General features: G+C 44.4%; 1 protein-coding gene across 1 annotated transcript; it reads left to right on the top strand.

The window, feature by feature from the left end:
- Positions 1–85,524: 85,524 nt before the first annotated feature.
- ACER3 (alkaline ceramidase 3) lies at positions 85,525–140,805 on the top strand. The gene is made up of 11 exons (XM_063444968.1): positions 85,525–85,719; positions 125,417–125,527; positions 126,280–126,332; positions 127,311–127,363; positions 131,131–131,212; positions 133,761–133,796; positions 134,817–134,875; positions 135,589–135,690; positions 136,652–136,756; positions 136,972–137,017; positions 139,152–140,805. The coding sequence occupies exons 1-11, from the start codon at positions 85,617–85,619 to the stop codon at positions 139,203–139,205; spliced, it is 804 nt and encodes a 267-aa protein (XP_063301038.1). The 5' UTR covers positions 85,525–85,616; the 3' UTR covers positions 139,206–140,805.
- Positions 140,806–144,179: the final 3,374 nt, after the last annotated feature.

Genomic DNA, 144,179 nt, shown 5'->3' with positions numbered 1-144,179 from the left:
ATTAGGAGTGTTGAATTCCAACGTGTAGGGCTGTCGCAAATCAAGCGCCTCACTGGCATGTTGTTTCGCCGCTGGATATCGGCAAAGTGAGCCATGGCCGTTTAGGAACGCCTGAAATGGCCACACACCTTCCTGGCCTGCTTCAGGACATCCTGTAAGCCTGTGTACTTATGCACAAAGCGTTGTACGATCAGATTACACACATGTGCCATGCACGGCACATGTGTCAACTTGCCCAACTTCAATGCCGCTATCAAATTTTTTCCGTTGTCACACACCACTTTGACGATATCCAGTTGCTGCGGAGTCAACCACTTTTCCACCTGTGCGTTCAGGGCGGACAGGAGTGCTTGTCCGGTGTGACTCTCTGCTTTCAAGCAAGTCAAACCCAAGACGGCGTGACACTGCCGTATTCGGGATGTGGAATAGTACCTGGGGAGCTGGGGGGGTGCTGTTGATGTGGAGCAAGAAGCAGCGGCACAAGAGGACTCAGCCGAGGAGGTTATGGAAGAGGATGGAGTAGGAGGAGTAGAGGAGGTGGCAGCAGGACTGCCTGCAATTCGTGGCGGTGTCACCAACTCCTCTGCAATGCCACGCATTCCTTGCTTGTCAGCCGTCAGCAGGTTTACCCAATGCGCAGTGTAGGTGATATACCTGCCCTGACCATGCTTTGCAGACCAGGTATCAGTGGTCAGATGGACCCTTGCCCCAACACTGTGTGCCAGACATGCCATGACTTCCTTTTGCACAATCGAGTACAAGTTGGGGATTGCCTTTTGTGAAAAGAAATTCCGGCCGGGTACCTTCCACTGCGGTGTCCCAATAGCTACAAATTTTTTGAACGCCTCAGACTCAACCAGATTGTATGGTAAAAGCTGGCGGGCTAATAGTTCGGACAAGCCAGCTGTCAGACGCTGGGCAAGGGGGTGACTTGGTGACATTGGCTTCTTACGCTCAAACATGTCCTTGACAGACACATGACTGTGGGCAGATGAGCGGGAACTGCTCAAGGCGGGAGACGGAGTGGCGGATGGTTGAGAGGGGGCAAGAAGGACAGCAGTGGTTGACGTGGCTGAAGATGCTGGACCAGGAGGAGGATGGCGGCTTAGAGTAGGCGTGCTGCTTGTACTCATGTGTTGATCCCATAGGCGTTTGTGATGTGAGATCATGTGCCTACGCAAAGCAGTTGTACCTAGGTGGGTGTTGGACCTCCCACGACTCAGTTTCCTTTGGCACAGGTTGCAAATGGCATCGCTGTTGTCAGAGGCAGACACACAAAACAAATGCCACACTGCTGAGCTCTGCAATGACGGCATTCTGGTGGTGGACACAGCATGCGTTGATTGGCGTGCTGTCGGGCTGACCCCGGGTGCCGATGCATGCTGTCTGACTGTGCCACTAGCTCCTTGCGACGACCACCCCCTGCTTCCAACTCGTCTCCTCCTCCTCCTCTCTGTCTCCCCATCTGAACTTTCGCCCTGTTCTTCTTCTTGCCGAGCGGGCACCCACGTGACATCCATGGACGCATCGTCATCATCAACCGCTTCGCTTGTATCTGACAACTCAGAAAAGGAAGCAGCAGCAGGTACAACATCATCATCATCACACCGTACCTCCATGTGTTTAATGCTGCCTGCCTGAGACATATCCCTGTTATCTACATCCTCTAGCAATAATGGTTGCGCATCACTCATTTCTTCAAACGGGTGTGTGAATAACTCCTCTGACATACCAAGTAAAGCGGCTGTGGTGCTAGTTTTGGTGGTGGCGGCAGGCGGGTGAGTGCTATCTTGAGAGGTGCCTGAAGCTAAGCTGGAGGAGGATGGTGCGTCAAGGTTCCGAGCGGAGGCTGTACAAGATTGGGTGTCCTGTGTTAGCCAGTCAACTAAGTCCTCAGAACTTTTCAAGTTCAGGGTACGTGGCTTCTGAAAACTGGGCATTATTCTAGGGCAAAAGGGAATCACAGCACCACGACCACGACGGCCCCTGCGGGGTGGCCTGCCTCTGCCTGTCATTTTTTGGGGGATTAGTGGTACTATGCGTGCAAGCTACTGTGAGACCAGATATGATTGGCAATGTGCACTGGAACAGTTCTGCAGAGCACACGCTGAAGGAAGGACTGACAGAGCCGCTTGAAGACAAGTAACTGCTATTATTATTATTATTATTATTATTATTGCCATTTATATAGCGCCAACAGATTCCGTAGCGCTTTACAATATTTTGAGAGGGGGGATGTAACAATAAATAAGACAATTACAAGAAAACTTACAGGAACAATAGGTTGAAGAGAACCCTGCTCAAATGAGCTTACAGTCTATAGGAGGTGGGGTATTAGAAACATTAGGATAGGAAATATCAGGTAGGAGTGAAGCAGAGCTGGAGAAGAGAGCAAAGCACTATCCCATAGGAGAGAGCAAGAGACAGGTATGTAAGGGAGAGATTACTCTGGGAGGCCATACGCTTTCCTGAAGAGATGGGTTTTAAGGCCCTTCTTAAATGATTGAAGACTAGGGGAGAGTCTGATGGCAGTAGGCAAGTTATTCCAAAGGAGAGGAGCCGCTCGTGAGAGGTCCTGCAAGCGCGAGTTGGCCGTACGGGTGCGAGCAGCGGTCAGGAGGTGGTCGCGGGCAGAGCGGAGGGTACGAGGAGGGGCATACCTCTGGATCAGTGAAGAGATATAAGAGGGGCTGGAATTGTTCAGTGCTTTAAATGTATGGGTTAGCACTTTGAATTGACTCCGATAGGATACAGGGAGCCAATGTAAGGACTGGCAGAGGGGCGAGGTGTGAGAGGACCGACTGGATAGGAAAATCAGTCTAGCTGCAGCATTTATTCAATCTATAACAGATTGAATCTGTTATATTCAATCTATAACAGTGAAAATCTATTCAATCTATTCAATCTATAACAGTGAAAAACAAATTTTGGTTTCAAAAGCACGCTATAGAGACACCAAATATGATTGGCAACTGTCAAAGCACGCTGGAACAGGTCTACAGAGCACACGCTGAAGTAGGCCTGACACCCAGACGCTTGCAGACAACTAACTGATCTTCTATTACAGTGAAAAAAAATGATTTCTTTAAAATCTAAAGCTTAAGCTATTGTTAAAACAGATATGAGTGGTGGCACTGACTGTGCAAATGGGCAAGGCATCCAACCTGACACAGAAGCTGGCAGGCAGGCAACTGCTCTTCTATTACAGTAAAAACAAATTATTTATTTTAAATGTAAAGCTTAACCAATTGTTAAAACAGATATGAGTGGTGGCACTGGGCAAGTAGGCACAGTATCCAATGTGAACCTCACACAGAAGCTGGCATGCAGGCAACTGCTCTTCTATTACAGTGGAAACAAAATTTTGGTTGTAAAAGCACGCTATAGAGACACAAGATATGAGTGGCAACTGTCAAAGCACGCTGGCAGGGTTGTGCAGGGCACACGCTGAAGGAAGGCCTGACAGAGCCGCTTGAAGGACACTGACTGTCTGCTATTAGCTTACACTGGAAACCTTTTTTCTTTGTAAAAGCACGCTAAAGAGACACCAGATATGATTGGCAACTGTCAAAGCACGCTGGCACAGGTCTGCAGAGCACACGCTGAAGTAGGCCTGACACCCAGATGCTTGCAGACAACTAACTGATCTTCTATTACAGTGAAAAAAAATGATTTCTTTAAAATCTAAAGCTTAAGCTATTGTTAAAACAGATATGAGTGGTGGCACTGACTGTGCAAATGGGCAAGGCATCCAACCTGACACAGAAGCTGGCAGGCAGGCAACTGCTCTTCTATTACAGTGAAAAAAAATTATTTATTTTAAATCTAAAGCTTAACCAATTGTTAAAACAGATATGAGTGGTGGCACTGGGCAAGTAGGCACAGTATCCAATGTGAACCTCACACAGAAGCTGGCAGGCAGGCAACTGCTCTTCTATTACAGTGGAAACAAAATTTTGGTTGTAAAAGCACGCTATAGAGACACAAGATATGAGTGGCAACTGTCAAAGCACGCTGGCAGGGTTGTGCAGGGCACACGCTGAAGGAAGGCCTGACAGAGCCGCTTGAAGGACACTGACTGTCTGCTATTAGCTTACACTGGAAACCTTTTTTCTTTGTAAAAGCACGCTAAAGAGACACCAGATATGATTGCCAACTGTCAAAGCACGCTGGCACAGGTCTGCAGAGCACACGCTGAAGTAGGCCTGACACCCAGATGCTTGCAGACAACTAACTGCTCTTCTATTACAGTGAAAAAAAAATATTTATTTTAAATGTAAAGCTTAACCAATTGTTAAAACAGATATGAGTGGTGGCACTGGGCAAGTAGGCACAGTATCCAATGTGAACCTCACACAGAAGCTGGCAGGCAGGCAACTGCTCTTCTATTACAGTGGAAACAAAATTTTGGTTGTAAAAGCACGCTATAGAGACACCAGATATGATTGGCAACTGTCAAAGCATGCTGGCACAGGTCTGCAGAGCACACGCTGAAGTAGGCCTGACACCCAGATGCTTGCAGACAACTAACTGATCTTCTATTACAGTGAAAAAAAATGATTTCTTTAAAATCTAAAGCTTAACCAATTGTTAAAACAGATATGAGTGGTGGCACTGGGCTAGTGGGCACAGTATCCAATGTGAACCTCACACAGAAGCTGGCAGGCAGGCAACTGCTCTTCTATTACAGTGAAAAAAAAATATTTATTTTAAATCTAAAGCTTAACCAATTGTTAAAACAGATATGAGTGGTGGCACTGGGCTAGTGGGCACAGTATCCAATGTGAACCTCACACAGAAGCTGGCAGGCAGGCAACTGCTCTTCTATTACAGTGGAAACAAAATTTTGGTTGTAAAAGCACGCTATAAAGACACAAGATATGAGTGGCAACTGTCAAAGCACGCTGGCAGGGTTGTGCAGGGCACACGCTGAAGGAAGGCCTGACAGAGCCGCTTGAAGGACACTGACTGTCTGCTATTAGCTTACACTGGAAACCTTTTTTCTTTGTAAAAGCACGCTAAAGAGACACCAGATATGATTGGCAACTGTCAAAGCACGCTGGCACAGGTCTGCAGAGCACACGCTGAAGTAGGCCTGACACCCAGACGCTTGCAGACAACTAACTGATCTTCTATTACAGTGAAAAAAATGATTTCTTTAAAATCTAAAGCTTAAGCTATTGTTAAAACCGATATGAGTGGTGGCACTGACTGTGCAAATGGGCAAGGCATCCAACCTCCCACAGAAGCTGGCAGGCAGGCAACTGCTCTTCTATTACAGTGAAAAAAATTATTTATTTAAAATCTAAAGCTTAACCAATTGTTAAAACAGATATGAGTGGTGGCACTGACTGTGCAAATGGGCAAGGCATCCAACCTGACACAGAAGCTGGCAGGCAGGCAACTGCTCTTCTATTACAGTGACATTTTTTTATTTATTTTAAATCTAAAGCTTAACCAATTGTTAAAACAGATATGAGTGGTGGCACTGGGCTAGTGGGCACAGTATCCAATGTGAACCTCACACAGAAGCTGGCAGGCAGGCAACTGCTCTTCTATTACAGTGAAAAAAAAATATTTATTTTAAATGTAAAGCTTAACCTATTGTTAAAACAGATATGAGTGGTGGCACTGGGCAAGTAGGCACAGTATCCAATGTGAACCTCACACAGAAGCTGGCAGGCAGGCACCTGCAATTACATTACACAGGGAAAAAAAAAGCAGCCTGATGTTATAGCCCTAAAAAGGGCTTTTTGGGGTGCTGTCCTTACAGCAGAGATCAGATGAGTCCTTCAGGATTGTAGTGGACACTGAATACCCTAGCCTAGCTATCAATTTCCCTATGTAATCAGCAGCAGCTAAACTTTCCCTCCTCTCACTAAGCATGCATCTTCCGAATGAATCGAAAATGGATGCTGGGAGGGAGGTTGGAGGGTGTGGAAGGGAGTGCTGCTGATTGGCTGGAATGTGTCTGCTGACCGAGAGGCACAGGGTCAAAGTTTGCCCAATGATGACGAATAGGGGGCGGATCGAACTGCGCATGTGTCCGCCCGCCGCGGCGAACGCGAACACGCTAATTTCGCCGGGAACTGTTCGCCGGCGGACAGTTCAGTACATCACTATGGGGGAGTCATTACGGAGATCACAGTAAGAGAGACGTTTGTTTTAATACATTAGTCCTCTAGCATCCGAGACCAAGTTAGAACGGGTTAAGCAGGCTTCCTTGATTTGGAGGCCGCCTTGGTATTAGCGATTTTGTATGGGGTATATTGAGACTGACAATCCTGCGTAGATTCTGGTTTCCTATCTGCTTCCCTTGTATTATACGAGTGCTAGACGGACAGTCTCCCCTTTCCCCCTCCTTCGTTCTCCCTCAGGGTAGCCTAATTTAGGAAGTGGTTTTCTCCATCCTTCACATTTCATATACTCGGCTTTGGGGATGAGATCAAAACTAGCAAATTTTTTTCCTGGCAATAAAGCTCCCTATAGAGCACCCTATGTCAAGACCACAATCTCCCCCTCCATGGTGCAGAAGGGGTTAAAACCCCCTTCTGTGACTTACCTGAGTCCAGCACAGATGACTGATGTCACTGGCTCAGGCTCCGCCTCCGTTCCTCTCCCACCGATATCAGCCAGCGGGGGAGACTTAATGCGCATGCATAGCAATGGCCGTGCTTGCATTAGTTCTTCCTCCATAAGAAAGCATTGTACAAAGCTTTCCTATGGGGTTTTGGTTGGCCCTGGATGTCCTCATAACGTGAGAAAGTCCAGCGTCAGTTAGGCAACCAAAAGTCGCCTAACATTCCGGAAGTCCCTATGGTGACACTCTGGTAAACCGCCCCCCAAAAATGTTGCATTTTATTGAAAACTGCAATAATTACCTTTGCAGGGTTAAGGGACTTGGGACACTGCACCCACACCAATTCAATAAGCTGAAGTGGTGTAGGTGCCTACCTTAACCCCTCCTATGCCTGTCTCCTAACCCTGTCAAGCTCATTCCCCTTAGCTGTGCTGTGCCATGGGCTACATTCAAACATCAGCATAATATACAAATAAACAAACATTCACACAAATATACTCCACGCAAAATCACACTTACATTCACAGATACAGATAGAACTGTGCAAGAATGGGTAAATAGCAGATTCACAGCTAGAAAAGCATCATATGATTTGCACAGCAGCTGAGGATCCTATTAGCCACCTTTGCTCTGAAGTGGGTGGGGGGCCTCTTAAACAGATTCTTGCACAGGGGTCCTGAGGTTTCTAGTTATGCCCCTGGGAATGAGGCCTATGTCTAGTTAAGATTAAAGGGACACTTTTGCTTCGCATGCACATCACATGCACAACGGGGGAAGGGATCAAATGTAGGCACTATAACAACTTCATCTAGATTAAGTTGTTATAGTTACTACAGTGTTCCTTTAAAAAGCTGAGAATCATATTGAGGATGGTCAGGGATAAAGTTTGAATCTAGTGTGATTCAGAAAGGTGTATATATTTAAGTGATGTAGGAATCTGAGATGGTGGTTAGATGAAGAAGTTGAGTTAAGAAATAGCTTTTTTAGCTTTTGAATCATAATTGTATGTTTGAGAAAAGAACAAAAAACACTAGAATAGAGATACTGAAGATCTGAGTTAGGGATGGATCGGGACCACAAGAAAGTTTGATATGTAACCAGAACAGTAAGTTTTGGTTGACTTTGCATAATTCACGGTGGTAGAAAGGCTTGTGAGTAAAATAATTTTTTTTGAAAGGGCCAGCGAGATGGGTGAAAGGGTTTTTTGTTAAGCTGAGGAGGGTTAGGATTAAGATGCTACTCCACATTGAGAATCCAAGCTAGGAGATGGCTAACAGCAAGAGGAAAAGCAGTATTAGGGAGGTTGTAGACAACATATGGTGAAGAAGATCAGGTCGAGGGTATTACAGCTTTATGTGTTTTTAATCCACAGAGTAAATCTAAATGAGCAAATAATTAGGAGAAATATTGACTCCAATGACATGATTGGTGGAGAAATTGGAATATTCAATTCATAAGAATGAGGGACAGAATTTAGGAAGAGGAGAACCAGGGGATAATAGATGACAGTCATAAGGGCAGAGACAAGGTGTTAAAAGTAGTGAAGAGTGGGGGCAGAGGTTGAAAAGGACAATGAGAGGAAAGGAAAAAAATACTACCCCACCACCCTTGTTATCGCACAATCTGGGATAGTGGACCTGGACCTGCTGCATGACACCATAGGAATCCATAAAGGGACAAATTGATTGTGTGTGTTTTACATGTGGAGTCTTATTCAGCGAATAAGATTCAAGACTCCACAGCACAATGATCAATTCGTCCAGTCATGGATTAAAAGGAATTTGATTTAGACAAACCGCCCAAAATGAATTCTTGTGTAAGCCTAGTTTCTAGTGCCTAATTATGTAGGTAATGGGACATGGGTATAGTAGCTGATTTAACAATATTACAGACAGAACTGGCATGTCAGAGAGCACCATGAAATGAAGTGGTTGTGAAATGACAATTGGTAAAACGTTGGCTAGGTTTCTGGAACCACCGAGAGTCGATTGAAAAGTGGAAGGGCCAGGGTTTGAGGAAACATCCAGAAGATAGAATCAGAAGAACGGCCAGAGAAAGAAAGAATGCGACTTCAAGGTATGAGGCAGAAGCTGTAATCTGAAAAGAGGTGGTGACCAGGGGAGGGATGGCGACGGTGGCATCTGCCCCCGGGTCACCGTCTCACAGGGATTGTTGGCCTTAGCTTCCCAACACAATTATGCTGCAGTAAATAAGGTGTAAAGTTGAGTTAGGATATCTTATGGCACAGTAGTGCAGGAGTCAGAAAACTGTCAGTAATGGTGAGGGACATTTGCTAGCCCAGCACTGTGGAAACCTCCTGGGAGATAGCAGTATCTGGGGCTGACTAGGCCGCCCATCTATGGTTAATTTATATGGTGTCCATGGAGATGCAAGACACTGTGGGGTGAGAACAAGACATTTATCTCACACATCGTTCATCATATTAGTAACAGGCTCTGCCTCTCCAATCTATGTGAACCCACCCTCATGCTGTGCAGGTAATATTAATGGAGGTTGCTGGGACATAAGATAAAAAAAAAACCGCAACCCCAGCAGCTAACATCTGTTGAAGCCATGTACCAGATGTGCCCACTTAGAAACATCCACGGAGAGATCTGTGAGTTTTGTAGAAATAACACCAATGCTATGTTACTCTGTTGAATGGCAACATGTAATATGTACCTTTTCTGCAGCAACATTTTACATGAAAATACAGGAAATGCGTGGGAGAACAGAGGGCAAACATTCCCATTGAATTTCTACTTTTCATGTTTGAGTTTCCTCCTTTTTTTTCTTATCCTCAAGGGCACCAGAATTAGCTGTGAGAGTTTGTATGCAGATGGAAAGACGTGCTGAGTAACAGATACAGTCTTTGCACACAGTGTTCTAATCTAGAACTCCAAAATAAAAAAAGTCAGATTCAAGCTGTGAATAAACATAATACCAAATTTATTATATACAGAATTATTGGTGGCATAAAGGGTTTTAGGAATTATTTGGAATCCTTCATTTTGCAGTCTCAACCTAGAAGTTATAGATACCATTTTGTCATGTGCATTAGTTGTGCAAATTAGGTCATTGCTAGAATGTAGCCACTGCATATTGATCTACAAAAGTAGCTTTAAAATGTATGCGGAGGGACGCCTTTTACAGTCCATTTGCAGAGAAGCAGAGAGACAGAATTGAACCCATATAGATAGAGAATTGTGTTTACATCTCAAATGAAAACTAGTGCTGGAGTGAAATAGAAGGTAAGTGGAGTTGTATGGTCTAGATGTATATTTAATTTGTTTTGCTACATAAAACACTTTAGCCCACATTGTAGAGAGGGAAGTGTCACGAACGCACCCTACTTCAAGAGTGTGCGTGACGTAGTTGTGGTGGTGAAAGGGTTAAAGTTCACTATTTGTCTGCACTAGACCCGAAATAATGCTTAAAATCTCACTTAACACCACCCACACTTAAAGGGACACTGTAGTCACCCAGACCACTTCAGCTCAATGGGTGCCAGGTCCCCCCGGTTTTAACCCTTCAGATGTAAACATAGCAGTTTCCTGACAGCCGCTAGAGGCACTTCTGCGACGCTGGATGCGAAATTTGCATCCAGAGTGCAGAACGTCCATAAGAAAGCATTGAGCAATGCTTTCCTATGGACTGTTTGAATGCACGTTCCTATGGACTGTTTGAATGCGTGCATTCCGCTCCACTCGGGCGCTGACATCGGCGGGGGAGGAGAGGTCACCAGCACCGAGGGAGCCCGGCACTGGATTAAGATAAGTAACGGAATGGGGTTTTAACCCCTTCAGTGCCAAGGGAGGAGGGCCCTGAGGGGGGGTCCAAAGGATGCTATAGTGTCAGGAAAACGAGTTTGTTTTCCTGGCACTATAGTGATCCTTTAACCATACTAATATAAATATTACTATTTTAACGCTGCCACCACCAAGACAATTTATAAATGGGGTGTCTTGGTCCCCCAGGTAACTTTGATTTTGACCCCAAGCAAGTACAATACGCACATCAGTATCATTAGATATATACCTTGTGGATTACCAAGCCTCGCCCTGAGGTAGAAATAAGGCCTACCTATAGTAACTATAAGTGACCACCCCCTTGTGTTCCAGACCAACATCTATCCAAATGGAAACAAATGGGTAAGTATTAAAGGGAAACTCCAGTGCCAGGAAAACAATCCGTTTTCCTGGCACTGGAGGGTCCCTCTCCCTCCCACCCCCCAATCCCCAGTTGCTGAAGGGGTGAAAACCCCTTCAGTCACTTACCAGGGGCAGCGACAGGTCCCACGTCGCTGCTTCCTCCTCCCCCGCCGCTCCTCCTTCTGGTTACGTCGGCCGGTGGGCGAGACTGATCTCGCCCGCCGGCCGAGGAGACCTAATGCGCATGCGCGGCAATGCCGCTCATGCGCATTAGCGCACCCCATAGGAAAGCATTGAAAATGAATTTCAATGCTTCCCTATGGGGAATAGAGCGACGCTGGAGGTCCTCACACAGCGTGAGGACGTCCAGCGACGCTCTAGCACAGAAAACCTGTGCTATGAAGCAGGAAGTGTCCTCTAGTGGCTGTCTAATAGACAGCCACTAGGGGAGGACTTAACCCTGCAAGGTAAATATTGCAGTTTTAAAAAAACTGCAATAATTACACTTGCAGGGTTAAGGGTAGTGGGAGTTGGCACCCAGACCACTCCAATGAGCTGAAGTGGTCTGGGTGCCTGGAGTGTCCCTTTAATGTTTCTTTTAGATACGATACTGGAACACAAGGCAAAAGGCCATTAACATATCAAAGGACCCCCTATCTAAGAGGTAATCTAATAATATGGCAAGTTAGAGAGTTGGTTTATATTTAAACCAGACTTCCAGGCCACTTATGTGTTACTTCTCACACCTTACAGAGTAGCTCTGTTGGGGTCCCAGCTTCAAAGAGGAATTAAGGCTATAAACCTTCTGACCTCCCATACAATCAAATTTTGACATTGACAATACCACCTCTACCAAGCAGCCAGTTCATCTATGTGCTACACAAATTACATAAAATGGCAATATTCCATAGTGCAACAATGAATTATGCACCCTTGCCGTGACAGGAAGAGGTTCATATTTCTTTAAAGATCAGGCCGTTAAAAACTGATTGTGACTGATGGAGCAATTTTTCTGGAAAACAGCAGAAAGGAGGCCAATACGATGATATGAACTAATGGTATTCACATGTGTCAGATCAGATGTGAAATACAGAAAGGGCCGATTGCCAAGTTTCGGAAAAGCAGTATTGGTTCTCTTTAGATTATTAAGCAGCAGGAGGTTAAACAAAGCTATGTTTGAGGTCAATAGTATAGCGTGGAGGAAACACAAAAGAGATAGGATATAAGAAAAACATTTAAATACATAAAGGGCCCATATTAAGAGTGAGGCATACAAATATTCCAAGAAGGAGGATATAGAAGCACATGAGATAATAGTTTAGGGGGGGTGGAAAGTTGAACTTTTAACCAAGAGCAAATGATTTTGAATGAAAGAGTTGTGTGTGCATGGAATGTATCTCAAAAGAAGTGGTAGAGTGTATATGGATGAGCCAATCATCAAAGTAACCTACCAAGCTTAAAATGTAGTCATGGGTTACCCAGGTTTTTACTCAATATATGTTAAGCGCTAAAGAAAGTTGTAGCTTATCCCAAAGGGTTAAAAGTGAAGGCACAGTGATGGATGAGAGCATGTAGATAAAGACAAAAAAGGGGGTTAGAGATAAGGGGGCACAGGTCCTTTTGTGAGACGAAATGTTGTTTCTATTTTGCTCCAATAAATCTGCCCACTGGATTGAACTTGAGTGCCTGGACCATGGTTAATTTTTTGCAAATCACATCGTGAGGATTGGCCAACCTCAGGCCCAGTTGCACCCTGGGATCCAGGAGAGTGTGGTGTCCATATTGGGGACTTAGGATACATGGCAACTGCCACTGCCGTATGAAGAAAGGCTGCATCTCCCTATACTGACACATCTACCACCACACCGGGTGCCAAGTCTAGGGCACCTATTAAGGTGAGTAGAAAACTGTGCGATTTATCAAACTGTTTAATTTAATTTAAGGAGTTAATGCACTAGGGCTGGCTGTGTCCCCTTTACCTATATGAGGACAGGGGAGGGCTGGCAGCCTTTGGCCTGCGGGGCAAATCCAGTCAAGTGGCCCATTGCACCAAGAAGAGAGTAAAAACACCTTTCTCATGTAATTGAAAGGGGGGGCGGGGGGAGCAGTCACCTAAATAGACACTCAATGACAAGCACAAACACACTTGCTGATTTGGCACACACTAAAAAACACAAACTCACTGACAGGCACACGCACACACTCACTGACAGGCACACAGACACACACAGAAAGACACACTGTTACAGGAATACTGACACACACACACACACACACAGGCATACTGGCTGACATACACACACACAAACTGGCACACACAGAGACATACTTGCACGCACACACACACACACAGACATACTGACACACACATACACCCAAACTTTACACTTTTAAAACCAGTAGACAGTGGCTGAGTAAAGGGACAGGGCTGTAGTGGGGGGACAGGGGCTGTAGTGGAGGGTATAAACTGTAATTGGGGGGTTTAGGAAATGTAGGGGGGGATAGGGGCTTAAGTAGGTTGATGGCAACAATTTGGGAAAGGGGTTGTGGTGTGGGTGATATGGGTTGGATTTGGGGGAAGAGGAGCTGTAGTGGGGATGTTATGGGGCTGCAGTGGGAGGCATGGGGCTGAGAAAGGGGGCAGGAGCTAATAGGGGGGGAAAAGGAGCAGGGAAAGGGTGGGACAGAGCCTTACTAAGGGACCAGAGCCTGACTAAGGGACAGGGGATGGCTGAGGAGGGGGGCAGGGATTGAGGAGGGGGGGAAGGGGCTGAGGAGGGGGACTGGGGCTGAGTAGGGGGACAGGGGCTGAGGAGGGGACAGGGGCTGAGGAGGGAGGGCAGGGCTGAGGAGGGAGGGCAGGGCTGAGGAGGGGGGAAGAGAGGGGGCAGGGCTGAGGGGGGGCAGGGCTGAGGAGGGGGAAGAGAGGGGGCAGGGCTGAGGAGGGGACACGGGCTGAGGAGGGGACACGGGCTGAGTAGGGGACACGGGCTGAGGAGGGGGGAAGCGAGGGGGCAGGGCTGAGGAGGGGGGGCAAGGCTGAGGAGGGGACAGGGGCTGAGGAGGGGGGAAGAGAGGGGGCAGGGCTGAGGAGGGGACAGGGGCTGAGGAGGGGGGGCAGGGCTGAGTAGGGGGGAAGAGAGGATGCAGGGCTAAGGAGGGGACAGGCGCTGAGGAGGGGGGAGGTAGGGCTGAGGAGGGGGGAAGAGAGGGGGCAGGGCTGAGGAGGGGACAGGCGCTGAGGAGGGGGGAAGAGAGGGGGTAGGGCTGAGGAGGAGACAGGTGCTGAGGAGGGGGAGGTAGGGCTGAGGAGGGGGGAGGAGAGGGGGCAGGGCTGAGGAGGGGACAGGCGCTGAGGAGGGGGGGCAGGGCTGAGGAAGGGGGAAGAGAGGGGGCAAGGCTGAGGAGGAGACAGGTGCTGAGGAGGGGGGCAGGGCTGAGGAGGGGAATAAAAAAAAACTAAAGTGTATTTCCCCCTCCCTGAGTCTTACCTTAGGCCAGGGAGGGGTGGGCAGCAGCCAGCATACAGCAACAGTCAGTTAAGTCTGGAGCCTGCAGTCAGTGAATTCGGACTCTCCTGATGATGTCAGGAGGAGGGGGCGTGGCTTCCTCTGCTCTTCTCCCAGACTCCCCAGCGGTCCTGGGAGAAGAGCAGTGAAAGTCACGCCCCCTCCTCCTGACATCATCAGGAGAGGCCGGCCGACTCCACTGACTGCAGGCTACAGGAAGAGTGAGGTAAGTTGAAAAATCTGAGTCCTCAGCCAGAGGAAGGGGATTCAGATTTTCCTTTTTTTGCTGGATGTGGGCAGCCCTGGCCCTGGGTTTAGGGCGGCCTGGGGGGCAATTGCCTCCCTGCCCCCCTTCCCAGCCCGCCCCTGTATGAGGATATCTACTATAAACACTTGAGAAGAAAAAGTTCAGTGTCATCTAAGATACACTAACGCTTACAAGATCTGAGCCTATCCATCACTCTTATCCATCACCGTGCCTTCACTTTTAACCCTTTGGAGAAAGCTACAACTCACTTTAGTTGTACTACACTTGTTACTATTGGTATATTTCTACCATATAGTGACTATATTTTTTTATTCTGTTCTAGTAGGGTGGAGAGTCCCTACAATTGTGTAAAAGCTGCTATAACTAACTAACTATTTTGCACTTTACTGTATCTTTAAGCGCCTTAAGTACAGAGCACTTTGTGTGTTTCTTTGGAATTTGCTAAAAATATGAATTAGAAATCTAGAAGTTCTAAATATAAATGTATTCATTCTGTAGATTTATATCCCCCCCCCGGAAGGGTAGATGTATGGGGGGGGGGGTGGCTGGGGGTAGATGGGTGGGGGGTGTCTCCAGGGCAATGTTTGGACCGTGGCCCCTGTCACGAGTGGCGGTCCGAAGACCGGGACCCCTGAGTGCTTGACGATGATGATGGGAGTCTCAGCGTGGAAATGGACTATCAGGGCCTGGTGAAAGGTAACCACACGCCCCCTGGTGTTGAGCACCAGCATTTGTGCAGCCACATACCAGGGACCTGATGCAGCTTCTGTGGATCCCAAGTGCTAGGTGATAATATGCAGACCTCCCAGGATCTGGATAGGGAGGCTCTGCAGAAGAAATTTATCCAGTACAGAAACAAGGCAAGACTAGAACAGGCACCTAACAAGAACACAAGACAAGACTAGGAAAACCCAGAACCAGAGCAGGACAGAAAGCTGAACATGTACACAAGACATGAGAGAAACATGAACAGGGCAGGACAGGACAGGACTACATGAACTGGGAAGACAAAATAAAACAAGAGATGCAAGGCAAAACAAAAGGAGACATAACTAAGTACTATATATGTAAGAAATATTGGAGATTTAGACATACATACATGGCCAAGATGTATGCAGCCCATCACTGCGCCAAAGTACTCCAATTATGGTGGGTCCTAACTGCTTAGACATGCATGACTAAATAAACAATAAAACACACACAGTATGTACCTGCAAAGAAAGGAGCAGAGGTAATGAGACCACTGTTTGCAGTACCAGACTGAAACAAAAAGGATTAAATGGCAAAGGAACGGGTGTGGCAACAAAAAAGAAACCTTTAAAGGAATCCAGGATACTGGGAATTCCAGGAACAGAATACAGAAATGAACCCAGAAAACACAGCATTAAGAAAACCAGACATAGAATAGAAAACCAGAAAAACCAAGAAAAAATAAACAAGAATTGTAAAAAGAGTACTGGATACCAGAAGCCAAGGCCAGACATCTCCGCAGAACAGAACAGGATGTGACAGTTTCTAGTTATGCCTCTGGTCGCCACAATAGTATATGCACACATACAGGATATTCACTTAAGTGAGTGTGACGAGCTGAACCTCGTCACATGTTCTTGGAAGGGCCTGCTGGCCAGCGTCTTGCCACAGATCTATGGGCCTTGAAATATACCTTGCCCAATGCACTTGAAAAGGCTCTGTTCATGTAAGTTGTGTACTTTTGTACTCCAGACAGAGAGACCGACCATTAGCCCTGATTCCCTAAAACAGTTTTGGGCATAGGACCATGTGCACCGTTGGTCAAAAATAAGACTTCCAGGAAATTCCTGAACCCCTGAACTGATCTGGCTGATTTTTGGATATGTTGGTCATCCAAATCAGGGCTTTCAGGGGATGTAACTGTGTGAGTTTTATGTGTTTTGAGGTAATTTTGGGGGTTTGTAAAAGTGATCTGGCTGATTTTTGGATATGTTGGTCATCCAAATCAGGGCTTTCAGGGGATGTAACTGTGTGAGTTTTATGTGTTTTGAGGTAATTTTTTTTTTTTTTGTACTTGAAGATAATTTAATTAGATTAGAACAGTTCCTTATTCAAGTATCTCCCAGACACAGAGAAGGGATTATCTGATTTTGTATTGGAGTGTCCTGGACTTGAGAGCCAATGTGATTGTGTATTTATTTCTACTGTGGTTTACTCTCAGGTCCAGGGGGGAGTGCCCCTTGCATGGGAACTGCCATAAAAGGCCAGCTACCATTAAACTGAGATTCATTTTACCCCTTCATGAAGTCTTGGCTCATGTTTGGGGGATTGTAGAGCTATATTCACTCTGGGGATTGCTATATAATCACTATACTCCCTTGGATCACAACAATTGCTCTTGTAAGAGCAGCCTGCTTCACTCTCTGGACTAGGAGAGGTCTACCCACTGGAAGCTGGATCTTGGTCTTCGGTCCAGAGTGGGTGGAGGATAGCAAGACCCTAACCAAGCTGCGACGGTTTGTGGAGTTTACAATAGTTATGGTGTTCCAGTGCAGTGTTTATGGTGCTCGAAAGTACTATGAAGCAGCGCCTGGCACCCGGTCGGGGTGCCAGGCGGTCCGTCACAGTGAGAATTCAAAGTGAATTTCAAATGTAAGGTCGATATAGCTGAACTGGAAACATTGTCTAATTCAGGTAGCTTTCAATTCAGCCACAATGATGCTGAATTGCTTTTAATTAAATTTGAATTCTCTAAATAAGCCTGACTGTAACTATTGCATTGCAGTCAGAGTTATCTCTCATAGCACAATTTAACAAGCCCATATTGCCCATATTGGTGACATTCGAAGAGCTGTGTGCCAAGCTCGGTATGGATCCATATTTGTGTGCGAGATTACTATTTGGCTGGCCAAGGCTGATTTACTTTTCAGTACCTGTAGGGGTGTATTTCTCAAGCGTCCCAACCTGCCCCAAGCAAAATCCATCTCTTTGTTGATGTAGCAAAATGAAACATATTAAAAATATAAAACATTTTTTTTTTAGTCATGGTAAGCATAGGTGTCTGTATGCCAGGGCTGTATTTACCACAAGGCAAACAGGGCATTTGCCTAGGGCGGCACTTTCACGGGGGCATCAAAAAACACCACCCCAAGCTCCTAAACGAATGCCTTGTTTGCCTCATGTCCTGGGCTGTCCTTCTTAGCCCCCCACGAGGTGATAAACTACGAATATTCTAGCCAGGTGGCAAGGAAGCGCTGTCCTCCGCTCTTCTTGCTCTCTCACGCTCTGTGAGTCTGTGAGTGAGTGTAGCTGTCAGTGCGTGTGTAGCTGTCAGTGTGTGTCTGTGAGTGAGTAAAAGTGTGTGTCTGTCAGAGTGTGTTAAATCAGTGAGGATGGGTATGTCTGTGAGTGTATGTCAGTGTGTGTCTGTCATTTTATGTGTATCTGAGAGTGTGTTTGTCAGTGAGTGGGTGTGTCAGTGTGTGTCTGTCAGTGAAAGTGTGTGTTGGTTAAACAGTGTGTGTGCCCATGACTGTATGTGTGTGCCAATGACTGTGTATCTGCAATCGAGTATATGTCAGTGCATGTATCAATGCATGTATCAATGAGGGCCTGTGTCTGTCAGTCGAAAAAGTGGCCTTGACTGGAATGTCTATTAACCCCTTAAGGACACATGACATGTGTGACACGTCATGATTCCCTTTTACTCCAGAAGTTTGGTCCTTAAGGGGTTAAATACAGTAATAAATCAAATCGTCCATACCAGACACAATTGCAGGATTCATGAAAAATGGACAAAATAGATGAGTCAAGCTTTTATAGTGAAGCTATGAAAATATGAATCAGTCAATTGTGTTACTCGGAGCTAGACGGCTCTCGCCCACACTGGGATAAACTCTGCCTAACACATATAGAACTATAAAAATACTTAGAAACACAAATCGTCATTTGTTCCTCTATTCTTTACCATTACAGGGGTTTGAAATAGAACACCAAAAATAACTAATAAACATAACAGTCAGAGCCCAGTGTCCACTCACACAATAATCATTTTCTCAGGTATTTTCTTTACGGAACATATATTACATTTCCTAATTTAAAGAAAAAATCCCTTTGGTTATTGCTGCTGTGCCCACTAGAGGTCCCCAGCTGGTAGTGAATGCAGCAATGTTTCCAGGGAGTATGAACTTACTAGCATCTATACATCATGTCAGGGTTTCATTCAAATGTCAGTTTCTTTGTTACTGTGAGACTTCATAGATACTGATGTTTGTTTGAGCACATCCACCGTGCTAATCATTGGTCTCTGCAAGAATCAGTACTGTATCTCTACAGCCTGTTACGAATGCTGCCGCCAGGTTGATTTCTCTCTTGAGCTCTCAACAACTCTACCCCCTCTACATTTCTAATTTATAGGTACGCTCCTTCTCAGCCAATCTGCTTCGCCATTGACCTTTTACTATGTGCTGCTTGTACCTTCACTGCTAACTTGGACTTCTACAGGACTTCTCAATGGTGGCTCTATTCTTATGGAAAAGTCTGCCTCCCCCCATTGGACTCTCCCCTAGTCTCCGATCTTTTAAGAAGTCCCTAAAAGCCCACCTCTTCAGAATAGCCTATGGACTCCAAGGATTCCTATCATTACTCTCTCAACTCAATTAGTGGGTCCATTCTCCACTTCCTTCTCATCATCTAATTCTTCTACTTTCCCACCCTGTCCCTTGATTCCTATCCCACTCTTGTGTTTTTATATCCCAGCTGCTCTATATTATAAACTCATCTGAGCAAGGTTTTCATCAAACCCACCACCCTTAACCCTGCAAGTGTAATTATTGAAGTTTTTATAAACTGCAATAATTAAAGGGAATCTCTAGTGCCAGGAAAACAATCCGTTTTCCTGGCACTGCAGGTCCACTCTCCCTCCCACCACCCATCCCTGATAGCTGAAGGGGTGAAAACCCCTTCAGGTCACTTACCTGAGACCCCGTCGATGTCCCTCGGCGGTGGTTTCTGCTCGCTGCCTCTCCTCCCACTGATTACGTCAGCCGGTGGGTGGGACTGATCCCGCCCACCGGCTGAGGAAACCTAATGCGCATGTGCGGCAATGCTATGCATGCGCATTAGAGCTCTCCATAGGAAAGCATTGAAAATGCTTTTCAATGCTTTCCTATGGGGAATTGAGCGACGCTTTTCAATGCTTTCCTATGGGGAATTGAGCGACGCTGGAGGTCCTCACACAGCGTTTCCTGTGCTATGGACACGGAAGTGCCCTCTAGTGGCTGTCTAGTAGCCACTAGACGGGGCTAGGTTCTTACGTCAGGCATTCGTGGGGGGGCTTCAAAATCCCCTTCAAAGTGCAAGGCTCAGGGAAATTAAGTGCTAATCTTAAGTCGGTAAGGGAACACCCGGGGGTGGTTCGGGAGAGGTTAAGTAAGGAGGTCCAATTGGCAAGGATGGCGGAGCCATTTTCGGTCCCGCCATTGGCGGATTTGAGGGTGTCCCCTTCGGAGGTGGTCCCCAAGAAAGAGGTGGGCAAGTTCCGTTTGATTCATCACTTGTCGCACCCAAAAGGGGCCTCAGTGAATGATGACATCGATGCAGATCTGTGCTCTGTCTCCTATACATCATTCGACAAAGCCGCCGAGCTGGTACGGGGTGCTGATGGCAAAGGTTGACGTGGAAGCAGCCTTCTGGCTGCTTCCCATCCATCCGGAGTGTCATCACCTGCTGGGATGTTACTTTGAAGGGGGATTTTTCGTGGACTTATGTCTGCCTATGGGCTGTTCCATATCGTGTGCCTACTTCAAAAAGTTTAGTACTTTTCTCGAATGGGTGGTACGTCAGGAGTCGGGCGGGGGTGCGGTAGTGCACTACTTGGACGACTTCCTGTGCGTCGGCCCAAGGGACTCAAATCGGTGCGGGCAGATCTTGAAGGTATTCCAGTGGGTAGCACATTCATTTGGGGTGCCCTTAGCGGAAGACAAGACGGTGGGCCCCACCACTTGCCTTAGTTTTCTAGGATTAGAAATCGACACGGACAAAGGGGAGTGCAGATTGCCCAGGGACAAACTGCAGAGTCTGCGGCAATTGGTGGACACGGTCAAGGGTGCAAGAAAGGTAACCTTACGGGGGTTACAGTCCCTGGTAGGGAGCCTTAACTTTGCATGTAGGGTCATCCCTATGGGGAGGGTTTTTTGCAGACGGTTTGCTCAAGCGACGAGCGGGGTGCGGCTGCCGTCCCATTATATTCGAGTGTTGGCGGATATGAAAGAGGATTTGGTGATGTGGGACCGGTTCTTACGCTACTTTAACGGGAGGGTGTTTTTTCAGGTACCAGCCGTGTCATCGGAGGTGCTGGGCCTGTTCACGGATGCATCAGGCAGCATCGGTTTCGGGGCATATCTGGAGGGCAAATGGTGTGCAGAGGGGTGGCCGAAGTCTTGGAAGGCGAGCACACTGATCAGAAATTTTGCGTTTTTGGAATTCTTCCCAGTTGTGGTAGCAGTGGCTTTATGGGGTCTGGAGCTAGCGAATAAGAAAGTCATATTTTACTCCGACAACATGGCAGTGGTGCAGGCCATCAACAACATGTCTGCATCCTCGCCACCGGTGGTGCGCCTATTGCGGCAGTTAGTACTTCTCTGTATGTCTTTCAACATAGTGTTTAGGGCTAATCACATCCCGGGGTTTACAAATGTAGTGGCTGATGCGCTGTCTCGTTTACAGTGGGAACGCTTTCGGGAGGCAGCACCAGACGCGCAAGTACAGGGGCAAGCATACCCGGTCGAGATGTGGTAGCTCGGGACATCTTGCTTGGGGAGTGTATAAGGAACTCGTTGGCGCCGAGCACTTGGTCCTCGTACGTGAAGGTCTGGAAGAATTGGGACGAAACGGTGGTCCAGGTAGGGGGGGATCCCTCGGCGGGTCAGAGGGTGGACATTCTGTTGTGGATACTCTGCCGTTTGTTTGCGAAACAGGCAACGCCAGCCATGGTAGACAGACATATGTCCGCATTGGCCTTCTTATTTAAGTTCAACGGGTGGGAAGACGTCACAAAACATTTCCTGGTTCGGCAGGTGGTGCGGGGATTCCGTAGGGGGAAGAAGTCGGTGGATACAAGGTGACCAGTGTCGTTCGCGATATTGCAAATGTTAGTAGGGGCGTTGCCAGAAATTTGTCATTCATCGTTCGAGGTGGCGTTGTTTGCGGGGGCTTTCGTATGGGCCTTTTTTGGGGCTTTCCAGATCGGGGAGCTGGTCAGTGCAAACAAAGCCAGGACGGGCGGTTTGCAGCTCGAAGACGTTGAGGTAGGTACCGACAGAGTGCGGATCAGGCTGGGCCGCTCGAAGATGGACGTTTTTGGTAAGGGTTGCATGGTGGTGTTGTTTGAGCTGCCGGGATCCGAGGTATGCCCTGTAGGGCGGGGTGCAGGATACTTGGCGATACGCCCGGCGGGTACGGGATGTTTTTTCATGCACGCGGACGGCACGGCGCTGTCGCGCTTTCAGTTCATCAGGATTTTTCTCTTGGGCTTACAGAAACTGGGCCTGGAGACCAAACAGTTTGGGACGCACTCGTTTAGGATTGGGGCAGCGACAGAAGCGGCACGTCTGGGTCTAGGGGATGAGCGCATCATGCGTATAGGGAGATGGAAATCCTTACGTTTCCGCTCTTACATAAGGCCTGACAAGTTGGTCTGAATTGGGGGAGGAAATGGTGTGCTGTGGTAAAGTATGTGGGGCCTCTACCAAGTCACAAAAATTTGTTTCCTTGCAGGTTGGAAGGTGTGGCTAATCGGCCACTCGTTTGTTTACTGGTCACAGAAGAGGGCTGCAGTTAGAAGAAATGGAACACAGCTGGGCTTTCCTCTGGAGCAGGCAGTGCTATCATGGTTTGGTTTCCGGGGGTTTAGTTGGCAAAGTTTGAGTAGTGTGTTGTTTAGGAAAATTACAGGGGGGACAGTCCCGGATGTCTTAGTGGTTCACGGTGGGGGGAACGACCTAGGTCTGATCCCCCAACGAGAACTGGTACGGAGAATGAAGAGAGACATGGATCGGCTGCTGGTCTGAAATGGTGCCTTGTTTTACGTGGAGACACGCTAGGAGTCCAGCTGCAGTGGCCCGATGCAGGAGTAAGGTCAATAGGACCATGGCAGTTTTTATTAGACGGTTAGGCGGTGTCGTGGTAAGGCACCGGGAGTTGGAGGGCATGTTGCCCGGGTATTTTAGAAAGGATGGTGTACACTTGTCGGATGTAGGGAGCGATCTGCTTAACTTGGGTTTTCAGGAGGGCATTCAGCCGGGCCCTGTTTCAGTGGGGTGGGGGTCATGCATGGTCTTAAGGGTTCAAGTCATGTGCTTTGGCGGAACAGGGCGTGCTAATGTCGGAATTTTGGTGGAGTGGAAGTGGACAGGCCAAGGTCTAGGCTGGAGTAGGCCAGATGGAAATAAGGTTGGTAGGTTTGAGCTCTTTGGTGGCTACGAACCTAGGGGTGTAGGGGTGTCTGGGGTACACCCCTACAGTTAACTTATGGAGCTGGGGCCTCTTTGGTAGGCCGTGTGTTACAAGTTATTTGGATGTTAATTATTGTTCAGGTGATAGGGTCATTGTCAGGGGTATTGTGCGGGGGGATAGTAACATAATGTCAGTTTTGACAATGACCCTAAATATGTTTATTTATTTATATATATAAGAATTAATAAAGCTGTGGACTTTATACTCCAACAGTATAAACGGTGTCTGTGTCTCATTTAAGTTAAGGTCTAAATTAGCACCTGCCGAATAACGACGGTGCACATGTCAAGGTCCGGCCACAGCATTTCAATTGGGTTGAGGTCTGGACTTTGACTGGGCCATTGTAACATCTTGATTTTTTTTTCTTTTTTAGCCATTCTGCTGTAGATTTGTTGGTGGCCTGGGATCGTTGTCCAGTTGCATGAGCGAATTTCAGCTAACCTTCAGCTGTCAGACAGATGGCCTTACATTTGACTCTAGAATACTTTGGTATCCAAAGGGGTTCATGGTTGACTCAATGGCTGCAAGAGTCCCAGGTCCTATGACTGTGAAACAAGCCCATATCATCACCCCTCCAACACCGTGCTTGACAGTTCGTAATAGGTGCTTGTGCTGATATGCTGTGTTTGTTTTTTGGCAAACGTGGAACTGTGCATTATGGCCAAACATCTCCACTTTGGTTTAGTCTGTCCAAGGGACATTATTCCAGAAGTCTTGTGGTTTGTTCAGTGGACACTTTGCAAGCCTAAGCTGTGCTTTCATGTTATTTTTAGAGAGAAGAGACTCTCTCCTGGAAACTCTTTCACAGAAACCATACTTGTTCAGTCTCTGTCTTTTTAAATGTTTACGAAAAAGTATTTTAAAGAAATGTTATAACACTTGCCAGTTTGATTGGCAATAACAATTGCTTCTCTAAGATCATTGCTGATTGTGTTAACACACAATGCCCCAGACAAGAAAACTACAAAAACTTTGGCTTTTATAGAGGTGGTCACACTTGCTGATGACTGATTAGCAGCACTTGTCTGTTACTTAGTCTATTAATTCCTATGCACGAAGCAAGGGTTACTTAGTTTTCCCATATGGCTTCTTCATTTTTGTAAAAATAACCTTGACATGATGTAAGGTTGTTTTTTTTTCATCTGAGGTTGTATTTAGCTAATTTTAAGACCTGCTAAGGAACAGATGATTATTATGTCCTGTGTGAAACCATGGAATTTAAAGAGGGTGTACTTTCTTTTTCCCATGACTGTAGTTAGTTAGTTAGTTACATAGGCTGAAAAGAGACTTGTGTCCAGTCTTACATCTAGTTTTGCAGTTAATCCATGTAATAGAACCTTACCTTTTGCCTGGGAATAGTTATTACTACCGGCCCTTTACAAGCTAACTGGGCACATATACAGCAACAGAGACCATGGATATCATGGAATATGCTTACCTGGTTCATGGGGATTATTCTTCATCATAGTTCGGGACTTTTACCAGCATTCGTTTATTTATGCGACCCATACGGTATGGACTCAGCCTTCATAAATATGAATGCAAACTACCGAACACCGGACCACCCTGATACCCAATTATGTGGTATTTTACCTCCCTGATCAGCACATACAACCCTTATGAGAAACGCACAAATGCTTTGTTTCAGTTCCTGGGTGGCCGCCATTTCGGGACTTTTACACGTGTTTGCGGCCATCTTAACTCCCGAACAGCTGTGATTTGCTGTCGAGTGTCTGGAACTAAAATCAGACACTCGAGTAGGCGAACACCACTGAGACCTCCATAACACCGTAAATTCGTGCTGAAACTAACGATCGTCCTACCATTCGGTAGAAAGACTATACAACATACAGGGATTCTAGCGACCATCAAGATATCTACGGATGGCAAGCTTTTCATGACTTTTTACCGCACAAACGAGGACTGACCGCAAGGCCAAAACTTATGGAACTATTTTCGGCTAGTGTGCCTGTGCGGTCGGTCAAAACCTTTAAGCTCCATAACTGTCAGGATCGGGTCAGGGATCCAACACGCAGAGTACAAAGAGTAGCAGATACGTATACCGGTCCTTAGAATGGCCGGACTTAACGTATAACTACGATAGAATGGTCAGAGACAAGCCGAGGTCGAGGGAACGAGAAGACAGGTAAGCGAGAGACAAGCCGGGTCAAGGATAACAGAAAGACAGGAGAGTAAATACCAAAGCCGGATCAGAACCAAAAGGCAAGAGAATAACAAAGCACTGTGTGACTAGGCGGACTAGAACCACGACAGGGCAATGAGTAAATGAGAGAGCCACTGTTAAGTATCCTGGCTAGGGAGAGAAGACACGCCTCCGGCGAGTCCTGATTCGTCTCCCGAGATTTGAGTGACAGGACGTTCCGGGTTGGCGTCATGACGTCGACCTCCGGTCCTCCTGCTATAAAAGGAAGTGACTCCCTCGCGGCCGGCGTTAGCAAGACCGAGTGAACCGCGAGGGGCCGAGGAGACATGCCGTCCGGACGGATAAACTTCAGAGGTAGAGGCTTCAGGTACCCTGACAGTACCCCCCCTCTCAGATACGCCCACCGGGCGGAAGGAGCCGGGGCGAGATGGAAAGCGGGAGTGAAATGCCCTGCGAAGGCGAGGAGCATGAACATCCTCTTGTGGTACCCAACTCCTCTCCTCAGGACCATAACCCTTCCAGTCAACCAAATATTGTACTCTCCCCCGGGAGACACGAGAATCAATAATGGAGTTAACCTCATACTCCTCCTGACCCTCCACCTGAACAGGGCGCGGAGGGGCGATTGTGGAGGAGAATCTGTTACAGATTAGAGGTTTCAGCAATGACACGTGAAAGGAGTTCGGGATGCGTAAAGTAGCAGGGAGGGCTAGACGATACGCCACTGGGTTAATTCGAGTCAAGATCCTGTAGGGACCAATATAACGAGGAGCGAATTTCATGGAAGGAACTTTAAGGCGAATATTCCTAGTACTCAACCAAACTCTATCGCCTGGAACAAAATTCGGAGCCGCCCTTCTACGTTTGTCAGCATGTTTCTTAACCAGTAAAGAATTGTGTAGAAGAATCTGTCGAGTCTGATCCCACAACTTCCTCAAATTGGCCACATGGACATCAACCGACGGCACTCCTTGGGAAGGAGAAACCGAGGGAAGAATAGATGGATGAAAGCCATAGTTCATGAAGAAGGGGCTTGAATGCGTAGAGTCACAAACGAGATTGTTGTGCGCAAACTCCGCCCAAGGAATCAAACCGACCCAATCGTCCTGGTGTTCGGAAACAAAACAACGTAAGTATTGCTCAATCTTCTGGTTGGTTCGTTCGGCAGCTCCGTTAGACTGAGGATGATAGGCGGACGAAAAATTCAATTTGATGCCTAATTGAGAACAGAACGATCTCCAAAAACGTGAAACAAATTGGGAGCCTCTATCAGAAGTGATCTCCGAAGGAATCCCATGCAAGCGAAAAATCTCTTTAGCAAAGATCTCCGCCAATTCAGGAGAAGTCGGGAGTTTAGGCAAAGGTACGAAATGTGCCATCTTGGTAAACCTATCGACTACGGTGAGGATAACAGTGTGCCTTTTAGAAACAGGCAAATCCACAATAAAGTCCATTGCCACACAGGACCAAGGTTTGTCAGGAATTTCCAGAGGTTGTAGAAGGCCACAAGGAAGCGAATGCGGTAGTTTAGTTTTAGTACAGACCTCACAAACTCCGATAAAATCCTTAATATCCTTCCGTAACGAAGGCCACCAGAAATCCTTGGAGATCAAAGAATACGTCTTGCGAACACCCGGATGACCAGCCACCTTACTCTCGTGAAGACACTGTAAGAGCTCCAATTGGAGTTCAGGAGGGACGAAATGTCTGGAAGCCGGAGTCAGTCTAGGTGCCAGATGCTGCAAGCTCCTTATCTGATCAAGTAGCGGAGAATGGACTTTAGAGTAGTGTTAGCGATAATGTTACACTTGGGTACTATAGAGGACAAAACCGGCTCAGATACGGCAGCAGGTTCATATTGGCGAGATAAGGCATCGGCTTTAGAATTCTTAGAACCTGGCCTATATGTGAGTACGTAGTTGAAGTGAGTGAGAAATATGGACCAACGAGCCTGTCTAGATGATAGTCGTTTAGCCTCTCCAATATAGGATAAGTTTTTATGATCTGTCAAAATAGTAACAGGATGCAAAGTACCCTCCAATAAATGTCTCCACTCCTTCAAGGCCATTATAACCGCTAGTAGTTCCCTGTCACCAATGTCATATCTGCTTTCAGTACCTGACAATTTTTTGGAAAAGTATCCACAAGGATGTAATGGTTTATCTACACCCAACCTTTGGGACAGAACAGCACCTATACCTGTCTCAGAAGCGTCAACTTCGAGTAGGAAAGGTAGTGTAGTATCAGGGTGAACTAAAATTGGTGCGGAAGCAAACAGCTCCTTGAGTGTCTTAAAAGCCAGAAGTGCTTCAGTAGACCAATTCTTAGTATCAGCCCCTTGTTTGGTCATATTGGTGATGGGAGCAATGATAGAGGAGTATCCCTTAATGAAACGTCTGTAGTAATTGGAGAAACCAATAAATCTCTGGATAGCCTTGAGACCCTTAGGTAAAGGCCAATCTAATATGGATTGGAGCTTCTCCGGATCCATTTCAAACCCCTCCCCAGAAATCACATAACCAAGAAAGGTAGTTTGGGATTGGTCAAAGCTGCATTTCTCTAGTTTGCAGTATAAGCCATGCTGAAGAAGTTTGTGTAAAACCCTTCTGACTTGTCCGTGGTGAGTCTCAATATCCCTGGAATGTATAAGTATATCATCAAGGTATACAATCACACAGTCATCTTGAAACTCCCTAAGAACCTCATTAATAAGGTCCTGAAATACCGCTGGGGCATTGCAAAGACCAAAAGGCATTACAGTATACTCATAGTGCCCATATCGAGTATTGAATGCAGTTTTCCACTCGTCTCCGTCGTGAATTCTCACCAAATTATAAGCACCTCTAAGGTCTAACTTAGTGAAAATCTTAGAACTTTTTAATCGATCAAAAAGCTCGGTGATCAAGGGAATCGGATATACATTTCTAATGGTTATCTTGTTAAGACCTCGGTAGTCAATGCAGGGTCTTAAAGAACCATCCTTCTTTTTAACAAAAAAAAATCCAGCCCCAGCAGGAGAGGAGGATCTTCTAATGAAGCCCTTGTCTAGGTTTTCACGAATATACTCCTCTAGAACTAAGTTTTCATTCGTAGACAAAGGGTATACATGACCCCTGGGGGGCATAGTACCAGAAAGTAAATTAATTTTGCAATCAAAAGGCCTATGTGGTGGTAAGGTATCAGCCTTTCCTTTGTCAAATACTGCCTTTAAATCTTGATACAAGGACGGTATCTGTACTTTGGTAGAGTCGGTAGCGTTATTAAGTGAGTTGACACTACAAAGAAGTGACACTTTCTTTAAACAATTCTCTTGACAATCCTGACCCCACGAAACTATTTCCCCTGATCTCCAATCTATAACGGGGTTATGTCTCTTAAGCCAGGAGTATCCCAGGACTATGGGAACAGAAGGAGATGAAATGAGTAGTAGGGATATTTCCTCCTTGTGTAGAATACCAGTAGTTAAGTAAAGAGGTGTGGTCTCCCGGAAAATCACAGGCTCAACTAAAGGTCTACCATCAATGGCCTCAACAGCCAAGGGTGTCTTCCTTAACTGGGATGGGATAGTGTGTTTGGTGAGAAACTTTTGGTCGATAAAACTCTCAGCAGCGCCGGAGTCTATCAATGCCATAGTCTCTAAAGTTCCCTTTTCCCAAGTTAAAGAGACCGGTAATAGGAGTCTATGTTCTTTGTAGTTATGAATAGAGGACAAAATCGAAACACCCAAGGTCTGTCCTCTAGAGAAACTTAGGTGCGAGCGTTTCCCGGACGACTGGGACAGCTCAAACGTACATGACCTCTGGCCCCACAATACATACACAGTCCCTCCCTTCTCCTGTACTGTCTCTCCTCCTCTGAGAGACGAGTAAGGCCTAACTGCATAGGTTCTGAAACCTGTGGAGTTTTGGTTTCAGAAATTTGAAATGATGGTGCTAGTCTAAAGGAAGATTTACCGGTTCTATCTCGAGTATTCTGCCTCTCCCTTAGACGTTCGTCAATACGAGAGATAAAGGAAATTAAGTCTTCCAGGTTCTCGGGAAGCTCTCTTGTCGCTACCTCATCAAGTATTACATCGGATAATCCATTTAAAAATACGTCTATATAGGCCTGTTCATTCCATTTTACCTCTGCCGCCAAAGACCTGAACTCTAGTGCGTAATCCACAAGTGTTTGGTTGTCTTGTCTAAGGCGCAACAGTAATCTGGCTGCATTGACCCTCCTGCCAGGGGGATCAAAAGTTCTTTTAAAAGCAGCTACAAAGGCATTATAGTTATAGACTAATGGATTATCATTCTCCCACAACGGATTAGCCCATCTCAGAGCTTTCTCAATGAGTAAGGTAATAATAAATCCCACTTTTGCCCTATCAGTAGGGTATGAACGGGGCTGTAGCTCGAAATGGATACTAATCTGGTTCAAAAAGCCACGACACCTCTCAGGAGAACCAGCATAACGTACAGGTGGGGTAACTCGGGAAGAAGCACCTACAGTAGCTACCTCTAGCCCTGAACCCACAGAAGAAGCAGACATATTACGCATCTCCTCAGGTGGATTAATAGGACGAGATAGCAGCGCCTGTAGTGCTAGAGCCATCTGATCCATCCTATGATCCATGGCGTCAAACCTAGGATCAGGAGAACCAAGCTGACAATTTGTACCTGCAGGATCCATGGCCCTGTCGTAATGTCAGGATCGGGTCAGGGATCCAACACGCAGAGTACAAAGAGTAGCAGATACGTATACCGGTCCTTAGAATGGCCGGACTTAACGTATAACTACGATAGAATGGTCAGAGACAAGCCGAGGTCGAGGGAACGAGAAGACAGGTAAGCGAGAGACAAGCCGGGTCAAGGATAACAGAAAGACAGGAGAGTAAATACCAAAGCCGGATCAGAACCAAAAGGCAAGAGAATAACAAAGCACTGTGTGACTAGGCGGACTAGAACCACGACAGGGCAATGAGTAAATGAGAGAGCCACTGTTAAGTATCCTGGCTAGGGAGAGAAGACACGCCTCCGGCGAGTCCTGATTCGTCTCCCGAGATTTGAGTGACAGGACGTTCCGGGTTGGCGTCATGACGTCGACCTCCGGTCCTCCTGCTATAAAAGGAAGTGACTCCCTCGCGGCCGGCGTTAGCAAGACCGAGTGAACCGCGAGGGGCCGAGGAGACATGCCGTCCGGACGGATAAACTTCTAAGTCTCTACCTCTCTCAGAGGTAGAGGCTTCAGGTACCCTGACAATAACTCCCGAACCCCTTAACCGAATGGGATGATTTTTCAATATGTTGCTCCCCCAGATTAGGGCTATCTGGGGATACTAGATTTATGAATGTACCCCAAGTATTTGGGGTACATCCAAAAACTAGGGTAAAAATGTGTGCTGTTAATTATGTTAAATGTTTATCTGAGGGGAGGAGATGTGTGGGTTGTACCCTGTCTGTTATTGGTTACTGTGTTAATTATGTAGATGTCTCCCTTGCATGGGCAGAATCACATAAAAGGAGAATCCTTGTCATTAAAATTTAGTTCTTCTTGACCCTTCAAAACGTAGCCTTGTCTCGTTCTTGGAAGGGGATTTACTGCATAACCACCTTGCTCTTTTAATAGCTATGCCTGACTCTTCTCTTGGATCTCGTGGATAGGAATTAGTAACTCCACTACTATACAGCAACTTGCCGTGAAAAAGGACGTCTCCAACGGCTGGTACCCTCTCACTACCTGGGAAGCCGTTACAATCCAAAAAAAGGCAAAAAGACACATATTTTTAAACGCTTTTTAATTTTGTAACAAACTAGGTAAATCCTCATAATGGTGTTTAGATCACTTGTAGAATCAAGAAGCTGATGCCCCATATATTAAAAATGATATCTTTGAATATCACGTCTTTAAATATCTGTACAGACTCTGATAAACCAACCTCTGCAGGCAAAAAATTCTACATCCTTATTGTTCTTACTGTAAAAAAAAAAAATTCTCTGCCTTAGACTAAATCTCCTTTCTTTCAGTCTAAATGTGTGACCTTGTGTCCTATGTCTAGACCTGTTTATGATTTGCAGACAACAATTTGTTTTGGCCCCAAATATATTTGTATAATGTTATATCCCCTAGGAGGCGACGTTTTTTTTCTTCTGAACTAAAGAGATTTAAACTTATGAACTTTTCTTCATAACTAAAATTTTCATTCTTTTTATTAATTTTTTATAGCTTGTCTCTGCACTTTTTCTAGTGCCATAATATCAAATAATTATATTTTCATCCCATGTTTATACATGACAATACCTTACTGGCCTTAGCCACTGCAGATTGACATTGCACATTGTTGCCTAGTTTGTTGTCTATAACAATTCCCAAATCCTTCTCGTGTGTTGTTATCCCTAATTCACTACCATTTAGACTAGCATTGAGAGGGCAGTAAGTCCATGTACAGCTTTAAAATCACTCTGTGCATGTTGCTGCTCTGAGTGGGAGCCAACCTGACAGATTGTCTATCAGCCTGAATCTATTCATGCCAGGCTGTCACAACCTTAATTTGACAGGGCCATTTCCTTCCCAGTGGTGTCACTGACAACCTTCCCATAAGCCTGCTGACTCCCTGTCCCCATTTATTTTCTCCCAAATATACAAAACACAAAATTGTGTGCTAAAAAAAGCAATACTCACTAGAGTCCCATATTGTGGCGGATTATATCGTAAAATATATACCTTGGGATACTTCCCTATATTCGTGAACTCACAATCCACATATATTATCTCAAATATGGAGTATCAAATCTTCCAGATTTCTTCTAATCACATCAAACAAAAAAAAAAAAAACATAACATAGTGTAAAACCATTAACAATATTACAATAAAATATATATATTGCACTCACAAGGGCACATAGTTAGGTCTAAAAAGACCTCAAAATAAGTCCACTCAGTCCTCAGTTCACCGTATAGTTCTGGATCCGGATCCCTTGTATTAGGGGATAGGGTTTTGTCCAGATGTGGAGAATGCCAATTTGGAGAGGTAAGAAAGCCTCACACTGCTCCTGTGTCCGGCCGGTTTTATCCCATGGACTTCCTCAGCGGAGATTATACCATTTTGTGTTTTATACATTTGGTTATATTTCACAGTTGTCAGAGTTAACCGAAGTGTTGGTATCATTGGGGTGATCACTATTTGTTTGGCTTTGTTGTTTGTCATATCTCCCAAAGTTAGGAAATATGGGAGTGGTCTCACTCACATGGACTACTTAATAAATCTTTGAAAAGCTGGAGGCTGCAAGAGTTGCAAAACGTGACATCATACCATATATCCACCAACATCTACCAGTGTGACCTGCACAGCATAATGAAGCACTAACTGAGAACTTACATTCAAAACAGCTCAGTTTCTCATCAAACCCATTGCCACCAATGACATCCAGCACGTGTTATGATAGTAATGAGGAGATTTAATTCTGAGACAATTATTTGACAGTTCTGTGGTCGGTTCTGCAGGGGGTTCCTTTAAATGAATGTGAGAGTAAGTAAATGGTATAGGAGTCCAATATGCAGGAATGAGCAAAGGTGGATCTCTCAAACATCCTTGACCTCAGGTTGATCTCTTGCATTAAGAGTACTCCTAGCATGGCCAGCAGATGGAAAAAAATTTTCAAATGAACACTATAGCATTAGGAACCCAAACCAGGAGAAAGAATGTACAACATGATGGTAAAGATCTGTGTTTTATCATGCTTCAGAAGGTCTGTTATACAAATTACATTTCTTAAAAATGTAAATTAAAATTTTCCAAGCAAGGACAGGTAAATAGTGTAACAGAGCTTTTGTACTACAGCTGAGTACCTCCATTAAAAGTTCCCACTGGCTGGAGAAGACAGCGCTGAAGTGATGTAGCCCTTTCCCCAAACACCAGACAACATTTGGTGAATGGAAAAACACACACTTTATTGTCACCAAGCACACATATTTATAAGGACAATCACAACAGTGGGTCATCAACTGGGATAGGTTTCCAACATGGTGCTACTGTGTTTGGGGTTCAATTGTGTCTAATTCAATTCTCTAGGACATATGTTTCCACAATAATATCTTAAAAAATTGTACATCCCTGGACAGGGCTAATCCCCAAATGTCCAAAAAGCGCACAGATTGGACGTACCCAGTCTGAGAATTTGGCTAATTAAGTTTAGCCGAGTTGTGACTTTTTCCAGATCTGGCGCAGAGTTCCAGGCTGCCATTGCTAAGAGATGGTTTTTGGAAAAGAGTCTTCCTGTTTTTGGAGAAAGAGGCTTCCCTTGGCTTTCAGTAAGCATCGACGGTTCTTCATTTTCCCCATCTCCCCTCCAAATAATACATTCCTGTGCAGCTGGGTAACTGAGCAAGGAATTTCGTAAGTTGCACCGGGCAGCGGCCTTGCACTTGACCGATTTAGAGGCCAATGTTCCTGCAGAACAGTCCCAGGGATGTAAAATGAGAGTGTTCCATTGCATGGGAATTGGGAATAGATATTGAGGGAGGGAGATTAGGCTATGTTAGGGGAGTTAGATTTTTAATCCTAAACTGGTTAGTAGCACGAACAGAGCATAAACATCAACCTCTGTGCTGTCCTTCCTTTTAGTCAATTCACGGTTTGAGAAAGAACATAAGATTCCCGTAGCACCGAAAGCCCATCCTCTCTGATTGTGAGCTCATGTGTTCTTGCAGCGTGCAATAAAAGTCTGTAAGGACAGAGGTGTAAGAGGCTTCAACTGCCCTGAATCACCACAGCTCTATCAGCTTAGCCTACTCTCCACTAACTCTCTCATTACCAGTTCTGAATTGATGCAGGTTCACGGTCTTCAAAGTCTTAATGACGATTCGATCATGTCGACCGAGCTGTCCATTCTTCAAACCTAGTGTTTACAGCGTGTGAAGCTGACATCATAGGCAAAGAAACAAACTGTAAAGTAACTAGTTACAAGAGTTCATGTTTATCAGTATTGTGAAAAAAAAAAAAATTATACTTTTCTTTCTGCGTCTCTCTATAATTTTTATGTTGTTTTCCATCTGCTTTTGGGATGCAGTTTGCTGAAGTTCAAGTTAGCTGCCTCACAAATTTCTTTATTCTCAGCTCTTAACGACAATATAGCATTTTCCATTAATTGTCCAATATCTGCTCCATAGCTTCTGTCTATTAACAAACCCTCAGCTTAATTCCATTAGTAAACCCAGCAGTCAGGAACGCTTAATTCCTTCACCCAGTTCTCCGTCTGCTGGAAGGGACATTATCTTTTCTAAATATCCCACTGACTCTAATAACGTATCTCCGTTTTCTCTGCAAGACAATTAACTGCAGGTCATTAAGAATCTTGTTTCTAGTTTCAGGTGTATATCTGGATTATTTGCTTATAGACCTTGTGCGCTAATATGCTCCTGGTTGTCGTGCTGTGTTGGTACGAATGTGTTAAAGATAAATTTCACTGAAATTACAATCAAAGTTTTCTATAAGAACAAAGTAGAGACTACTTCAACACTACAAGGCAATAGTTGACAAAAAGTTAAAGAAGGTTTATTATACGAAGAAAATGAAAAGAAATAACCTAGGGCCAAAATTTAGATATCACAAGGTAGAGGGCACAAAAAGGGGGGTAACCCCTAAATGGTGAATATCATAGAGAATAAACAAAAAAAGAAAAAAGTGCCATTCTACCTGTGTATGATTTACTGAGAAGATTATAGGCTTAAAAAGTAACTTTTAATAAATAAATCTAAAATAAAAATATGTTAAAGAAAAATCATATGAACAACAGGAGTGGGTGGAGACTATACAGTGAGTAAAACTCTGACTACTTATACAAGCTGTAAAAGTGTATACATAACACTAATGCTGAAGCAATACTGTTTTGCTATAATATAACATCAGTGTATTCCCAAGTAATAGAAGTGATACTATATTATATATCACTAATAGCTGTAACAAGAGGGGGGAGATAAGACGACTGCTAAACCAGTGCTGTCAATAGTTAAAAGATTTCTGACAGATTTCTGACAGACGGCGATTAGCCAGTTAAATATCACAAAAGCTGCCTAGATCATAGCAGCGTATTGATAATAAATTAAGGTTGCTGTCAAGCAGTAAAGTGTAAAATAAGGGGTTGCTGACCTGGCTCCGTTTTTTCTCCAAGATACCCAGCAGTATATTCTAGTGTAACAAAGGCTGCCTGCACTGAGTTATCTTATGCTTTACCACAGTGGAGCACAAAGTAGTAGCTCACCTGTGAAGGACTGCTGACAGGCAGCAGTTAACCGGTTAAAAGTCACACAAGTTGCCTAAGTGCTAGCTGCATCTAAATAGTAGGTCAAAGTATAAAGAGAGGGTTTGCAAACAGTTTTGAACAGGTTGCCTAGGTAGTAGAAAATATACAGACAGTGACAGAGGAAGGCATATAGAATAAAGATTCCTGAGTCTTGTGCCTTCGAGGGCACCCCTTAATAAAATGCCTGGTCTTATCAATCTCCCCCCATAAACATAATAAAGGAAAAAGAAAGAGAAATAAAGTATGTACAGAGTACTTAAATTAGTGTTAAGAGTCTCCAATATGCACTCCTGAGATGCTGGACATGAAAGAACTTGATGTCGGTAATTTAGCAATTGATAAGCAGAGAGTTAGGTGCCGACATCAATAATGTGTCAGTATGTGTCCAGAGCCCCTGACGTGCACGTTTCATCAGTGAATCTCATCAGAGGGGACAGCTATTAGTGATATATAATATAGTATCACTTCTATTACTTGGGAATACACTGATGTTATATTATAGCAAAACAGTATTGCTTCAGCATTAGTGTTATGTATACACTTTTACAGCTTGTATAAGTAGTCAGAGTTTTACTCACTGTATAGTCTCCACCCACTCCTGTTGTTCATATGATTTTTCTTTAACATATTTTTATTTTAGATTTATTTATTAAAAGTTACTTTTTAAGCCTATAATCTTCTCAGTAAATCATACACAGGTAGAATGGCACTTTTTTCTTTTTTTGTTTATTCTCTATTAAAGAAGGTTTAGTTTCAAATAGCTACCACCTGCTTTATGCTGTTTCTGTCAGGCCTTACCCCCTTCCTCCTCCGACGGCTTTCCTACGGACTACCAATCGTGTGATCGAAGGGGCAAGCTGTGACCTTCAATCCTAAAAGTGTCACAACTCCCACACAACGTCAGATGCCAGGGTGAGATGCGTGATCAAATCCATGCGGATCAGCCCAGAGGGGTTGGTTACAACTAAAGCCAGCCTCACAAGGTCCCCATAGTAAACCAATCTCCCATAGTGTGGAAGCAGTAAAGGGGGGCGTGCTGTAGGAGGCCTGGCAAAGCTTGGGAGCCCTGTTTAACCACACAATGTTGTTCAGTTGTTCTGTGCAGTTTAACAGTGAATTCTTGGCTGCTATGTTCTGTTTTTTGGGATACCTGACCTGTGACTTGTCCCTCCGCTCCTGAACATTGATGCCAGGATTTTGACCTTTTGGATTGCCTTGACTTTGCCTTTACCTAGCCCCTGTCTGGCTTGTTTGTTTTGAACTTCATTCACTTCAGTGAATGCTGCATTTTGGGTTTCATACATTAACCTGACAATATCAGCCATACCTCACAACATGGTGATCGGAAGAGACATCTTGTCCCTCTATGTCTAAGATAAACTGGTGGACCGACAGTAGGACAGTTAGGATGGAAATAACACGGGGAAAAGAGGCTGACAAGGAAATAGCAGGAAACCTATAAGTTGGGGAAACATATGCAGTGTTGTGTGAGATGAATAAATAGAATAAATCTTCTTACTCGGGCTCCTTGCATTAGCAAGAGGATCTTTCATGGTGCCATCAGCCTTCGATCCTTATATTTATTTTTTACGTATACACCCTATTCTCTGTGTGTTGATGGAGGTCCAGCCGAACCCTTAACATGATCCCATGAAAATGGCAAATATGTCTTATCTATCAGCTTGCAACTTCCACCCTCCCACATGACCAAGGGCCCGGCTGCTTTCTCCAGAATATATTCATTGGCTCGGTTGTTATATATCTGGTTGCCTTTAGAGAGGTACAGAGAAATCTGTGACACATTTCCAGTGGCTGTGATGATGGCAGGTTGAGAAATGGTGTTGGACTGGATAACTGTGTGGAGCGGACAATGATCATCTGAGATGGAGGGGTACCTGGGAGAGTGAGCGGATTGGGAGTTTGAAAAATTCATGAGTAGGACACAAACAGAGGCTTCTCCAGAGTCTCATTGACATTAAGATGACTCTGAAAATCACAACGTGTGGTATCCAAATATTACTTAAAGAGACACTCTGGACCCGTAAGCTTTATGTGTGAAGAATGTGTCCTGTTTTTTTCATTTTACAAAAAGTGCAGATTTCAATAGAAATTGACACTTTTTCTAAATTAACCTAATTACACCCCCATGGCGGTCAGTCAGACAACCAGTCCTGTTACTTCCTGGCTGGTTTAGCTCAGTGGAGATAAAACTCAAGAGGCAGCAATTGCCCAGCGCACCAACTTGGCAAAGACATCTCATTGAACTGCGTTGGGAAGTCTGTGATTGGACAGTCACAGAAAGTCTGGGCGGGGTTAGAAGGGGAGGGCTTGCAAAGTCTGCAGACAAGAGATCTGTAGCTATTGCAAGTTGTTTTAGAAATACCCCAATGAAATGCATAATTAAATTTTTTACATTTATTATGTATTTGGACACTGGACAGATAAGCAAAAGTACATTCAAACAACATCTAAACATGTGTATGAGTGCAGTCTGTGTATATGACTGCAGTGTGTGTGTATGAGTGCAGTGTGTATGTATGAGTGCAGTGTGTGTATATGAGTGCAGTGTGTGTGTATGAATGCAGTGTGTGTATGAGTGCAGTATGTGTATATGAGTGCAGTGTGTGTATGTATGAGTGCAGTGAGTGTGTATGAGTGCAGTGTGTATGTATGAGTGCAGTGTGTGTATGAGTGCAGTGTGTGTGTATGAGTGCAGTGTGTGTATGAGTGCAGTGAGTGTGTATGAGTGCAGTGAGTGTGTATGAGTGCAGTGTGTGTATGAATGCAGTGTGAGTGTGTGTGTGATGCAGTGTGTGTTTGTGTATGTGTTGCAGAGCCTTGGTGGGGGGTGGGCATTTTTATTATAATTTTTTTTAATTATTATTTTAATAATTTTTGGGGGTTAAATTATTATTATTTTTTTATTATTATTATTATTTATATATATTTTTTTCGTCCCCGCTCCCTGCTTGATACATGGCAGGGAGGGGGGCTCTCACTCCCTGGTGGTCCAGTGGCATTGGCAGTTCAGTGGAGGGGGCTGGCAGAGAGCGTTTACTTACCTCTCCTGCAGCTCCTGTCAGCTCCCTTCTCCTCTGCGCCGGTCCGGTTAGCTCCTCTGTCAGCTCCCAGTGTAAGTCTCGCAGCCGCGCTATGACCCCGCGGCTCTCGCGAGACTTACACTGGGAGCTGACAGGGGAGCTGACCGGACCGGCGCGGAGGAGAAGGAAGCTGACAGGAGCTGCAGGAGAGGTAAGTAACAGCTTCCTGCCAGCCCCCCTCCTACACAGCCCCTTGTCTGTATTATGGCAATGTAAGTTGCCATAATACAGACATTGACTCGAGTATAAGTCGAGTTGGGGTTTTTCAGCACAAAAAATGTGCCAAAAAACTCGACTTATACTCGAGTATATAACTAGTATAGCGAAACTGCAATCCGAAGATCGAATATCTCCGCTGGAATCCTCTGGAGCTGGATGAAAGCGCTGGTCAGTGATTAGAGCCCATTCCCGCAGTAACTAGACGACACACATTTATGGGAGTCAACTGATTTTTATTCTACCGCACACAGCTTTTTTTAACAGCAACATTACAAGGGATTTTTATCTCTTAGTTACAGGAAATAACATATAATATTGCTAAACACCAAAAACATAAAAACATATTATTGAAACCCCACAAGTCTTTTATTCCCCAATAGCCGTGTCTGAGCGCCCAACAAAAAGCGCTCAGATCGGTTTGGTGAAACAAAATCGCCATTTTGACCGGCCGGCCACGAGGTGATGCCCCAAAATAGTTCCAGAGAATCAAGGGCAGCGGCCGGTCTCCGTTCGGGGGTACCTGTGCAAACACAGACAAACGCTCCTCCTGGCTCGTAGGTAGCGAATGCTCCCCCCAGTCAGTAGTTCCTATCTCCCGAACATGGTTCATGTTGCTGGTCAAAAAAAGTGTACAGGCAGCAGTACCATCTTACACGGGGTTCGCATGAAAGTGCAGCCGTAAGGAGTTCCACGCACTCGACGACCAAGTTCCGCTGCCTGTGTTCGGGAGACAAAATGGCCACCATGCACTAGACCACGTGCACTCAAGACAATGCTTTAATTGCAGTTAGCAGCCAGGGCTGGTTGGTGTTCTGAGACAATATCGAGAGGGACCACACAAGTTCTGTTTGGTTCCCAAACAGGAGGATACGAGTCTGATCGGCAAAACTAAATATAGGTTCAGGCAACCCCAGGGAATGATACCAGGTCTGCCTGTTTATCACATGCAATGTTTAATGTTCTAAGACAGGGGTTGGCAACCTACAGCACTCCAGAGGTTGTGGACTACATCTCTCAGAATGATCTTACAGTCATCAACGCATCAAGGGAGCATCAATGCAGAAACAGTGCCGAACGTTGCCTTCTTCTTTTCTAAGAAATACTAGAAAAAAAATATTCCCGTTGGTATCATATCTTACTTCTAGATTTTGAAAACCCTTTAGGGGCTTTTAATGCAACAACCAAAAGAAGAGTTTAGTCTAATTGGAGGAATTTGGAGATGGAAGAAGAGTCTAGAGAAAGAGTAATTCCTGATTTGGTCTTTACATTGGAACAGGGATTTGCGATTCAAATAAAATCTCAAAAGCTCAATTGAAAATAATTCTTTAAGTTAGCTGTGCCCTATTTGCCCTTCTCCACTTGTATCTCCGAGAGGGAATATGCTCTGCAAATAGATCAAAGAGCAGCTAGGAGCCCAGGAATATTAGTGTTTGGAGAAAAGACTGTGCAAGGTCACTCGGCATGATTTCCCCAGAGAATAGGATTATGTACGCTCCACGGTATCTTTAATGACAGCATGAAGACATCAATAACTGTCTGAAAAAGACACTCATAAGTTCATACAAAAAAACTATGTGACGGTCGCCCTGCTGCTTTGCCTATTACAACATTAAATCACCCGTTCATTATAATGTATTGAGGGAAAATTGTTGAATTCTGTTGCTGTAACTTGTTAAATCTTTGCTTTAACACTGCCGACAGTTTAGGTAAAATATAATCATTTTACCTAACATTTCAGTGCACTCACTATTCAGTAAATTACTTGAGATTTTCATAATTAAACCTCTGGGACATTAAGGGCTCATTTCCAAATATCAGCTGCAAGCTATTGTAATTAACAGTAGCGGTTAGATATTAGTGGCTACAAATTATCCGCTATGTTTCCAATTTCATCTACTGTTACACCTACCGCAACTGATAGCAATTACAACATAGAGATTACCAGCGTGTAAATTGAAATATAAGTACTAGGGACTTGAAATTACTATAGGGAGAACAACACAGCCCAGAACAAATTTAACCATTTCAATGCTGCAGCAGAAACATAACACTTTTAACCACATCCATTTTCTGTGGAAACCCACTAGGGATGTGCCTGGGCAAAAAAATTGGTTCGGTTTGGCACTTCTGAAATTCAGGACTTCAGCAATTCAGGACTTCGGCACTTTGGTTCGACACTTCCGAAATTCTGCATTTCGGCAATTCAGTTCCGTTCGGCAAATCGGGACGTCAGTTCGGTTCGGCAATTGGAGACTTTGGCAATTGGGTTCGGCACTTTGGAAATTCGTCCGAACTAAAATTCGGACCAAAACTAATTGCACATGTCTAGAAACCACTCCCCCTCTTTGGGCCCCCTGACTTCATCAGGTAACATGTTACCCAATTCCTCCAGTCAGTGGTGTATTTTGGTTCTGTGCTGCCCTAGGCATGATAACTTGGGCACCCCTTCCCCCTCAATCTAAATGTCTCTTTATATTTAAAACCAACACGCTCTTTGCCTGACAGACACACGCCCTCACTGATGCATACACTGACATACACTCACTAACAGATACGCAGTTATTGGCACTCACACTGTTTAACCAACACACACTTTCACTGAAACACACACACACTCGCTGACAGACATACACAGTCTTTCATTCACAGTTATGCATATAAACACTCACAAACAAACAGAGACCCCATACATTCACCAACAGACACACATACAAACACTCACAGACACACAAGCACCTTCACTGATAGACGCACACTCACTCAGTGTCAGAAACAAACCAAATCGGAATAATATGTTTTGTGTCAGAAACAAACCAAATACCAATAATATGTTTTTATGTTTTTGGTGTGATTTGCAATATTATATGTTATTTCCTGTAACTGAGAGATAAAAAACTCTTGTAATGTTGCTGTAGAGACCCCATACATTCACCAATAGACACACATACAAACACTCACAGACACACAGGCACATTCACTGACAGATGCACACTCACTCAGTGTCAGAAACAAACCAAATCAGAATTAGACACACACACACTGAGACACACATATATTCACTGACAGACACACACTGACAAACACACATACACACTCACTGACAGACACAACCACTCAGTGTCAGAGACACACATTCACTGACAGACATACGCAGTTACTGACAGAAACACATACACTACCTGACAGACACACACACACTCAGTGACAGACACATACGCACTGACAGACAAACACATTCACTAACATACATACATACACATTCACTGGCAGACACACATTCACACTCTAAGTGACAGACAGACACACACACACATTCACTGACACACACATTCACATTTATTGACAGACACACATAGACTCTCACTGACAAACATACACACTCTTTGACAGACACACATACAAACTCACTGACAAACACATATACACTCTCACTAACAAACACACATACAAACTCACTGACAAGCACATATACACTCTCACTGAAAAACACACATATACATTCACTGACAAACACACATACACACTTACTAACAAACATATATACACTCACTGACCAACACACATACACTCTTACTGACAAACACACATACAAACTCACTAACAGACACACACAATTTATAATTTTGAAAACATTTTTACTCCACCCAGCCACCCTACCTTTGGGAGTGCTGGCATGGAGTCTATTCCCTGGGGCTTCTGGGCTGAGTGGCTGGGCGTGCGGTCCCTGGGGTCCAGTGGGGCTGCTGTGCTGAACGGCTGGGCGTGCTGTCAATGCAGGCGCACGAGGGAGCTCCGATCTCCCTGTTCAGCTCGTGCACCTCTTAGTGATGCCGGGGCCAGAGTGACATCCATAGGCGTGCGCAGCCTATTGCATTAGGGTGTGCACCCTAAAGCACAAACACACGCCGCATGTATATGTGTGTGTATATATATATATATATATATATATATATATACACACACACATATATACATACACTGCTGTGTGTGTGTGTGTGTGCTGTTAGTGTGCTGTGTAAGGGTGCTGCTGTGTGTGTGTATGTGTGAGGGTGCTGGTAGTGTGCTATGTGGGTGAGGGTGTTTGTGTGTGTGTGAGGGTGCTGTTTGTGTGTGAGGGTGTTTGTGTGTGTGTTTGTGTTAGGGTGCTGTGTGTGTGAGGGTGCTGTTTGTGTGATGTGTGTGTGTGAGGGTGCTGTTTGTGTGATGTGTGTGGGTGTCGTGTATTTCTGAGGGTGCTGTTTGTGTGTGTGTGTTTGCGAGGGTGTTGTTAGTGTGCTGTGTGTGAGGGTGTTGTGTGTTTGTAAAGGTGCTGTGTGTGTTTGTGAGGGTGCGGTTAGTGTACTGTGTGTGTGAGGGTGCTGTATGTGTACTGTATGTGTTTGGGTGCTGTGTGTGTGAGGGTGCTGTGTGTGTGCTGTTTGTGTGAGAGTGCTGTATGTCTGTAGGTGCCTTTTGTGTGTGGGTGCTGTATGTGTGTGTGTGTGTGTGGGTGCTGTATGTTTGGACAGATTGTGGAGGTGGGGGCAGATTAGTAAATATCCCCCCTCCCTTCTTACCTTATGTAGGGAGGGGGGATCCTTGCTGCCATGTGCCATCCCTGGTGGTCCAGTGGAGAGTGAACTCTAGCCTGCTGCGGCAACGCTCAGATCTCGCCAGAGGAACCTGGCGGAGCTGCTGTCTAGAGCTCCCCGGGTCCTCTCCTGCCTCCCTTCATGCTGCTGTGGGCCGGTGAGGTAGATCTTTGATCTCCCCGCCGGCCCATGGAGGCTTAGAGCAGAGCCGACACTCAGCGCCGGTTCTGCGTGAGCCGACAGGGGAGAATAAAGTCCTGGGGAATAAAGTGTGGGAACCAAGATTCCAACCCCCCCAAAAAAATAATATACACTCCAGTGTGTGTATGTATATGTGTGTGTGTGTGTATATATATATATATATACACACACTGACACGCATACTCAAACACACACACATTCACAGACACACTCATACATTCACAGACACACTCATACATTCACAGACACACACATTCACATACACTGACACACATACACATTCACAGACACACATACACATTCACAGACACACATTCACAGACACACACACACACATTCACAGACACACACATATTCACATACACACACACACACATTCACACACACACACACACATTCACATACACACACACAGACACACACACATACACAGTCAAATACACACACACACACAAACAGACACACAAACAGACACACAAACACAGTCACAGACACACACACAGTCACAGACACACACACACACACACATTCACAAACACACAAACAGACACACACACACAAACAGACACACACACACAGTCACAGACACACACACACATTCACACACACACAAATGATTATTTTTTTAATTAAAAAAAATGTCCACCCAGCCTCCCTACCTGGAGTGCTGGCGTGGACTTGTCCCTGGGGTCCAGTGGGTCGGATGCCTGTGTCCATCTCAAACGCGGTGAGGGAGCTGTGAGCTCTCTGCTCCCTCTCGCCGCGTGGGCTGTCTGCTGTAGCTGGGAGCCGGAATATGACGTCATATTCCGGCTCCCAGCATCAGCAAGCAGCGCGCGGCGAGAGGGAGCAGAAAGCTCACAGCTCCCTCGCCGCGGCTGATATTGAGAGAGCCGACTGGGGGGGGGGGGTCCATAACCTCTTGCCCCCCCCTCCCATCCATGACAGGGGGGACATGGGGGGAGGAAGGGGGGCGCTGAGTGCCTGCAGGAACGGCGTTCCTGCACAAAAAAAGTGCAGGAACTCCGTTCCTGCAGGACTCAATCCATAGGCGTGCCGCGGGGATTAGGGTGTGCCCAGGCACACCCGGCACACCCCGTGCGCACGCCTATGGTGACATCATATTCTGGCTGCGACATCACTGCGGTGCCCGTGATGGAGCTGAGCAGGGGGGAGCTCAGGGGAGAGTGCTCCCTTGCCGTCCGCCTCCATCACAATCAGATGCCAGTCTTGGGGGGCCCTTAGGTGGCCAGCCGGCCAACTCCTGCGCTCCCCAGGACAAGAGGCTGACAAGTCATCTGCTTGGGCGTTTGAGGGGCAGCTTTTTTTGCCGCCCCCCTAAAATAGCACCGCCCAAGGCAAATGCCTTGTCAACCTCGCACTAGATACAGCGCTGCCTACAGTGCCAGCTTTGCCCCAAACAGCTTATTAGTGCCATCTCTGTCCCCATATAGCTTCCCAGTGCCATTTTTTTTCCAAAAATAGCTAATCAGTGCCATCTCTGTCCCAAAATGGGTAGTCAGTGCCATTTCTCTTTCCAAATAGCTTATCAGTGGCATGTTGTCCTCAAATAGCTTGTCAGCGCCATCCTAATATCAGGACAGGAGGTGTCATATTCTTTGCCTCCCAGTTCTGCCGCCCTGTGTCGAGCGCAAGGGGGTAAGGCCTAACACAAGGGTGGAGCCTACCATGAGGAGGTGGAGTCTAACAGTGACACTCTATCGACAGAGCAACTGGGCGCTGTGCACCCACCCAGGATCGCCTCTGACCCCAGGTGTCTAAAGATCCCCATGTCACCTGCCTTTAAATAACTCCGTCCTCACACTAAGTAGAGTGAGGGGGACCGCTAAGTCCAAAATGATTACAAAATATAAATTGTTATACTTTGTATTTTTTATTCTAATTTTATTTTAATAATTGCATCAATAGAGAGAGCTGATCGGCTCTGTGTGTGATTCCATTATGGAATGTTGGGGGAGTAGGGAGTTTGGCAGTTAATTGATTTCACTAGGCAGACACAGGTTATAAATTAGTATTTTGATAGTGGGTATCAACAAAACCTACTGACAAGGTTTGGAACCTGGGAAATAGGGGTTAACAGTGCCCACTGTATTGAATGACCTGTCAACAGTAACAGCTGCCTGCTATCACAGTAATCACGCAAATATTAAAAACAAGTGTATCAAAATGTATGTGAACACAGTCCATCCATCGCGCCATGTGACCAGTGAATCCGTATATTAATAACCAAAGCTAAAAGGTAAGTGAGCTATAGTACTGTGGGTGATCATGAATAGCTCCAGCCAGTAGGTGGCACCAGGAGCACTTTTAATGACAAGCTAAGATGAGGAAAACCTACATTACTAGCTACTACCCTGTGATCCACCATTTAGCATTAGAAATATCTCATGGTTCATTACTGAACAAGGAGTTTTTAAGAAAAACGGAGGACTTGTAACATTTTAAGGCAAAACAGAATAGCAGGAAAAATAGTTGATTTTACGTTTTTCAGTTTTAGTTGAGCTAGTTTGGTATGAAATGTGCAATTTTATGGTAAATTCGTATCTATCTATCTATCTATCTATCTATCTATCTATCTGTCTGTCTGTCTGTCTGTCTGTCTGTCTGTCTATCGCTCTGTCTAACAATTAATCTGTCTGTCTATCTGTCTGTCTATCTATCTAACAATTTGTCTCTCTGTCTATTCTACTGATCCTCTAGTCTATAGCACTGAATATTCAGATGTTCTAAATGTTATTGTTCATACTCTATCATGGATCCGAGTGCCTCCATCTGTGAATCATTGTTGTAAACTCTTTGCACCTGTTTCTCAGCACACAGAAAGCATACAAAAAGGAGACGATACAGAAATATGTGTCTATTTTCCACCTCTAATGCAATCTGTGCCCTGGTTGTGCCAGGACTTGACCGGATTATATTTGTCAATTCCTAACCCTTTAATATACACATATACATATATCTCATGAAAAACGGCTAACACAAGTTATAGGTGATTTTTAATCTTTTATCCAATGGTGCAATTTCCAGAGAAGCGGTGGACCCCCTTTAATTGCAGTAAATGTACATTAAAGTTACCGTTGTGCTGGTTAGGCTGACACCAGCATGACAAAAAATCCTCACGGATATATTACTGATAACCTTCGTACCAGCTTATTACACATGGCCGCTGATCCACTGTGGCTACACCTGTATCAGTTCCCCGTTGTTTTTAGGGTCCTGGTCCATCGTCCAGAACCAGGGATCTGTCCCCAAAAAACCTAGTGCAAGTCCTACACTCAGAGCTCTAGGACCCTGTGTTCATGCTACACTCAGCGCACTAGGACCCTGCAGAAAACACTGAGACAGCACTCTCTGCGTGGCTCTTGGTGGGCTGGCCAGGATTATTCGCAGGCAGGTTGGCGCCTGGCGCATTCACGTCATGCCAATTCTTCGGGACGAACCGCACCCTTTCGGTCTCTCTTGTATTCTGAAAAATATGGAACTTAAAAATAGAGCCAACTACTCATAGGTAGGTCTAAGGGCTAGATTCAATCACAAAGCCCTAAGTTGCTTAAATGGATGATATTTAACCTCAGATCTGTAGGTGTTACTGGAAACCATTCTAAATACTACGAAAAGAAGAATTAAATTCTGCTCTAAGCTCAGGGACATTGGACATCACACAGCGCACTTTCACACACATTAAAGTCACAGAATACTTTGTCGGTGACTAACTCGAATTCAGTGCTGCACCTTGATAATCAGTTATTCCCCAGAGAGGTTCTCAGGAACGACACAGGAACTAGCCAGGAACAGTGAAATCTGAAATCAATACGGCAGATTATGATTCATCATCTACAACATATGTTCCTACGGCCCAATCAATCTGTACAATATGTGTATTAACTTTGTCATAAAGGAACAGACAGAACATGGGCATTGATACCCCCAGACATAGCAATCCTCTACACCAACAAAACAAAAACAACTCCTAAAAAATTGCAAAGCAGGCAGTGCAAGTCTCAAAAATAATTACTAATAAAAATCTAGCCACAACCTAAAGAAGAACCTCCGTCTGCTTGTTAATCTAAGCCCCCCTCTGAGATGGAAAATGCCTGTTGGATGCATCATCCATTGCGTGGCGCAATATGTTGGCGCTTTATACATGTCGGTAATAAATATATAAAACTTTTGACTACTCTTAAATGAACAAACATTAATTAGACTCATGTAAAACCTTACACACCACACTCCCCAAAATTGTCATCCAGAGAAATAGGATACTGGTGGGAGGGGCTTAACGGGACGGGCCAGGGATATGATTGCCTTCCTGGTTCTGCTCAAATTGGTGGACGTGGACCGCTCAGAAAGGAGGGAGGTCCACCCAAATTACTGGCAGGTTAGCTGACATCAATGCAGACCAGCCTCCCTGCCAATCAAGCAGGCCCGGCCCACTGAGGGCGAGGCATGCAGGGAGCACTGTTTCCGCGCTCCCTGTTGAGTCTTAGAGCCCTCAGTGTAATGTGAGTGCGTCTAACGATGTGCGCTTTTGTGGGACAGTTCCCTGGATAGTCCCCCAAAATTTAAACTATCCCAACGAAATCCGGATATTTGGGGATATAAAAAGAATTTTAAGCCAAAGTACCTGTGCTAGAAAAATAGGTGGACAAGTTTCCAGTTAGGGCTTTTTAGTCAAAAATGTACAATTCGTGACAGTTTACATATTTATGATTCTTTCCGTTTCTTTAAAAGCAGCCATTATGCATTTTTTTTTGTTTGTTTCAAACGTGTTCAGTTTTCTTTTACCTTTAGACCTAGATAAGGGCAGTGTCATTCATTATATCAGATAGTGTAGTCTGGCAGGAGGTAATTACCATTAAGTTTAGTGTCCTAATAATCTCTGTTTGAAACTTTATTAGTATTTCAGCAGCTGCTGATTACCAGTCATTAAATGGGGAATATTGTAGAACAGATACAGGTGGTAATCTCTAACAATAGGACAGCCATTTTCGTCATTACCAACTGGTCACTAAGTAATTGTGACACGCCATTTGTAAATAGCCCTGATAGAATTTACCAGGGAATTGCCAAGATTAGACACGGCTATGCAAGCTGGTAAACTAGAAATGAGGAAAGTTTCAAATTCTACTATTGTGGCCGAAAAAAATGCAAATTCTCTTGTCGATTCTACATGATACCTTGTATATTGCATAATCCATATGTTGACAGGCATGTCACACCATTTATTACTGGTGTTATAATATTGGTACTTCCCTGCGTATAGCATCTTCTTTGCAATCAGGCTGTGGCATCGCTGCCTCCCTGCGTGCACTGTCGTCTTCCATGAGGGCTGCAGTCAGGTCAGCCTTGTTACGACTTCCAGCTGGTAACCATCTGGCTTCCACCAGGTCGTGTAGTGTTTGTCTCTTTAGAGTGGTGTAGTCCATGGGTCTGTTCCACTCACGAACGCTGGTTCCGTGTGGCTGGGACGTGGATTCCCGCCGCTTGCCACCAGTTGTAGCGGGCCTACCGACAACCCGACCGGTTGTCCTTGCTCAGCCACGTCTTGACCATGGTAGGGAATCAGCTATAACACAGAGAGACCCATTTCTCACACAGTAACCGGATGACACACAGTCCTGGGGGTACAACAACATATTTATTGGCCACATGTGGCTTTATACATTCCCCATGCAAGAGGTGTAACACACATGAAGATAATGTCCCCTCCCAGGGTCCTCCCCTGCCCAGGGCTCGTATAACGGAACCGGAGCCCCAATCCCTTTCTCCCCTGTTTCCACCACTCCATGCCCCCTCCCAGGGTACTACCCCTCCCAGGGGCCTGTGCGTGTGACAGGAACTCCAGTCCCTTTCTCCCCAGTTCCCGCCACCCATACTCAGGGTTTCCCACCTCTGGGGACCAGGGGCTCTTTATCCCAGGACTAAGTGAGGGAGCGCAGGGCTGTGTAGTGAGAGCATGTGAGCCCAGGCCTCAGTCGGCCACCGTATGGTATACCTGGTTCTGCTTCTGGCAAACAAACCTCAGGTCCTCTGCAGCCACTCAGATAAAAGAGGGGGGAGGGACCCACAGTTTATTTGCACCATAACCACTACATCACGCCGTAATGGCTATGATGCTTATTGTGCCCATTTAAATCTACCTCTTTATCAATAGCATGAAGAGAATCAGCAAACCAAATGGTAGAACCAACATAAAACCACAGATTTTGCTGCTAATTTTGCTTAATTTGTTCCATGGAAATGACACATTTTGTAGTCTGAGAATGTTACTCTTTGTACACACTATGGCAAAACCATCAGGCCGTCAAAGGGAAACTTCCCTTTCAGCAATTCGCTGTTTGTATTATCAGAGTAAGAAATGGATTGTATTGTTGCTGATATAGAACATGACAGGTGTATAGTCGCCATTTGGGCAGTCGGAATCCAGGACAAACCACCCCCATATCCTAACCCAATAACACACAGACACTAAGTAATATGGGGAAATTTGTCCACAGCTTTATTAACCAATAATTAATAATAATAATAATAATAACAATAATAAATTAACATATAAACATGGGTCATTGCCCCCCATACTCCGCCCCCTCGCATCCTGTTCCTTCGGCTACCATACAAAAGGCAATGACCCCCATATAATAACACATATACATATTTATAACATATTTATAACATACACCAACATTCCAAAGTGCCAACCATCCATTAACCACGGCAGGGGTATACCCGGATACCCCTGCCCCACCAGGTTCTGAGCCACCTCCAGGACTCGAAACCTCTCAACCACCGATGACCACAATCTGTTTATTCCACCTCACGTTCATCCAGGGGAGCCTATTTCCTCTCCTTCAGCTCCCCGTCCCGCAGCTGTGAAAGAAACGGGTAAATAAACACATAACAAACAAAGGGAGGGTGGGTGGGACAAACTCAACCAGGTAGAAAGTTAGAATGACTCACCTAAAATGGCTGCTCATTTAAATAGCCAATCCTACTTACCCATAATTCCAACCCTTGCTTACTTCCTCCTAAGCCCGCCTCCTAACCCCTGTCAAGGCCTTTTTCCGCTTAGCTGCGCTCTAGCTACATGGGGCTACAAGGGAGGTGGTGGTACAATCCGTGCTTTAATCATTTACACCCGTTCGTTACTGAGTTACACATTAATATAGAGAAACACAGCAATTTAGTGTGTAGATTGCTGATCACAGATACCTGCAAAGTGAAATAAATATTACAGGTATAAACTGCTTACAGATTGTATAGTATCCCTTATAGTACAGCATTGTAGGCTGTTTACAGATTTTTATGAATGATTTGGAAGCAAGCCTTCCTCGTTATCTTGATATCTGCATTGGTGCCAGGCATTGAGTTCTGGGAGCGCCCAAGGTTTTTTTTAAAAAAAAGTTGTTGGCACTCAAAGACTGCTTGCACCATAAGCAGTGGTTATGGTGCTCAGAGAAGTCGCGTAACTGCAGAGAATCACAACAGTAAAAAGAGACTGGTGTTTATCTTACTACATAGCAGAAAGAGATACATTACATTGTGAGTTAGCTTTGTTTATTTGAACGTGTGTAGAGTTTCAACCATGCTGAGTTTGTAGCAGGTCACGTTTCACATATCTCGCTGTGTTAGGAAAATGATGTGTTTCATGCAAATATTCACTAAAACCAATGTCTATATAATGCTTGCTCGAATCGACACAGGCCAATTTTCCTGATTACTTATTGCAGAAATTTCTGAACGTGCTTCTTGATGTCCGGCTTGCAGAGCAATTCAGAGTTTGTTAAAGGGAACATATAGAATAAAAATGTATTTTTTTGTGACGTTAGGTTCCCTTCTGTCCACTCACTTTGCTATTCAAAAAAATTCAAGGGACGCTCTGGGACACATCCAAAGTAATTTAACTTGCTGGAGTTCTTTATTTGCGAAGAGTATCTGTTTTTTTCCATTTTATAAAAAGTGCAGATTTCAATAGAAATTGGCACCTTTATAAATTAACCTGATTGTCAATCAAACAACCGCTCCTGTTACTTCCTGGTTTGGTTAGCTCTATGCAGTTGACCTCAAGAGGCAGCAATTGCCCAGAGCACCTATCTTGCAAAGCCTTCTCATTGAGCTTCAGAAAGTCCGGGTGGGGTTAGAAGGACAGGGCTTGTAAAGGCTGCAGACAAGAGATTTGCAGCTTTTGCAAGCTGTTTTCAAATATACCCCCAAATGAAAAAAATACATCATTAAATGTATGGATGTTTTCATTGTGGGTATATCGACTAAGGTGATTTATTTCGGGGGCTGGGAATTTTTGGCAGGGGGGTGTCCCTTAAAAGTCACCAGCTTAATATAGTTGTTCTGGTGTGTATAGCATGTCCCTGCAGGCTTTTTAATGTAAACACTGTCTTTTCAGAGAAAATGCAGTGTTTACATTGCTGCAGAGGGACACCTCCAGTGGCAGTCACTCAAAAGGTCACTAGAGGAGCTTCCTGGAAGTGATGCACAATGTGCGGCACTGACAGTCAGCGTCTCCACGCTGTACATGGAGGAGCTGACCGTTCCTCATATCGGTGCATTGATTCTCTACGCGGACATGCTGATTTGCATAGCCCAGGTTTTTAGCCAACTTATCTTCAATATGCCAAGCGCCACACTCCTCCAATCAAAGGCTGCTATACCTCTAGTGGTGCATGTCATGAAATGATAGGACCACTGCACCCAGACCACTTCATTGAAATTAATTGGTCACGGTGACTTTAGTGAGCCTTCAAACACTGAATTTTTTGAGTTTTTTTAAAATGAGTTTTTCTTTTCTAATTATGTATGCGGGTTCTAGTGTATGTGTGAATAGACATCCAAAATATGTGCAAGGTGTGAGAATAATGTAACCGATGTGCTAAAGCATTGAGCCTGTAGCATATCGCCTGGGTTCCTGTTCTAAGAGAATCAATAGGCGTGTGATATACTGTATTTATATTACTTGTAAACTTGCTGGGTTTTGTTTTTACCCTGATTAGTTAAAGCGGCAGTGTCATAGCAGAATCCCGTTTTTTTTAACCCCCCTCCCGACTCCACTACATCTAACTGACCCCTTAGTCATCCCGAAATGCCCCTAAGCTTTAACTTTATTTTCTGCCCCGATCTATATTCTGGGCGCCGCCATCTTTGTGTGGGTAGATGAAGTCCCTGTGGGACACGTCATTTGCCTACACTAGATAGTGCTGTGAGATTCCCGCACATGCCCAGTTAAACACTTGGGCATGCGAACGGAAATTTCATCCATTCATTCATTTGTCAGAAAGCTGAATGAACGACTAGAAATTTCAGATGAACAAACAAACACTGAATACCAGTGTTTGTTAGTTCATTCAATGTATTACAGGAGGGAGCTACCGGCGTGCAGCTCCCTCCTTGTAATATGTAAAGATAGAAGCGGCAGGGATGGGGCCCTACATAACAATATGGGGGGGGACCTATTGTCCTCCTCCCCCCAGCCCCCACCCCTGAGCGGTGGGTGGGGGCCATAAATAACAATAAGGGAGGGTACCTACTGTCCTCCCTCCCGGCCCCACCCCTGCATGGCGGGTGGGGGCCCTAAACAAGAATGTGGGGGGGGACTTTGTCATTTAGGGCCCCCGACACGCAGGGGTGGGGGCTGGGGCGAGGACAGTAGGTCCCCCCACATTCTTGTTTAGGGCCCCACCCGTCACGCATGGGTGGGGCCCGGGGGGGAGGACAGTAGGTCCCCCCCGTATTGTCATTTAGGGCCCCCACCCGCCGCTCAGGAAAGGTAAGGATTGTGGGAAAATTTCTCTGACCACCGGAAACGAAGCTCACTTTGCTCCTCCGCTGGTCAGGCGTAGGTAACCTCCAGAAGAGAAATAGTCCCTACTTTTTGTCTTATGTTTTAAAGAAAACTAGAGCAGACAGGAAGAAATGAAGAACAGATCCTGACAGGGGGAGAGAAGAGGAATCGATTGGGGAAAGGTAAGTTCGGCATGACAGTGCCGCTTTAAATGCAAGACTGGCTATGTGCAAAAATACATTCTGCTTGCTAGAATATTAAAATGATGTAGCCAAGAAAGTGTATCAATTCTGAATAAGGAATGTCGTGCTGGAACCTCTCACCCTCAGTGGTTTCCCTTGATTCGGTACAGAGAATATAAAGAAAATTACTCACCGTTCCTGACTTAGATTAGGCTAATGAGAAATTGGAAGCTGCTTTTGTTATAGATCAGAATTATCAGAGTCAAAAAGGGAAGCCACCTTTTTATAAACACCCTAAAAATCGTTTGCCGTCACTTTAGGGTTCATCCAACCAAAACTGGATTTTAATAACACACAGTTTTTAATTGCAGTAACTCTTGCTGGCATGGTTCACCTGTAAACCTACCTGTGATTCTCCAGGCAGCCAGACTGGATTCCCATTAAGTAGAGCAGACACCTGTCTATAGGTACATGTCCTGTAGGGGGTGCCTGTATTCAGCATTTATAAAATGCCTTTTTGGGTTTAAGTGGGCTGGTGGGGTGAGATAAGTACCACAAGCCTTCTTAGAAGCCCAGTTATTCTCCTTTATAGCAGAGCTGCAGGATCCCCGGCTCCTCCAGTGTCTGTGTGTGAGGCTAGGCAGGAAGTGGAAGGTGTCACTTCCCATCTGCCCACTAACAGCCTCTCACACATGACCGGGGCACAGTCGGATTTGTCGGCATATGCGCTAACCTTACCCAAACCCCCATTAAAACATGGACACAGGTTATACTGTTGGAAATAATTAGTCCACAGCTTTATTAAATAATAAATAATTTAGGAATAACAAATGGGGTCATTGCCAACAAATCTTATTAAAGTTAACATCCCCCCATATACATAACATACCCCTAGCAATGACCCCACAATAATAACAATAGATAACAATCTAAATAACATGTTAATACAGAAACTGGCCGCCCAATATGACCACATTTCCACCAGGTTAAATTGTAGGGGTGTACCGAGACACCGCTACCCACCATATCCATTGTAGGGGTGTACCAAGACACCGCTACCCACCATATCCATTGAAGGGGTGTACCAAGACACCGCTACCCACCAGTTCCAGTGTAGGGGTGTACCAAGACACCGCTACCCACCATATCCATTGTAGGGGTGTACCAAGACACCGCTACCCACCATATCCATTGTAGGGGTGTACCAAGACACCGCTACCCACCAGTTCCAGTGTAGGGTGTACCAAGACACCACCACACCCCTAGGTTCGGAGCCCCCGACGGGCTCGAACCTACCAACCACGTGCAACACTGCCCAATCCACACTAAACCTCAGGATGCCCACTTTCTCCTCCATCTACCCTCCGATTTAACCAGGCCATTCCCCGCCGCTGTGAAAAAACGGGAAATCAACTAACCTAACCAAATACAGGGAGGGTGGGAGGGCCAACTGACAGGTAAGCTTAGGTTCAGTTAAAATAGCCACTTCATATAATGGCTGGTTATAAATACTCCCCTTATGGCTCCGCTAGCTGTCACTAACTTCCTGTGGTTGCTATGCCTACCTCCTGGCTCTGTCAAGGCCTATTCCTCTTAGCTGCCCTGATCCATGGGCTACAGGAAGTGGATTGCAGGAGGAGCAGGGGAAGTTCTGAGTGATGCAAACTGCACAGTGCCACATTAACCCCTCCCAAAAGCTATGCTAATCTTTTCATTAGCCCAAAATGTAAGCACTCAAAGCTTAAACCTGAAACAATGTTACTGTCAGGGAAACCCAGACTTTTGTATGATTTATGGTTCCAGGTTAGCGTTTTTAGGTTACAGGCCCAGAAAAGTCATGGAACACACAGACAGCAAGTCGGCATAAAGATGATTCTGAGTCTTTATTGGTAGAGCTATATAGAGTTATTTATGCAGTTTAGACAAAAAAAAAGTTAGAAATGCTTTTTTGGCAGGATTCCCAAGGTTCCACAGGAACACATCCTGCAACACACATTCTTTTGGCTACGTGCCAAATGTTATATCTGCTGCGCGTACATAATAACTTAAACTATTGTAGCAAGGCAAGATGGAGGGACATAGGCTCTGATCCTTCACACTACTCTAACCGTAAACCCAATAATTCTAAACACCCTTCGTATGACAACTATAAACCCTCTCAGATTTTTAATCCTTTTAACAGTAAATACCTTATCTAATCTAACTCTGACATTACCCCTCTCTAACCTTTACCACATCTAAAATAATTTGTAACCCTGCATGCATTTACAGAGTATCATACACACAGATAATCATAGGATCAAACACAATAATATGTTATTAACAAACACCAGTATATACATACACAGTTGTCAAATTGGAATTTATGTATCTAGATGTTTTTATACCTGCAATGTCCTGTTAACAAAACTCATTAAACTTAATTTACCTGTCTTTTGAGGCGAAGGAGGTGGACGCAGGTGGTGCCTAAGAATTCTGTGCCTAAATGCCTTTGGCCATTAACGAGTGAAAATGTAACCCTGGTGAGTCTAAATTTATCTTTGGTGAGAATGCTATAACTGGAAGTGGTGAGTAACAAGGCTTGGTTAGTAGCACATTTTAAGCAATATATATATATATATATATATATATATATATATACACATTCGTGAGAAAAAGTAACTACACCCTCTGAATTTCATGGTTTTATATCTCAGAACATAATAACAATCTTCCTTAGCACGCCTTAAAAATCAGGTACCTCCGATGAAATACAACACATGACATATTACACTGTGTCATGATTTATTAACAAAAATAAAACCTACGGTTTACTTAGGTTTTCACACATGGCTTCTCCATTTTGGCTTTGTTTTGGTTAAATAAATCACGACACGGTATAATATGTTATGGGTTGTTGTTCATCGGAGGTTGTATTTACCTACTTTACAATTTACAGAACGATGATTGTTATTAGGTCCTGATATGTACATCCATAGAATTCAAATGGGTGTACTGTCTTTTACCCATGGCTATATATATATACAGTTGTGCTGAAAAGTTTGCATACCCTTGTTTGAGAATTGGTAATATATGGAAGAACTACACCAGGATCATGGACCATTTTCTACCCCCTCCCTGTTAAACTTTTTTAAGTTTGATCAAGGCTTATTAGTTATACAGGGCTATACTGTCTGATTATTCTGAATCAGTAACTATTAGACATGTGCAATTAGTTTCGGTCCGAATTTCGAATGGCAATTCTGACATTCAGATGCTTCCGAAGTGCCGCATTGCCGAAGTCCCGAACTTCAGAAGTGCCGAACCGAACCGAATTTTTCATCCCTAGAAACTGTATACTTTATAAAGTGCTGCCTGAGTTACTGACCTTCGCCCTGCTGCTCTGGGAGCCTCCTGGGTCATGTTGCTTGCAGCAGCTAATAGCTTCTGTCTCTGCGCTCCAAAAATGCGATCACAGCTTCCTGTCAAGGCCAAAACTCTTCCTGTTTAAGACCAACACACAATATGACTGACAGAGACCCACTGACACACTGACTCACTGACAGTCACACACTCTCAGATACACCTACAAAGACATACATTCACTGTCAGACATACTCACTAACAGACGCACACTCTCAGACATACACTGACAGACACATACACTCACTAACAGATGCACACTCACAGTCATACACTGGCAGACACACACATTCAATAACAGGTATATACTGAGAGACACACACACAATCACTCACAGACACACACTGACAGACACACTCACTCACTAACAGATGCACAATCACAGACATACACTGACAGAAACATAAACTCACTAACAGATACACACTCACTCATAGACATACACTGACAAACACACACATTCACTGACAGACACACATTGACAGACACAGACATTCACTCACAGACACACACTCACTGACAGATGCACACTTACTGACAGACATACACACATTCACTGAGAGGCACACACATTCACTCACAGACACACACACATTCACTCACAGACACGCATTCACAGACACCCTGATACTGACACACACTTACAATTTATATGTGTATATTTAAATTTTAATTTAAATCCACCCGGCCTCCGTACCTTTAGTAGAGCAGGAGTGGATTCCCTGGGGTCAATGTGGCTGATGTCTGGCTGGGCTGGTTGCTGCTAGCTGGGCTGTCTCCTCCAGTGCTGGGCAGCTGGGGGGAGGACGGCCGGTCAATGGAAGGCGGCGAGGGAGCTATAATCTTCCTGCTAATCTCCCTTACGCGGGCGTCGAGGTAGCAGAGCAGGAAGGGTTTAGAGTAAAGTGCTCCCTAGCCGCCTGCAGTGTGAGCAGCTGAACGTCTCAAGGGGGCCCTGAGGTGGCCAGTCGGCCAGTTTTTGGGTCCCTAATGAAAGAGGCTAACAGGGCCTCTGCCAGAGCTTTTTTGCCGCCCCCCTGAAAGTGCCGCCCAAAGCAAATGCCTTGTTAGCCTCGTGGAAGATACAGCACTGGCATTATAGATACAAATGTGTATTTCTAATACTACCTCGTCATGGTCACTATTTAGGTGACCATCACCTCCCCTCCTCCCAATCACAAGGCCTTACTTAACTTTATCCCACACCGCGCTGCTCTCTTGATCTTGATGACCTCAACCGATCCAGTCCTTTCCAAAAGTAACAAATCTGGAAGCTAGAATGCATGCACAGCAAAACACCCCGTATTATTGATATAGACAAGTTTCCTCAACTACTTCTGCAGGAGCGCCTCTAGTGGCCATCGGTATGATAGCCAATGGAAGCATTTAAACCCTGGAATAAGATGGAAGTGGTCTAGGTAACTATAGTGTCGCTTTAACGCTTGCAGTGTTTCCCGCATAACATGCCACCCATGTCCCATTGAACCCTCCAGACCTAATGGCTTGCTAGATAGATAAACAAAGCAGCCACGGAAAGAAAACAGGTCTCTCCTTCGGTAGTTCAGTCTTTCTCATTTTCAGTCAAAGCAGTCTGAGATTCGTAAATGAACACAGATCAGCAATGTCAGAGCAGAATATATATTGTATCCTTTATTGTCGGAGCTCTTTTAATGTGAGCGCACGGAGCACTTTGCTACACCAGGATTTCCAGAAGTGCACTTAGCTGCCCTTTATTAAAGATTTAGAAGATACATGAATCATCATTTAATTCAATCAGTCTGAGCCCTGGTGTCTTTTATTGAGCCTGTCCATGTCCATGTTCCTGATTCTGATTTAGAACAGTCTGCAGGTCAATGGTGACCCTTTTGAAATGTTGCCTCAGAGAGTCTTAAACGTTTTTTTTAGGCATGTGAAAAAAAAAACAAGACATATTTGTTATCACAAAGCAAATCCATGAAAGATGTTAATAAGGCTGGAGGCATGTCTGTGAATAGTATGCAAGTTGCTTGAGGCGAGAATCATTTAATTATGAAATCCTTCAGGAGACATATTAATTTCTTTGGAGGGATGCTGCTGAAGCTGTTCTCTGTTCATTTACAAATCTCAAACTGCTTTGACTACAAATCAGATGTTTTTACGTACAGAGATGAAATACCTTTAGAAAGTGCTCTGGAGGTCCGCATCTAGTACTAAGACCTGGAGACCAGATCTAAACAGCTTCTCTTTAGCAGCTAAGATGGAACATAAGTGAATTAGTATATCTATAATGCATAATTCTCATTCATTGGGGCGCTGGGGTGAAAGCTGAAAATGGTATAGGGGGAAAAAAAGTGGCTTATTCAATACATGTTGAATTACAGTGACTTGAAAGCCAAAGATTTTTATATTTCCAGGTATAATTGCATATCTCCCGACAGTCTAAGATGAGCCAAAATTGGGATGGCCATGGTTGGGTTGCCTAGTATGCTACATCTGAGGACACCAAGGACTTTCTCCAGCGAGCGCAATGAGAGCGCATCATTACACATGCTCGTGTTCTGCATACCGTCAGGCCACTAAGAACCATGGGCCAACATATTCCTTTTTTAGGTGGCCCTGCCCCCCTTTTCCATAAAGTACTGCCCACTTTGAACCACCCATTGGGCATCACCGGCACACACCCATTGGTGCTGCCACTACCTGTTCTGGTTTTATACCCTCCCATTTTTCTACACACTTGGATGGGCTCTTAAGTTAGTATGTCCACTTATTCCTGTCTACAAGTTTTTCCTGCTCTCATCATATATCTTTCTTCTTCAATTTCTCAATCTTCTTCATTAGTTTCTATTAAATTCTCAACTAACATGTGTTTGGAGTACATTATTTGATAACCCCTGAACTATAACAGCATACTTTTGATCTATGTTCCCTTTTTTATCTGTGGCGTTAATGGTGTTAAAAAAAAATCTTTATTGGGGTGCGGCGATGTGATGCATGCACGCATGCCCGCACGCCCGCATGTTTGCGCGCTCGATATGGCAGCCCAGTAAGGCGAGGGGGTGCTACACACTAATTGTGAGTTCCGGTGAGAAGGTGATGCTTACGGCGAAAAATTTGAAGAGACGGAGGTAGAACTCTCAGAAGATACGAGCAGTAGCCCTTTTTTTCTTCTTTTTTTCTCTTTGTTCTGTGTTTGCGTGTCAGCACTGTGCTGTTGGAGTGGATGATGCCCACAGAGAAGCTGCATCAATAACATCAGCAGGGGCTTACACAAGGGATAGGGAGAGTTCTGCAGAATCATGCTGGTCCATTTCAACTAAGCAAAAAGTATGTCAAGGTCACTTGGAAATTGAGATACATATGTTTCTTGAACCCCTTTACTTTTGTTCACACGTGTTTTAAATCTTTTAATATTTATATGGAATTAAACTATTGTGTTCAGGTGGAGAGTGGGAACAGAATAGGAAATATGTTTACGTGTGCTGTAATCCCACACTGATCTCACAGCTGAAAGAGAGTGAGGGGAAGAAAAAAGCAAAATGGCACCTAAACAGAAAGATAAAACCTTTTGGGAATTTTTTTTCCCTCCTTTTGAAAGAGATAAAAGAAAAAAAATCGACCTATAAGCACTTTTTATTCCTGAAATTAAATGAGAGCTGCAAAGACTAACAGAGAAAATCTCTCCCATTAGATACTAAGGGAACAGACAAACACGAATCCTCTGAAGCAACAGATTCATTTGAAGAAGGCACTTGTACTCCGTGCCGTAAATCTCAAGAGATTACCCAACCACTATCAACAGCACTTCTAGACTAATGATACATCAAAATTAAGAAAGATATTGAACTTAACTCGGGAGAGTTGAGATCTGAAATCACTTCAATAGCAGAAACCCTTAAAGGATCACTATAGTGACAGGAAAACAAACTTGTTATCCTGACACTATATCATCCTTAGGACCCCCCCACCCTCAGGATGCCTCTCTCTTAGTACAGAAGGGGTTAAAGCCCCTTCAGTTACTTACTTTAATCCAGCGCTGGGCTCCCTTGGCTCTGGTGACCTCTCCTCTCGAGTGGAGCCGAATGCGCATGTGCGGCAAGTGCCGCGCGCGCATTCAAACAGTCCATAGGAAAGCATTTCTCAATGCTTTCCTATGGACGTTCTGCACGCTGGATGTGAATTTCGCATCCAGCGTCGCAGAAGCGCATCTAGCGGCTGTCAGGAAGACAGCCACTAGAGGTTGTTTACATGTGAAGGGTTAAAAACTGAGGGACCTGGCACTATAGTGTCCCTTTAATGTTCAAGCGAATACTTCATCCTCAATTCAAGAGGACAATATCCTTTTGAAAGAGCTCATAGAGGCATTGGCGCATCTTTACCCAGGATGTTATTGTCAGATTCACTAATTATTACCTCAAAGAAATGATATTGCAAGCGTCAAGGAGCAAAACAGTTGAAGACGGAGAACATGAGAACATCAAACTATTTGCTGACATTTCATACGCATCGCGTCAAAATAGAAGAACCTTTTCTGAGTAAACGCAGATCCTAAGGGACAAAAAAATTAAATATAGATGGACATTTCCCACAGCCCTAGTGGTTACATTCCAGGATGTTTCTTACCTCTTTAAAGATCCTCAGGAACTCAAAAAGAAGCTTTCACTATGGGGTCTTTAAAAAGTCTCCTAGATATGCTCCTTGTAGTTATTGAATGACGATAGCACTGGCAATCTAACTTATTGGCCTAAGTTGCTGAAAGTTCACCTAGATTTTGGTACACATCCACAGAAAGAAGAGATATGATTTGGTATTGGGGGGACGGGGGAGGAGGATCAGGTCTGCCCCACGGTGGGTGTTTTCATATAGCTGTCGTCCTGGCATGAAGCCGACCTTATCCGGGTGTACTAGTTTGGTCAAGAGAGGTGTTAATCGTAGAGATAAGATTTTTGCGAATATTTTTAAGTCCGAATTGATTAGGGATATTGGCCTGTAGTTCGTAGCTAGGGTAGAGTCTTTGTTTGGTTTTGGTAGTAGTATTACATTGGCGGTAGCCATGTCTCGGTCTGGGGTCCCTCCCTGTAGAAAGTGGTTATATAATTTAGTGAGAGTGGGTACTAATTCTTCTTTGAATTTTTTGTAGTAGGTCATGTCGTATCCGTCAGGTCCAGGCGCTTTATTGCCTTGTAGTGTAGAGATTGCCGCTGTAACTTCTTCTTGAGTTATAGGCTCTTGTAGGGTGTCTGCTTCTTCTGTTGTTAACCTTGGTAGGTCTGTGTGTGTCAGGAAGTCGTTGATACTTGTGAGTAGTTGGGCATGTGCTATTTCATTTCGTGGAGTATGGTCGTATAGTCTGCGAAAGTAGTCCGTGAATGCTAGGTTGGTGTCTCTTGGTGTGTTAACTACTGTGTTAGCGGAGTTACGGATCATGGTGATGGGTTTGGAATTTTGTCGGGGTCTGAGTGTCCGGGCTAAGAGTGTGTCCATCTTATAGGCTTTCTCGTAGAAGAGGCGTCGGGATCGTAGGATAGCGTGTGCTAGATCTGCTATTGATAGTTCTCTGATGGAGTGTCTAAGTGCCTGTAGTTCGTTAAATTTGGCTGTGGTGGGGTTGTGTTTGTGTTGGTGTTCTATTCTCCGTAGAGCAGTTTGTAGTTCTAGGAGGCGTTTTGTTTCTTGCTTTTTTGTTATGGGTGGCTGTTCGGATGAAGTGGCCTCTCAGGACTGATTTGTGGGCTGCCCATATGATCGTTGGATTTACGTCGCCCGTGTCATTGTTGCTAAAATAGTCTGTGATTGTTGCCTGGGCGGCGAGAAGTATCTCCTCATCATTGAGTAGGTTTGCGTTAAGTTTCCAAGTCCAGGTTGTGTGATAGTGTAGTTTCCCTAGTGTGACCGATATGTCGGCGTGGTCAGACCATGTGATGCTGTTGATCTCTGAGTGTATGAGTTTGGTCATGCCTGCTCCATTGAGCAGAATGTTGTCGATTCTGGAGTACGTGTTGTGTGGTGCTGAGTAGAATGAATAGTCCCTGGTGTCTGGGTGTTGTAGTCTCCACGCATCAAGTAAGCCCGTGTGTTGTAGAAAGGTGTGCATTAATTTGTCTTGGCCTCCTCTGCCCTGTGAGCCTTGCGTGCCTGGTTTGGTGCTTCTGTCGAGAGTCGGGCAAGGGACTGCGTTAAAGTCTCCTCCTACTATTAATATGCCTCCTTGCAGGGTGGCTATCAGGGTTTCCATGGAGCTCCAGAAGACAAGGTCTGGTTCATTGGGGGCGTAAATGTTGACTACTTGTATTTTCATGCCGTGTATAGTGCCTGATATGGCTAGGTATCTGCCCTCAGGGTCAGTTTGTTGGTGTGTTAGTATGAATGGGCAGGTTTTGTGGATCAGGATCGCTACACCTGCTTTTTTCCTAATTGCTCTAGCCTCATACGTCGTGGAGTATGTGCGGTCTTTTAGTCTGACTAGTGTTGTTCTGTGTAGGTGCGTCTCCTGTATGAGTGCTATATCAGTCTTTTTTGATTTCAGTTCTCTCAGTAGTAGTCTTAGTTTTTTGGGTGTGTTGAGGACCCTGGAGTTTATGGATAGGATTTTAAGTGTCATGGTGGTGACGTTGTGGTGGCTGTCTCAGGTTGTTTGGTCCTCTGTCAGGGTCTGTCTTGATTCGGGTAGGTTCCTTCCCAGGTTTTACCATTGCGTCTTGCGTAAGTTTAAGGGCAGTAATCTCACTTGTAATCATAAAACATTAAAACATTATAACTATTTACATAATAAAGAAAAACATTCCAAAGTACGTACAGTCTGGTCTTACATTCTGCCAGAGCGAATCGGGGGTGGCTTCTCTTCCCGCAGGTCATATCACTATGGTTCCAGTAGGGTCGAGTGAGTTCCCGGTCCACCTTGTCATAATGCAAGAGACTCTTTTACAGCTATTGAGAAAGTATATGTATAGCAATTTCACATTTATATCACATATCCCAGGTTTTGCATTTAGGTTAACTTAAGGCGTGCCTAGATAGTGGTGTTGGAGTTGCCTTTATGCTCCTCCATGTTCCCAGTTGTCATGAGGGGGGGGGGCATGGGAGCCCAGGGTGGTAGTGGGTGTTATAGGCGGGACTGCGGCTACCTCCGGTGGTTGGGGCCATGCTGTTGGGGTTGCCATTAATATTCTTGCGGTTTCCCACAGGTTATGTGGGATTGATACGTTAGGGAGAAAAATACACACATGCCACCCCACCCCCCCAAAAAGCAAAACAAATCAAAACCCCAAAACACCACACCGGGTGCCCCAAGGAGTACAGAGCATTAATCATCCAACTCATTTTAAGTCTCCGGTTGGTGGCGATAAGTATGAGTGAGGGGCCCCGGTCTCCCTGGTCGGTTTATCTTGGGCTTTTCTGGGATTCAGAGAGTTGTACCCTGGGGGCCACCCATGGCAGGTTGGCTTAGCCTCCTGCCCAGTGTGAGAAGGCCCACACCATGGGTAGAGAGAGGTACTGAGTTTGCGTATCGTTTGCCCTGTGGTGTGAGGGGTTGGGTAGTGTGTGCAATCCCCGTCTCTTGTGTGTGTGTGGGGGGTGTTGGTGGCGGGCTATCCCCTCTCTCATTCCCTCCCGCAGTAGCCAGAGTCCCCCTCAGGCCCAGTGGTGTGGTCGGTCCCCAAGTTCATGTGGGGGGTACCTATTTACCAGTCCGGTGGAGTGGTTGTCGAGCTCCGCGGGAGCCGGGTGGTAGCTCATGTGTTTCGGTCCGCTGCTTCGCCCGCTGTCTGCCAGTCTCGGGGGAGTGAGCGGAGCTCCGGCAGGTTGTCGTGTGGCAGGGTGAATCCTGGCGGGGGGTGTAGGCGGAGGCCGCGGAGAAATTTCAAGGGGTCAGTCCCGGGCAGGAGGGTGTGTGTCGCGCCTGACCTGAATGCCACGAGCTTGAACGGGTGCCCCCACGTGTATCGGATCTCCTGGCTTTGCAGCAGTGTGGTTAACGGCTTCCAGTCTCGGCGGCGCTGTAGTGTAGTGGGCGACAGGTCCTGGAACAGGGTGATGGTAGCAGATTGGTAAGTGAGTTCGTGCTGTCTGGCGTATCTCATCACTGCTTCTTTTGTTGTATAGAAGTGGAAGCGAATGATGATATCCCTAGGCGCCATCCCTTCAGTTCTGCGGGCCCGAAGCGCCCTGTCTGCGTGGTCTATCGTCCATTTTTCCTCCGGAATATCTGGCAGGAGATGCTTAAAATAGTATTCCAGCTTTTCCACGAGTGCCCCCTCATTCGGTGTTTCTGGGAGGCCTCTCAGCCGGAAATTGTTGCGCCTTGAGCGGTTCGCCAGGTCCTCGACCAGTAGTTCCATCTCTGTTATTTTCTGCTCCACAGCTCTTGTGTGGGTCACTGTGGTATTGTCGGCCTGTGTAACTTGCCCATCCTCTCTTCCAGCACTGCGGTCCGGGCGCCCAGCGCCTGAATTTCCGATTTGACCTTGTGTGCTTTTGGAGATTTCTCCTGCGAGGTAGTTGCGGACCTCCAGGAGTTTGTTGAGGATGTGTGTGGTGTCAACTTGTGCGGGCAGCTCGCTGTCCTCCGTGGGCGTTAGGGAGATGGGGCTGTGTGAGTCGCGCTGGCGGCCATCTTGTGCGGCCTGTGAGCCGCGCGGCGTGGTAAGCATGTCGATAACGGATGTGGAGATTTCTCTCCTTTCTCCTTTCTTTTTCCGTTGTTGTTTGATGCCAGTTTGTGTGTTGAGCATTGTGTTTGCTAAGGTGCTGGGTTGTGAGTCTCGATGCCTATAATAGGTGCTAGATTGTCGGTGGATTTAGCGGAGCTCTTGGACTACACGTCCATTTCGGTCGGCAGTCAGACCACGCCCCCGATCATGGATTTTCTAAGGTTGAAATATCTACATTTCTTAATAATCTTAAACTTCCTAAAATTTCGCCTGCCAAATTAGACTTTTGAAATAAACCTATATTGTTATTGAACATAAAAATTTGAATTAAATCACTAAAAACAAACAAATTATCAGGGCCAGAATGGTACTTTTTGGTTCTTTTCAGAAATTTTAAAATGTACTTTCAATTTATGACGAGTAATATTCCATCTAAAATGTTAAAAGCAACAATCACTCCAATACCTATGGTTAATAAGGATCTCACCTCCATTTCAAACTATCGACCAATATCTCTTAATTAATTAATCTGGTTATTAAAATCTATTCTAAATTTATGAGCGAAAGATTGAAAGAAGTTCTTCCTGATTTGATTAATTTATACCAATGTGGGTTTATAAAGGGCAGGTGCTCGAATGATAACACTAGAAGAAGAAATAATATTATATATCATATAAACCAACAAGAGGGAGGTTCGACCATGATGGCTCTCGATGCGAAAAAAGCTTTTGACCGGGTGAATTGGTGCTTTTTACATGAGGTCTTGGGAGCTTTCGGCATCAAGGGTGCATTTAGGAATAGTTTTATGCTTTTGTACACTTTCCCCACAGCTAGGATTGCGGGATATATGCTGTTGCTAGAGTGGTTCAAAATTAGAAACGGAACAAGGCAGGGTTGTCCTCTCGCTCCTCTTTTGTATGTCATGACAATGGAACCGTTAGCTAACCAGATTAGACAAGATAAAGAAATTAAGGGTATTACTATCAGAACATTGGAATGTAAACTTTGCTTGTATGCGGATGATGTCCCTTTAACTCTAGCCAATCCGAAATTTTCTATCCCTAAAGTCATCCATTTGATTGAAGAATATGGCTGTTTTTTTTAATTTTAAACTAAACTTTAATAAAACTCAAATACAATTGAATAATGTATCTTTTGCGGATCTTGAGTACATTAAATCAGGATTTAAATTTGACTGGCACTCCAAATATATAGACTATTTGGGGATTAAACTATATATGGATTTAGACTATATCAGAAAAGAAGATTATAATCTTAAACTTTGCGATTTTAGAAATACTTTAGTAAATTGGAAAGGGATGGAACTATCTTGGAAGGGAAGAGCGGAAGTGGTTAAATCCTATTTGCTCCCTAAAATGTTATATTTGTTTAAAAACATACCTCTCAGAATTATTAGGAAATCCAACTAATGATTAATACATTTATTTGGCAGGACAAGAAATCTAGAATTTCCTCAGATACTTTATATAAGGATTTTAAAATGGAGGGGTAGCATGCACAAACAATATGTTTGTGCATGCTATCGCCTGGGACAATATGTCAACCTCCACACCTATTTGGCTGGAGATCATAAAACAAGATTTAGGGAAACGAGAACCTCTCTGTCTAAGGCGGAGAGACTCAATCAAGCACCTTAAAGTTATTTGTAATATGTTCCTTGTTTTTGTTTTTAATTTAATTTAATTTAATTGTATTTGTAATTATATTGTATATGATTTCTGGCTACCTTATACCTTGTTCCTGAGTAGAAGGGATCGTAATTCCGGAGGATTGATTGTGTGACATGCTGGATTATCACTTCAATCTTGTGAGTGCAATCTGAATAAAATTTATCAAGTTATTATATTGGTGCACTATGTTTGTGCCTCTCTCTCGATTCCCTATTTAAGGTTAAGAGAGAAGAAAATGAAGCTCCTTCCTTCCTTAAGACATTCTATATGCCTGCAATCAATTACCAATTGCCACTCAATGCACCCCATACAGACACACACTGCATTAAATTACATATACAGAAACACACCTTGCATCCCTTACACAAACTGGTATCCCTATACACTACATTCCATAAAAAAACACACACATTACATCCTCTACAATAACACATAACACATCCCCTACACACATACACTCCACTCCCTGTGAGAGAACTCATGGGTGGGCCATGTAGGTGGATTTATGGGTGGGCCTTGTAGGCATGGGGTCCCAGACCTTGAGCTGTGTAAGGGGCCCCAAAAATGGAGCTGCTTCCTGTTCGTTAATTGTTGTGAGCACTGTTACAAACAGTCTCCAGAGAGCCTCTTCTACACCAGACCTGTGGAGCCAAACTGAGCACATCATCATCCTCTTGTCCTCATCTGGTGGTAAGTAGGCAATCCAAAATATTATTAGTGGCACTAATCTCTAATTTACCTCACATTAAAGGGCCACTATAGTCACCAGAAGCGCTACAGCTTAAAGGATCACTATAGGGTCAAGAACACAAACATGTATTCCTGACCATATAGTGTTAAAACCACCATCTAGCCCCCCTGGGCCCCTCATGTCTCCCTAAAAATAGCAAAATCTTACTGTATTCAAGCCTGAAGCTGTAGCTCTGCATGCGGTTTGACTCAGAATAGTCAATAGTCAAAACCTGTCTGCTGACATCATCAGAAGTGGTGGCCTGATCCAATCACAATGCTTCCCCATAGGATTGGCTGAGACTGACAAAGAGGCAGATCAGGGGCAATTCAAACACAGCCCTGGCCAATCAGCATCTCCTCATAGAGATGAATTGAATCAATGAATCTCTATGAGGAAAGTTCAGTGTCTGCATGCAGAGGGAGGAGATACTGAATGTTTGGATGCATTTTAGGCAGCCATGACCCAGGAAGGATCTCTAACAGCTATCTGAGGAGTGGCCAGTGAATTTATCACTAGGCTGTACTGTAAACACTGCATTTTCTCTGAAAAAACAGTGTTTACAGCAAAAAGCCTGAAGGTAATGATTCTACTCATCAGAACAAATTCAATAAGCTGTAGTTGTTCTGGTGACTATAGTGTCCCTTTAATGTAGTGGTTCTGGTGGCTATAGCCTGTGCCTGCATGCTATTTAATGTAAACACACTGCCTTTTCAGATAAAAGACACTTTGTGCAGAACTGGCATTGGCCCATATGGCAGAGCATATGGGCGGGGCATTGTGATGTCACATGGTGGGCAGGACACATGGGGGGGCGGCAAAAATCCTTCCACTGGCCCTGCATCGAGGCAGGGACTCCACAAGACCTCTGAACATGTCCTGTGGTATCTGGCACCAAGACATTAGCAGCAGATCATTTAAGTCCTGGACGTTGCAAGGAGGGGCCTTGATGTGGGGCTTTGTTCTTTCAGCTAGCTTCCAAATTCCAACAGATGCTCTATCAAATTGAGATCTTTGTCTTTGTCATGTTCCTCAAACCATTCCTGTACTATTTTTTCACTGTGGCAGGATGAATTATCCTGCTGAAAGAGGTCACTGCCATCAGGAAACACCCTTGCCATGAGGTTACATGGGCTAAGTAGGTGGAATGTATCAAAGTAACATCCACATGAATACCAGGACCCAATGTTTCCCAGCAGAACATTGTCCAAACACTGCCTTTGCCGGCCTGCCTTCTTCCCTTAGTGCATCCTGCTGCCATCTCTTATCAGGGTAAATGATGCACATGCACCTGGCCATCCACCTGATCTAAAATGAAATGTGATTGATCAGACCAGGCAACCTTCTTTCAATGCTCCATGGTCCAATTTTGAAGCCTACACCCCCATTGAAGGCACTTTCAGCAGTTGACAGGATTCATCATGAGCTAAGCAGCCCCATACTCAGCAAACTGTGGTGCACTGTGTGTTCTGACACCTTTCTATAATGGCATAGCATTACGGTTTTTAGCAATTTGAGCTACAGTAGCTCTTCTGTGTGATCGGACCAGATGGCCTAGCGTTCGCTCCCCATGTGCATCAATGAGCCTTGAGCGCCCATTAAGCTGTTGTCCTTCCTTGCACAACTTTTGGTCGGCACTAACCACTGCACACCGGGAACACCCCACAAGACTTGCCGTATCAGAGCTGTTCTGACCTAGTCTTCTAGCTATCACTATTTGGCCCTTTTCAAAGTCACTCAAATCATTTCGTTTGCCCATTTTTCCTGCTTCCAACACATGAAATTCAGGAACTGACTGTTCACTTGCTGCCTAATATATCCCACCTCTTGCAAGGTGGCATAGCAACGATAATCAGTGTTATTCACTTCACCCGTCAGTGGTTTTAATGTTGTGGCTGATCACGTTATGTACCCTGCTTTTAGCATTATAATATAGAAGACATGCTCCAAATAGTGCCCCTACCCAGGGGAATGATGGCAAAGGTGTCACCTGAGCCATCAGCAGGGCTCGAGTCCTGCAGGAACGCGTGGGAACGGCGTTCCTGCACTTTTTCCACAGCAGGAACGCCGTTCCCATTACTAGTCCTGTAGGACCCAGGGCTGGCACAAGCGGCTGCCAGAGCAGGGGGAGCACAAATCCGAATCCCCTGCCTCTGACTGGGGACTCGGATTTTAAACTCACCTCTCCCCCTGCAGTCAGTGGAGTCGTCCGGCCTCTCCTGATGATGTCAGTAGGAGGGGGCGTGACTTTCTCTGCTCTTCTCACAGGACCGCTGGGGAGCAGAGGAAGCCACGCCCCCTCCTCCTGACATCATCAGGAGAGGCCGGCTTACTCCACTGACTGCAGGTTCCAGATCCTGTCCCACCCCTCCTGGCCCAAGGTAAGCCTCAGGGAGGGGGGAAGGCACTTTAGGTTGTTTTTTTTTTGTCCCTTTCCCCAGTCCCTGTCTCCCTCCTCAGGCCCTGTCCCCCTCCTCAGGCCCTGTCCCCCTCCTCAGGCCCTGTCCCAATCATCAGGCCCTGTCTCCCTCCTCAGGCCCTGTCTCCCTCCTCAGGCCCTGTCTCCCTCCTCAGGCCCTGTCTCCCTCCTCAGGCCCTGTCTCCCTCCTCAGGCCCTGTCTCCCTCCTCAGGCCCTGTCCCCCTCCTCAGGCCCTGTCCCCCTCCTCAGGCCCTGTCTCCCTCCTCAGGCCCTGTCCCCCTCCTCAGTCCCTGTCCCCCTCCTCAGTCCCTGTCCCCCCTCCTCAGTCCCTGTCCCCCCTCCTCAGTCCCTGTCCCCCCTCCTCAGTCCCTGTCCCCCCTCCTCAGTCCCTGTCCCCCCTCCTCAGTCCCTGTCCCCCCTCCTCAGTCCCTGTCCCCCCTCCTCAGTCCCTGTCTCCCCCCTCCGTCCCTGTCCCCCTATTTAAGGCCCTGTCCCCCCTCCTCAGTCCCTGTCTCCCTCCTTAGTCCCTTTCCCCAGTCCCTGTCCCCCTCCTCAAGCCCTATCCCCTTACTCAGTCCCTGTCCCCCTCCTCAGTCCCTGTCCACCTATTTAAGGCCCTGTCCCCCCTCCTCAGTCCCTGTCCTCTCACCTCAGTCCCTGTCCTCCCACCTCAGTCCCTGTCCTCCCACCTCAGTCCCTGTCCTCCCACCTCAGTCCCTGTCCTCCCACCTCAGTCCCTGTCCTCCCACCTCAGTCCCTGTCTCCCACCTCAGTCCCTGTCTCCCACCTCAGTCCCTGTCCCCCTATTTAAGGCCCTGTCCCCCCTCCCCAATCCCTGTCTCCCTCCTTAGTCCCTTTCCCCAGTCCCTGTCCCCCTCCTCAAGCCCTATCCCCTTACTCAGTCCCTGTCCTCCTCCTCAGTCCCTGTCCCCCTATTTAAGGTCCTGTCCCCCCTCCTCAGTCCCTGTCCCCCTATTTAAGGCCCTGCTCCCCCCTCCTCAGCTCCTGTCCCCCTTCTCAGTCCCTGTCCCCCTCCTCAGCCCCTGCCCCCCTCCTCAGCCCCTGCCCCCCTCCTCAGCCTCTGTCCCCCTCCTCAGCCTCTGTCCCCCTCCTCAGCCCCTGTCCCTTTCCTCAGCCCATGGCCCCTTCCTCAGCCCATGCCCCCCCCTCCTCCTAAGCTCCTGTCCCTCTTCCTCAGCCCTGCCACCTTACTCAGCCCATGGCCCCTTCCTCAACCCATGGCCCCCCCCTCCTCCTAAGCTCCTGTCCCTTTTTCCACAGCACTGTCCCCCTCCTCAGCCCCTGTCCCCCTCCCTCAGCCCCTGTCCCCCTCCCTCAGCCCCTGTCCCCCTCCCTCAGCCCCTGTCCACCTTACTCAGCCCCGTGCTCTTACTCAGCCCCTGCATACGAGCATCAGCCCCTGTCCCCTTCCTCAGCCCCTGTCCCTCTTCCTCAGCCCCTGTCCCTCTTCCTCAGCCCCGGTCCCTCTTCATCAGCCCCTGTCCCTCTTCCTCAGCCCCTGTCCCTCTTCCTCAGCCCCTGTCCCTCTTCCTCAGCCCCTGTCCCCCTTCCTCAGCCCCTGTCCCCCTTCCTCAGCCCCTGTCCCCCTTCCTCAGCCCCTGTCCCCCTTCCTCAGCCCCTGTCCCCCTTCCTCAGCCCCTGTCCCCCTTCCTCAGCCCCTGTCCCCCTTCCTCAGCCCCTGTCCCCCTTCCTCAGCCCCTGTCCCACTCCTCTCCCTTCTCAGCCCCTCAGTTCCTGTCCCTTTCCTCCGTCCCTCAGTTCCTGTCCCTTTCCTCCGTCCCTCAGTTCCTGTCCCTTTCCTCCGCCCCTCAGTTCCTGTCCCTTTCCTCCGCCCCTGTCCCTTTCCTCCGCCCCTGTCCCTTTCCTCCGCCCCTGTCCCTTACCTCAGCCCCTATCCCTTACCTCAGCCCCTATCCCTTACCTCAGCCCCTATCCCTTACCTCAGCCCCTATCCCTTACCTCAGCCCCTATCCCTTACCTCAGCCCCTATCCCTTACCTCAGCCCATGTCCCCTTCCTCAGCCCATGCCCCCCGTCCTAAGCTCCTGTCCCTCTTCCTCAGCTCCTGTCCCCCTCTTCAGCCCCGTGCCCTTACTCAGCCCCTGCATACAAGCGTATCATTTTTTTGGGGGTGAGGGGGGGCGGGGAGTGGATCTTGGGTGAGTTCCTGCACTTTTTTACCCAGGACTTGACCCCTGGCCATCAGCATACAGGGTAATGGGTGCTGTCTCAAAACACAATTCTTCCACTGACTAAAAGCAGCAGGAGGTGTGTTGGGATGTCTATTGGCAGGAGTAAGGCAGCAGGCAGGACTTGAGCAAGATCTTTGCTAGCTCAGCAATGTCTGGGTTTGTACTTGGGTTGGTGGCCCACTGGGATATTTCCATTATGTGATGCAGTATCCTGGGCAGCACCTCGCTGTCAGGCTATGTTGAGTATGTATGGAGGCCCTCCACAGGTTTAAAAGTGGCTGCAGACTGTACTAGAGACTTTTATAACACAAACTAGTTGACATTGGTGGCAATATAATACGGAGCAAAACATTTGCCTTTCTTAGGTGAGCACGGATCCCTCACGCTACATGTGTCATATTGATGGAGGTTGCTAGAGTATAATGAGGTCAGACCTCGAAAATCTAGCTACATGTGGATAACCTAACATACAAAATGAAGCCCTGTGCTTAAAACTCCTACTACTCCTGGTTGGCAGCAATGACCATAGTATCATCCCCAAAAGGGATTTAGCATAGTGCGCAATTAACATGTGCAGGATCATCCGCAGGGAGCCATATATATTAAAATACTATTTGTTTGTATTTGCCCCATCTGGAAATTTTAAACGCCAGCCCTCCCTGCCACCGTTATATCTCACTAGAATATTTTCTAGATATATTTTCTTTTGCATGTAGTGACTGTTACTGTAACTCCTACAGGCCTCTCCCCCAACAGCACTGCAGCAATCATTGCAGCTTTATACATAGAAACATAGAATGTGACGGCAGATAATAACCATTATAAACAGAAGATAAAGAAATCCTTACGGAGGAATTGCAATTATTTAACCAGGGTGGATCCAAGTTCATTAGAAGGCTGACATTGTGGCAAGCCTGTATTCCTTGATTTAAATATTAGTTTATATATAGTATAAAGCCATTATTTAAAAAAATAAAAATAAAAAAATACTGATGGCAAAAGTGTTTATTTTGCAGATAATTATTAAACTGCAGTAATGTAATAACATCACTCGCCAGTAGAAATGTATAATGTATGTTGAAGGTCTCTTACGTCCCAGGTCAGCCACAAGGTACCCCACAATGACACAAGTTTTAATGGGCCAGGTATCTTCTGAAGGTCTGTAAGTGTTTAGGGATTGGAGGTCTTGGCTGGTTGTTTGGTTGCCGCCTACTGATAGGAGAGTGTGTTATTGGAGTGATGAATAATGATGGCCCCGAGCAATAGAGTAACAATAGCTCTCTTAATTCGTTTTGGTTTTGGTAACAAGTAATAACTTGTTCAGCTCATGTAATCAAGGTTAATGGTGACAGGTATAAATGACACAGAGTTAATGAAGGTAGGTTAGCAGTGTTCATGAGAGACAGTTATGCTGACTGCTTTCTTACATCCAATGTGGCTCTCAATCTGGTGTGGCTCCCAGCCTAGCTTGCAAGGATTAATAAACCCTAACCCTAAGGTGTCCTAAATTATGGGCACTCAATGTTGGCTCACGATCTCACTGCAGGGCTATCTGCTCTATATCTATGACTGAATAGACAGCAGAGTAAAAAGACCACACAATATTCATGAGGTGTAAGTGGCAAAAAATAATATGATAAAATAATTATCTGTCTTGTCAGAAAGGAATACATCAAGGGCAAAAAATAGATTTAAACAAATTACACAAAAAAAGAAACCATATTTAATGATGACAAAGGAGTTTAAAAAGTGTATATAAAACAACAATAGCATCTATCACCATTCCCTCTCCCCTCTCTTTATACAGCCTCTGTTACCATTCCCTCTCCCCACTCTCTATACAGCCTCTGTTACCATTGCCTCTCCCCACTCTCTATACAGCTTCCGTTACATTCCCTCTCCCCACTCTCTATACAGCCTCTGTTACCATTCCCTCTCCCCACTCTCTATACAGCCTCCGTTACATTCCCTCTCCCCACTCTATATACAGCCTCCGTCTCCATTCCCTCTCCCCACTCTATATACAGCCTGCGTTTCCATTCCCTCTCCCCACTCTCTATACAGCCTCCGTTACATTCCCTCTCCCCACTCTATATACAGCCTCCGTTACATTCCCTCTCCCCACTCTATATACAGCCTCCGTTACATTCCCTCTCCCCACTCTCTATACAGCCTCCGTTACATTCCCTCTCCCCACTCTATATACAGCCTCCGTTACATTCCCTCTCCCCACTCTCTATACAGCCTCCGTTACATTCCCTCTCCCCACTCTCTATACAGCCTCCGTTACATTCCCTCTCCCCACTCTCTATACAGCCTCCGTTACATTCCCTCTCCCCACTCTATATACAGCCTCCGTTACATTCCCTCTCCCCACTCTCTATACAGCCTCCGTTACATTCCCTCTCCCCACTCTCTATACAGCCTCCATTACATTCCCTCTCCCCACTCTCTATACAGCCTCCGTCTCCCTTCCCTCTCCCCACTCTATATACAGCCTGCGTTTCCATTCCCTCTCCCCACTCTCTATACAGCCTCCGTTACATTCCCTCTCCCCACTCTCTATACAGCCTCCGTTACATTCCCTCTCCCCACTCTCTATACAGCCTCCGTTACATTCCCTTTCCCCACTCTCTATACAGCCTCCGTCTCCCTTCCCTCTCCCCACTCTATATACAGCCTGCGTTTCCATTCCCTCTCCCCACTCTCTATACAGCCTCCGTTACATTCCCTCTCCCCACTCTCTATACAGCCTCCGTTACATTCCCTCTCCCCACTCTCTATACAGCCTCCGTTACATTCCCTCTCCCCACTCTCTATACAGCCTCCGTTACATTCCCTCTCCCCACTCTCTATACAGCCTCCGTCTCCATTCCCTCTCCCCACTCTATATACAGCCTGCGTTTCCATTCCCTCTCCCCACTCTCTATACAGCCTCCGTTACATTCCCTCTCCCCACTCTCTATACAGCCTCCGTTACATTCCCTCTCCCCACTCTCTATACAGCCTCCGTTACATTCCCTCTCCCCACTCTCTATACAGCCTCCGTTACATTCCCTCTCCCTACTCTCTATACAGCCTCCGTCTCCATTCCCTCTCCCCACTCTATATACAGCCTGCGTTTCCATTCCCTCTCCCCACTCTCTATACAGCCTCCGTCTCCATTCCCTCTCCCCACTCTATATACAGCCTGCGTTTCCATTCCCTCTCCCCACTCTCTATACAGCCTCCGTTACATTCCCTCTCCCCACTCTCTATACAGCCTCCGTTACATTCCCTCTCCCCACTCTCTATACAGCCTTCGTTACATTCCCTCTCCCCACTCTCTATACAGCCTCCGTCTCCATTCCCTCTCCCCACTCTCTATACAGCCTCCGTCTCCATTCCCTCTCCCCACTCTCTATACAGCTTTCATCACCATTCCCTCTCCCCACTCTCTATACAGCCTCCGTTATATTCCCTCTCCCCACTCTCTATACAGCCACCGTCTCCATTCCCTCTCCCCACTCTCTATGCAGCCTCAGTCACCATTCCCTCTCCCCACTCTCTATACAGCCTTCGTTACATTCCCTCTCCCCACTCTCTATACAGCCTCCGTCTCCATTCCCTCTCCCCACTCTCTATGCAGCCTCCGTCTCCATTCCCTCTCCCCACTCTCTATACAGCCTCCGTTATATTCCCTCTCCCCACTCTCTATACAGCCACCGTCTCCATTCCCTCTCCCCACTCTCTATGCAGCCTCAGTCACCATTCCCTCTCCCTTCTCTCTATACAGCTTTAATCACCATTCCCTCTCCCCACTCTCTATACATGCTTCTTTACCATTCCCTCTCCCCACTCTCTATACATGCTTCTTTACCATTCCCTCTCCCCACTCTCTATACATGCTTCTTTACCATTCCCTCTCCCTACTCTCTATACAGACTCCGCCACCATTTCCTCTCCCCACTCTCTGTATGGATTGATGATCTATTGGGAGGCTACTATGGGTGACCAGCAAATTACTGCACTGCGTTGATCCAATGTGCTCTATGAGTAGGATTTGATTAAATAACCGACAATCCAAAATTTGTGCATTTAACTGTTTATTCCAGAGATACTGACAAAACCTTGACTGTTGGTGGGCCATAAGGACTGGTTTGGGAACCACTAATATACACACCAAAACCACATCATTAAGCTAAGATTGTTTTGGTGCTCGGACTGTTCATTTGAGTGTTTATCATAAGTTGAATGGTTCGGTCCACCAATCCAACATTGGTAAAAGAGTGTTGAAAAGTATTGCAACTATGGTATTGTTATCACATCAACCTTGTTAACCTTTAATTGTCAGGTGATGACATGTCAATACATATTAGATATGATATGTATCACCCTAAGAATTGGAGCCCATTGAAATCAATATAAAATGGATCAAGATTGCCGTGAGAGAGCTGGACTTGGGCCCAACAAGCTCAGAAATTAGTCAGGCCTTCAATAAGTGATATTTCTGAATGTCTGGATGTCTTCAGGATAGGCAAATTTGGAGGAAATTTGCAAGCAATTTGGTGTGTAATGTAATTTAAATTATACTTTAAACTTACTTTATACTTTATACTTTAGAATTCAAATTTTGTCATTATAATTTCTTGGTGTTTTTTTAGCATACATTAAATTACCTTGAATCTAATTAACAAAATTGACTTTCATGAATCTCTAATGACAGTTTGGATTAAATTCTGGATTTGTTTTTTTAATATTGCATTTTTGATACTAGTCCGAAGCTTGCAAAATATCGTAATAAATATGAAAGTCTAAGAAAGGAAAATAGAAGAAGGGGGGAGCCAGAACGTTACAGACCCTCTTTTTGGGGTGATAACCCCAGTGAGAATAAACCGGAGAACAGAAGGAGATGGAGGAGGTAACCAGAACTAATTAATGAACTAGTATATTAAAACTTAATATTTAATAAATAATTTAAAAGTCCAAATAGGGGGGCGGAGCTAACCGTGCAGCAGAGAGGTCGCATTTTTCGGAGCTCCGTCTCTGACTACCACAAAGCTGTATTATATGGTGGAAAACGGGCCAGATATCACCCACAATCAACCCCGGTGTAGGCAGGAAGGCCATGGGCAGAAAATCTAAAAAGGCGAAAGCTGACAAAAGCCCGCACGGGAGGGATATCGGAGAAATGCTCCGGGCCACGCAACAGGCCGCATGGTCCAAAATGGCGCTGCCTGACGATCTGTCCTCGTACTCATCGGAGGATTTCACTACAGAAGTCCCAGAGGGGGCCGCATACAGACACCCTTCGGAGGGCAAGACCAAAAGCCTACCAACCGGGGACCCGGTCACGGCTGACCAGCTCAAGGCTATGTTGGCGGAACTCCGCAAAGATTTGGCAGCAGACATGGCTGGCTACCGTAAGGCCATAGAAGGAGCCACAATAAAAATCACCCAGTTGGAGGCCTGCACTAGCACCCAGGGGGAGAGGCTTCAAAATGTCGAACAGAAATTAACTGACCTGATCAACGGGCAAACTGCGACTGCTGACCGCCTAGATGCCATGGAAGATCAGAGGAGACGTTACAACCTCAAAGTAAGGGGGATACCGGATTCGGTAGCTCCTGCGGACTTACCCCACTATGTCAGGCGCCTCCTGGAAAGCCTGTTCCCACCGAAACAGGTGAAAACGGTTAAACTGGATGGCATGTTCCGGCTGCCGAAGTCACCTAGAGCCCCGAGGGCGGCGACCGCGGATCTCATTTTGCGGTTTCAAACGCTGGCAGACAAGACCGCTCTTCCTCACGGCACTGCGGGGCAAAACTCCCCTAAAGTTTGAAGGGTCGTCGCTCACGGTGTTTCCTGATCTGACCAGAAATACGATCAACTGGCGGAAAACACTGCAGCCCCTTCTACACCACCTCCGTACCAGAGACATCCAATACAGATGGGGCACTCCTCGGGCCATACAGTTTACCCATAACGAGACACACTTCAAGGCACAGAACCGGCAGGAGTTGGAAACCCACCTGCAAACCATCGGCATACTGCCAAAGGCGCCAGAAAACAACAGAAGCCTGTCCCAGTTGAACCCGGCCGGCATCCGAGAATTCGTCCCACGGGACTCCCCTAGATTCTCTTCTGGCGGATCGCCCACCTGAAAAGATGAAGACCAGCCACCACTAGAAGGATTACCCTCACCACCCCGTCCCACCAACCACGCAGAAGCAATGGTCCGCAAAGTCAGAGACTTCAACACTCAGACTTACTAACTCTCTCTGGACACTAACATGTAACGTTGTCATGATCTTACTGTTTAGATATACTTGTGTTTTTTGTTTCTCATACACCTCAGTTATAGGGGGTACAGCCTATTTTTTATGTCTTTAGTGGGCAATACAAAGGGGCTTCGCCCTCACGAGGATGGCCACCGTTTATGACATAGCCATTCACATAAAAGAATACACGACCAACTAAACAGCAGGTTCCCTGAACACCCGCACACTGACGCTGGCACGAGCACACTACACATAAAGGCACAATACAGCCAAATTGTAGCGTGATACCCTGACATTCCCCCCCCCCCCCCCCCCTGGGGGGAAGCCCTTTGGAGCCAAATATTTAACCACTAAGCTACACGAATATTGATCCCTCACAGGGCCTTAAAGCATCACAACACTGATATGTTTTTTCCTTTTTTGCAATATTCATATCAATATAAAAAGTGCAAGAATAATATAGCCACGTTTGTGTTAACTGCTTGTGTTACTCGTGAACAATTAGCTGTTGTGGCATCGTTCACAATGTTGTTACCACTTTGCACACAAAAATAAAGAATTTCAAAAAAAAAAAAAAAAGTCCAAATAGGACAGAAAAAAAAAACCAAGAAACATCATACTGAGAAAAACTACAATAATACTATATGTGGAAAATAATAAATTAAAGCACACACACAAATAAGTGAAAAGAATATATATACATATACGGCTCCAATTAGCCAAATAAAATGGAGGTATAAAATCTCCATATCTATATCTAGAGGGGAGGCTCAAAACAATGTCTTGCACCAGGGCCCTCTCTACATTAGTTCTGCCACTGTGTTGGGGTGGAGGGCGTGATTGCATGCCAGGGAGCGGAAGTGGGGGGGGGGGGAGGGGGGCAGGATTCAGGGTGCCCAAGAAAATGCTTGCCCAGGGTCCAATCAATGTTAAAGACGACCCTGGATTTAGTATAGAGGGGGGACTGGGAAATAGTAGAGGGGGGCTGGGATTTAGTGGGGGGAGGGGAGGGGGAGGCTGGGATTTAGTATAGAGGGGGGGGGGCTGGAATTTAGTATAGAGGGGGGCAGGGATTTAGTATAGGGGGGCTGGGATTTAGTAGAGGGGGCTGGGATTTAGTATAGAGGGGGCAGGAATTTAGTAGAGGGGGGCTGGGATTTAGTAGAGGAGGTTGGAATTTAGTATAGACGGGAGCAGGGATTTAGTAGAGGGTGGGCTGGGATTTAGTAGGGGGGGGCTGAAATTTAGTAGAGAGGGGCTGGGATTTAGTACAGAGGGGGAGCAGGGAGTTTGTAGAGGGGGCTGGGATTTAGTAGAGGGGGCTGTGGTTTCAGTAGAGGGGGGACTGGGATTTAGTATAGAGGGGGCTGGGATTTAGTAGAGGGGGGCTGGGATTTAGTATAGAGGGGGGCTGGGATTTAGTATAGAGGGGGGGCTGTGGTTTAGTAGAGGGGGCTGTGATTTAGTAGAGGGGGGACTGGTATTTAGTATAGAGGGGGCTTGGATTTAGTAAAGGGGGCTGTGGTTTAGTAGAGGGGGTTGTGGTTTAGTAGAGGGGGTGGGATTTAGTAGGGGGTGTGGTTTAATAGAAGGGGGCTGTGGTTTAGTATAGAGGGGGCTGTGATTTAGTAGATGGGGGACTGGGATTTAGTATAGAGGGGGCTTGGATTTAGTATAGAGGGGGGCTTGTATTTAGTAGAGGGGGCTGTGGTTTAGTAGAGGGGGGCTGTGGTTTAATAGAAGGGGGCTGTGGTTTAGTATAGAGGGGGCTGTGGTTTAATAGAAGGGGGCTGTGGTTTAGTATAGAGGGGGCTGTGGTTTAATAGAAGGGGGCTGTGGTTTAGTATAGAGGGGGGCTGTGGTTTAGTAGATGGGGGACTGGGATTTAGTATAGAGGGGGGCTTGGATTTAGTATAGGGGTGGGATTCAGTAGAGGGGGGCTGTGGTTTAGTAGGGGTTGGGATTTAGAAGAGGGGGCTGTGGTTTAGTAGAGGGCGGCTGTGGTTTAGTAGGGGGGTGGTGTTTAGTAGAGGGGGCTGTGGTTTAGTAGGGGGTGGGATTTAGTAGAGGGGGGCTGTGGTTTATTAGAGGGGGGCTGTGGTTTAGTGGGGGTGGGATTTAGTGCAGGGGGCTGTGGTTTAGTAGGGGGGGTGGGATTTAGTAGAGGGGGCTGTGGCTTAGTAGAGGGGGGGCTGTGGTTTAGTAGAGGGGGGCTGTGGTTTAGTAGAGGGGGGCTGTGGTTAAGTAGAGGGGGTGGGATTTAGTATGGGGGGCTGTGGGTTAGTATAGGGGGTGGGATTTAGTATGGGGGCTGTGGTTTAGTATAGGGGGTGGGATTTAGTATGGGGGCTGTGGTTTAGTATAGGGGGTGGGATTTAGTATGGGGGCTGTGGGTTAGTATAGGGGGTGGGATTTAGTATGGGGGGCTGTGGGTTAGTATAGGGGGTGGGATTTAGTATGGGGGGCTGTGGGTTAGTATAGGGGGTGGGATTTAGTATGGGGGGCTGTGGGTTAGTATAGGGGGTGGGATTTAGTATGGGGGGCTGTGGTTTAGTATAGGGGGTGGGATTTAGTATGGGGGGCTGTGGTTTAGTATAGGGGGTGGGATTTAGTATGGGGGCTGTGGTTTAGTATAGGGGGTGGGATTTAGTATGGGGGGCTGTGGTTTAGTATAGGGGGACTGTGGTTTAGTAGAGGGGGGGCTGTGGTTTAGTAGAGGGGGGCTGTGGTTAAGTAGAGGGGGTGGGATTTAGTATGGGGGGCTGTGGGTTAGTATAGGGGGGTGGGATTTAGTATGGGGGCTGTGGTTTAGTATAGGGGTGGGATTTAGTAGGGGGGCTGTGGTTTAGTATAGGGGGTGGGATTTAGTAGGGGGGCTGTGGGTTAGTATAGGGGGTGGGATTTAGTAGGGAGGCTTTGGGTTAGTATAGGGGGTGGGATTTAGTAGGGGGGCTGTGGTTTAGCAGAGGGGGGGCTGTGGTTAAGTATAGGGGGGTGGGATTTAGTAGGGGGGCTGTGGGTTAGTATAGGGGGCTGGGATTTAGTAGGGGGGGCTGTGGGTTAGTATAGGGGGGTGGGATTTAGTAGGGGGGGCTGTGGTTTAGTAGAGGGGGGGCTGTGGTTTAGTATAGAGGGGTGGGATTTAGTAGGGGGGCTGTGGGTTAGTATAGGGGGGTGGGATTTAGTATGGGGGGCTGTGGGTTAGTATAGGGGGTGGGATTTAGTATGGGGGCTGTGGTTTAGTATAGGGGTGGGATTTAGTAGGGGGGGCTGTGGTTTAGTATAGGGGGTGGGATTTAGTAGGGGGGCTGTGGGTTAGTATAGGGGGTGGGATTTAGTAGGGAGGTTGTGGGTTAGTATAGGGGGGTGGGATTTAGTAGGGGGGCTGTGGTTTAGCAGAGGGGGGCTGTGGTTAGTATAGGGGGTGGGATTTAGTAGGGTGGCTGTGGGTTAGTATAGGGGGGTGGGATTTAGTAGGGGGGGGCTGTGGGTTAGTATAGGGGGTGGGATTTAGTAGGGGGGCTGTGGTTTAGTAGGGGGGGCTGTGGTTTAGTAGAGGGGGAGCTGTGGTTTAGTAGAGGGGGGCTGTGGTTTAGTAGAGGGGGGGCTGTGGTTTAGTAGAGGGGGGCTGTGATTAAGTAGAGGGGGTGGGATTTAGTAGGGGGGCTGTGGTTTAGTATAGGGGGACTGTGGTTTAGTAGAGGGGGGGCTGTGGTTTAGTAGAGGGGGGCTGTGGTTAAGTAGAGGGGGTGGGATTTAGTATGGGGGGCTGTGGGTTAGTATAGGGGGGTGGGATTTAGTATGGGGGCTGTGGTTTAGTATAGGGGTGGGATTTAGTAGGGGGGCTGTGGTTTAGTATAGGGGGTGGGATTTAGTAGGGGGGCTGTGGGTTAGTATAGGGGGTGGGATTTAGTAGGGAGGCTTTGGGTTAGTATAGGGGGTGGGATTTAGTAGGGGGGCTGTGGTTTAGTAGAGGGGGGGCTGTGGTTAAGTATAGGGGGGTGGGATTTAGTAGGGGGGCTGTGGGTTAGTATAGGGGGCTGGGATTTAGTAGGGGGGGCTGTGGGTTAGTATAGGGGGGTGGGATTTAGTAGGGGGGGCTGTGGTTTAGTAGAGGGGGGGCTGTGGTTTAGTATAGAGGGGTGGGATTTAGTAGGGGGGCTGTGGGTTAGTATAGGGGGGTGGGATTTAGTATGGGGGGCTGTGGGTTAGTATAGGGGGTGGGATTTAGTATGGGGGCTGTGGTTTAGTATAGGGGTGGGATTTAGTAGGGGGGGCTGTGGTTTAGTATAGGGGGTGGGATTTAGTAGGGGGGCTGTGGGTTAGTATAGGGGGTGGGATTTAGTAGGGAGGCTGTGGGTTAGTATAGGGGGTGGGATTTAGTAGGGGGGCTGTGGTTTAGCAGAGGGGGGCTGTGGTTAGTATAGGGGGTGGGATTTAGTAGGGTGGCTGTGGGTTAGTATAGGGGGGTGGGATTTAGTAGGGGGGGCTGTGGGTTAGTATAGGGGGTGGGATTTAGTAGGGGGGCTGTGGGTTAGTATAGGGGGTGGGATTTAGTATGGGGGGCTGTGGGTTAGTATAGGGGGTGGGATTTAGTATGGGGGGCTGTGGGTTAGTATAGGGGGTGGGATTTAGTATGGGGGTTGTGGGTTAGTATAGGGGTGGGATTTAGTATGGGGGGCTGTGGGTTAGTATAGGGGGTGGGATTTAGTAGGGGGGCTGTGGGTTAGTATAGGGGGTGGGATTTAGTAGGGGGGCTGTGGGTTAGTATAGGGGGTGGGATTTAGTATGGGGGGCTGTGGGTTAGTATAGGGGGTGGGATTTAGTAGGGGGGCTGTGGGTTAGTATAGGGGGTGGGATTTAGTAGGGGGGCTGTGGGTTAGTATAGGGGGTGGGATTTAGTATGGGGGGCTGTGGGTTAGTATAGGGGGTGGGATTTAGTATGGGGGGCTGTGGGTTAGTATAGGGGGTGGGATTTAGTAGGGGGGCTGTGGGTTAGTATAGGGGGTGGGATTTAGTAGGGGGGCTGTGGGTTAGTATAGGGGGTGGGATTTAGTATGGGGGGCTGTGGGTTAGTATAGGGGGTGGGATTTAGTATGGGGGGCTGTGGGTTTGTATAGGGGGTGGGATTTAGTAGGGGGGCTGTGGGTTAGTATAGGGGGTGGGATTTAGTATGGGGGGCTGTGGGTTAGTATAGGGGGTGGGATTTAGTATGGGGGGCTGTGGGTTAGTATAGGGGGTGGGATTTAGTAGGGGGGCTGTGGGTTAGTATAGGGGGTGGGATTTAGTAGGGGGGCTGTGGGTTAGTATAGGGGGTGGGATTTAGTATGGGGGGCTGTGGGTTAGTATAGGGGGTGGGATTTAGTATGGGGGGCTGTGGGTTAGTATAGGGGGTGGGATTTAGTAGGGGGGCTGTGGGTTAGTATAGGGGGTGGGATTTAGTATGGGGGGCTGTGGGTTAGTATAGGGGGTGGGATTTAGTATGGGGGGCTGTGGGTTAGTATAGGGGGTGGGATTTAGTAGGGGGGCTGTGGGTTAGTATAGGGGGTGGGATTTAGTATGGGGGGCTGTGGGTTAGTATAGGGGGTGGGATTTAGTATGGGGGGCTGTGGGTTAGTATAGGGGGTGGGATTTAGTAGGGGGCTGTGGTTTAGTATAGGGGGTGGGATTTAGTATGGGGGGCTGTGGTTTAGTATAGGGGGTGGGATTTAGTAGGGGGGCTGTGGGTTAGTATAGGGGGTGGGATTTAGTATGGGGGGCTGTGGGTTAGTATAGGGGTGGGATTTAGTATAGGGGGCTGTGGGTTAGTATAGGGGGTGGGATTTAGTATGGGGGGCTGTGGGTTAGTATAGGGGGTGGGATTTAGTAGGGGGGCTGTGGGTTAGTATAGGGGGTGGGATTTAGTAGGGGGGCTGTGGGTTAGTATAGGGGGTGGGATTTAGTAGGGGGGCTGTGGTTTAGTATAGGGGGTGGGATTTAGTAGGGGGGCTGTGGGTTAGTATAGGGGGTGGGATTTAGTATGGGGGGCTGTGGGTTAGTATAGGGGGTGGGATTTAGTAGGGGGGCTGTGGGTTAGTATAGGGGGTGGGATTTAGTAGGGGGGCTGTGGGTTAGTAGATAGGGGCTGTGTTTTTTTATTGAGTACTTTTTAAAACAAACCTACATTTCAGTTTTGTTTTTTTGTGGCCCACATGATCCCAGTGTTTTGTCCCGTGCTGGCCTTTGGGTTACACAGTATCTATTCTAATTATTCAGCATTCTATTGTTCAGAATTCCATTTCCCATCAAGCCCCACCCATTTCTGACAAGTTGTTTTCGTTAGCCCCGCCCCTCAGTTCTTCCTCGTTCTCTTGGCACCGCCCTTCTTTAATGCCATGGCAATCATTGATCGAAGTGCTGGGTAAAGCTTTTGGCTATGGCTTCTCCCCCACTCCGGCTCCTCCCATAACATGACCCCTCCCTCCGCCCAGCCCCGCCTCCCTGTCAAACTCTCCCTGCGGCCCCTCCCCTATCTCTCTTCCCGTGTCTCTCACTCCCCCAGTCCGGCCCCTCCTCCCTCCCCTATATTTCTTTCTCCCCCCCCTCCCCTATCCGTCTCTCTCTCTCTTCCCAGTCCGGCCCCCCCCCCCCTCTCTCCCTCCCTCCCCTATCTCTCTCTCTCTCTCTCCCTCCTCCAGTCCGGCCCCCCCTCTCTCCCTCCCCTATCCGTCTCTCTCTCTCCCCCAGTCCGGCTCTCGGTGTCAGGCGGCTATGGCTCCGGCGCTGGACAGGCCCGGTTACTGGGGGCCCCCGACCTCCACCCTGGAATGGTGCGAGGAGAACTACGCCGTGTCCTTCTACATCGCCGAGTTCTGTGAGTACCCAGAGTCCCATCACTCCCATCCAGCCTCCATGGATTCCCACTGCTAGTAATATCAAATGTATACATCTGTGTGCCTGGCTGAGTGTGATTGGAGTCCTAGCCAATGTACACCTGGTCATATGCCTGGCCGAGTGTGATGGGAGTCCTAGCACATGTACATCTGGTTAAATGCCTGGCTGAGTGTGATGGGAGTCCTAGCACATGTACATCTGGTTAAATGCCTGGCTGAGTGTGATGGGAGTCCTAGCACATGTACATCTGGTTAAATGCCTGGCTGAGTGTGATGGGAGTCATCAATTGTACACAACCTGACATGGATCAACCACTTCTTCCTGCCTTGGGGTGATGGGAGTGACACGAAAGAACACTTATCTCTGAGAAAGTCTGCAGCACTGCACTTGTGTCAGAATGTTTAACATTGTTACTGAGTATCATGCGAAGCTTTACAATTGGAATTCTGGAGAATTGACAAATGCATTGCAGATTCCAGGCCCATAACGTCTACTCTATGCCGATCCCATAATATTTCGATTAATTCCTATTAATGAATAGGGCGCTTTGTTCAGGAACTGTACCATGGCTGGCTGAGTGTGATGGAATTTACATCAAAAGCCATGTATAGCTATAGGTGACCCTGGACCCCTAGTGTCACACTACCAGGTCGTGACAACTGGCATTAAGACTTATCAGGCCAGGCATTGCCTGTATATGGTAGCTTTATACAGTCAGCCAGTCTAACTAGCTTAATGCACACCTTACATGGAGCATTCTGGCCAGTCTGAACTTGGATACAAGGTATCTTCTCAAGGTGACCCCATGCCCTCCATTCTACAATGAAAGCGATCACCCTCCTAGCTGCATACACACTTCCCTTCCCATGCTTTCACTCAGCATGTTTCCATTGTTTACTGTTAATGTGTTTTCCCTTCATGTACTGCAATCCATTCATTGTCTCTGGTATAAAGATACATTTTCCTGTATGATCTAATGACCTCACTAGAAGAACACAGGGATTCTTTACAGTACACTCCCCGAAACCAGGACTTTTAATTATTGATACTGCTTCTTGTGATTCATTTTTTTTGTCTTCTTCCTTTTTCCATTTGATGTTGCATGCTTCCTCTAAGTGCATTTGCCGTAAACCTGCATCTGGGCAAGCCAAATCTGAATATATCTGGTTGGGCAAGTCCATCTATATTTATTACTCTCAAACGCATATAAATGTGTGCATAATTCAAGAGGTTTATATATCCAACCTGTAAGTAGTGCCATTGTATCTTCTTCCTATTGCTACAGGAAGGCACGATCTAAGTATTGTTTTATTCTAGCATATTCCGCAGCACTGTACACCTAGGGCAGGCATAGGCAACCTTCGGCACTCCAGATATTTTGGACTACACCTCCCATGATGCTTTGCCAGCATTATGGGTGTAAGAGCATTATGGGGGATGTAGTGCACAACATCTGGAGTGCAGAAGGTTGCCTATCTCTGACCTAGGGTAAGCAACCTTCAGCACTCCAGTCGTCACGGACTAAATCTCCCATGACTCTGCCGGCATTATGGGAATTGTAGTGCAAATTATCTGGAGTGTCAAAGGTTGCCTACCTCTGAAAATTCTAGTGTGTGCCCAGAATGCAGTGTGCCATCCGTGGTTTGAAACATTTATTTGCTTGCAACAATGACCGATTTTAAAGATCAGTCTAAGCACAATATCTACTATACCTCGGCACTAACGCTATGGCAATATTAGAAATGGAGTCCAGGGGGCCCAGGCAAGTGTCAGCCCATTTGAAAACGGTTTGCTTACCATGTGACAGCCGCAAGGGAATCTTGTAACCATAACCACTACAGCAGGCTGGCGTTGTAAGGCTACCTACACTGCCCCTATTAATGTACAATACCTTCTTGACCGATAAGCTGTACAAACACATTAGCAAGCAAAAAAAAAGGTGTATTATTTAAAACAATAGATTTGTAATTTATTTGTCCGGTTGTTGCAATAACCAGTAATTTATACAAACGTTCAGGTGGAAAATCTCCAAGTTGGAACAAAATCCAGTTTCCTTTTTTTCCAACTCTATCATGCCCCATTTTTAACAGGTCCCCTCTATTTTTTTTATTTTTTTTTTGTGAATTGTTTAACCCCTTAAGGACAGAGCTTCAGAAGCTTGTCTTTCACTTAATGACAACGGCATTTTTTGCTATTTGCGTTCAACTGCAATTTGCATTTTACTAATTTATTGCACCGACACATATTATATACCGTTTTTTAAAGGACAGAAAGGGCTTTAATTTGATGTAACACATATATATATATAAATGCTTATTTAATATAAAAAAAAATACAGAAATATGCAAAAAAAATGAATTTTTGTGTGTTTTTTTTTTTTACAGTTTTTGCAATAATAATGTGTACATAATTAGTGCAGGTTAAGGAAAGTAATTAAAAATAAATTCATTTAGTTGTTCTGAATTACAGAATATATAATGTGTCTGGGATTTTCAGTTTTTTTGGTAGTTACAGGTCACAAAGCACAAGGAGTAAAATAAACTTTTTATGTGGAGCGATTTTAGAATTTGGTATGTTTGTCTTGTAAGCCTAATAGCCATAAAAGAAAACAAAATTGCCACACAAAAGTATATATTTATATAAAGTAGACACCACAGGCTATTTAAAGGTTGTTTTGACACTTTCTACGTAGCCATTTTACCGCCAACCTCTGCTAAATATTGGAGTAAAATTGTGTTTTTTGGGTGTTTTCGCACACAAACTTATAACAAAGAACTTCTCATGTGTATTTTGTAAAGTTGGTGTGTGCTATTCCTGTACAAAGTTTTATTATGTGTTCAGTTACTTCTGCTGAGTACAACGGTACCCCCATTGTATGTCTTTGGCACTATTTCGTGAAGCTACAGTGCCATATAGGAGACCTGTCCTTTTCAGTATTCACAGTAGAATTTTGAGAGACGGATTTAATGAGCCTATGCTTCCATTTGGGGTATTATAGTAGTTTGACTGTTCAAAAAAACCCCACAAAGGCCTACCATTTGTAAAAGTAGACACTCCAGGGTATCTCATAAGGTGCATATTGTGCCTTAACATGCCCCCATTTTTTTACCATTACATGCCAAAGTATGTGGTAAAAAATAATTTTGTGCATTTTTTACATACGGATTGCATTTTTGCTGGGCATTTTGTATATTTCATGTGTGCCACTAAGTTCAAACCCCCCAAATTATGCTCAGCTAAGTCTTCTGAGTAAAAGGACACCCCCATTGTATGTCTATGGCACTATTTTGTGAAGCTACAGTGCCATATAGGAGACCAAGCCATATCAGTTTTGACCGAACTTTGAATTTTGACGCCGGGCCTATGTGCAATTTCCAAGCATCTTTGCAGGTTTTAAATTCAAACTACCCCACAAAGGCCTACCATTTCTTAAAGTAGACACCCCAGGGTATTTCAAAAGGCATATTTTGAACCTTAGCGTGGGATCATTTTTCCGCTAGCGTGTACCAGGTGTAGTGGTTATAAGCGTTTTTTTCTGCCTTTTTGACACACAAAGTGAGTTTGCACAGTATATTTTGCAAACCATATGTGTACTACCACTGTATAATACTTCATATTTTGCTCAACTATGAGTACAAAAATACCCCCGTATGTACCTTTGCCAGGTATATGTGGACATCGGAGGGGCACATTTGGGACACAGCCATTCCATTTTTTTCAAATTTTGAATTTTTACGCTGTGCCCATGTCCCATTTTAGAGTATTTTACCAGGCTATATAATCCAAATACCCCATAAAGCCATACCATTTCTTAAAGAAGACATCCCAGGGTATTTCAAAAGGCATATTTTGAACCTTAGCGTGGGATCATTTTTCCGCTAGCTTGTACCAGGTGTAGTGGTAATAGGCGTTATTAAATGTATTTTTTTACTTTTTAAAACTTTTTTTACTTTTTAAAACTATTTTTTAAACTTTTGTTTTGATTATTCATTTTTTTAAAGTTTCCTAAACTTTCGTAAAACTTTTTTTTAAAGATTTAACATTCCCCATTTTCCCATAACTCCCACCCACCCCAGCTAGCAAAATATTTAATTATACAATATTTAAATTAGTTAATTAAATAAATTTAACCCCTGAGGGTTAAAAAATAAATAAAAGTTAATCGTCAGGGGTTAAAAAAAAAATTAGATCACAGTATAATACTGTGATCTGTATTTTGATCACTGTAGGCAGTGATCGACTGGCAGGGAAGGGGTTAATTTTTATTTGGACTGGGTAAAGGGTTTATTTTTTTAAATTTTTTACTTAAACGTTATTAAAACTTTTTTTTTAACTTAATTTTTTAACTTTTTAAAGCTTATTTTTAAACTTTTTTTTAACGTTAACCCCTAGTTAGCCTAATACTAAATCCCCCAATTCCCCACTAACTTCCACCCTCCCCAGCTAGCTAAATTTATAATGTTAAAATATTTAAATTAATTAATAAAATAAATTGAACCCCTGAGGGTTAAACAAAAAAAGAATGAACCCTCAGGGGTTAAAAAAAAATCAGATCTTAGTAAAATGTAATCCCTGCCAATTGATCACTGTAGTCAGTGATCAATTGGCAGGGAAGGGGTTAATTTTTTATTAAAATGGGTAAAGGGGGGTGGGATTTTAATTTTACTATTTTTTCTTCCACCAATTGGCCACACAGAACCAGGAAGTGCAGGGAGGCGGAGGTGAGTATACAGAGCACATGTGCCCGCTCAGACATGCTGTCAGAGCGGGCACATGTACTGGGGCATTATGAGCATATTTCTAGGATTGAAGGATATTTATAATGCTATGGATGACCTTTCCGGTCTTCCAGGACTTTTGCCATCACTTAAAATGGACGTTTGAACTGTTATAAACTGATTAAAGGAGAGAACCTACGAGACCGGAAGTGACACGTATAGAAGAAAATGATTGAATCTCATAGATCAACAGGAGAAATACAACCCTTTCACATTCCCGGAAGTGACGCCGTCCGCACGATCATACGTGCGTGCGTGATGACGTCCGCATTAAGGGATAAATTAATACAGCTGGAAATACTCTGCCCTCCCTCGCAGCGACGCCCGTGATTGGATGACATCAAATTTTCGGCATCCAATCAGGACGGAAGGCGGGGTTTATAACCAGGAAGTAAGCAGGATGGAAAATACCGATTGAGAAAGCCGGACAGAACCGGCGAAACGCGTTTCGGATTCACCTCATATTGTATGTATCAGTTGATTTTATAATTTGTGAAATAAATAGTTTTTTATTAGAATACATATTTGGTGCATTTTCCATCCTATCAAAGAGGGTAAGAGTCATCCCTAAAAGGACTCATATGCTGATCTACTTTGAGCCAGGTCACAGGCTCTCTTCCAGGTGAGAAGCAATCTTCACCTATGTGCTTTTAAACTTGCTACCAGAGTACGTTAAAGATTTCAATACTAGGGCGATTTTCCCCTGTCTTTCTCTCTCCCTTTTGAGGAAAAAATTTCGTTTGGAGAGTAAGGTGTGTGTCACCTAAAAGGACACAAGGCGCAAGTGATCAGAGCCAATCCTAATAGGCTCTAAACCACATTATCAACCCTTTATACTCTGAGGGATCTCCTGTGGAGTAAGTTCACTAAACTAAGCGCTACACACTCTCACTATTTCATACTGTGTATGTAAATTAGTGTATTTTTTTCACATTGAATTACGACAGGATTGGAGAGTTCCTGTTTTTGTGTGGGAGCAGCTGTCACTTTAGAGCACTTGATGTAATTTATACAAAGCGCCTGTAAACACAGAACACTTTTGTTATAACATGTACTGGGGCAGCCCGATCCAGTGCTCCCGGTCTGCCTCTAATGCAGAGGCAGACCGGAGCACCATTAACCCCACGATCGCCGCGATTGCGGCGATCTGGGGTTAATTTTAATGGGTGACGGACAAGGTCCGTCACTCGTCATTAACGCATTCCCCTGAGTGACGGACCTCACTCACGTCACTCGTCGGGCCTCGTCCGTCACTCGTCGTTAAGGGGTTAAACCTTATTGATATAACAATGAGCCTTTTATCTGGAGACCATAATTGTCTGCACATTTCTGCTTTTCAAGAAGCCGGTTTGCTGAACAATATATGTTTATTGACGTTTCATGAGAAACTTGCCTGAAACCGGTACGACTAGTAAATGATCTATAGTTAACTTCTGAGGAAAAAATGGTTTGAATTTTCAGAGCAAAGTTTAAAATTCAGGCCAGGTAAACCCTTGAGTGAGAATTATTATCTCACTTGGCGGGAATGTCATAGTGGCAGAACTAGCGTTGTCTTGTTAAACAACTTTACAGGCAGGCGATAAGGACTAAATAAACAGGCTTGTTGAAGATCATCCCCCAGCATGAGCTACCTGCTAATAATTGTAAATGATTCTTTGGCTAAAATCTCTGAATGTAGCAGTGGGTACTTGTGTAGTACATATTGTCTACAGTATATCATATTATATGTGCAAGACAATCAATGCAAAAACCCATTGTCTTGCAGGAATCTTTCTGCTTTCCTGCAGCGTCACTAATTCGAGGAATGCCTTCCTCTGGAAATATTGGGATACAGACCTGTCACTACTCCATCATATATATCATCAATTGGAAAGACAATAATCTACTCATGATATGGAGCCTCATTGCACACACTGCAGGTCTCTTGGCTGACGCCACAAAAACAATTGTAAAGAAAAAAACAATAGAAAAATAATCAGGGCCCTTCGGCTCCCAACAAGACCCTTACGGGGAGCAGCTGGACAGATGTGTGCTAGAGCAGTGATGGCTATCCTTTGGCTTTCCAAGCTTTTTGCAGTATATTATCCATGATAATGTGCACAATATGTGCTTGGCTAAACATTGGAAGTAATGAACTTTGCAATGGATAAAGTGTCGGATGTTTATCGTCACTGGCCCGCAGATGGCATCCGAGTAATGACAGGGATGCCGGCTATCATGTCACGGGATGGTGACATATGCCAGGATTTTATTGCAGGGTTTCGGATAGCTAAAAATAACGCAGTTAATAATCATAATTGTCAATGTTCAGAAATTGTTACATAATTGGTCTTCCCAAAAGCCATATTGCCCCGCTACAGTCTGTAATGAATGCGTGACTGATTTTGCTCTTTAGTCGGCCCTCTCACACCTCACCCCTCTGTCAGTCCTTACATTGGCTTCCTGTATCTTATAGGAGTCAATTCAAAGTACTAACCCATACCTATAAAGCACTGACCAATTCTAGCCCCTCTTATATCTCTTCACTGATCCGCAGGTATGCCCCTTCTTGGACTCTCCGCTCTGCCCATGGCCTGCCCGTGACCTTCTCCTGTTCGCTGCACCCTTACGGCCAACTCACGCTTGCAGGACTTCTCGCGGGCGGCTGCCTACGACCATCAAGCTTTCCCCTAGTCTTCAATAGTTTAAGAAGTGCCTTAAAACCCACCTCTTTAGGAAAGCTTATGGCCTCCCAGAGTAACCTCTACCTCACATACCTGTCTCTTGCTCTCTCCTGAAGGGCAGCACTTTACTCTCTCCTCCAGCTCTGCTTCACTCCCACCTTATTTGATTGCTATTTCCTGTCCTGTTGTGTTTTATACCCCACCTCCTATAGACTGTAAGCTCGTTTGAGCAGGGTCCTCTTCAACCTATTGTTCCTGTAAGTTTTCTTGTAATTGTCCTATTTATAGTTAAATCCCCTCTCATAATATTGTAAAGCGCTATGGAATCTGTTGGCGCTATATAAATGGTGATAATAAATAATAATTTAAAATAGTGACTTTGTGGAATTTTGTCATTTCTGATACAGCTCCGTTGCAGTGATGGAGAACCTTTGATGGTGCTTGGAGTGTCCCTTTAATTACTACCTTTTCTCCTTATCATTTCATTGATTCTGTAAGGTCGCTTGTGAGCAATTTAAGTATTTTTGTAAAAAAAAAAAAATTGATACTGTTTTTTTAAATTTCACTGAAACCATCCAGCACAGTGAAGAGATATAATACAATTTTGGAATTATTTCATTTTCTATGTACTCAGTGTTTGGGAAAACAAGCTGGATCTCAGCTTTACACAGATGGTACGGCTCCTGATGGCTTCATCAGCCGTAAGGACTGTATCTTCAGGAATTTGTAGCACCTTTTCCACCATCAAAGCACCCGCTCTGGGCAAAGGCAAAAAGGCCCACACCAAAACAATCTTTATCATTTTTTATTGGCTGCAGTCTCTTCCCTTCCAGAGCGAAGATACATCTTTTAACTGCCTCGTGATCAGGAGTTGGGCAATTCCCACTATATCATAACAGCCCCGATCTGTCAGGCACTTACTGGCACTATAACCTGTTACCTGTCCCCACAATGCCCTGTCCTTGTGCTTTAGTTATCACAGGGTTGGAGCTGCTGTGTGTTCTCTGTGCGTACGCTGGCAAAATGGTCCCTGCTAGCTAAAATGGTAACTTGGTGCCATCTGTTTCCTGTGGATTTGCTTCCTTGAATAGCATTTTCAAGAATAGATTTTGTATGAAGCTGATGAATGAACAAAACGCGAACATGGAAGTGCATGTTGTTATAAAAGAACTTGGACACATTTGAGTTAAAGCAGCACTTTCTCACACACACTCACTGAAATTCCAACCCATTCAAAACATCTACTGATGCAAACTAAGGACTACGCATGACGCTTCTTGACACTGGTCGGAGCTAAAGCCGTCTAGAAGAGTAAATCTCACGACTGCAGAGGTAGTAGCTGTATCAATGGAGGATCCCGCAGGTTTCTCCAAAGAACGCAATGCTGTGTTCTTGCACATGCACCAGGAGTTGAAGAGGCCTAATCGTAAAAGAAAAACAAATGTCAGCGTCCGCGAGAGACAGATTCAGGCATCTTACCTTTGCCAGCCCCCCCTTTCCTGGAGTCACCCAGAAGGTGACCGTGCCACTTTAAGAGCTTTTTAATTTTGCAAACAGTAGATTTTACACATGTTTAATTCAGATGGTTGTTTTCTTCATTTTAAAGGGACACTCCAGGCACCCAGACCACTTCTGCCCATTGGAGTGGTCTAGGTGCCAACTCCCACTACCCTTAACCCTGCAGCCATAATTATTGCAGTTTTCATAAACTGCAATAATTACATTGCAGGGTTAAGTCCTCCTCTAGTGGCTGTCTACTAGACAGCCACTAGAGGGCACTTCCTGGTTTCTAGCACAGGTTAAAGCGTCGCTGGACATCCTCACGCTATGTGAGGACCTCCAGCGTCGCTCAATTCCCCATAGGAAAGCATTGAAAGCATTTTCAATGCTTTCCTATGGAGAGGTCCAATGCGCGCGCATGCGGCATTGCTGCTCATTAGGTCTCCCCGCCGGCGGCCGCGCATGCGCGATCGGTCTCCCCCGCCGGACCACGTCGGCGGGGGAGGAGCGTGGGCGGACCCGAAACCACCGCCGAGTAACATCGGCGGGGGTCTCAGGTAAGTCACCACCTCCCGGGTGGTGGGAGGGAGAGGGGACTGCGCTGGTCCCTTTAAGAGCATGGCCAATTTTAGTGAAAATTGGAGCCAGACACTACATGCCACATGGTGGTCTAACAGCGCCAATAATTAGACACTCCGCAACAATAACACATTACACCGCACGTTTATACAATCACCAGCAATAACACAGGCAGCACCCTTATGGTACGTGTATCTCACTCTGTCTGTATCGCCTGCTGCACACACATTAAGCAAAAACATTTGTAGCACCTATTCAAAATGTATTCCAGTTAGGTGCAGATCTCTCGAAGTAAGAATGTTGGACTGGAGAGTGCAAGTCACCAGTAACATGATGGGGGGCCACCCGGGACGTGGATCGTTAGCCTTGCAGCCACTCTATCCCAAATCAAAGCTCCCTTCTTTAATTTATTATAGTTTTTCACTGTGTTGGAATTTTAATTATTTTTTTTTAAGAAGATTCTCTGTAGAAGTTCAAAAAAAAAAACAAAAAACAACAAAGTTACCTTTTTGCTGACTGCAATGATAATCTAATTATAATCCTTTGTAGACAAAACATGTGACTTTACTGCAGTCTGAATCTGAAACTGCTGTGGTTTACGTTTGTTCACTAAATAGTGAAATGTAGGAACTTAAAAACGAAATTGCAAAATGCAGCCATTTTAAGCTGGGAGTTAGATAATTAGTCTAGCTCAGACATTGTGGACTAAATGTTTCAATTTGATTTTATGATCCACTGTTTAAAGAACGATCCCCCTTTGAATGAAGTTAAATTTGCCCCTGTATTACGCACTCGTTATATTGCACACAGCCAGCGGTTGGATTCTGTTTAAAATAATTAATATGGGCCAGTGCTCCTCTTATTGTGACTAAATGACCGCTTGTCTTGCTGTAAATGCGATTAGAATATTCTATGTAAATTTTGGTTAAATATTAAACAATGCAGACTGAGTGGAGCCAAGATGTCACCATAGCCTCTGGTAAACTCAGTCCAGCGTGCTGTGGCAAATTTAAACTTTTTAAACTCTTAATAAAACAGCCTGCAACATGTCTGTTCATGTAAACGTCAGTTCTCAAGTATTTGGGGTTGCAGCATTTTGATTGGCTAATCGTCTGCACTCCATAATGTTTCTTTAGAGCATTAGTGATCAAATCAGAACCTTGCCTTTTGTTGCTTGCTTATAAAATGTAGAATGTCGAATCCCACAATCCTTCAGGAGCCTTAAAGGACCACTCAACACTTTTATAGAGTACTTTAGTTTGCTGAAGTGATGTGTGGGTGAGGAGTAATTCCAGTTTATGAAAGTGAAAAGAAACATAGTAATACAAAATATATCATGGATAATAAATTGAATGAATATGTAATTTAAACAAATGTTTAAACACACACACACACACAAAAAACGCTAGCAGAAACTTCATTGATTAGACAAGGGGTGTAAAAAAAAAACCAATGCAAAATCTTAATCTTATCAAACTAAGAAGAATACGTTAAATAAGAAATGGATCATTTTTAAAGTCATTATTGATTGAATTTTTATCAAGAAAAGTATGAAATAAGTAAAAAAAACAAACCTTAAACAATACAAACATTGTAAATTAAAACCTAAACCCCAAAATGAGAGCAACAAAGATCAGAAATATTTGGAAACGTTAAATGAACTACTTAGACCTAAAGGTTAGCGTGTGTGTGATTTAAAATCCATTTAACCTTAAAATAGGCTAATTTAGATCTACAATTGCCCGTCTATATGGTCTAATAATCCTCTCAATACCTTATACTGTATGTTTGGAAATATTTCCGATGCCATACAAGCAGTCCTTAAGTGAAAAAAAAAGAAAATAAATAAAACTTAAAAGGGAACTACAGTGGGGCGTGGCCTGACTGCCGACAGAGATGGACGCTTAGAGTCAGAGCTCCGCACCCGAGGCTCCAAATAAGCACTGCCAACGGCACCAACCCACATCAGAAGCACCAGAACCGAACCCTAACAACCTCCTAAACACCTACCTACGGATGTCAACCCGCAAATATCAGAAAAAAGGCCCCAGAGAAGCCATTTCAGTGGCCGACATGCTCACAACCCCGCGAGCGTCATCACGTGGCATCATGGAGGACACGAGCACCGGCAATAGAACCGGAGATACTAGCCCTCGTGAGGCCTCCACAGCGGCAGGCAAAACCCCAGAGGCATCATCCAGTGCCATCCTTCAATCACTCGCAGAAGTGAAAGGATACCTGGCGGCAGAAATTGCACGAACTGCAGAGGAAGTTAAGGCCGAAATTGCCGCAATTGGCGCCCGCACGACAGAAACAGAACACAGAGTGGCACGACTAGTCACAGCACAGAATACTACCACTTCACTCACTAATGTACTCCAACAAAAAATCACCGACCTGGAGGTCGAAATGGAAGACATTTCCAACAGATCACGACGCAATAATCTACGCGTCCGAGGTCTGCCTGAAAAGGTGAAAGAAGACGATATAGAAAATGTGCTGGTCCAACTCTTCCAGCTCCACTTACCAAATATGCCTGACCACATGTGGCAAATCGACAGAGCACACAGAGCTCTCAGAGCAAGAGGCCCAGACACAAGCCCGCCAAGGGATGTCATTATAAAATGGCACTACTTCAAGACGAAGGACGCCATCTTGAAAAGCAGCAGAGCACAGACGTTCAAATTCGAGGGAAGAGAGATCCAACTATACCAGGACATTGCTCCGGCCACCCTTCTCCGTAGACGAGCATGGAAGCCGGTCACGGAATTACTGAGACAGAAAGGGATCAGATTTGCATGGGGATACCCCTTCAAGATACTGATTTTCCAAGGCCCCACGCCGGCGATCTTACTACCCACAACGGATGCCCGAGCTTTCCTAACGGACTTAGGTATATCGGTACCGGATGACCTCCAACTTCCAGTGAAAGGCATCCCAGAACTGACACCTCTGCCGGAAAGCTGGGAGGAACAACACCATCGACCACGCTGAAACCAAGGACATACCGTAATGTATACCGTCAAGTATACATATAATGTTGATTTTAGGCCGGCTTAGGCGCTAAATAGTTTTTTAACAGCGCATCTAAACGCCAATAGGCCTAACTGGGAACCCCATAACATCGTGTTACTAACTGTTCATACTGGTGTAATATATTGTTAACTAATCCTGGGGATGGGGGGAGAGGGGACTGTACAAACCTTTTGACCACTGTGCTACTTAATTGATTGTGGTATATCCAGTGTTTAACTATGGTTTTAGTTGTGTGGGAAGGGGGCAGGGGACGGAAATTTTTAACCAAATTGATCCATGATGTTCATAACGTGTTACAAAAATAGCGGGACTTTCGGGTCACGGGACCTGGGATTCCCGCTCAAACGTGACGAGCTCCCCACAGAGAGCCTCTGGCCTTAGGCACCCTAAGAAGCAGGGACCAAGAGAATATATCCACGCTACAGGTAGGGTCCCGCATAGGCACCCGGACGGGACACGACCCATATAGACATGAACTTAAGCACAGGACAGGGCCAGCACTTACTCATTCAACCCCAGAGAGCATAAACACCTCCGACCTGTGTAAAACTGAGATAGGGGGCCGATAACCTGATATGCCCTCGACCCGATAGGGACAAACCACGAGGGATATGGACATTAGCCCCATAACCCCCAGTAACCAATAAGGCCGCCCTTTGCCCGCGAAGCAATCTGCTTCACCAGAAAAGACACACAGAAAACCGACATTTGATAGATCAAATTGGTAAAAGGTCAAAACAAACAAGCAACCAAACGAACATGATACACCATAGGTCGCCCTCCCCTACACTCCCAGGAGACACAGGTTGATTTTATTTTGTATATGAGCCTCGCCAGGGTGCATATCGGCTGAGCTTCCCCCCCGTTAGAGGAGATACCCTCAACGCGGTGGACACCCACCCCCTATAGCTCCTGGCGACTGATAAGACCCGGATATTTTAATTGTACTGTTTATTGTTTATAAACTGTTTGTAAAAGTTTGCGCACTTAGTGAACTCAGCGCACTCACGCTATTATATAGCTTGCGTATTTAACGTGCACTTCTACCTTTCTTTAGGTGATACACCTAGTGATATCCCTCTCCCCCTCCCCCCCCACCCTCCCCTACCCCCCACCCACCCATAAACGCACCCGATCGAGAACGAGAGCGGAACTGCAGGGGCGTGCGGATCGGGGCGGGCTGCGCGGGCCCGGGCATCGGACCCGGAACAGACTGACTATCCCTCACAGACTGGGTAAGCGGACACGCACTAACACTAGACTAAACATGGACCTGAAAATCACCTCCCTAAATGTGAATGTGCCCACAAAACGAAGGCTACTCCTGAGAGAGGTACGTCGCCAGAAGGCCGACATCACCTTCGTTCAAGAGACGCACATACCACGCTCCTCGCAACTAACTCTAACGAACCACATATACACAAGAGCATACGCATCACGCGCCCAATGTAAAAAAAAACGGAGTAGAAATACTCATACATAAGAAATGTCCCCTACAGGTAACAGGCGTACAAACAGACGCTGAGGGCCGGTACGTGGCCCTGTCGGGCACGCTGCAATCCAACACATACCATCTGATTAATGTCTATGCACCAAACACCCCCATACCTGAGTTCTGGGCTAACCTTGAGTCACTGATAACTGCCCTACCGAGGGGTATAATAATATTAGGGGGAGACCTTAACGCCACGCCCTGCCCAGCGACAGACCGGGGAGGAGGCCAACGGCTCCCGCGCTCACAACATAGAGGGGCCCAGGACAAGCTCCTACATAAATTCATCCTTAATACAGGGCTACTGGACCCATGGCGCATCCAACACCCAGGCGAGCATGATTATACATTCTACTCGGCCCCACACGCCACTTACTCCCGCATAGATCTTTTCCTCACGAACTGCCTAGGTATGCAGTGGATTAAAACATCTGCAATAAACCTAATCTCCTGGTCGGATCACGCCGACATAGAAATAACCTTAAGAACGCAGGGGACACATGCACCCTGGAAATGGCGTATGAACGCCTCTCTCCTTAAAAACCCACAAATTCTGGAAAGCACTAGACAGGAGATAACAAACTACTTCCTAACTAACGATACCCCAGACATATCACCAACGACACTATGGGCGGCCCACAAGCCCGTAATCCGGGGCCACCTCATAAAGCTAGCCACACACTATAAAAGGAAAAAATATGAGAGACTAACAGACCTCCTAAAACAACTTCGAAAAGCCGAAATGCGAAACAAACAGACGGCCACTCCATCCACGACGAAAGACTTACAAGACATAAGACGCATGATTAGGGAGTTAATGGTGGACGAGGTCAGCAATGACATACGTCACACAAAAAGGCTCTTTTATGAGAAGTCCAATAAAATGGACACCCTCTTAGCAAGAGCCTTAAGACCCAAAACCCACAAGACTACAACTATGGCAGTAAGAAACACGCAGGGAACAATTCTCACCAACCCTGAGGACATCAACGTCGAATTCACACACTTCTACACCGATCTATACAACCACGCACCTACACTAACCGAGACCAATGAGGACTACATGGGAGAGGTTAGGACGTTTCTAACTAAAGCCCAACTCAAGAGGCTCCCCGCCAACCTGACGGGGCCGCTGGGAGCCCCCATAGAGGTGGAGGAAGTCGTCATGGCCGTCACTGGACTTAAGGGCGCTAAGGCCCCGGGGCCGGACGGCTTTGACGGCACATACTACAAAACCTTTAAAGAACAACTCACCCCATATCTAACTAAAATGTACAAAAAGTGGACAGAAGGAGAAACACCACACCAAGACCTCATGACAGCAGACATTACCCTCATTCCTAAACCAGACAGAGACCACACCTACATCTCCAACTATCGGCCCATATCACTTATCAACTTCGACGTCAAAACCTACGCTAAACTGCTGGCCAATCGACTTAACCCACTGCTCACCAGATACATACATGCGGACCAAGTGGGCTTCGTACCCACTAGGCAGCTGTATGAAAATACACGAAGGGCAGTGGACCTCATATGGAGGGCAAGAAGTAAGCAAACGCCTTCTCTGCTCCTCTCCCTGGATGCAGAGAAGGCGTTTGACAGGATCCTATGGCCGTATCTATTCACACTACTCCGACACATGCAATTACCAGACACATTCCTTACAGCAGTGCACGCCTTATATGTAAACCCCAGAGCACAGACACTAGTGCAGGGAACGGCACCACGCCCCTTTACACTTAAAAACGGTACACGTCAGGGATGCCCGTTATCCCCCCTGCTATTTATCCTGGCCTTAGAGCCCTTATTGACACTCATCAGGGAACATCCCAGAATACAAGGCATCCGAGTGGCGACGGAAGAGTTTAAAGTGTCAGCGTATGCCGACGACATATTACTGACCCTTACTGAACCTAAAGAATCTGTACCACACCTTCTAACACTGCTAGATGATTACAAACGCGTCTCGGGATATAAAATAAATGTAGATAAGTCAGTGGGCATGCCCATTGGAATCCCCGATTCGGACGCCACGGAGTTGGCCCAAACCCATGGATTAAATATCACACAACGACCAATCAAATACCTAGGGGTCGCACTCCCGCCCAACACCGACGACATATATGCAACCAATCACCAACACCTAATGGCCACACTAATCAAAGATCTAGCCCAGTGGAACAACAAACCCATCTCGTGGATAGGAAGGCTACACAGCGTAAAAATGAACTTACTACCCCGCCTCCTGTTCCTCTTCCAGGCACTTTCGACGAAGGTCACTAAAAGCGACCTCAAGCCACTACAAACGGCAATAGACGACTTCGTCTGGGCCGGGAAGAGGCACAGGATAGCGAGACAAACAATGTACGCACCCAAAAGCAGAGGGGGCCTGGGCCTCCCCAACCTTCATGCCTACTATCTGTCAGCACAACTGGCACAAATAATAGAATGGCACTCACCACCCGACATTCACAGATGGGTTGACTTAGAAACACTACTCATGGGTACTGATCTCCCGCAGTACTGGATATGGGTCCCAAGACAAGATAGACCGCCAATATCCACAACATGCCCAGCAATCCTAAACTCCATCAGGATCTGGGATTATGCTGCCCACAAACATGCCCTCACTCACCCCACCTCACCGCTCACACCGTACCTATGCAATAAAGCGTTCCCACCGGGCCTAACAGCCAGAGATTTCAAAGACATAGAAAACACGGGCATCCAGAGATACCACCAATTGTATCAAAATGGTTCAATCAGAACTTTTGAGGACCTCAAGACACTGGCCCCGCTGACCACCAAAGATTATTTTCGTTACATGCAGCTTCGGGACTTTGCTGGAAGCGCGCAAGTTAGGACCGCAGCACACACTAAACCTACCTTCTATGAAGCCCTTTGCGCGGCAGAAGGACCACGTACCGGCCTCATCACCCGCCTCTACACCCAGCTTAGCGCCCCATCAGACAAAACATACACTCCCACATATGTTACGCAATGGGAAAACGACCTACAGCAAACACTGGAGGGGGGTGAATGGCAGGATATATGGGAGGCAGCGACAAAAACATCCATCTGTGTAATTCACCAAGAACAGTGCTACAAGACACTCATGAGGTGGTATACCACACCAGTTAAACTATTCCGCATGGGTAAAACAACCACTGACACATGCTGGAGGGGCTGCGGGGAGAAAGGCACATACATACACATGTGGTGGACCTGCCCCAAAGTAATGACCTACTGGGAAGACATAGCTCAACTGCTGACGACGGTACTAAACAGACCAATCAGACCAGATCCTTGGTCTTTCTTAATAGCCCGACCCATTGACAATTTGCTCAGTAAAGAACAGAAGTTGCTCAATAAAATTACACTGGCCGCCAGAAGAGCCATGGCTCAACACTGGTTACAAATTGACTTGCCACAAATGACCGATGTTACCCGAAATGTCAAGGAGGCCCACCTCATGGATAGATTGACTGCACAAGTTAGGGACACCTACCCACTTTTCATCAAAATCTGGGAACCATGGGAAGACTACACCAACCGTTGACAGTATCGTGACCGACCAGACCTACATACTCTACGACTCGACAGACGAGGCCCGCCCGGGCGGCTCGCCCTGAGCCGGGTGTACCCTGTACCTACCCCCAATCCCACTCCTCCCCCTCTTACTCTCCCCTACTATCCTGGCCTTCTTACAGGCCACTCTTTAGAATTGACTATGCTAATAGAGCATGTGTGATAAGTGCTTAAAACGATCTGCATACCTTCTGTCAAACAAAATGTATGAAGCTACTGAGATAAAAATCTTATTCCATTTTACATGTAAACTTATGTGCGGATGTATGTGTATACCTGAACATATACACATACCAAAATAACCCCCGTGACCACTTTCAACATATCAGATACGCATACAGCACATGATGTACCATCCTGCCCTCGCCCTACCTAGAATCCGTACAATAAAACATAGACAAGAGAGACAGTTATGTAGACTTATGTACCAAGATAGGTGTAAGCAAGAACCAACGCGATCAACGGAGGTAACCAACTTTCCATGACCTTACGTGATAAGGAGTCTGAATGAACTTGCCAAAAACATAGCACCTCCACGTACTCTATTTAAACAAAAAAATAAAAAATGTACTGTGCATGTCTTATTATATACCCTATTGTATTGAATGTTATTGTATTGCAAGAGGATTGCCTTTGGGGTACCTCATATGCACGTGTTACCTGTTTAAGTACTCCAAAAATAAAGAATAAAAAAAAAAAAAAAGGGAACTACAGTAACCATAAACACTGCAGCTTAATGTAGTAGTTCTGGTGTCTATAGCCTGTCACTGCAGACTTTTCAATGTACTGACACTAAAGTGTATAGTGTTTCTTTAATGTTGCAACGTATTAACGGGCCTCAGAGTGGCCAGACTCAACGTTTTAAGGATATTATTAGACCGATAGTACGAAAATTGATAAGAGAAGCGAATTGATACAGCATGGAGAATAGTCAATACACAAACAAAGGTCAAATATATCAAGAAACAGTAATAGGAATGCACTCTCGGATAACCACTAAGGGAAAGCATGACAGGGTACTGAGAAATATCTAATTTGATTTTAGATAGCCTATGAAAGGAACGGATTGCTTATTGGCAGTCATGTGATGTCAGAACATGTGTGCATCTCGTCTGCATGACGACGCACATTCGCAACAGAATAGGAGAAGGTGAAGCCATAAAAGGGATCTGAAGCAAAGTGCCCGGTATCACCCGGACTGCCGGATGAGGCCTGCAAGGATGGGAGAGATGGTGGCACCAATGACACAGCATAACTCGCTCAGTGGGTGCCGTGACAGATTAAAAGTGCGGTGCTATGGGGATAACCGATTCATTTCATTCAATAGCATTGATAAGCTCCCAAATTAGCTTTTATTTTGATAAAGGTCTTGTTGTTTGGCCGACATACTGAATTAAATATGTTTGACATGTTCGTAAGATGTATTACAGTTGATTTACTGCCAAATTTGATCGTTCTTTAGCGACACAGAAAAAGTGACGGTATTGTCCACTTTCAAAACAGAACAAACTTTACATTAGAATGCCCAACATTTAAACATCCCAACAAAGTAAAGCTATGTTGCTTTTCTGCCATCTTGGATGTAATTAAACTGTGGGCCAATTGTTGTAACAAATTAGAAGCCCACCTCGCTATAGTACATAATGTGCTCAGTTATGTTATCAATAACACTACCACAAACCTTAAATTGGAAACTGTAAGTTGTAATAAACGTTAGACTTAGTATGGCATCATCCCTAATTGGTGGATTATCTTTAAAAAGGGTAGATCTATCCGTGTTTAAAGCACGTTGTCTAACGCCTTCTCTAAGACGTGATCGGAATAACCTCTGTCACAAAATCTCTGTTTAAAGGATCACTATAGTGTCAGGAAAATAAACTTGTTTTCCTGACACTATGTCATCCTTTGGTCCCCCCACCCTCAGAGCCCCTCTCCCGTGGCGCTAAAGGGGTTAAAACCCCTTCAGCCGCTTACCTTTATCCAGTGCTGGGCTCCCTTGGTGCTGGTGACCTCTCCTCCCCTGCCGACGTCAGCTCCCGAATGGAGCGTAATGCGCATGCGCTGCAAGTGCCTCGCGCGCATTCTAACAATCCATAGGAAAGCGTTTCTCAATGCTTTCCTATGGACGTTCTGCACGCTGAATGCGAATTTCAGGAAGACGGCCACTAGAGGTTGGATTAACCCTGCAATGTAAACATAACAGTTTCTCTGAAACTGCTGTTTACATCTAAAGGGTTAAAACCTGGGTGACCTGGCACCCAGACCACTTCATTGAGCTGAAGTGGTCTGGGTGACTATAGTGTCGTGTCCCTTTAAGGCAGATTCTGCAACAAAGTCGTCCATATTGGAATAGTCGCAAATACTGTCCAATTGCTATACTCCAAATTTGATAACAATGATGGCACGATGATGCCAATAACAGATTATTGCCTGAACACTCCTCCTTACAAAATAACGTAGCACATATATTTTTGCCTTTTTCAGTCAAAGTAAAAAAAAAAATGAAGTGGTAAACTGACTCAAATGTAAAATATTTTCATATCATTGGAATTCTAATATTTAATAAACAATTGTAAATGGGTGGCTGAACCACCCCCCATATAAGAATAAGGTCATCTGTGTTACACTGTAAATTGTAATTTCAGACAGATAAATAAAAGTACCTCTATAGAAACACGACTTTCACTACCCAATGTAGAGATTGGTGTACCATGGGGCAAATTTAGCCCCCGTTGTTGTCCCAAATCTCTCGAAGGTAGAACACTCCATGGAACCGAAAAAAATATGAAGTCACGAAATACAGATCGAATCTAAAATAAATAACTTGAGATGCTAATCATATTTTTATTACTGATTTAATTTGTGAAGCCTGCTCATTGGGAATACAAGAGTATAATGAGGTGTCATCTAATGTTACCACCAGTACTCGTGCATCTACTCCGTATTTGTCAGAACCCGTTAACACTTGCTTTGAAAACAAACACAACACTAAAGGCTGCAAATGTCCATCAGCAAAATCACTCAAATGTTCAGTGCCTAATACAATGGGGCTACACAAAAAGCACAAGAATAGGCTTGTGAACCTTGAGTAGATGACCGCAAATAGGAGTTATTCTTGTTCTCGATCGTGTTGTTATTGTTCGGGGATTTGGTACTGCTGGCCACTAATAAACCCAGGACATTTGAGTGCTCGTCCCTCCAATGTAACAACGTTTAGGTCATTCACCTTTTCTAAACTCCTAAGATGAGAGCACTCTATTATATTATCAGAGTTTACCTTTGTTTGTTTTCTCTCTTTGAATAACTGTAGCATGTGGCTTGTGATCCACATTGGCACTGTTTGTTTATTTTTTCATTGTTTGATATTTTAGTTTTATTCTGTATCTTGATAAAAGGCCGATTGTTCCTTATGATTTCTCTCGCGGTGGTTTTTGCTTGCTTTCTTCTCATTATGTGCTGCTTGCAACAGATAATTCTTAAACACATTGTAAAAAATTCAGATAAAGCCCTGACACATGGCCGTGGTAATTGGCGTCTGTATATTTTGTTATGAAACACTACACATGCAAAGGGGTTTTTACAAAAGTGAACATTCACAGTGAATTTCAGATTTAAGACCCGAGTACATAAACGAAAAGCAGAGCTGAGAGAATTCTCACTGTTCGATCATTGTGACTTTAAATTTGAAATCTACTTGGATTCTTTAGTGAATAACCCTGATAAACATTAACCCCTCTGCTGCCAAGGGTGTGATTTCCCCTCTAGCAGTGTCATTAGAGCTTTGTTAGCCCCTTAATGTCAGCTTAGTTGTCCGTCCTTTACAGGTCAGTTAGTTAAAGGGACACTATAGGCACCCAGACCACTTCAGCTCATTGAAGTGGTCTGGGTGCAGCATCACCGTTCCTTTAACTCTGCAATGGTGATTATTGCAGTTTTTTTTTTTTTTTTATAACCTGCAATAATTATCTCTCAGGGTTCACTCCACCTCTAGTGGCCCTTCCGGGTGGTGTGCATTAGGTCCCTCCCCACCCCCAACTGACAGCAGAAGAGCTCGACTGCCCCATGTAACACTGAGCTCTTCATATGGAGGCATTCCTTCAAACACTACAGATCTGCTGATCTGTATCCTTTGTTTCGTTACAAAGCGCAACACACAGATGTTTTGTTGGCTGCAGTACAAATTACATTCTAGAATTACTTTCACTGTGCTTTCATTGTACTCTGGTGTGATAGCTTCTCAATATGCCAAAGGTTTACGGTCAATCAAGGAAACAATCGCCGGCCCGTCCTGTATTAATGTCATGTGCGTATTTTAATATATATATCTATAGATCATGATCTGCTGGCTGTTTCTCAGATTGTGCTAAGTAGGGATAGCCCGATTATTTATTGATTTCGTATATTTATTAAAACCAATATTCATCATTTTACCTATCAGTATCAACCTTGTAATTTACAGATATTACCGATTCACTTACTCAGCTTGCCTAGTCACTGCACTGAAACTGTAGTCACCAGCCTCACGTCACCCCTCCCTGTAAGTCCCCGCATATGGAGCTCAGCTGGAAGTAGGGAGGTGAGACAGTGAATATTCTAATGTACTGGGCTGGCTGAGAGCGATAGGAATGTGATTGCCGGTAGCAATCACACTCCTATCCGTAACAGCACTGTACATTCTGGGATCTCACCAATCCCAGCATGTACTGGCTGCCTGAAAGTGATAGGAGTGTGATCGCTGTCATAATGTTCGGGTAATGCCAGATTTGTGTAGAAAGTGTTGCTTTTTCAGAACTTTAAATGCACAGAATATCAGCACCAGTTATCGTCCCAAAAATGACCGATAATCGGTGTCGCCATTGGCACTGAAAAATATCAGTCGATTCCTACTGCTAAAGTGAGTTGCCATAAGAACTGTATTAAACAGTGTGACTGACACTGCAGTATAGACCCCTCTAGTTTCAGTAATTTAATAGTGCATTACAAATATGGGGTCCGTTTTTAAGTAGAGAATCACTTTTTAGGAACATTGCTCCTTTAGAAGTAAATATTTTCCAGTTTTTTATTTTAGATTTAAAATATATATTCCCTAAAATCCAGTGACGACCACGTCTTCTTGCTGTAGCTGCCCTTATTTTGCTCCATTGAATGAGCAGTCAGTGTAAGTGAGAAACGGTCCATTTTCTAAATTAAACCTTAGGAAACATGCTGTTGTGTTTATATCCTGATAGCAGCAACTTAGAATTCAGTTCCAATCATCCTGTGTAAGAGATCTGTCTAAAGTTGCTAAAATACTTACTTTAACAGTGCATTCAGGTAAAGTAGTTATTTGGTTTTTTTTTTTGGGGTGGGTGGGCTATTCCTTCTTTGGCATTAATTTTAAGGTAACATCTAAATAATGCATTAATAAAATATTGGGTAATTTCCAACCTAAACAATTACTCTTTCTATAATCTTAGTATCCAGCCTTTGCCAATCCTTTGTTACGACTTTAACTTTGCCCTATCCCACACATTCCACTTTAAACATGTTCGAGCAGACGTCCTCAATGCTACTAGCATTTCTGTGGATGTTTGTGTAGCTCTGTGACTTGTTGGCGTTTCACCATCTGATTGATCTGTTTGTACAGTACTTGCTGTGTTCACTGCAGACAATAAAATTACTGACAGGAAGAGAATGTTCAATTGATGCCCACCTAAACCTCTTCTACAACCCGGTGATTACTATCCTTTCCCTCCACCAACACCATCTCTTTTCCACCAAGCTACTTGAGTGTTGTGATGGACTGCCTGGCACCCCTACCGGGTACCTCTGCCAATCGATGCTCCTAGTGCTCACGGAGTACTCCAAGCACTCCACCAGATGCCATCAGCACTGTAGTCCCCACTTCCAGCGTTACAGCTTGGTTGGGGTCTCGCTGTCATCCACCCACCCTGGACCCAAGACCAGGAACCAGCTTCCAGTGGGTAGACCTCTCTTCCAAGAGAGTGTAGCACTTGCTCTTAAAAGAGCAAGTGATTATAATCCCAGGGGAGTATGGAGATATAGTAATTCCCAGAGTGAATATATCTGTCCCCTCCACACATGAGACAAGACTCTATGTTGAGGGTGAAGAGGAACTGTTTAATGGTAGCCACAACTGGCCTTATCTGCAGGTCCCCATACAAGGGGCACTCCCCCCTGGACCAGAGAGTAAGCCACAGTAGAAACAAATACACAATCACATTGGCTCTCAGATCCAGGACACTCCCATACATAATAGGTTAATCCCTCCTCTGTACCTGGGAGATAATTGAGTCAAGCACTGTATTAACTCCATTATCTACAGACACAAAAACCCACATTTTTATGACATATTAAAAATGCCTCCAAAACAAAATATCTCCTGAAAGCCCCGATCGGAGGGACCAACATATCTAAAAATCACACAGATCGGTTCAGGATTTCCATGAAAGTTTGACCGACCACACGCATGGTCCCATGCCCAAAACAGTTCCAGAGAATCAGGGCTTGCGGTCGGTCTAGTTTGGTAGTTCACAATATAACAGAAATACGAATGCAACCAGTTCGTATGTATACTTAGTCTGTGTCTCTTGTTCGGGAGTGTGTTTCCACCAAACGCCGCTCTTCTCAAGTGAATCAGTCAAACATACGAACAGACGGAAGTCCCAGCGGCATTTGCGCCGCTGTGTCTGGTTAAAGTTCCATGCACTCGACAACCAAACACTACTGTATGTGTTCACGGCTAAAGATGGCCGCCGTCACCACGTGTTCGAACATACGAACGACGGCCACCCAGCTAACCACTTAGAACGTTGCGGTTAGCGAGGTCAATAAGGGCATTAAGCAGCACACGACTATTCTGGGTGGTCAGTCCGTTCGAGAGTTCGTTCGGTATACGCACAGCATTAGTCTAATCTGTATAGAGATGAAAAGGCACGAACAGCCTTTTCATAGTCCTGAACCAAACTTTAACACATGGGCCATAGCCCTGAGACAAGAGGCTAGCTCCAAGAACCAGTGGCGAGGTTACTTCCGCCACAAGCGTATTTATCACAACTAGTTAACTATATCCTCTCCCACGCTATTTATTTATTTATTACTGGTATTTATAAAGCGCCAACATATTCTATCCTCTCCAGTGTCCAGTCTGGCTTTAATCGTACTCCTAGCATTATGTTCTCCGTCAATTACATTATTCAAAGTTTTTCCCACACCTCATTCTTATACGTAACCTTCTGCTGCTTTTGATGCAGATATTCAACCTGTCTTAAACATAGATTCTAACCACCAAAACCACTATGCGCTACTGTAGTGGTTTTGGTGCATAGATGCTTCTTCCCTTTTTGTCTATCGAAGTAAAACATTCTCATTTCTAAGAAATAACGATGCTTACATTTTGCAGAAAACGTGGCTATAGTGGCAGACCGAAAAGCGAAATAATTTTTTTCATCATTTTTAAGGTAACTCATTCCTTGATGATGCTGAACGCGGCTAACGTTTACTATCTTACAGTTGCAGGAAAAAGTTTGTTAACCCTTTGTAATTACAAGGATTTCTGCATTGATTGTCCTGGTCTTTAGCTAAGTCACAATTGCGGACACTAATACACAAACCGATGTACATTTCACATTTTTATTGAAGACATTGTGTCATTCTTCCAATTGGAAAAAGTGAAATCTTCGTGTTCTGTGCTTTTTACAAAAGCTATATGGAGTCAGGTGTGTCGTTTAAGGAGATGAGATTAGTAGCGTGGGTTGCACAGATGCCCTGCCCATTAAATAAAGACACTCAAAGCCTGATTACTGACAAATCCTACCTGGGCAGGAAGATTGGGGAGTATGAATCATTTGTTGACCAAAACAACTTTTAAAGGACTTTTTACATGTGGCTGGAAAAGGTTCCAAATGCATTGCTAAAGCCCTGTGTGTTTTTCAACTCCTGGTAAGACAAGCTATTTATAAACTGAGAAAGTTCAGGATGGTCGCTATTCTACATAGGAGTTGGCATCCTGCAAAGATCAATGCAAGGTCACAACTGATCCTGAAAGAGGCGAGAAGTAAACTAAGTGTGACCGGGAAAGGCCTCCAGGAAAAAAAGCTTCAAACTGTCATTGTTCGTGTGTCCGTTATCAGGCAGACACTGAACAAAAACTGTGTTAGTTGAAGGACACCATGAAGGAAACCACTGCTGTGAGATCTTTCCCGATCTCACTGCAGCCACTGTCCTGCCCACTGTTAGATTATCAGTGACGATGATGATCTCTCGTCTATCTGATGGGTCTCCAAGAGAATGCAGTGCAACTCAATGCTTCTTTTGTAGGAATTGTTGGCATTTGGCATCATCATCGCATGGGGTCTGATGACGCCAAATATGAAGACTTAAAATGTTTGTCTTCACTAGGAAGTGGCTGCGGTGGCTGTCTGATTTGTTCAGAGTGTAGAATCCAGGTCTACATATGACGGTCTATGCAGCAGAACCACCACATTACGATGCAATCATTTTGGTGCTTAGAATTTAGAAACGATTTGTGAAAGTTCTAGGCAGTTCTCAAAGTGCTCTATGATGATATAGAGGGTTTTCTGTTGACCTATTTAGGAAGATATCCTTCTTACTTCACCATGTTTCTACCAAGTATTTATTTATTTATAAAATATTTTTCCAGGAAAGATACGTTGAGATTTCTCTTGTTTTCAAGTATGTCCAATGAAGTGCAAACTTTAAGCAACTTTGTGACCCAGAGGGACAGGATTAGAATGTAATACTATGTTTTTTTTCTTTCCAGCTCCGTTTGCAACCCATAACAAACACCCAACTGTAAAACCTGTCTGCACTCCATGATGTATTGAGTTGCAGCGAGTACCGATTACACCGCTTGCGAGCACAGTAACCCGAGCCTTTTTGTAAAGGTTTTGAAATAATGTATAGATTTTCTAGCTCATTGTATCTGGTGTCAGGAACTTGTTTCCCGTGAGTGTGGGAATGCTTGATAAACATGCGAGCTGTGTTTTCAGCTTATTGATGCTAAAGAAAATCTGATCAAAGCAGCTGTTGTTTATTAAAAGTGCAGCCGTGTGTGTAATTGGTGACAATGATCTCGGCTTGGTAATTATTACTGGGTGTACTGGCTGAATAGAGGACCAGCTTGTCGATATGGATATGATAAGGGTTTGTTTTAATGGTGTAGTTATGCATTGTTTTATTTAGCATTTGTGTGTGTGTGTGTGTGTGTGTGTGTATATATATATATATATATATACACACACACTATGTGACCACCTGACCATGACACCTTTATGAGTATTTCAGATCTCCCATTCCAAAATCATTGAAATTAAAGGGACCCTCTAAGCACCATAACAACTTTAGAATAATGGGGTGGTTATGGTGTATCATATGTATAGCAGTCTAAGTGCTTAGTTCTCTACCATTAAGATTTAAAAAATAAATTTGCAGCCCTAGTCACACAGCCTCTCTTGTGACCTACACAATCTCCCTACTCATTTTTTGTTAAGAGAAAGCTAGTGTTTAAAGGAACACTATAGTCACCTAAATTACTTTAGCTAAATAAAGCAGTTTTAGTGTATAGATCATTCCCCTGCAATTTCACTGCTCAATTCACTGTCATTTAGGAGTTAAATCACTTTGTTTCTGTTTATGCAGCCCTAGTCACACCTCCCCTGGCTATGATTGACAGAGCCTGCATGAAAAAAAAAACTGGTTTCACTTTCAAACAGATGCACTTTACCTTAAATAATTGTATCTCAATCTCTAAATTGAACTTTAATCACATACAGGAGGCTCTAAAGAAAATCTTAATTAAACAGAACTTGCAATAAAGAAAGCCTAAATAGGGCTCTCTTTACAGGAAGTGTTTATGGAAGGCTGTGCAAGTCACATGCAGGGAGGTGTGACTAGGGTTCATAAACAAAAGGATTTAACTCCTAAATGGCAGAGGAATGAGCAGTGAGGCTGCAGGGGCATGTTCTATACACCAAAACTGCTTCATTAAGCTAAAGTTGTTCAGGTGACTATAGTGTCCCTTTAAATCTCCTTTTATTTCACAGTCTGTTTAATTTAGAATTTCTTATCTCCTGCTCTGTTAATAGTCAGCTAGACCTTGCAGGGGGTTCTGTGTGTGATTAAAATTAAATTTACAGAGCAGGAGATTAAAAACAAAAAAAAACTCTAAAGTATACTGTACTGTACGATATGATTAAAAATTAAAAACATCAAAATTGTGCAGGCTGTGTCAGTCACAGCCAGGGGAGGTGTGGCTAGGGCTGCATCGACAGAAACAATTTAACTCCTAAATAGCAGAGAATTGAGCAGTGAGTCTGCAGGGGCATGGTCTATACACCGAAACTGCTTCATTAAGATAGTTGATAGGTGGCAAGAGTATCCCTTTAATATGGAGTGCATTTCTCTCCCACTTTCCCTCTCTGTGTCTAGAACAGCCACTACTCCTCTTGGAAGGCTTGGCACAATATTTTGGATTGTGCCAGAAACCAATCAGCCAAAATAGCATTCGTGAGATCAGACACTGATGTTTGATGGTGTGACGAAGTGCCCTTCGCCACTTGGTCCTGAAGAGGCCTGCTTGCCAGCCCCTGTGACTATGACTCTTTGATGTATTTGCCTTTAAGCTATTTATGTAGGTTGCTTTATTTCTCTTATGTTTTAGTCACCCTGTACCCATTATAGGTGCAGGGTGTGTGTAATGTAATTGTTTATAGTGTGTGTACTGTGAAATGTATTGCCTGCTCTCCTGTACTGCTGAGGATTGCTACCAACTAGGTGGATTTGGCTATGGAGCTTGTGTCGTGCCCTCTGTTGGTAGCAACAGTAATATGCACTACCTGAATAGCAAGACTGGTAATTTGCATATTCGGGTAGATTTGCATATCGCTAATTCTGCATGCAGGAGAGACATTTTGTGTTAATTATGGTCTTCCCTACCTATTTATAAATATGTAATTATGTTATAATAAGTCACTGTATGTTGCCTGCTATGATTTGACTGTTTGTAATTTTATTGAGTTTTCACAGCAATGTTAATGTAATGACCACATGGCCTAGTCCCAAGTAAGATAAAGTTTTAGATAGTTCTTCTTGATTCCTCAATATGTAGCCTTGGCTCGTTATTGGAGGGAGATGCTATAATCACGCTGGGGATTGCTATGCTATGCATACTCCTCTAAGCTTGAATCTCTTAGCTCTTTTAAGAGTTTGTTCCTGATACCCTCTCCTTGGAGGAGAGGTCTTCCCCACACAATCCTGGAGGTTCATACAGGGTGGAAGGGAGAGGTCTTTTCCACACCGTCCTGGAAGGAAGACAGCGAGACTCCAGTCAAGCTATGGCGGTTGCGGAGTCTGCGGTGGTTGTGGTATCCGGTGCGGTGCTTGTGGTCCTTGGCACAAGCTAGGAAGCGTCCATTAACGGAAGGTTCCGTTACAGATCGGTAGATCTGAGTTGCCTTTGGCATTCGAACGCATGTCAAAGGTGTTGACTGGGATTAAAGCCAGTGGTGTGTGCAGGCCATTTAAAATCTTCGATGCTACACTCGTCAAACCATGTCTTTGTGAACTTAAATTGGTATAGAGGGGCACAGTCATGCTGGAACAGGTAAGGGTGCTCCCCAAACAGCTGGAAATTGCACCCTGCTGTCTGCAATATATTTGTATCCTGTAGCCTTAAGATGACCCTTCACTGGAATTAAAGTGCTAACCCAAACAATGAAAAACAGCCCCCGAGCATTGTCCCCTCTACACCAAACTTTACAGCAGGCACTATAACGAATAATTATTTGTCACTCTAGAAAACATGTCCACTGCTCTAGAGTCCAATGGTGGGAGTGCCTTTCGCCTCTCTAGCCGACTTGGAATTGTGCAAGTTAAAGTGGCTCTGTCATAGGATTGGCTTTTTTTTTTGTCTCCTCTGACTCTGTGGAGCCATCTTTCGGAGTCTGGTAGTGACATATTGTGTCTGCCTTACGCATGTGTAAGATCCAGAAGCAAGGAGATTGTACTGGGCATGCGGTAAGACAATGGAGCAACCCAAGATATAAGCCGAGGGGCGCAATGGGTCAATAAGTGGAAAATGTTAACTTGACAAAGGAAGCTGAACTTTCCTTAAACACTGGTCTTTGTCGAGTTTTGTCAAGTGGAGGAAAAATATAACAAGAAAGAAGAACGGACTGAAAGAAAGGGAATTAAGAAGAATTAATTGAGGAAAGGTAAGTTTGGGGTGACAGAGCCCCTTTAATGGGCAACGTATAGCTGCTGAGCCATAGGGAAAAAAAATTAAATGTGTTTTTATAATCTTTTAGTATCTGTAGGTAATATTTGCCGCCTTGGCTGTTGTGCAGTCTTCCGTTTAATATAACCAAGCTGTTGTGGCTTGTATGGATGTAGCATCCTGTTGTCCATATAAACCATTTTTAAAGAAACAGACTGCACAGAGATTCACAATTCGTGCCTATCTAATTGTTCTAATAATTTTTTTCATGACTAATCCTTTTTCTTTTAACTGAATAGTTTGTTAGTTTTTTCCTTAAGACATTGCATTTTCAATTCATTCATACATTCATTATTTTTTTATTTTCTTTACAGTTACTCTATAAATGTACAGTGGAACATTTCGTTTAGTTCCCCCCGTAAGAAGCTTACAGTAATGTTTTACTGCCTGGATTCAGTAGAAAGATCCAGATAGGCAAAGCACAGGAAGAAGCCAATTCTATTTAAATACCCCGTTTTCTCATCTCGATTAGGAAAGCATACTCCTTTAAGAAACTATCAACTGGGGGCGGGGCCGGACCGCCGAGCTGGATGGTCGCAAGCAACCTCAGCTCCTGCATTTTCCCACACAATAAGCATCTAAAACACGATTTATTCCGGGATGGCAGATCAACAGCACCAGTCCTCAGGGCGCTGGGAACACTGGATCCAGGGAGAGGCTGACTCCTTGAGTTGCAGTCCCCTGGGGGAGAAACTGTCGCTCCAGATGGGGCCTTCTCCGGCAGTGAGTGAGGCGGACGGCCGCCGCCCCACTATCCTGCCTGACAGTGCCCGGCCAGAGGCCCGGACCGGCGAGGACCTGGCCCTGTTCCCCCCCCTATGGGCCGGTGGGGGTAATCCCGGCCCCCACCCTGTGTCTCGGAGAGCAACAAAGCAACCACAGCCCAGCAGTGTTACCAGCTTGAATGGCGGCCTGGGTGTCCCACCTAAGATGGCGGATGCCATGTGCACCGAACCCAGGGAGAGAAAATGCGGCACGCAGATGCTCATAACACATGGCACAGCTGCCAGGAGCAAGCCAAACCACTTCCCACAACAGCCACTTGTAGACACCCTTCAGAGCGCCCTAGCACAGTGCTTGCCTCAAGGGGTACAGTACTGGACTGAAGCTCCAACACAAGAACAGGCCAGTATCAAGCGGCAGAAACAGGGGCACGGCAAACCAACACCCGCATCAAAGAAGAACCCACTACAAAGAACTACGCAGAAACTAGCACCTCAGATATACCGGAGAGCTGATCCCCCATACAAAATGCCGCGCCCCACACCTGGATGGCTGCACACCACACTCCGACCAGCAATGAAGACGCCACGCGGCATACTGACAGCCGACCAGCGACGAGGCCCCTCTCAGCTCACAGAAGGCTCCAGCAAACCGGAGAACCGAGAGCGCATCCTGCACCCGTACACTACAGCCACCTTTCCAGCTGTCATCCCTGAAGCGACGGACTCACCAACTCAGCCCCGGAAGGGAGAAGGCTGATAGCCGACAAAGAAGGCACAGAATCTGGACGCTGCAGGCCACCACCAAATCCTGCCTGCCTTGATATATTACAGGAGGCAACCTACAGGACTTGGAGGCAGCTGATGCTGGGCATGCCAGAGTGACCTAACATGTAGATGTTCATGGTATGATCTGTCTCCCTGGCTGTCTCCCCTTGGTTCCAGGGAGGCCCAATATATAAAATGTTATTTAGCATGGTGTGCTTGCCTGACCAGTCAGAGTAGCGTAATATATATATAACAACCAGATTTCTTATCTGCCTGTTTAAAATGTGTAAAACATACGTCATACTTCACAACAGACACTAGGCAACATTTGTGTCCTCTATGTTAACCCATTAAAACACAAGTACAAGCACTATACTATACCTTCAGTGCACATGCTGGCAACTCGCATGCTGACAAGCTACACATTATGGGCTTACTCTTAATACCTCCACCTCTCCACTTACTGCGGCACAGGGTTGGGAAGCAATCCAGACACAGCATTTCCTATAACCGAGTGAACTACTCTCAATACCCCAATCAACATGCCTAGGAGTTTGAATAGCCTAGTCTCTCTTGTCTAAAAGTTAACCTAGACATGTTCAGCTTAGCCTGTAATGTATATCGTTTTAAAAAAAAAAATGTGCAGTATACTCAAATGCCTTGTAACTAATATGTGTTATCCAATTAACTGTCTTGGCAGTGCTGTTAGGGCATTGAACAAAAATTGTCTGTTAAACGTGTGCACTCAAAAATAAAGAATTAAAAAAAAAAAAAGAAACTATCAACTAACCCAAAGACTTGTGTTTTTGGCGAGTGAATAATTGTGCCAGCTTTTATTGGCTCATGCTGGTGGAAAACGTCTATAAAAACTTTCACAGTTTGAACAAAAGGAACATTTCTTTTAGATGATTCAATAGAAGAACCTTCAGAAGGTTTTATTTTTAATTTTTTTTTTCATTGTCTGCTCTGAGTGATGTTGGGTTACCAGTTCGAGAACATTTTGGGAGCTATTTAATGTTGGGATTTGCAAACGGAAAATGAGAAGAGAACTCAAATGATAAAGCTATTCTTTCCTTCTTTTTAATGTCTATATCGTGCTTTACTTTCATCCTGAGTTCAGCTCTACGTACAATATTTTTCTTTTGTGTAATATAGATCGTACTATGGCTCCTTTGTGCTACCGTCTCCATGGTTCTAGCTGCCAGTCAGCAGTCGCTGGAAGGTTTCACGCGGCTCTTGTTTGGTTTAATTGAAGTAGATGATTTGCTCAATGGCAGTAAAACGCTTCAATAATGAGTATCTGAAAATCGCAGTATTTCAACATCCTCACTTTGGTATCATCTTAACATGTTCTGGGGTTAAAGTGAACCATGGGGTCAACATATCTTGATTGGATGATTGGCATTCAGAAATATAAATGTATAGCAAGGCGGAAGATATGGATCTGAATTCACATTCACACCCTCTCTTGTGACCTACACAATCTCCCTACTCATTTTTTGTAAAGAGAGAGCTACTGCTTAAATTTCCTTTATTTCACAGTCTGTTCAATAGCAACTGATGTGATTTTTATCTACACACCATATAGAGAAGTAATAAAACACTATTTGCTGCTTTTGATTAACCCTTTTAATAAATGATATAGATATTATCGAACTGGGAGCATAAGACCCTTCATGTAGGTCCCCGGATGACTCTTATGTTTAGGTTACCCTGTGTCCATTATAGGTGCACGGTGTATTATTGTAATGTTGTTTGTTAAATGTATTCTGTGCCCTCCTGTCCTGCTTGTGTTCTGTACCAACTAGATGGATTAGGTGGTGGAGCTGTGCAGTGCAACATTTTGGGTGTAAAAGATCTTGCAAGCCTTTGCAGCGCCACCTGTTGGTGGCAATAGTTATGTGCACTACCTCAATGGCAAGGCTAGTAGATTTGCATATTATGGTTTATGCTGGCATGGGACGTATTTCTTGTTAGTATCTGTCTTCCCAGCCCCTTTATTAATATTGTTTTGTATTATTATGAGTGCCTGTGCGATTCCCCATATGATTTTGTTATGTGTATTTGTTTGATTGTTTCGCCATACGTGTAATGTTATGTGGATAGGGGCTAGTACTGAGTAAGAACAAGGCATTGTGTGTTAGATCCATTGGGAATTGTGTTTCCTTTCTGGTTTGATTGGGGATTCCAGTATCAGGTGCTGAGGGCAATTGCTGCCTCTTGAGTTTAGCTTCACTAAGTAAAACTAACCAGGAAGTAGCAGTACCAATTGTCTGCTTAAAATCCAATTGCTGGAGCAAAGTTGTTTAATAAAAGTGTACATTTTTGTTATGACCCGGATCCCTCTTCTCTGCCTGCTCGCAAATGTGCTCTCAGCTAATCATTGGCTGCCCATAGTGAGTAATTCTTCGGAAATGTTCATTAAAATAAAGTTGTTTGGTGCCTTGGGTAGTCCTTTAATAGGTTATTTGGTAAAAAGTTTTGGTTAATACATTCCATAGGACTATATGTATTTAGCATTTTTAACCAGTAATTGCTAGTTTAGTGTCTTTCATGACTTTTATTATATTCATTATGTGTTTACCGTTGTGGGTAATAGGAACGAAAAGGAGAATGTATCCCTTGAATCAGGGATGAATTCAGTGTGCCCGCCCACACAGAACGCCGCCCACACTTACCGCTGATTGGCTCAAATTATACCGCGTAACATATTTAACACGAGTCCGTGTTCAGTTCCTTGTTGATGGCCTTTGAGAAAGGCGCTTTTCATAGCGCCGAAACGCGTTAGGCAGATTATGATTTTTTTTAAACCACGGCACTTTATTTTCTTTAACACTGTTTGGGGTGTATAGTTAGGGAAATAGGGTTTGCAGCCTGTATGGAGCAGTACATAGGGAAAGTATGAGCTAACGCTTTTGATATGGCATGATTTCACTGAGGATTCATTTGATCACAGTAGCCAGTGTGAGTTACTATGTAACACTGGTCTAAGATATATCCTTTAGTGTAGCCATTCACTGGGGCTTGAAGGTCGCTCTATTTCTAGTTGGCATTGTTCACACTGAGGACTTACCTTATCTCAATAGTCAGTGTGAGCCACTATATAACACTGGTCTAAGTAGTGTCCTCTAGTGTAACCTTTATTGGGGTTGGAGTGTCTCCTTACTATAGTTGTCACTATAGCTTATGTCCGTTTCTCTAGAGAGCTATTTATTAATCTCTCTCATTTACATACCCTTTCTCTTGGGTGGACACCTATATAGCTATACACAACTTTTACCTCCTATTACCCCTTGCCTCAGCTCCTCCCTGAGCTACTCATTTACCCTCTCTCCCTCTCTGAGCGTGTTTATATTATTTTTTTATTTTTTATTATTTTCTCTAGTTCATGGTCTTGTATACCAATTAAACGATTTTTATTTTAAAGTGACAGGCCACTCAGTTCAATATCTCACTAGTGTTTCCTGGACATTCTGTCCTAGGTTTACACTTCATTCCTTCTCGTTGTGGGTAACATTATCAGTTTGTGGGGTTTTAGTTGTTTAATCAGAGCAATGCTGATAAGCTGTAATATTACAGAATGCGGGAGGTGAATGTGATTAATTTGTCAGGCAGCCGCATGCTAGCAGTGTCCTGGAACTCGCTGGTGCCTTAAGTGGATTAGCAAAGACCGATCGGGATGAGGAAAGCAGTTTTTAATACACTCTACATTTTCTGCATTTATTTATACTTTATTATTTATGTGTTTAAATATATGTGTCTGTGTGTGTGTATTTGCAGGTGCTGTCATTTATTCAGCTACTCTCCCTATAATGATTTGTCTGGCATGAGCTGGGACGTTGTCATGCTTTTCCCAAATAGACGTTCCTGGAAAAGTGACAATCATATGTAGAAATTAAAGGGACACTATAGTCACCTGAACAACTTTAGCTTAATGAAGCAGTTTTGGTGTATAGAACATGCCCCATGCAGCCTCACTGCTCAATCCTCTGCCATTTAGGAGTTAAATCCCTTTGTTTATGAACCCTAGTCACACCTCCCTGCATGTGACTTGCACAGCCTTCCATAAACACTTCCTGTAAAGAGAGCCCTATTTAGGCTTTCTTTATTGCAAGTTCTGTTGAATTAAGATTTTCTTATCCCCTGCTATGTTAATAGCTTGCTAAACCCTGCAAGAGCCTCCTGTATGTGATTAAAGTTCAATTTAGAGATTGAGATACAATTATTTAAGGTAAATTACATCTGTTTGAAAGTGAAACCAGTTTTTTTTTTCATGCAGGCTCTGTCAATCATAGCCAGGGGAGGTGTGGCTAGGGCTGCATAAACAGAAACAAAGTGATTTAACTCCTAAATGACAGTGAAATTGAGCAGTGAAATTGCAGGGGAATGATCTATACACTAAAACTGCTTTATTTAGCTAAAGTAATTTAGGTGACTATAGTGTTCCTTTAATAATAATAATCTGTTATTTTCGAAACTGTTACATGTAAATCTATTATACAAATAAGGTTATTTTCCTAATAAACATTGTGTTATCTCCCCGACCTATTATCTGATGCCTAGCAAACATTAAATACATAGTGTTATCTCCCCGGTCTATTATCTGATGCCTGAACATAGTGTTACATTCCTGACCTCTAGATATGCATTAAAGCTTATGTAAATAGTGTTCTCTTTCTGACCCATTATCTCATTTCTAACATTTATTACATAGACGTTGCTGCATTAGTGTGAATAAATGTATATTGAGACGGGGCATACATACTGTATTCATTTTAATCTGCGTACAACTGTGAATTGTAATCACTGTATAGTGCGATTGGATGTACATTATGGTCACTGCACGTGTGAATCCATTTTAGTAAGATGTGAATAAGTCTGAATCCGTGTATATATTGAGGGTGTTTATACGTTAAGATAATACTGTTTCGATGTAAGTCAGTGTTTTTTGAGATTAGGTGTACATTAATGACATAATGTATTGGTGTAAATAAATGTGAATATACTGGTTATATATTATGGCGATGCTGTATTGGTGTCGGTTAGTGTGTGTGTGTGTGTGTATATGTATATATATATATATAATAAATAAATAAAGGTGGTATACGTTGGGGCATGCTGTACATACGCAAATATGTGAGTATTGCCAACAATCAAACTATCTGACTCCTGATCAATCGGGCTTTCGCCAGAATCACTCCACTACAACTGCCCTATTAAAAGTTTGCAATGACATACATACTCGCATGGAACAAGGAGACCTAACTGGAGCTATTTTCCTTGATTTTGCAAAGGCCTTTGACACCGTAAACCACGACATTCTACTGCACAAACTAAAAAACTCGGGTATTGGTGATTGTCCGCTAACCTGGTTTCAATCATATGTATTGGATCACTCGCAATATGTGTGGCCATTTCTGACAGCGACTCCCTCCCTCTCCCAGTCACATGTGGTGTTCCCTAAGGTTCCATTCTCGGCCCCCTACTGTTCACATTATTTATAAATGATCTGCCTAATGTCTGCAAATCTTTAAATGTACGCAGACCACACAGTAATCTATGTGAGCAAATCTGATCTACTGCAGCTTGAGGCTGTGCTCCAAGACCAGTTTACAGAGGTAGAAAAGTGGATCGCAAAAAACAAGCTCTTCCTAATCACTGACAAAACTGTCACAATGATCTTTGGAACAGTACCTAAATTACACAATTCCCACCTATCCATCAAAACAAATTCAAATAGCACGCTGACCGCAGTCCACTCTTTCACATACTTGGGTATGATGTTAGACTCACTCTATCTTTTGGCCTGCACATAGAAAAGCTTGCATCTAAACTTTAGCCAAAACTAGGTGCCCTGTACAGAAACAAATCATGCCTAAGCCCTACAATAAAGAAAAAGATTGTACAGCAAATGCTGATGCCAATCATTGATTATGGGGATGTAGTATATGCATCTGCATCGCAATCCCACATTAATAAACTTAATATATTGTATAACTTGTTCTGTCGCTTTGTGCTACAATGTAATTACTCCCGCCCTACCTGAACAAAATGCTCTCCCCGGCTGTTCCCACTTCCTATAACCTCCGATCCAGTACCAACACTTTACTTAGTCTACCTCAATACAAAAAGAAAGCAGCCCGATCCTCCTTCTCCTACAGAGTGCCGCAATTGTGGAACAACCTCCCGCACAATTTGAAATCTTCCCCAAGCCTAAAGTCCTTTAAGAGATCCCTCTCTACATACCTCAAAACAGAATGCACCTGTCATGGTTGATTATATATTTCCTACCTGTTCTATGTTAAATTGTGTATATATTGTATGTTAATATTGTATTTGTATTTTATTGTACACTAACTGTAACAATGTAATGATTTGTGGACCCAGGACATACTTGAAAACGAGAGAAATCTCAAAGTATCTTTCCTGGTAAAATATTTTATAAAAAATAAATTTGTAAATGTATATTGGGACTGGGTATATGTTAGGGCATGCTGTATATGTGTAAATGTATATTGGGACTGGGTATACGTTAGGCCATGCTGTATATGTGTAAATGTATATTGGGACTGGGTATACGTTAGGCCATGCTGTATATGTGTAAATGTATATTGGGACTGTGTATATGTTAAGGCCATGCTGTATATGTGTAAATGTATATTGGGACTGTGTATATGTTAAGGCCATGCTGTATATGTGTAAATGTATATGTTAGGGCCATGCTGTATATGTGTAAATGTATATTGGGACTGTGTATATGTTAAGGCCATGCTGTATATGTGTAAATGTATATGTTAGGGCCATGCTGTATATGTGTAAATGTATATTGGGACTGGGTATATGTTAGGGCATGCTGTATATGTTAGGGCATGCTGTATATGTTAGGGCATGCTGTATATGTGTAAATGTATATGTTAGGGCCATGCTGTATATGTGTAAATGTATATTGGGACTGGGTATATGTTAGGGCATGCTGTATATGTTAGGGCATGCTGTATATGTGTAAATGTATATTGGGACTGGGTATACGTTGGGCCATGCTGTATATGTGTAAATGTATATGTTAGGGCCATGCTGTATATGTATAAATGTATATTGGGACTGGGTATATGTTAGGGCATGCTGTATATGTTAGGGCATGCTGTATATGTTAGGGCCATGCTGTATATGTGTAAATGTATATTGGGACTGGGTATATGTTAGGGCATGCTGTATATGTTAGGGCATGCTGTATATGTGTAAATGTATATTGGGACTGGGTATATGTTAGGGCATGCTGTATATGTTAGGGCATGCTGTATATGTGTAAATGTATATTGGGACTGGGTATACGTTAGGCCATGCTGTATATGTGTAAATGTATATGTTAGGGCCATGCTGTATATGTATAAATGTATATTGGGACTGGGTATATGTTAGGGCATGCTGTATATGTTAGGGCCATGCTGTATATGTGTAAATGTATATTGGGACTGGGTATACGTTAGGCCATGCTGTATATGTTAGGGCATGCTGTATATGTTAGGGCATGCTGTATATGTTAGGGCATGCTGTATATGTATAAATGTATATTGGGACTGGGTATATGTTAGGGCATGCTGTATATGTTAGGGCCATGCTGTATATGTGTAAATGTATATTGGGACTGGGTATACGTTAGGCCATGCTGTATATGTGTAAATGTATATGTTAGGGCCATACTGTATATGTGTAAATGTATATTGGGTCTGGGTATACGTTAGGGCCATATTGTAAGAGTGAATCGATGCGAAGTGTTACCTGCATTCATTGAATCTTACTGTAATATCTTATAGAATCGTCTTTCTACTTATTGTGAGATTCGGGTCCTTTATTACACTCCCTGGCCTACTACAGTGTATCCTGATACACAAGGGCTCCGTGTACATCCACACAAATAAACACAGACCTGCATGAATACATATTACTCGGATTGAAACGTGTGTGTGTGTGTTTAAAAGAGAGATCTGCTTAACTGCTGTAATTGTGAAGCCTCCACTAGAGAGTGTGAAGCTGCCAGGTCCTCTGGATCTGTGTCAATCTTGCGATCCTTTGTCTCCTGCTTTTAGTGCAGACACCATACCACTGTACCTTTTATTCTGCATGCTGTCTAAGCTGGGTGCCCCCTGTATAGCAGTGCTTAGCTGTGTCTGGATGAAAGTTATCTGTTGGTATTCAATAACTTGGCCGTGCACTCTTATAACTAAATATCTACTTGTCTGTCATTTGCTGCAGGGAACACAGTCAGCAATCTGATCATTATCCTACCTCCACTCTTTGGCGCCATCCAGACTGTGAAAGACGGGCTTGAAACTCGATATGTAGTTGCCTACCTAGGTCTTACAGGTACGTGTCCATTTTGTCTCATTTGTGATACACACTGCTGACAATTTAAAATACATTCTCCTTTAATTTTTCATTTATTTGCATTAAACAAATTTTTTGCCTTAAAACCTCATTTGAATAGTTTGCCGAGATCTAGGAATTGGCTACTGAGTAGTGTGTGTGTGTGTGTGTGTGTGTGTGTGTGTGTGTGTGTGTGTGTGTCTGTCTATCTCTATTCATGCACGGACGGACAGTGCTTAGTTCAATTCTGATGTGTGTGAATGCAGGGATGTTTTTGCAGTCGATCTGTGGTTTTTTGTGTTTTTTATTGCAGATGTGTTTGCATGGAGTGTATATAAGTGAATGCAAGGGAGTATCTGTGTGTTGTTTGAGTCTGTGTTTGTGAATATGACCCTTTAAAGAGGCACATTCACTTATTTGTTTGCATTTTTTAATTTCATTTAAATGTTATATTTCTGCAAAGATCCCCCAAAGGGACATGTCCGCTTTCCTTGGGGCACACGAATGAAGAGGGGAGGATGCAATCCCTACTATGTGTCATGGACATCTTCTGACTGCATGGAATTGTAGTGACACTTCCAGCCTAGTCTTTATCCATCTTATCTGGTCTGATTTCATCTAAAAAAAACACACACACAAAAAAAAAAAAAAAACACAAAACTGCAGCTTCATTCCAGTATTTTACACAATAAGCAGGATTATTTTTAAAGCGTTGAGTTGGTTTTAGTTCATTCTATATTTTTTCGTTCCAGCTGTGGGTTTAGGCTCCTGGTGCTTCCACATGACCTTACAGTATGAAATGCAGGTACGTGTCATTAATTCTAACTTTGTAAAACGATTGGTGTTTTCGTACGTTTATTCACATGGATATCTGAGGGTTTTTCTGCACAATCTATTTACCAGAAAATGTCTACAAACATTGAAACAACTTACTTTGCATTAAACTGATATACTAGGCAGAAAATGCCACACAATGTTCAATGCCTTAAAAAAAAATAATGCAAAAATAAAATAATTTAAAGGGATACGCCTGGCGTGGTAGACCGTTCTTACATATTGTAATTGATATTAATTTCAGGTTATCTTTTAGCCTGGCCCACTGTTCATTCTTACAGCTCCCTCACCAGGAACAAGCTGGAGGGGCCCATAATTCTGTTCTAATGTTACTATAAACACTCCCCACCATCCAGCCAAGATTTCCAAGCTTATGGAATATGTAATGTATCCCCTGGTGGAAGCTCCACTTATTGCACAGGGTGAGTGGGATTATTTTATAAGCTGATAGATGCCATATTATGGCTGCTATCCGTTTATACATAGCTGGTTCAATATTGCATAAACCTGGCTGTATGCATTAATCAATCCAATCACCGATTGCTCTCCTAGCCCTGACTCTCTTCAGCAAAGGAGAGGTACCGGACACACATGTTGGATGGATCTTCCTTGTCATACGTTTGTGTCTGCTGTCTATAATCCACTCCGGGAAGAATGTCTAGATGCTGTGTACTCTGTACGATAAGCTTTGCAGTGCGCTGCTGTTATTTAACAATTATTGTATTCAGTGAGGGTAATGTCTGACTACCATTAGCTGTAGAATGACAAAAAAAAAGATCCATTGATAACTTCAAATGTGATCACAGCGAGACGATATTGCTTATTGCTGTTGGCAGAGCTTGTTAAATATAAGACCTTGACGTATTGCTATTTCCATATATCATATGTATTGTATGCTGCAGTTTTTGATTGTGTAATAATTCACTGCTTGTTCTGTCTTTACATACAGCTTTTGGACGAGTTGCCGATGATCTACAGTTGCAGTATTTTTGTCTATTGTTTGTGAGTACCCTGACCTAAACACATCGTATCATGTACCTGCCATTAATCACCCCAGTCTGCTTTAGATACCTGGCATTTCTTCAGTGGATTTCTCCCTATAAATCCCTGTGTAGAAGGAATAGGTAAACCAGGAGCACACTACACCTAAGTATCCAAAATATTAAAGAGACACTCCATACCCATTAATAACTTTAGCTTTGCAAAAAGTGCAGATTTTTTTAATAGAAAATCACTTTTTTATATATTTTTTAAATAGTTTAAATTTTAACCTGGCATTCAAGCATAAAACCGTTCCCGTCACTTCCTAGTTATTTAGCTCCGTGAAGCTAAACTAAAGAGGCAGCAATTGCCAAGAACACCAGCCTTGGCAAAGTATACTCATTGAGCGGCATTGGGAAGTCTGTGATTGGACAGCCACAGAAAGTCTGGGCGGGGTTAGAAGGGGAGGGTATACAAAGGCTGCAGACAGGATGATAACTGCAGGTATTGCAAGATGTTTATAGATATACCTCCAATAAGAAAATGCACAATTAAATGCATGCACTACTTTTTCAATTGGGGTATATCCACTAAATGGTGACTTTTGTTTGTTTTTTGGGCAGTGGAGTGTCCTTTAAAAAAAAAAAAAAAAAAAAAAGATTAATACCGAACACCTAGATTGTTTACGAACAACCGGTGCCATCTCAAGGATGGGGGTGTTGTAGCTATAACCTTTCTCTCCCTACTGGACAGCTCACATAGTGCTCACAGACAATACTACTGGCCATAGATGTTAACATGGTTTTCTATTATTACTCGGTTATTGTATATTTTCTCGACTTCCCGTTTCTTTTAAATTGTCGCATGCCTGTCTGTTGTGTTGAATTGTTTCGACTGGTTTTCTTTCGTTTTAATCAAATCTTTTCCAAAGTGGAGTCAATGCATTGGGAACCAATGTAATACACATTCTTACTCCTTTGGATCCCATGACAATTGCTCCACTTTTAGAATGTTTACCCATTTCCTGGTCCATACAATTGTTTTATTGAGGATCCCATCAAATCTGAACAGCTATTGGCTCTCGTAGACTAATAATGGTGGTCTGCATATCATAGATAAAATATTTTTTTTTTTTTTTTTGTCAATCTTTCTTTTATTAGAGGCAAACAAGATGGGATACATAAGAGAAATTGGGGAAAGCGGTCAAATGAGTTACAGTATAGGGTCAGTACAGCAAGATTAAATGACATTTCCTGAATTGCGGTGCCTCAATTTTTAAATATTTTTCTGTCGTTAAAACCGTAGTTAGAAAATACAGGCTAAGGATCATAAGATCCGGTAGGTAACATGCTAACATATTAGAGGTCCTACAGTTGGTTTTACATGCGTAGACGAGAAGCTCACAGTTTAAAGCAACAGCGGTGGAGCATTAGGATAATTGTTATAAGTATCGATCAGGGAATTTAAATGCAGGCTATGGATCAGATGATCCGGTTAGGAACCTGCTAAAATATTAGAGGTCATACAGTTGGTTTCACAGCTTGGACCCTGCTGTTAGGTACAGGGGGCACATTACAGATTGCTATGGGCATCTGAGACAGTGTTATCAAGGCATATTAGGTAGGCAGACATTAACATTGTCAGAGTGGACGACTGAACATCAAATTGCTAACTGATGAGGCTCATACTGGTAAGATGTTATGTTTGCCATGAGATGATTATGTGCATGAAGAAGATAGCACTAATTTAACCGGCATACAAACAAGAAGTAATATAAAAAGAAACAGGAGAAAACATTTTTTGGGCCAGTGTTATATCACTGCACTGTCTTATCAAGGCTTGGAGCTGGTGTAAGGCAAGGTGACCCGTGAAAACAAGCTGTATGTTGATGGAACTGTATGGGGCTGATCACCCTATGCCCGTTAATGGTACGCTGCTAAGACTAGAACCCACAAGTTCACCTCTTTGTATGGAAGGGAGCCACCAGTCCCTAGTGCCCTTGTGCTCCCGCCCTGCTCTGGCTGTATAGCGGCATAGTCCAGTTACCAGACCGTGGTCTCTGGGACTTCTCAGTGCTCGTGCTCTGTGTTGCCCGGCGTGGCTGAGCTGGCAGTATTCAGCAGGACTCTTCGTTTTCTGCACTGATGTGGGGATTCGTGTAGCGGGTTGCGGCTGGACGAGATGCTTTAGGTAGGTATGCTTTTGAGGGTTCGTGTCTGCACTGGTGTGACGGGCGAGGTGTCTGTCTGCTGCACGCTCATTCAGCCGGTAAGGTAGTCTCCGCGGCTTTCGTCGCTTCAGGATTGTCGTGCTGTCTCGGGGTGAGTGTCGGCTTTTAGGAGGCTGCCTGGGTCGCTTCTTAGTGCGTATGTGTTCTCCTCTGGCAGGCCGTCGCCATTTTAGGGCCTTGGTTGCCAGGGGGGGGTTGCGCTCTTGTTGGATGCTTGCTTGCTCCGCTGTGAGTGTGCGGGTATGAGAGTTGTGTGCCTGGGCTTGCTGCTCTCTGAGTGCCAGCTTCTCCCAGAATTTGGCAAATAGCGCATCTAGTTTGGCAAGGAGGTCAGTCCCCTCCATAGGTCGAGCTTGTGCGAAGGCGGCCATTTTGCCGGAGTTCGCCTCTTCCCGCCGTCGATGGAGCTCCCTGTTTGGGGTTTTAGCAGGTAGTTGGTCTGTCAAGCTTTGACCGGGATAACCCCCACCGGTCCGGGGGGGGGAACAGGGTGTTTTGTCAGTTGCCCTTCCGATGCAGGGTCGGGGAGAGCGGCCGCCTCCCCCCAGTCCCCTCACCTCTAGGCCGTGTCTGGCCAGCATAGCCTCCCGGTCTCCGAGGTTCTCAGAACGGGTATCAATCTTGTCACCAGGTCTCGCTTATCTCGATCAGCGTTTCCAGGTTTAGTTTTCGGCTCGGGTTTGGCAAAAATCAGCAGTAACAGGGCCCGTTAGACGGGAGCCCAGCTTACGTGCGACCGTTTGGCTCGCTGGCTTAGCCCCGCCCCCCATAGATAAAATATTGTATGGGACATGGCATCCATGAAATAGTAATAGACAACAGAGAAATGTCCACTCTGGCTGGGAACTGTACAAAGAAACATTGAACGGCCTGCAGCTATGTGCGACAGAGCTACGATTTATGTAATATGATTATCAGCCTTTTATTTGCTAGTAAGGAAAGGTGAGAGAGAGAATTTTATTGAGAACAATTAAAATACCTGCCTACGGTAATACATACCCAGTGGTGTCACTGTGTTACTTTACAGTGTGTCTCTGCCCCCTAGTGGCGGCTTTAAAGGAAAATCGAAATTTCTCTAATTAACGATATACATGTATTCCATATCTGATACACACCTACTCTTTAACCCCTTAAGGACCAAACTTCTGGAATAAAAGGGAATCATGACATGTCACACATGTCATGTGTCCTTAAGGGTTTAAGGTTTATATGCTGAAGTAAGAATTCAAAGTGAATATCAAATTAAATTAAACATTTCAAATTAATTATAAATTCACCTTGAATCCTCACCCTAGTGAACAACTGTTTGTTTCAGGCTAGTTTGTAAATGAATAAGCCCATAAAGTCTCAACTTTACTATAGTTTCACGATTTCTTCACATAAAAACCTTAATCTGCAATGTCTAACTCATTACCATGAAACTGATAGGGTCCTGTTTTTAAACACGGCACGTAGATGGAGTGGAGTTATGAAAGCATGACAATCTTAAAATGATATAATTTAGGAATCTCTTGGTAATTGTCTCTAGTTTCATTTATCGTTTTGGTTTTCATTTCAGATATGAATGTTTCAAGAACAGAAATTCCTACAATTATTTGCTGCTCATTATTTTAGCTCTGTTTAGCTTAATAGTAACTACAGTAAGTGTCATTTTATTTATTTGATATTTTCACTATCCATTTTATTTATTTTATATCATGGGTTGTTATGAATTGAAGGTGAAAGTACGCAAAAAATAGGTTCTAGTTTGAGATGACAATAAACTCGTATCTAGGCAGGGCTAGTTTGACACCACTTGACACAAGGTAGCCAAAACTCGTCAGTCTTATACATACTGACAATCAGTCAGCATTATTCGCTAATTTGTGAGTTGCTGGGAATCTAAGGGGAATTTTAGATTTCAGCCTTTTATAGCAGCCAAATTGGAAATATTCTCCAAGCTATGTTTTCAGATCGCTAAATTGGCCTACAATTTGTAATTCTCTTTTTCTCACACCTTAATGAATAACCCTGTAAGATAGGTTACTGTGGACAAACTGCAAGCATAGCATAGCGCAAAGGTTGTATGCGAGAAATTAAAATACAGACGGCGTAAATTCATTAATCTTTCCTCTAAGCTTGTTTAAAATAAACATTTTCTGCTAAGATAAAGGTCACCATAAACATTCATTTTAAAATCATCGTCTTCTTCTGCAGATAGATATATTAAAATGAGGTGTATATGTGACTTACTTAGAGATCCACTGTCAATAAATACAGTATGGAATAGAGCTTTAACTGCTGTCTGATAGGGCATAGAATTTTCATGTTGCAATTGAAACCATTAATATATCCACTATTTTAGTACTTTTTTATTATTGACTTTTTTTTTTTTGGTGATATGGTTTATAGTTCACATGCCAACAATCAAAAAGCTGGTGCAAATAAAAAAAAAAGCAGTGATAAAGAACAAACCTATTTTTTTTTTCCACAAAATAATACCGAAGGTTAAAGGGACACAATAGGCACCATAACCACCACATCTTTAGCTTACTGGAGTGGTGTTGGTGCATGGATCATGTCCCACGCAGTCTCACTCCTTAATGATCTGCCCTTTAGGAGTTAAATCTCTTTGTTTATGCAGCCCTAGCCATACCTCCCTGCATGTGACTTACATAGCCTTCCTAAACATCTCCTGTAAATAATCATCTAATGTTTACACTTCCTTTATTGCACAGTCTGTTTAATTTAGAATTCCGTGTCTCCTGCACTGATAATAGCCTGCTAGACCCTGGCAGAGTCTTCTGTGTGTGATTAAACTTCAATTCACAGGGGGCATGATCTAAAAAAAAAAAAAAACTGCTTCATTAAGCTAGCGTTGTTTTGGTAACTAAACTTGTCCCTTTAAATAACTTGGTAACCATTTAAAGAAGCACAGATACTCTGGATTAGATTGCATTAAAGCAGCTGTGTCGTGGCTTTTCTGCTCTGATATGTATAGTTTTAAGGATATTTCTGTTTAAGGGAACACTGTAGGGTCAGAAACACAAACATGTATTCCTGACCCTATAGTGTTTAACCCACCATTTAGGTGGCTTGACCTCCCTTAACCCTTAATCCACCGCCACCACTGACCCCGCTCCCGATCCGCCTCCTTCGTGACATCACCAGAATTGCCGATTATTTTGCCAATTCAATGCTTTCCCATAGGGAAAGTATTGGATTGGCTGAAATTGGCAAGGAGGCAGGATGGGTGTGGGGCAAAACCCAGTTTTAGCCAATCAGCACCTCCTTATAGAGATGCATTGAATCAATGCAGACCTATAAGGAAAATTCAGCGTCCCCATGCAGAGCGTGGAGACACTGAATGGCAGGGCTGCTTACTGTGCAGCACTGACCCAGGAAGCACCTCCAGTGGCCATCTGAGGAGTGGCCACTTGGAGGTGTCCGTAGGGGCAATGTAAACAATCCCTCTTCTCTGAAAATGCAGTGTTTGCATGAAAATGCCTGAAGGCAGTGGTTATACTCACCAGAACAACTACATTAAGCTATAGTTGCTCTGGTGACTATAGTGTCCCTTTAACTTAGTTATGGGGCATTCTGAGCACCGTAATCTCTCTAATATGCTGTAGTAGTAATGGTTCCATGCCTCAGTTTTCTGTTCATCCATTTTTCACAGTGTTACATATACAAAGGGCCCCGTATGGATGCCGAGCTATGTCTATGGTAACAATATAAAGTTTTTTCCAAGTTTGGAAAACATTTGTTGATGGAGTTTTCGATCTGACGCAGTCAGCCAATGATTGTTGTCCAAATTTGGACCGAATTATTCCTGATTCTAGTTAAGTGTAACTGCCTAGTGTCAGTGTGATACGGATACCCAATCAGAATGCTCGTTAGTCCCCCATCTCTACACACCACTACCTTGGTTTTAGAACTCCTTCTTTGAGTGACCTTCGCAAACAAGTACGTTACAAAGCAGAGGAAGTTATTAACATTCTGCTGCTGTTGGGGATAGAAGTAAAATAATCCTTATGTGTCCACAACAAAACAGACAACAACAAAAAAATCGCTTACAGAGAGATATAATAAAATAAGATCTGCTGATATTCAGCCATAGATATGCTGAAATGTGATATTACGGAGTTGCTCTTTTTAACCACTTACGCCCATTTTAGTAACTATTTTTTTTTTCTTTTTTTTTCTTAGGTTTACTTAAGATGGAAGGAGCCAGTATTTCATCAGGTAAGTTTTCCACATTGATTTAGATTTAAACAGTGAAAAGATATGACTATCACACACACTTTACTGTAGTTTAAATGGCTTTAAATAAATGATTTCAACAATTCTACTCAACATTACTGGTTAAAGGTCACACAAACTACAAACCAGGATCTGGGTTAACAATGTCCTGTTACTCTCAAGTTCTAGAGGGAACTCTGACTTATATTATTGCAGGAAGGAACATGATCTAAAACTGAGCACTAGCATGCACTTTTAAAACCTCTGATAGCGATGCTTGCAATTTTGAAATGTTTTACAGATGTGCTAAATGACCTTAAACATTAGAGTGTGCTTGGCTCTGTGTGTGGCACGTCCCAGCTAAACTTCCTCCGCGATGCAGCAAGACACCTGGGAATGAGGGATTCTGGGAAATCATTTAATCCTACGCAGATGGTTCCCGCATTGTTATTCACGTGGGGCCCATATCTCATAGCAATGTCTCTGCCGTGCCGATAAAAATCACATTTTCTGGCCACGATGCTTCTAAATTAAAACGGACAATTTATTGAATAACCCTGCATGTTTCTAGCAGGATTTGTGTTATGTCAGTAAATTATATAGAATGAATCCGTGTCAAGCAGTGAGACAATATATACACACACAAAAATGGCAAATGCTAATTTTCTACTTTCTACAAGAAATTCTAAAATAAATTCTACATTATCTGTTCATCGTGATTGAATCATGCTTTATCTAAGGAAATGTGTGCTGTATATTGTATTTTGTGAAGCACTTTGAAATGATACCTCCTATACACTAAGACAGGGCTGCCTAAAAGCTAGGTCCCTAAATGTTGTAGAACTCCAACTCTCATGATGCTTTGCGTGTCTTTAGAATGCCTTTAGACTGACAAAGCGTCATGGAAGCTGTAGTTTTAACACATCTGTGGATCTACCTTTTGGGCACCCCTGCACTAAGTCATTCTCTGCTTCTAGCTTTAACAAAAATAAATCACTAATCCGTTTCTCCTTCCCCCTGCAGGTCATGTATGGGGTGCTGGTTTCCTTTTTAGTGCTCAGATCTGTCTACATAGTGACATGGTAAGTAGAAAGCTTTTCCAAATTCTCTGCCAAATCCAAAATTGGTGAAAAACTAAAAATATTATAGCATAGGAGCCGCTATATAATCCCCAGCCGGACATGATTCATTGTCCAACCAGCAGCGACCTGTTCTTCCACAAACTGCAGATTTTAAGAAACGTATATCTATTCTTAATAGAGAGTTATTCCATAGGCCACCTCCAGATTGGTGGGAAAAGCAGCCTGCGTGCTATGCGTGCATACATAGTCTATGTCTCAGATATTATTCCCTCTAAGCGTACATTACTAAGCAATCCGACACTTAAACCGTGAAGAAGTGGATGTTGCACAACCAGACCTTGCTCTGCCGGCTGTGACATTGCTTTCTAAACTGTCTCATTGCTGGACTGCGTACACAAATTGCCAAGAGGGAGCCTTAATTCTCGGAAGGAGAGGAGGGAAAGGAAAGATAGCGGAAAAAGACCAAACAAAGTGAAGTGGGACTAGAGAAGGGAAGAGCAAAGTGTAGCCTTGAGCAATAAAGTCGAAACAGACTGAGAGAGAAGGTTGAACTCACTGGCTGGTAGGCTTTCAAACTTTCACCCAGAATGCTATTTTTGGCTTTTAGTGTTACTATCAATAGTATGAGTGCAGGTACATATATTATGTTTTATTTCTGCATTGGGTCTATACGTTCCTTATCCTTCAGTAATTCTTCTCTTGCTCCCTGGCAGGGTTTACCCATGGTTAAGGGGTCTGGCCTACACATCCCTCGGTGTATTTTTCATTGGGTTTGTGCTGTGGAATGTGGATAACATCTTCTGCCCTACCTGGAGGTACGTTCTGTGTTCTGGAGAGCCATAGGAAATGACGAGAAGTCGTCTGTTAAAACTATGTTGCTGCTGCCAGTTCTGGACTTCCTTGTCATATTAAGTGGAGAACAAGGGTTTCAACCATTTTCCTTAACAAGCTTTAATTTGAGCATCTGTGTGGAAGACCATCTGCTTCTCTGTTTTCATGAATGGAGAGAATGTGACCGTGGACTGAGGCATTGCGGATGAATGGAGAGAATGTGACTGTGGAGTGGGGCATTTCGGATGAATGGAGAGAATGTGACTGTGGAGTGGGGCATTGCGGATGAATGGATAGAATGTGACTGTGGAGTGGGGCATTGCGGATGAATGGATAGAATGTGACTGTGGAGTGGGGCATTGCGGATGAATGGAGAGAATGTGACTGTGGAGTGGGGCATTGCGGATGAATGGAGAGAATGTGACTGTGGAGTGGGGCATTAAGGATGAATGGAGAGAATGTGACTGGAGTGGGGCATTACGGATGAATGGAGAGAATGTGACTTTGGGGCATAGTGGGTTAATTAAATAGAATGTGACTGTGGAGTGGGGCAATGGAGAGAATGTGACTGTGGAGTGGGGCAATGCGGATGAATGGAGAGTTTGTGACTGGAGTGGGGCAATTCAGATGAATGGAGGGAATGTAGCTGAATTTAGTGTCTTGATTTGTTTCTTACACTGTAATAACTATTATTTTCTTTGCAATGTGCGTATTGAATATCCTTTAGTGAATAGTTATATCATGACTAGATAGAAACAGAATCGTAGAAGTGTCTATGGCAAAGGCTGACCACCTCCAACTGGATAAACATTACAATATTTGTAGTTCTTCTGCTGTCAAATTGTTGTCCAATCTTTTGTTGTTGTGTTCTTTGCGCATATATAACCAAAATAATAAGATTGTGGTATCTAAAAGCCGGTAACTGCTACGTTTGTCATATTTCAGAGGAGCGCGGCAGAAGATGCCTCCTGTGATCGGGGCCGTGACTCAATTTCATGCTTGGTGGCACATTCTGACTGGGCTGGGGTCTTATCTGCACATCCTTTTCAGGTATTGGTTAAGCCTAGTGAATCTATAGTGAGTCGGGTTCCTCACTTTCACTGCTGTGCACCAATTTACATGTTAACTGTCACTTTAATTAAACACACAGAGCCTTTATTTTACAAATGTGATTGTATTATCTCACTGGAAAGTCATTACTTGCTAAAGAAAGTCAAATGTATTCAGTGATTTGACTTTAACACATTTGTATTCTGTTATTTTAGTTTATACACAAGAACACTTTTCCTCAAGTGCCGGCCAAAAGTGAAGGTAGGTACCTCGTAGGTTACAAAAATGATATGATCCTGTAATTAAATGCGGCTAAACCCCTTTCTCTATCTGTGACATTATAATGCCATGTTTTTTCCGCAATGATCACAATATTGTGATGATTTCACAAAAGCCTTGTTTTCCCCCTATAAAATGTCATGTGACCTACCCATTAGAAACAGATGTAAAGGGATATCCCACACACCATAACAACCATGCGCTTTGCATGATTTATGGTGCAAGTAGGTCCTCTACACCCTGTCTTTCTTTTTTTAGTTACTAATTCTAGTAATTGCAGCATATTACAACATTTGCTGTAGCTGTGTGCCCATCACATCACTCAAAGTTATAATTGGGGGAACCCAATTTACTCTGACAGACAGTGAAGGCCATTGGCATATCAGCAACAGCTTCATTAAAAAAAAAAGCATGAATGAGGATTTCAGAAAACTAATGTGTTCTATTCATCAGGCTGTTATTTGCTTGATGAATAGAACCAGATACATACCCATTAACCCTTTCTGAGCATCTTGTGCCAGAACAGCGGAGTTAAACGCTGCTATTGTAATCACATGGTCTCATAGGGAAAGCATTGGATATGCTGAGATCATCAAGATTGATGATCTCAGCCAAAGAGGAGGGACCGGCCACAGAACACTGCAGCGAGGAATAAACGGCAAGTTAAAATTACCTTTTCACTTCACACAGGGGATACCCTAAACATTGAGCAGGTCACTATACACTATAGGATTGGGAATACATGTTTGTATTGTTTATTAAAACAATTTGAAGGTCAAAAGCAATACAGAAATATGAATGAGAAAACAATGGTGTCAAATAGCATCAAATAACAAAAGCAAGTAGATAGAAACATAAAAAATCCAAGCAGATAACTGGTCCATACATAAAAGCATTATTTGACATTAGAAAATCCATCATGTAATAGTCTGTGGAGAATTACCCCAAAAATCATCAATAAATTGTAGAAACATAGTTAGCCCAAGTAATAAAACTTTTTAAAATCTTTTAAAAATTATAAAAACAAAAAGCTCGGTAAAGAGGACTAGGGAGGGGTTAATGAGGTTAAACCGAGAGCGTTGCGTTGGTCGTGAGATTTCAGGCTGTGTTGGATTGGTAGATATGCCAGGGCTGAAATATTTTGTTATATTTAGGGAGTGATTCTTAAAGTCTATAGTTTAGTTCCTTCATGGTCTTAACAGAAGTAACTTTTTGAGAAATTGACAAAAGAGAAAAGTCAGAATTCCACTTTTCGCAATATAAGTTCAGTATGCGTTCTCTGTGTTCATTATTTTCATGCTCCTAGAAAGTTTTAGGTTTGTGGGTTTGCGGCTTCTCTGGCTGGATGTTCTAATGAAATATTGCAGACAACGTGGCCAAAGAGCTTTGATAAAGTCACACTCCCACCAAGTATGTTACTGTGTATCCAGATATTAGGCAGAGAGGTGAACCAGATGGAGAGGCTTTGCTAGGTTATCTTTTGTGGGGGGGGGGGTTAATTGGTTCTATGTAGGAGTAAGTGAATTTCCGTAGAGTAATGCTAGTAATTCGGTAGAAGAAAGAAGAAGCCAGTCGAAGGAAAAAAACAAAACCACACACACATGACAAACCACCAATGCTTTTGCCTGCCCTCACATGTAGAAAATACATATTTTTGCAGGTTTTTAGAGCGCTGTTCTACCCAATCTTATTTAACACCCTGCAAAAAAAACCATCTGATATTTGCTTGTTTGTGGGTTTTTTTGGGTGGGGGGTATGAATGATGCCATAGCATTGGCATTTTAGAACCCCCTTTCCTTATCTCCGTTTGTGCTGCTGTTTATTGAAAAGTACAGTAAACATTGACAAAGTTGCTGCTAAATAAATGCCTGGGACCCTAGCTGGCTCTGTATCATTCAGACACTGAACTCTGCAAGTGCAATAACTTACACACAGTCCGTGCTCCTTTACCGCACCAGTGGGCACATAAGCATTCCAAGGTATTTAACATAGAGAGGATCACGTTATCGCGGGAATTCCATCAGCATTCCGATCATCTTCATGACTTCTCCTTCACCCTGTGAACAATATGTAGACAAATGTTTAAAATTATTTTTTTTTTCTTTTATCTCCCCAGTTCCTCTTTGGGATGTGGCCAGTAATCATGGTGGAATCTCCGAAGAAACGCTGACCAAAATAATTAAACCGCACTACAGACATTCCGCAGTTGTACAGGCAGAAAATGGCAAAAGGACTCTCCTCCGCCAAACCTTCTATGCAGTGAAATGAACTTTGTTTGCAGTTTATATCTTTGTGGGTGTCTTTGTGTGTTCACGCACGCGCGCGCACACACACACACACGCCTGTGTACCAAGTTATTTATCCAGCTCTGCTCTGGTACTGCCAAACACAGCAAGAATGAAGAATGATGATTGAAACCTCACGAAGACCATGTTTGGAGATCTCAAAGGTGCATCAACTGTCAAGAAAGCAGCGTGGTTGATCTTAGTCCATTTTGGCCAGTTACAAGGAATGAAGTGCAACTGTTTGTCTCCCCATTGACCTCATTAATTATCACATTAAAGTGACACCACTGCCTTGATATAGGCCAAATGTAAAAGAAAAATTAAAGGCCAAATTAAATGACACGGCCGACTTTTAACTTTGCCCTCTGATGGGGCCATGTAAAACGCACAAGTTTCATTATTCTTCGATTTTGGTCAGGTATTAATCAGTGAAATTTGGGAATTAAAAGAACAGCTGAAACTTAAATCGTTTAAACGACCTGATTCTCTACCCGTCCCGTGCTGCTGTTATTTTTTTATTTTATTTTTTTTTTAGGTGTCCACAGATCTGTTTATTTCCAATGAAGGCAGCACCACGAGATTGCGGTGGAAATGTTTGCAATCAGTACGACACATTATTGGGTCACTTGTATATTCCCACTAAAAGCAGTATAACTCCAAACTAAAACGTACACTATCAAATACTCCCTATGGAAATTGCTTGGTGGAGAAATGCCTTATGCGCAAATCGTTTGATTAGAAACAGTGCCTAACTTAATTTCTTAATAAATTTGTGCCTCTCGTATATCTATGCATTTTCTTTCTCACTTAAGTCAAATGGGGTGGACGTCTGCAAATTAGATGGTCTTTAGTGAAGACTTAAGTGTTTGGAAATAGGGGGTAAGCTGTTACAGCGAGGCATGTTAATATGTGATCCTTCAGAACTCAGAATTCACCAGTGATCAATCGATGGTCACAGGAATATCAAAAATATAAGAATCTGATACATTACTACTGTCATAGAATACTAGCTGGGAATATGAAATTACTATTTGATTTACAATTCACTGTTCAAGGAACAATTAGATTACGTGTTCTAGAACTAAACGTCCGATGATGTGTTGTGATCTTTGGGATGGCAAAACCATAGGAACTTCAGTTTTGCAACAGCCGGGGACCTACCTTTCAGCCATCCTAAGAAATTAGCTCACGTAACAATCATTATCCTCTTTTCTAGGTAAAATCCTAATATTTAACAAACTAACCACATACTAAGTTGAATCTATATCAGAAACACGTCCCAATATAGCATGTTACAAGATAATGGACTATAATCACGCGCATGTTAAGTCTTTTATCAATTGAACTGAACAGTAGGTCTTGCACAACAGGTGTTATTAATAGATCGGTATGTCCTTATTGACATTTTTTATGTATGTGAATGTTTTGGTAGAATGGGTTTCTGGTATAGATATTTGATTTAATAAACTCCTTATATTTTTCTAATATCATGTAGTCTGGTATTATTGCATCAGAGATTAGTACAATTGGCAGCCGATATTTGCTTTTAGCATGAAATCATAAACAATAAGTGTTTACACATTTGTTTACTGTAGTGTTGCTAAACCGCTTCAGGCACCATAACCATGACAGCTTGCAGTAGTGGTTATGTCGAGGTGACCTCTTACCTGGGATCCGCTGGGCACCACTCCATGCCTGCACTACTTCTCATGGAGAGCTGGAAAGTCTCTATCCGAGCCAAGCTTAGCAGTGCAGGGCTTAGCTGATTGGCTAAGAGCAATTGGCTTTCTATTAATTAAGTAGAGAAATAATTTTACCAGATCACTGCCTCCCAATGTGCCTCACGTGCCAGGAGCCCCCTCCCTCTCACACATTCGGCAAGCTATTATAGAGAATAATTTGGTATTTGTTTGAGGTGGCAAAATTTAATTTCGGAGGACTTGACATTTCAATCACTGACATAGACTAATGAGTTGGGAACGTGAACTATAATATAATATAATGGCATAGTACATGGATGGGTGAATATGGCGTTTTAATTGTAAATAGTGACATGGCATACAACATGAAAAGTTGAATCCTTTTCCTCCTAGCGTTAAACCGATTTTATACGGACCTCAATTTTCCCAAAACGTGGATTAAGTAAAGCAAGTGGGTCATTTCAGGATTTCTCATGAATGATCGGAAGTTTTTTCTGTTCTCCTAAATGATTTATTGCAATAAAATCCTAAATACATCATTATACCACATACAGAATAAACACAATAACACTATTCCTACAGCGTTACTTGCAACTCACACAATTGATTGGATTCTCGCTATACTCCATTTATAATTCGCTGACACGTTTGATGTGTAAAGAAGAAAAAACGATTTTAATATTGTCTTAATAAAGAGAAAGTGATATTGTGGGGTTTCTACTGCCATGGCAGGTTTATTTACTAACGTGTGAAGTTAAAGTGAATTTCAACTTAAGCCCAGAATAGCCAAAGTGAAAGCACAGTTGACTTCAAGAATTTTTCTTTTTTTTTTTTCTTTTCCTAAATTTGAAATTCACTTTGAATTCTGTAAAGTAGATATACCTAAAAAGTGCAAAATCGACAAACACTGAGAGAGACTTCTATTATTATTATTGTGTGTGTATATATATATATATATATATATGTGTGTGTGTGTGTGTGTGTGTATATATATATATATAATATATATACACACACACACACTGCTGTGTGAGGGTGCTGGTAGTGTGCTGTGAGGGTGTTTGTGTGTTAGGGTCATGTTAGTGTGCTGTTTGTGACGGTGCTGTGTGTGTGAGGGCGCTGTTTGTGTGCTGTATGTTTGAAGGGATTGTGGGGGTGGGGGCACATTGGTAAATATCCCCCCTCCCTTCTTACCTTTTGTAGGGAGGGGGGATCCTTGCTGCCATGTGCCATCCCTGGTGGTCCAGTGGAAAGGGAACTCTAGCCTGCGGGGCTAGAGTTCACGCTCGCTAGATCTGTGCGTTGCCACGGCAACGCTCAGATCTTGCAAAAGGAACCCGGTGCAGCTGCTGGCTAGAGCTCGACGGGTCCTATCCTGCCTCCCTCCATGCTGCTGTGGGCCGGTGAGGGAGATCTTTGATCTCCCCACCGGCCCATGGAGGCTTAGAGCAGAGCCGGCGCTCTGCATGAGCCGACAGGGGAGATCCTGAGATCTCCCCTGCCAGTCTCAATCCATAGGCGTGCCGTGGGGATTAGGGTGTGCCCCGGCACACCCCGTGCGTACGCCTATCTAAATAGGACAATTACAAGAAAACTTACAGGAACGATAGGTTGAAGAGGACCCTGCTCAAACGAGCTTACAGTCTGTAGGAGGTGGGGTATAAAACACATTTGGACAAGACATATCAATCAGATAAGGTGGGAGTGAAGCAGAGCTAGAGGAGAGAGTAAAGTGCTGCCTTATAGGAGAGAGCAAGAGACTGGTATGTGAGGTAGAGGTTACTCTGCAAGGCCATAAGCTTTCCTAAAGAGATGGGTTTTAGGGTACTGTGACAAAATGGCTTTTGTCACTGGGTCTGCATGTGACAAACTGCCCTACCCCCCCTATCGCTTGGAGGAGCCGGATTGCTAGCCTCTTACCCTGGGATGCTGGCCCGTTAAGTCATGGGGTCTTAAGGCACTTGGGACAGAGCCCTCTGTCTCTGGATCACATTGTTCGCCGTACTTGCTTGGATTGTACATTTCCCCGTTACACTCGTATGTGGGTTCGTGCAGTTTAACTTCCATTACAGCTGGACTAAGGCTGTTCGTACCGACGAACAAACTGCCGAAGGGCCGACCACCCGGTCTGCGGATTGTGCTGCTTGTTAGCCACCCAGAAGCTGCGGTTAACCGCAGCTTAATTGTCAAATGCCTGGGTGGCCGGCATTCGTTTGCAGAACACTTGGCGGCGGCCATTTTAAATCGCCGAATACTCAGCGGTAGTTTGTCGTCGACGCTCTGAAACTCTTTTCGGGTACATTTGCACAGACAGCTGGTGAACTTAAACTTTACTCGACGTTACAGCGGTAGTTTGTCGTCGACGCTCTGAAACTCTTTTCGGGTACATTTGCACAGACAGCTGGTGAACTTAAACTTTACTCAACGTTATTGAGATCTGAGCGCTATTCGCCTATAATATGCGCTCAGGTCCAAGCTATCTGGGGGTGTGTGGAACATGGGGACTTCGTTCAGCGAAACATGAGTTATTGATTTTAATACAGTTTTGTTAAAAGGTAAAAAGCACATGTTTCTCTCTGCCCGGAGATAATTAGGTTCTCTGCAACCACTTAAGTTAATTATCTCCAGGATAGAGAGGAGGGGTAAGTTAATTATCTCCAGGATACAGAGGAGGGGTTACACTCTTCCTGTGGGTGTGTATAAGAATTGTACTGTATACTGATTGGTTCTGCATATTTTGTTACAATCTTCCACAAGGTCCCATGTGGGAGTTCCCTTGCTGGGAGACCATCATAAAAGGGCTGAGTTTGGCCATCAATAAACACATTAGTTTTACCCCTTCATGAAGTCTCGACTCATGTTTGGGGAATTGGGAGCTATAATCACTACTTCACTCTCTTCAGCTTGGATTTCGGGAGACGCTACAAGGATCAGCGCTGCATGGATAGCAGGATCCTTTACAGGTACTTCTTAAACGACTGAAGACTAGAGGAGAGTCTGATTGGGGTAGGCAGGCTATTCCATAGGAAGGGAGCCGCCCGAGAGAAGTCCTGCAAGCGTGAGTTGGCGGTATGGGTGCGAGCAGCAGACAGGAGAAGGTGATTGGCAGAGTGGAGAGGCCGAGAAGGGGCATACCTATGGATCTGTGAAGAGATATAA

Source organism: Pelobates fuscus, chromosome 1, assembly GCF_036172605.1.
Source record: "Pelobates fuscus isolate aPelFus1 chromosome 1, aPelFus1.pri, whole genome shotgun sequence".
NCBI classification, from domain to species: Eukaryota; Metazoa; Chordata; class Amphibia; order Anura; family Pelobatidae; genus Pelobates; species Pelobates fuscus.
The sequence above is the reverse complement of the archived record's forward strand: the minus strand, read 5'-3'. Positions and strand labels throughout refer to the sequence as shown.

Bases quoted from the DNA above. Each gene is read 5' to 3' on its own strand.
- ACER3 (XM_063444968.1), top strand. From the start codon at position 85,617: ATGGCTCCGGCGCTGGACAGGCCCGGTTACTGGGGGCCCCCGACCTCC. The intron at 127,364-131,130 runs GTGAGTACCCTG...TTTTCATTTCAG, and splicing joins AGTATTTTTGTCTATTGTTT to ATATGAATGTTTCAAGAACA. The intron at 131,213-133,760 runs GTAAGTGTCATT...TTTTTTTCTTAG, and splicing joins TTAGCTTAATAGTAACTACA to GTTTACTTAAGATGGAAGGA.